This window comes from Cydia amplana, chromosome 1, assembly GCF_948474715.1.
Source record: "Cydia amplana chromosome 1, ilCydAmpl1.1, whole genome shotgun sequence".
Taxonomy (NCBI): Eukaryota; Metazoa; Arthropoda; class Insecta; order Lepidoptera; family Tortricidae; genus Cydia; species Cydia amplana.
Genome location: NC_086069.1, coordinates 20,047,908 through 20,192,086, shown reverse-complemented (window position 1 = coordinate 20,192,086; position 144,179 = coordinate 20,047,908). Strand labels below are relative to the sequence as shown.

The 144,179-nt window shown below is 37.7% G+C and overlaps 6 protein-coding genes across 9 annotated transcripts; 3 read left to right on the top strand and 3 right to left on the bottom strand.

Annotated features, from left to right (window-relative positions):
• Positions 1-55,630: 55,630 nt before the first annotated feature.
• Positions 55,631-59,520, bottom strand: LOC134653714 (large ribosomal subunit protein mL46). 2 transcript variants are annotated; one of them, XM_063509110.1, is made up of 6 exons: positions 59,371-59,520; positions 58,938-59,106; positions 58,534-58,667; positions 57,773-57,915; positions 56,780-56,905; positions 55,631-55,828 (listed from the first exon to the last, which is right to left on the bottom strand). In XM_063509110.1, the coding sequence occupies exons 1-6, from the start codon at positions 59,429-59,431 to the stop codon at positions 55,682-55,684; spliced, it is 780 nt and encodes a 259-aa protein (XP_063365180.1). In that variant the 5' UTR covers positions 59,432-59,520; the 3' UTR covers positions 55,631-55,681. The 2 variants fall into 2 exon arrangements, with proteins under 2 accessions (XP_063365180.1, XP_063365186.1); XM_063509116.1 differs by having other exon boundaries at positions 57,773-57,912.
• Positions 59,521-60,177: 657 nt separating this feature from the next.
• Positions 60,178-62,900, top strand: LOC134649669 (large ribosomal subunit protein uL6). The gene is made up of 3 exons (XM_063504511.1): positions 60,178-60,275; positions 60,485-60,734; positions 62,552-62,900. The coding sequence occupies exons 2-3, from the start codon at positions 60,494-60,496 to the stop codon at positions 62,881-62,883; spliced, it is 573 nt and encodes a 190-aa protein (XP_063360581.1). The 5' UTR covers positions 60,178-60,275; positions 60,485-60,493; the 3' UTR covers positions 62,884-62,900.
• Positions 62,901-66,518: 3,618 nt separating this feature from the next.
• LOC134650114 (disks large 1 tumor suppressor protein) lies at positions 66,519-115,757 on the bottom strand. Its single transcript, XM_063504952.1, has 22 exons — positions 115,513-115,757; positions 114,011-114,142; positions 94,114-94,229; positions 91,576-91,677; positions 91,086-91,139; positions 85,412-85,441; positions 84,539-84,766; positions 84,271-84,351; positions 83,911-84,156; positions 80,900-82,271; positions 79,547-79,812; positions 78,607-78,740; positions 77,987-78,106; positions 76,767-76,890; positions 75,945-76,053; positions 74,801-74,842; positions 73,330-73,398; positions 70,755-70,904; positions 70,052-70,224; positions 67,555-67,664; positions 67,288-67,379; positions 66,519-66,664 (listed from the first exon to the last, which is right to left on the bottom strand). The coding sequence occupies exons 1-22, from the start codon at positions 115,529-115,531 to the stop codon at positions 66,558-66,560; spliced, it is 3,876 nt and encodes a 1,291-aa protein (XP_063361022.1). The 5' UTR covers positions 115,532-115,757; the 3' UTR covers positions 66,519-66,557.
• Positions 96,204-103,817, top strand: LOC134650018 (odorant receptor 49b-like). Of its 2 annotated transcripts, XM_063504846.1 has the most exons (10): positions 96,204-96,563; positions 96,780-96,909; positions 98,047-98,221; positions 98,606-98,781; positions 99,338-99,394; positions 100,807-100,873; positions 101,556-101,655; positions 102,069-102,170; positions 103,516-103,671; positions 103,746-103,817. In XM_063504846.1, the coding sequence occupies exons 1-10, from the start codon at positions 96,384-96,386 to the stop codon at positions 103,800-103,802; spliced, it is 1,200 nt and encodes a 399-aa protein (XP_063360916.1). In that variant the 5' UTR covers positions 96,204-96,383; the 3' UTR covers positions 103,803-103,817. The 2 variants fall into 2 exon arrangements, with proteins under 2 accessions (XP_063360916.1, XP_063360908.1); XM_063504838.1 differs by lacking the exon at positions 99,338-99,394 and having other exon boundaries at positions 96,206-96,563.
• Positions 115,758-117,592: 1,835 nt separating the features above from the next.
• On the top strand, positions 117,593-120,278 carry LOC134649658 (calcium/calmodulin-dependent protein kinase type 1). The gene is made up of 2 exons (XM_063504500.1): positions 117,593-118,580; positions 119,709-120,278. Exons 1-2 carry the CDS (start codon positions 117,709-117,711, stop codon positions 119,920-119,922), a joined length of 1,086 nt encoding a protein of 361 aa, XP_063360570.1. The 5' UTR covers positions 117,593-117,708; the 3' UTR covers positions 119,923-120,278.
• Positions 120,279-127,077: 6,799 nt separating this feature from the next.
• LOC134649875 (protein sly1 homolog) lies at positions 127,078-139,022 on the bottom strand. Of its 2 annotated transcripts, XM_063504711.1 has the most exons (11): positions 138,842-139,022; positions 138,608-138,767; positions 138,091-138,392; positions 137,661-137,750; positions 134,440-134,689; positions 133,812-133,964; positions 133,274-133,449; positions 131,229-131,499; positions 129,764-129,893; positions 128,657-128,860; positions 127,078-127,333 (listed from the first exon to the last, which is right to left on the bottom strand). In XM_063504711.1, exons 1-11 carry the CDS (start codon positions 138,867-138,869, stop codon positions 127,223-127,225), a joined length of 1,875 nt encoding a protein of 624 aa, XP_063360781.1. In that variant the 5' UTR covers positions 138,870-139,022; the 3' UTR covers positions 127,078-127,222. The 2 variants fall into 2 exon arrangements, with proteins under 2 accessions (XP_063360781.1, XP_063360789.1); XM_063504719.1 differs by lacking the exon at positions 128,657-128,860.
• Between the last annotated feature and the right edge of the window lie 5,157 nt (positions 139,023-144,179).

Below are 144,179 nucleotides of genomic sequence, written 5' to 3'. Positions count from 1 at the left end.
GCGATTCCGTTTCAGCCACGACGGAATGCCCCCATCACTTGATAGCGGCCAACATTCGATACACCCCTGCCGACATTTCTGGCGTGCCTCGAAAGCAATCAACGTAACTGTCTAGGAATCTCTTACCGTTTTCCAGACAGTTAGGAGGTGGTTTGCACTGAAGAGTACCTGGATTAATCTGTATTAGATGTTGTGATGCATTTTTTAAATACATGTTCTATTAGGGATGTTTCTTCCCTAGTACGGATCAAAGTGGCACTTTTCTGCTCTAGGACATTTTTAGGGTTCCGTAGCCAAATGGCAAAAAACGGAACCCTTATAGATTCGTCATGTCTGTCTGTCTGTCTGTCCGTCTGTCTGTCCGTCCGTATGTCACAGCCACTTTTCTCCGAAACTATAAGAACTATACTGTTGAAACTTGGTAAGTAGATGTATTCTGTGAACCGCATTAAGATTTTCACACAAAAATAGAAAAAAAAACAATAAAATTTTGGGGTTCCCCATACTTCGAACTGAAACTCAAAAAATTTTTTTTCATCAAACCCATACGTGTGGGGTATCTATAGATAGGTCTTTAAAAATGATATTGAGGTTTCTAATATCATTTTTTTCTAAACTGAATAGTTTGCGCGAGAGACACTTCCAAAGTGGTAAAATGTGTGTCCCCCCCCCCCCCGTAACTTCTAAAATAAGAGAATGATAAAACTAAAAAAAATATATGATGTACATTACCATGTAAATTTCCACCGAAAATTGGTTTGAACGAGATCTAGTAAGTAGTTTTTTTTATACGTCATAAATCGCCTAAATACGGAACCCTTCATGGGCGAGTCCGACTCGCACTTGGCCGCTTTTTTAAATACTTTTTTAAACTGAAATAATATTTTGAAATATAATCATTTCCACACAGGTGGTCTGAAAAGCAGTATGTGTCACATCACATGGTAGCAAAATTATTTCCAACTTGGGCGTTAATACTTGAACCCCTCACTTTGCTCGGGATTCTAATTGGCTACAAAAGCAAATAATTTATGCAACCACATATTATTTCTAAATTCAGTACTTCCAACGACTTTTGATATTTGACAGGCAATCTTTTGCATTGTAGATCTGTGGTCAACACGTAACTGCCTGACATTTTGTGAAATAAAATAATTCTACTTAAGCAACCACGCGAATCATAATATCTCGTACTCGCCCTCTATTAATTATACAATAAATTGACTTTAAACTGATTATTTTAAATTTCGCGTTTGCCAATTTGCATGTTTATTGCCTATGAACAGAAAATGAATATTTAACATGAATCGGAGCGTTTTAGCGTAAGTAGTTTCGGTAACATGTCATCGATTAAGTATAAATCGGTTTACCTTGTCCGATCTACTAGATTTTGTTAGATTGCAACGGTACTACAGTCCAATTCTATAGAGATAGGTACTAGAATACTTACCTATCATAAAGGAAAACTATATAACCTACGAGTACGCAGACAGACAGATGAGATAAAAGAGTTACTTTTAGTTAGATTTATGATAATAATTAAGGATAGGGCATTGAAGGCTGTTAAAATTACAAAAGCAGGAAGATGATAGTTTTCTTCGTTTAAAATATACGCCGTCCTTTTGTTGTTAACAACAACTTGCTTAAGTTCCTATCTTTCTCTTTTATTGAAGAATTAAATAGCATTAAAAAAGTAACTTTCTACTATGGTACAGATTTTAAAGTATTTTTAATTTTTTACAAAAAAAATCGGGTCCCTCCTAGTACAGAAAAGTACTACTTTGATCCCTCCTAGCGGGGAAGAAAAAGCTATTTTCCGAATGTGAAAAAATATTTAGAACACTGCTTTGTAAATAAATAACAAATTTACCGTTTTCCGTCTTATGACAATGACTTCTTCATTATTTACGTTGAGTCGTTAAAATGCCAAGGATTTATACATTCGTCATACCTGCCTAATTATCAAAACGTGCGCAACTAACATAGCTAAGTGTCGTTTTAGCGTGGCACATACGTAGATTTCCCCAATCTAGGCGGCCAAAAACATTTTATCGTATAATCGAGTTTAATATGGGATATTTAATAAAAAAACCTTGTAGTCTTTTATAATTAAATATTATTTCAATAAATAAGTAAAAAAAAAAGTAATAAATTTTTTTATATAAAAAATTTATATCAAAAATTAATTTAAGCTATAAAAATACACTTTTGCATCTTAGTCATTTTCATATACAGTATAAAATAAATAAAAGTATACAAAAAACATAAAATTTTACTTTTATTATCTATTCGGCTCAGCAGCCATTAATAATTCCATTGCTTAGCTGGAAAACGTCTTGTGTGCCCTTTTGTTTTTGGTCCTCGTACTGCTCAAAAGTGGGTCCGAGGTTAGCAGTAGCCTGTGGCAAATGTCCAGGTTACACGCTTCCCTAGAAAACTTTCTCGCATAGTTTTGCCTGTAACTCCGAAAATGCTTATTCCGGGCTTCTGCCGCTTCCTCAGACAGTTGACCGATTGGCAATATCGCGTTTTCTATAATTTTCGCACCATGTATTAATACTTTGTGCATAGTTGGCGTCATGGGATTGGTTGGGTTAGTAGCCCTTATTATTTCGTATTGTCGCCGAGTAAGATCGGCTTCCACAAACATCTGGAGTGCTTCAAAAGGAGACAATGGTGCGATTGATTCTGATTCCTTATTACAGCATTTCTTGTACTTAGTGGCTCGTGTTGGAGAATTCGTTATTTCCTTGAGGACTTTTGAAGCATCTCTTTTTCCACCTGTTTGTAAACTTGTGCAGCATGGACTATGATATCATCATCTACAGTAGCTCGGATTTCTTCTGTTTTCCTCCTTTTGGTCCGTTCACTCGATTCCGCAAATAATTTGTTGGGACGACCCTGCCGATGAATCGTTTCACAAGGGATTTCGAAGGTTCCTTCCAACCAAGCCTGATTTTGAGTTAAAAACAGATCTTCTCTCCTCTTTGCAGTTATCCACCTTTGCTTTATTTGTGCCTTAAAGTTCGAAAACTTACGTTTGAGGTTCTTTTTACTTTCTTCGGTGTGGCCAAGAGATTATTTTCCAATTTCTCCAAATTTTCACTGAAACTTGGTAAATTCTGTTCTTTTATCTGTTCATACAAATATTTACGAGTCACTTCTTTAATACCAGAAGCACTGGATAACTCTGAAATAAAAAAAAACGAATTATGTTAAAGTAGAAAAATGTGAAGACGTTTTAGAGTTTTTGCCCTGTTAACTTAGATTGGTTTAGAAATTGCGAGTAGCACGTAGTAGCAGCCGTTTTCACCGGTTTTGTTATGTTTAATATGTAACCAAAATTTTAAAATATTAATGGTCGCTGAGACGGACTAAAATGCATTTCAAAACAACCTTTAAACTTTGATAACTAAGAAAAAGTACCATTAAAAAAGGTCTCAACTTTAACTTATCATTTAGTATGAAAATAAGGTGAAAATAATAAATTTTATGAAGCAAATACATAGATTCTTACCTGAATTATTAGAATCCATCACGTTAACGTCACTTTAGATCGTAAAAAAATAATTATGAACTTTGTAAGTAAGAGTAAATTTAACGCGCTTAAAACTGATATGCACACTGCTAGCGATGATCTAGTTTTGAATACCTGTTGATAAGCACATGCTTTATCAAATAAGTTAAATAGGGTGGGGGTGGGTCCCCAGGAATGTCAACTATATAAGGTAATTAGTAAATTATACCGATAATGAATTTCACTAATTGGACTTTTGGCCGCCTAGATTGGGGAAATCTACGTATGTGCGTGGTTTATGACAGATGTTAATCTTTGTTAAGTAAACAAACAGTAAGCACTGTCAGTCTATTGTTTATGAGACGATTACCCGTTAAACGTGACATTAAAATGTGTTTGAACTATCATGTATATATCGCCTAGTAAATCGTGGAATTGCTGGCCGCCATCTTTGTTGCGGAGTCTCGCTGTCTGGCTGTTCACCGATAGCCAACTTAACCCCGAGATCATTAAGCATTATCGCATTTAATGTTCACAAATACCGAGTAATGACAACAATAAATAATGATCCGGCATGACATCCAATAATAATTATGTTTATTAATTTCCACTCGGCTTATGCTCGTACATATCAATGCGCACACTATTGCAGTTAAATATGTTATCTTCAACAAGTTAACTGGTATTTTTACATGTTATTGCAGTGTACTTTTCCATATAAACAATAAATTATAAAAACAATGGAATTAACAATTAGTTTTATACGGAAAACCAAGATAGCATAATTATAATAGTTATTTACGATACAAGTGCAAAATTCGCGTACCTGTCTTGTCTCGCCTCAAATTTAATCCCTAGAAGGCATAATTTGGCTCTGAGATACTCATCAAGTGTATGTAACCAGAGATCTAATTTACGAGTATGCCGGTATTTACGAGTGACCGGCAAGCAATTAGAATAAGGGCCCAGCATAGTAGTCATAGTACTCAATGCGCGCGACACCAATCCACAGCTCGACAACTGCAAGTACAATTTATGTTTCCACTTCTATTAATACTGGGTGTATAATAGTGAGGTTTTCATGATATACGCTGCCCCACCTTTCGGCACCAGACTAGTCTAATTAAAACCTGGGTCTGCATTTGAATATTCTATTGCTATTTAATAGTGCTGCCATGTCCTTGTCATGCGTATGCTACTCAACAGTGTTTGACATAGCTGATCTAGATTCAGTATTTTAGGGGTTCTTTAATTAGTAAGGGTTCTCTAGCGCTTGTTTGCTATGTAAGTACTTACATTCGTCTATTTTCGGCTCGTTCTTGAAAACTAAAACTTGACATAGGTTGTAAGTACCTAAGGTACCTACAGATATCAACCACGTCAACATAATCGTGAAAATATAATCTTTGACTCAATTATTCCGGAACTGTGAGTCATTAAAATATTAAAATAGCGGGCCAATAAGAGATAAATAAATAATACATATTTCTTTAATTATACAATTACAATGTTCATTTAAAACCAAACCAATACTACCTAGTTAGTAGGTACCTATCAGTACAACCGTTACAAACCTAACTCTTTTTATTCTCTTTTTATTAATTTTAACCCAATGTTGGACTGGACCATGGGGTTAAAATTAAGAATATGATATAATACACAAAATAGTTAATTTAATTGTTACTTCTTTGAATTAAATTATGCATCACAATAACGTATAGGTAGTCTTCTATAGTTTTCATATTATTTCATAGAAGGTTCACGTAGGTACGTATTTTAATTCCATGTCGCAAAATAAAACAATGTTAGTAACAGAAAATAAGGTATTGTTGTTGCAAATTTGTGTTCTTGCATATGCAAGACTTGGCTCTAACTCTAACCTAGGTTAGGGTTTTTATTTAATAATAATAATACATATTGTGTAAGTATTGTTTTTTCATAATTTACTTAATTTGAGAACGAAATAAAATAAAGTGAATACACCTGTGTCCACCTGACTTCATATTAATAATATTTAGGTACTTTACGGTACGGTATGATTCGAGGACAAAATTAAATTCCTAACCTTCATCAGCCCGTACTTCCTTGTGTTAAGTATAGTCAGTATCAATAGTAGCGGATGAAACAACGCGCCAAAAGTATCTGGCACCCAGGAATAGTTTTTCAAACAGGGATAGATCTCCAAAGTTCGCGTGCAAAAGTATCTGTCACATTCTTATTGTTATAGGCTGCTATTTAACTGATCACCAGATTTAGTAAAATTTAATACCAAAAATATATATTTTACCACCCTAAAATAATAAATGATCACCAAAATTGTAACTCCATTTTAATGTGAAATGATTACCAGTTTTATTACATTTTACTATCCTTTTAAAGGAAATGACACCAAACTAATAATTATTAACCCAAAAATATTAAATGATTACCAAATTTCAAACCCCATTTTAATGTGAAATGATAACCAAATTTTTAAATCTTGCTATCCTATTAAAGAAAATGACACCAAAATAATCATTGTAAACCCAAAAATCGTAAATGACCACCAAAATTAGAACTCCATTTTAATGTAAAATTATAACCAAATTTTTAAATCTTGCTATCCTATTAAAGCAAATGACTCCAAAATAATCATTGTAAACCCAAAAATAGTAAATGACCACCAAAATTGTAATCACATTTTAATTAAAAAGAGGAAAATATTTAATATATCGTTATCCTATTAAATTAATTAATCCACTTCGTCACCTTTTTCTAGTGGCATTTTATTTCTGTAACAATCGCAGTTCTAACCTAACCTAACCTAACCCACTTTTCTAGTAGAATTTCGTTTCTGTAAGGGTCGCAGTTCAAACCTAACCTAACCCATTTTCTAGTAGCATTTCGTTTCTGTAAGGGTCGCAGTTCAAACCTAACCTAACCCACTTTTCTAGTAGCATTTCGTTTCTGTATGGGTCGCAGTTCAAACCTAACCTAACCCACTTTTCTAATAGCATTTCGTTTCTGTAAGGGTCGCAGTTCAAACCTAACCTAACCCACTTTTCTAGTAGCATTTCGTTTCTGTATGGGTCGCAGTACTCGCAGTTCAAACCTAACCTAACCCACTTTTCTAGTAGCATTTCTTTTCTGTAAGGGTCGCAGTTCAAACCTAACCTAACCCAATTTTATAGTAGCATTTCTTTTCTGTATGGGTCGCAGTTCAAACCTAACCTAATCCACTTTTCTAGTACCATTTCTTTTCTGTAAGGGTCGCAGTTCAAACCTAACCTAACCCACTTTTCTAGTAGCATTTCGTTTCTGTAAGGGTCGCAGTTCAAACCTAACCTAACCCACTTTTCTAGTAGCATTTCGTTTCTGTAAGGGTCGCAGTTCAAACCTAACCTAACCCACTTTTCTAGTAGCATTTCGATTTTGTAAGGGTCGCAGTTCAAACCTAACCCAACCCACTTTTCAAGTAGCATTTCTTTTCTGTATGGGTCGCAGTTCAAACCTAACCTAACCCACTTTTCTAGTAGCATTTCTTTTCTGTAAGGGTCGCAGTTCAAACCTAACCTAACCCACTCTTCTAGTAGCATTTATTTTCTGTAGGGGTCGCAGTTCAAACCTAGTAATTTTGGCATCAGTTTACTTTATTTGGTAATATGTATACATTTTTTGGTAATCATAATGGATTATTTAGGTGAAAATATCGCATTAATTTGGTCTTCAAGATTTGGTGATCATTAATGATTTTTGGTAATCATTCAATATATTTGGTATTTGAATACAATTTGAAGTACAGTCGTAATTAAAACGGTGGTACTTTTGTAATTTTAGGCCTTATTTTTTTGGTGTTCAGTAATTTTTTTTTGGTAAGCATGATTTTTTTATTTAGGGTACCAAAGTGTTTTTTGGTGGTCATTATATTTGTAGCCATTGGTATACAAAAATGGAGACATGAAGCTGAATTGCTGATCTTTGCACTATCGCTGTTCCATATGTATTGTGCACCAAAGCTACTCAAACAAACCTACCTACCTAACCAGCAGTTGAAGGACTTGGAAGCCGAGTCGTTTTGGCAGAACAGTGCACTAATATAGACCAGCACATGTTGTTAATATAAGTTGTATTTATATTGTTTAACTTATATAAACAACGATTTAACTCCACATGCAAACATGGTTCGATATCGTGTATAGTGCCGATCTATTTATAGGCTCGATTGTTATTGAGCACTCGCACAATCGCCGCGATAAGCGATGCGAATCAAGCTCTAAGTGCAATTGCATAAACACAAATGGAACAAATCGTCTACATTGTTGATAATGAAATATATTATACGTGTACTTTGTAGTGCTTTGTGTTAAACTTCTGTTAGTTGCTAACTATAGGTAGCTACGTACTTATATTATCTTTAGGGATTCTCCGGCTGGTGAAATACGGCATAGTAAAGCTTTTAACCCTTAAATGCATAGTGTTGGCAAATGTCTACAAAGCATTAGACAGCTCACAGATTAATGGTTAAACAAATTCTATTTGTTCCTGTATATTATTTCAATAGTAAAACTAATAAACTTTCCGAAATTTTTACATAAATTTACGCAGTATTTTAATTTATAAAAATTACATTTGTTTATAGACGAAATGTCGGAAAACTTAGAAAAACCTGGAAGTTGATGATTTTTAGTATGTGATTTTGGGCAGATTTTTCGGGGTTTGTAATTATTTTATATTTACAAACTTTATCATAGGTATTATTAAATTATACAACGGGACTTAATCGCGTATCTAAGTTTTAAGATTTACCTCCGACGTTTCGAGGATCGTCATTTCTACAGCAGGAAAGTACGGGAAGCCATTGAAATCAAAAAACATAGTAATTTCAATCGGGACGAGGGGTTCAAGATCTCATCCACATGGAATCCAGTCATTAGTAAATGTAAGCGTAAACGAATATCGACAGTCGATAAATCGAATATCGTTAGTGTTGTGTGTCGACAGAGTGACATCCCTAGTGCGCAAAACGTTCAAGCGGATAAACAAGACCAAGTGCGGGTAGTTCGAAAAACTCGCGCGGTTAGACGATGCTGATGTCAACTTAAGCCAGTCTTCTCCGAGACCACGGGGACAACGCCGTCCTCGAAACGTAGGAGGTAAATCTTAAAACTTAGATACGCGATTAAGTCCCGTTGTATAATTTAATAATGTGTAAAAATCGTGAAAGTTTAAATCAGTGTTTATCATAGGTACGAGGGTGAATCAAAAAGTCCTTAGAACTGGCTGTTTATAAAAAGTTTTTAAATGAAGTTTTTTTTTATTTTGAACTGTCATTATAACGTAATATTTGACAGTTGGTTTCATTCGAATTGTTCCCGCCGTTACATGGTAAATCAATATTTTGCGAAATAAGTCGACTAAAACGTCCCATTATGGAAAAAAATGAGTTACGTGCCGTGATAAAGTACTTGTGTATGAAAAAAATGACTACCAAGGAAATTTTTTTGGATATTCAGCAAACCGTAGGCACTAGTGCTGTACCCTATTCCACCGTCGCTTTCTGGGTTGCCGAGTTTAAAAGAGGCAGATCTAGCTGCGAAGACGACCCCCGTTCCGGCCGGCCATCTACCTCAGTTAACGCAAAAACCGTTGAAAAAATTGAGAAAATGGTTTTGGACGACCGGCGACTAACAATTAAATACATAGCAGAGACTCTAAAGATTTCATTTGGTAGCGTACATTCAATACTAACCGATTTTTGGGTTTAAAAAAAGTGTCAGCAAGATGGGTTCCGCGAATGTTAACGCAGGCTAACAAAGACTTGCGTTTAGAAGTTTCGAAGCGGAATTTAAAGAAAATCTTACATGATCCGGACACTTTTTATCGTCGTTTCGTAACAATGGACGAAACATGGGTTCACCATTTTGACCCTGAAACAAAAAAGCAAAGCATGTCCTGGAAACGGCCATCCTCCCCTCCAATAAAGAAATTTAGAGTATTTCCGACAGCAGGTAAAGTTATGGCCTCAGTTTTCTGGGATGCAGAAGGAATCCTTTTTATTGATTATCTGCCTAAAGGAAAAACCATTACAGCCAGCCTATTATGGATAGCTTTATCCATCTTTATCCACGTGATAAAATAACTGTCACTGTTTAACACCGTGGGAAAGAAAGTGACGGACACCGTTTTATCACGCTGTCACGTAGACAAGAACGACCATCATATCCGTACAGGTGCCTATTACACCCATTTGATACCAAAAGTGCGTCAAGCAATCAAAGAAAAACGTCGAGGAAAATTGAGTGCGGGAGTGCTTTTTCACCATGATAATGCTCCGGCTCATCGATCACAAATGGCTCTCACTGCAATCCGCCAAGCTGGTTTTGAGATCTTTGATCATCCGCCCTACTCGCCAGACTTAGCTCCTAGTGATTTCCACTTGTTTCCGAAACTAAAGGAGCACATTCGCGGAACTAAATTTGACGACAACAACGCGGTCATGGGTGCCGTAGAGGAGTTTTTTGAGGCTCAAGAAAAATCGTTTTTTTATGATGGATTAAAAAAACTTGAAAAACGGTATAATAAATGTATAGAACAAGAAGGAAATTATGTTGAAAAGTAAAAAAAATAAAAATGATATTCGTTTGTTTTTGACCCTATTTCTAAGGACTTTTTGATTCACCCTCGTATATCACAAATAGTGTACCTTTCTAATGGTAGTAAAAAAAATCATATATCTATTACTGAAAATTACATATTTACATAAATATGATTTAGCCAATTCAACTTCTAACACTGATTTCGCAGTGAAAATTTTATATTTTTTTTACTATTTTTCCTAGAATCGGCAGACAATTATGTCATACATATATTAATTTCGGGCAAAAAGAAAAAGTCATGCATTTAAGGGTTAATAGCGTTTATCAAGCTAATTCAATCAAATAAAGGTACATGTGTATAGGTACTGTCGAAGATTGACTGGCAGAGAATAACTTACCGCCATATGTCCGCTTCTTGTACAGTCGCATCTGATAGGTATTATACATATAGGAGCGGTCAAGGTTTTTAGAAATATCTTTAAGTAAGGTTTTATTTTCCATTTTTTTAGTTTTTAATATGTGTGACGCAGCATTCTGCAGGACTCGTTCCTGTCTGGCCAAACAGTAATATCACCAAAAGGTTTCACGCTCCGGGTTTAAAGGTCTGGATAATCTACCATGATTTGAGAAGTTCCCTCATTTCCTCAGGGACCCCATCATCAAAACTGAATTTTGTCAAGTCGGTTCAGAAATGACGGAGTTCTGAGGTAACAACAATATAAAAATTTATAACCTCCTCTTTTTTTTAAAGTCCGTAAAAAGTAGGGTTCGTTTTTTTTAGCATTATGAAAAAGGTAATCTGAAAGCAAAATAATGTAAATAAATTATCGTACTTATATGATTTATGATTGTGACATATAACAATACGTTAAGATAAGTTCCTTACATAATAAATTAGTGAATAAGTCTGTAAATAATATATATTACCTACTTAAGTTTATTGTACCTACATATCTTAAATAAAAAATGATAATTTATAATGTTTCATGATCGTATTTGCCGTGACTTATTTTTCTAAACTTCTTTTCAATAATAAGACAAGTTAACATCGCTTACCCTAGTTACCCTCTTTCTAATGCTAAAAAAGAAGTACATACCTATAGTAGATGTCCAAGTGATTTGAAAAATTACGTTATTTAAATCGATGTGATATAGGTAGGTACATGAATGGAAACCGCTTTAAACCGAATTATTACCGGCCACGAAACACGAAGAGCAGATCGCAGGCTCCCATAAACACACACACTCACTAGGTATTTAGGTGGCGATGGAAAACGAACCGATCCGACATAACGCTTTTAACGAACCGTTTGATCTTTTTTTCTTAATTCAGCCTTGAAAAGCTTTATTTGTTGATACTTAGCGAGTGTAACACTAGTCTAATATATTGTAAGCGAGAGATAGGTGTACTTTGTAAACACGGCATTGAAGACTTGCAGCCCCGCGTTTAAATTAGAGCAAATTGCCGACAATAGGTGTTTCACTATTTTTCACTAAAGAGTTTGAACGAGCCAAGTTACGAGTGTATCTGTATCTTATCTTATACCTTTAAACGAGCAATTCTTGTTTAGTTATTTATTTATTTATATATATATTTCGGGGATCTCGGAAACGGCTGTAACGATTTCGATGAAATTTGGTACCTATATGGGGGTTTTCGGGGGCGAAAAATCGATCTAGCTAGGTCTTATCTCTGTAAAAACGCTCATTTTTGAGTTTTTATTTTTATGTTTTTATATGTCTCTCCATTTTTTTCGAGTTATCAATTTTATGGTTTGCAGCCAGCCTATTATGGATAGCTTTATCCATCTTTATCCACGTGATAAAATAACTGTCACTGTTTAACACCGTGGGAAAGAAAGTGACGGACACCGTTTTATCACGCTGTCACGTAGACAAGAACGACCATCATATCCGTACTGGTATGTATTCTTTTTACTTCTAGAATAAGAACGTGCTTAGAACCTTTTTTTTATTATTATCATTGAATTAACAGTAGTTAAGTGGATTAAATCGAATATTTGAATATTACTTACTAGGTTCGTAACAATGGAATATAAGGTGTAACAATTTGACAAATCAGTCACCTTCAAACAGGTAGTGGACCCGGCCTTCTAAGTCGAGATAACTGGTGTTTTAAACGGCTAAAATAGAGGTCTACCAATCGATCATTAGGACTTATTTGTTTTTTGGAGGTGACAGGACACCGGGCGGGTTGGTAGACGCGTTTCGTTATTATCTATCGTTTGCATCGGGCCATTCGTCATGCTGTCAGGGGACAGGGCCCGACGAAACAATCAAAGTGACCGCTCGATAACGGTGATGAGCTTTTGACGTTTTTCAAACTGCTTAAGTCTAATTTAAATTAAACACTGCACGAGGGTGAGTTTGTAATGACTATAATACTTCTGCAGAATGCTGCGCAGTAACTATTCATACTGTCGATACCTACTATTCTGTTACTCTAGGTACTAATATCGTAGAGTAAGTATATCGTCAGGTGACAAGCAAAAGTCACTAAATAAATACTATAACATATTTAAACAAAAATCAACCTTCTTTTCGTACTAATATGGTTCACTATGGCTATGAATTTGTGGTGGTACCTACCTATGTACTTAGTGAGTTTTGCTTGTCATCTGACGATATGTAGTAAATTAAGAAGTTTGACTCATAAACTGTTTGTATTGTAGTTACCTAATCGTTATGAGTAAAAAAGCAATTTAAGCAATAAAACATTGATTTACTTCGTTTTAATGTTTTATTTCAATATTGTTTCGGTTAAAATTCAGCTTTTGAATATTCATTATTCATTTTACGTCTGGCCTAGCGATAAGAGCGTGCGACTCTTAATCCGGATATATTTCCTTTTATTTATCCGGAGTTCCGGAGATAATGCAATGACTTTATCACATTTAATCACAATGCTGGTTTCAGTTCAAAAACTTTTTATAAAGCGAGATCACGATTTAGCGAATTGCGCAACTTATGCATTGTCGCGATAAGGCTATTTTAATGGACGCGTTGCTGATAAGGCTATTTTAATGGAGGTCGTCATAAAAATACAATAATTTTAATTAATATCAATTGAATATATGTGATAACAACTACAAATAATAATGTTGAATTACCTACAGTTCTTACTGTAGCTACAGAAAACCTGTAGGTAATAGGTATTTGAGGACGTTTAGGGTAGACAGAGATTTGCCATGCCATAAAGTGCTAGAGTCAGACCAAGCTATATAACTCAGCAGCGATTTTGATAGGACAGATTGACAGATTGTGCAAGTGTTATTTTAAACGTGAACCTATTCTATGAAATTATGACATTTAAAAAACATTTTTATGTAAAATGTCGCTTATGGTTTCGATAAGGCTCGCACTGTCAAAAAGTTAGATCAGATCAGATCTCATGTACTTAGTGTAGAGCCAAACTTCTAACTTCACATACTCGTAACACTGTATAGTCTGTGCTATCAAACTCTACTCTACTTATATCTCTATAGCACAAGGGACCGCAGACGTGCTGCCTGTTAAAGAGCGCATATCGACCAAATAAATTTATATATAGCATCGCAAGATTCGCAAGCCTTATGACGATATAAAAAAAAAAAAATCGTATATGTAGGTACCTACTCGAAATTTAAATGATTTTGGTTCGTATTTTATAATTTGTATCAACACGCTGAAAACGAAACACAATAAGAATCTCTGCATAGGTATGACCTGAATGTCTAAACTCTAACTACGAAGTAAATGTGCGTAAGGAGTAATTGGTATATTTATAGCTTGTGGTTTTCCGCGAGGATAGCTGGCCTTGTTAAAGGTATATACATATAAAATGACTCGAGTCATGTTTTACGTTTTCACCTGGTATAAGTATAAAAAAGCGGCCAAGTGCGAGTCGGACTCGCTCATGAAGGGTTCCGTATTTAGGCGATTTATGACGTATAAAAAAAAAACTACTTACTAGATCTCGTTCAAACCAATTTTCGGTGGAAGTTTACATGGTAATGTACATCATATATTTTTTTTAGTTTTATCATTCTCTTATTTTAGAAGTTACAGGGGGGGGGGGGACACACATTTTACCACTTTGGAAGTGTCCCTCGCGCAAACTATTCAGTTTAGAAAAAAATGATATTAGAAACCTCAATATCATTTTTGAAGACCTATCCATAGCCCACACGTATGGGTTTGATGAAAAAAAAATTTTTGAGTTTCAGTTCGAAGTATGGGGAACCCCAATAATTTATTGTTTTTTTTCTATTTTTGTGTGAAAATCTTAATGCGGTTCACAGAATACATCTACTTACCAAGTTTCAACAGTATAGTTCTTATAGTTTCGGAGAAAAGTGGCTGTGACATACGGACGGACAGACAGACGGACAGACGGACAGACGGACAGACGGACAGACAGACAGACAGACAGACATGACGAATCTATAAGGGTTCCGTTTTTTGCCATTTGGCTACGGAACCCTAAAAACGATCTAGTTGAATAACAATAAAATGCTGCGTTAATTTTGGGATTTCTAGCGAAATCGTGTATGCATATTTAAATTAGCAAATTCATCAGAACATTCAACAAAGTAAGCAATTGAAATTTATGATCGCCCATGAATAAACCACGATGAGGTCCTGATATACGGGTTTAAATGATTTATTACAGCAGTTAAGTCTCATTGTAATGTAGTAGGTAAATTAATGGAATGTTTATCAATTACACAATTACAATAAATCGTAATTTATTACGCAAATGCGAATTGAAATACCTATGCAAAGGTGTTAATGGAGATGCTCAATGGCATATGCAGCGTGCAAAATCACATGTCTAATACTTTACCTATTAAATGTTATTACTTATTACCTATTATCATCAGATGCTTACCGTTACTTAACGTTTTAATTTGTATTTTTCGTAATTAATTTTATTTTTTGTGATAAATATGTATTTTAAACGGTACATTTCAATTAACAAAATATACGTATGGTAAGTGACATGGTAAGTTCTGCAGGGAATATGGCAAAATTGCTACAGTTATATTAACAAAACTCCATTTTATATTTATGGACAAAGAATTTTCTATATGCAAGCGGTAGTACGGGTAGTATCTAGGGCTTCCAAATACCGGACTTCTCACAATACCGGTATTAATACCGAAACTATCCAATACCGGGATCCCGGGATCCCGGTATTGGATATGAATCGCTTAAAAATATATAGTTTTATTAAAAAGGGGAATTAGAAAGGCTCACTGGAATACCAGATATGTCCTAAAAGCTATTACAACAATAAACAATCAATGCCGCCATCTGCAATAATTTTATTTCACACTCCAGGTTGGCAATAATTTTATCCAATTTGTTGACTTTACCCAAACTTCACCTCACCAATTTCCGTCAAAATTGGTTTGCCATTATTACAGTTATCCTTGCTCTTTTGTTTTATATTTTGATAAAATTATAAGAACTAATTATGTTAATGTTAATGTCACTATCATCATATTCATATTCATGTACATATTCATCACTCACATAACTTCAGGATTCATCCACCATCAACCACCAAGTATTTATCTGACGCATTAGGCAACGATCTTGTTTCAATAATAAAATGCGGGCTAGAGACCAGAGTTAGACCAAGTAAAGTCTGCAACGATTTTGATAGCATACGCAGTACGCAGTGCAAGTATTATTTGTACGTCATAATTTCATAGAAGTTTGACGTTTAATGTAACACTTGCACTGCGCGTGCTAACAAAATCGTTGCAGACTTTTCTTGGTCTAACTCTAGATGCGTCTGACCTTTAGTAAGCTTCTTGATACAGCCAAATATAATGGATTTAAAGGGTTTATACTGCGCATTTCCCTCATTTTTTAAATACCGGGATCCCGGTATTGCCTTTAAAAATACCGGTATTGAAAAATGTGTTTAAAACGACGGGATCCCGGGATCCCGAAATACCGGGATCCCGGTATTGGAAGCCCTAGTAGTATCAAGGCGGAAAAGCAATAAACCGTTAGAGCTATTGGAAAATTACTACCATAACACTATAAAATTCAAAACACGCATAAAGTAACGAACACTGTTTACTCTACTCTAAGTATTTCTACAATGTGTCATCTCAATGCAATATATTCATAGGCAAGTATATGAAATCGCGCCTCTGGCATCGAAATAATAAATACACATTGCTTAATCTAGTATGCGCGCTCATTCATCGTCGACCTTTCAAACGACACAGAATCCCAAGTTAAAACATCGTTATCACTGTTCCCACTCCAAACTCGAGGTAATAAAATTTCGATGGCCCAAGAAAAACGGGGCAGCGCGATAACCATAAATTGGGGCCGAAACGGATGGGACAAATTTTTATAATGGGCCTCCCCCATTTGGTCCCCGAGTCGCGTTAATGATAGCCTAACAGTTTGTTTTAACATCATTATAGAAGCGTATCAGGCATTCCATCGCAGGTAGGTACCTGCGCGTACACATGTCGGGTCGACACGGTCGCTGTGATACGCGCTCGATACCTCCGGTGAGCTGCTGATAGCAATCGCACAGATTCTTCACCTGTCGATAAATTATAACTCCCTTGATTCTCAGAGCACCGCACATCCCGATGATATAATTAGTAGGCATTAGGAAATATACCTACTTTCGGGTTTAAAACTCCATTCCATAAACTTAATAGCACGCATCAACATCGGATGAAACATATTTCAACTATTATTATAACGTAGTAATTAATACTACTATCCAACAAGTGAGTACAGTTGATGAAAGTCGAAATAACCTTATGACGTCTAACAAAAATGTTTCAAATATTGGTTAACATTCTCCTACTTGTCGAGGTGGAGTGGTCGCAGGGCGGTCGCGGCGCGGCGCGCAGCCACTTCCCGCGCCCATATATCCGAGGGACAGCTACACGCATTTACAATTACCTTATCTCGCTTAAGGTTGACTCCTGACATCACGCGACAAATATTCGTGACCATTGCTGATCGGCTCTGATTCAAAATTTGAGTACCTACTTTTGTCTTGCCTGTTGAAGAAAATTTAATTTACAGATTGCTTACACAGAAAAGTCTGATTTTAATTTACTATTGTCATCCCAAAATTTAATAGAACTATTTATACTTGGACATATAATTTTATACACATATATTTGAATCAGCATATATCTTTTAGAAATTACCTACTCACATCTCACATTAGAGTGGACATCCCATTTTTTAGGGTTCCGTACCCAAAGGGTAAAATACGGGACCCTATTACTAAGACTTCGCTGTCCGTCCGTCCGTCCGTCCGTCCGTCCGTCCCTCTGTCACCAGGCTGTATCTCACGAACCGTGATAGCTAGACAAAATTCTGTCTACGATGTCTATGTCTACGAGTAAGTGCCACCTCAATTATGTATTTATTTTTACTTATAAATAAAGCACTTTGTATGCCTACTTAAACAAATTAATCTAAGCGTCTTGAAGCTTATATTATTCTTATTGAGGCAAGACCAGTTTTTTTGCAAATAACTAATAACGCACCGAAAGCACAGAATAAGTTAGTATTATCAATTTATCATACCGAAAGTTTAGGTCCGAGTAATGAACCGCATCAGAAAGCAAGTTATTATTAGCTGTGTGATGTTAATTAGTTGCAATTTCGTTTCGTCTCAACCTGATTATCGTATTTTACCTATGGGAATCGTACTTAATTCATTAATATAAGGTTCTCTAAATAACATTTCCCAAACTTTTAGCATGCTGTCGAACCCCGCGGCTTGGTACGAGAACGCCGCAAAAGAAATTGACATTTCAATAGCAAAAAAGAAAAGCGGGAGATGCACGCGCAACACGAGTGATTTAGCAGCCTCCTGGGGGGACGCGGGGCTGTGGCGGGAGGGGGCGCGACGAGTTCCCATGGGAAAGCGTCTGCAAATATTGACACTACAGAAACATGTTTATATGCACTTAATGCATCGCTCACCTTTTTACATTTATTTGTTTTGAGCGCGCGAGGCAGACCGAACGTCGGCCTCTTGTTTAAGTTGTTTTTGTAGTAATTCTGTTTAACAGGTAGAGTCTAATGGCGGTTATGAAATGATGATGCCGAGATTATAACGGACGTACAAGTACGTGTGATGTAGAAATTAAAATGGATATGGCTGCCATGCCATTTCTAAATTGCTTTGACCTAAAATGTCTAAGTTATGAAAAAAATAGGTACGAGTACCTATACTTACAGGGGCCCGTTTCTCAAAAGCTTGTAACTTGTAATACAAGCGGATGTCACTTTTTGACAGCTTTTGTTAGAAAGGGACTTCCACTTGTATTACAAGTTACAAGCTTTTGAGAAAAGGGCCCCTGGTATTTTTCCACATACTTATAATAGTATAGGTATGAAAACCGGCCAGTTACGTACCTTCATACGAAATTAAAGCCATACCAGCAAAAGGGCGTATCTTTCCGTCCTTTAAATAAAAAGAGAATCTTTTTGGAAAAAAATGTCATCAATGAGTCAACCGATCATGTTTAAATTCATTTTCGTAAAAATGTTTCAAATTTCATCAAAATATACAGGTAGTTCGTTTTTCAAACAATCTTGACGTGTCTTTTTATTGAAAAACACGTTTTAAAAATAAATAATGGCAAATATGTAACAATTATGAATCTAATACGATCATTTATATTCTTCTACTTTCATAAGTAATAGTTACTGATTTTTAAAAAGCGTTTTTCAATTAAAAGACATGTCAAGATCGCTTACCTTCTTTATTATGCCAAAAAAAACTAACTATAGCTTGTAGTTTTTTTAGTAAAATGGCTGTGAGACACGGACGGACATGACGAAACTATTAGGGTTCGCGATGGGTTCGCTTTTTGCCATTATGGCTACGGAACCCTAATAAAACAGTCCTTGGAAAAATCCAGATGTGAACCATTAGAACACAACGGGGCCACATTACGGGGTCTAAATTTAAGACCAGATCAATTTGTTATAAGTTTGAGAAAGCGATTGACATTTAATAGACATTATCGATACGACAGCGTCTAATCATAGACGATTCATCATAATAATAAGTTGATAATAAATAAAAACAAAACAGCATCTTGCTCGGTAATTAGTCTAGTCGGCATCGCGGTGTGAGAAGCGCTATTGCGGTCAAAATAATGGGTCAAAATTACGTGTTCTGTCCTTGCCGTGACCATGTGGGAATGTGCAAGCTATTGCGTCACGCGCCCCCTAATTATGTGTCGATGTGGATGCACAAATTATAGCCTGTTGAGCAGAGCCGAGCCGCTCGAAACAAGGGCCCGCCGAATGACTTTGATACTTTTTGCTCCAATTATTTTGTGTAGGTACCTACTATGTTGAGCGGAAACCTAAGTCTATAAAACATAATTGAAGTTTAATTGAATATAATATAGTTATGTATCTATATTGTTTGCGGAACTGCACAAAATCTTCCTGTGTGGAGAAAGAGAACAAGAAGAGCCGATCCCAGATAATGGGAAAAGGCTTATAGGTAGAAGAAGATTGTTTGCAGATGACTGCAAACCTACCTAAAAATGTACCTATGAAGGTACATTTTTAGTATAAAGAACATATCATACATAATCAAAATAAGTCTAGCTTGTTTCTTGCTTAAAGTTTTGCACAGACTCGACAGATAACATGTTTTAAGTGTAGGTAGATGTAACTCGCTCGATACAAAAAAGCTTTTTAAAGCTCCATTTATGCATATCCATGTGCGTTCGATATTTACTTGGATGGAGTTCTCCCAGTAGCTTAGCAGTAGCCCGGTAGTAAAGCTAAACGGTTAACAAGCAAACCTACCTACATTTAAAATGAAATAGGTACGTACATAAAATTATAACTTTATTGATTTGTTCCTTGATATAAGGATTTGTTTCATGGTATCGCTTTTATTACCGACCTGGTTATTGTAACTTAGTTTACATTAGTGATATTAATGATAATGAAATGTACATACTAACATATTTGAAATTTGTTGGATTTAGAAATTCATGATTGATTCATGAAGTTAACGATAAGTTGTAGTTACCTGTTATATTCTGTCTTAATTACTGGCCATACTTGGCAGCACCGGCGGCTTGGCACTGATAAAAAACAACTAACATCAATAAAGAATGGATCTTCACGCGAAGATATGTGATGTTTAAGACATCAAAAACAATTATTATTGTCCAACTGGACTTATCCTTTGAGTTATTTATCATTATGATGCTGATCACAAAAGGAGAACCTCACGGAATAACTTATTTAAAGAGAACATGGAAAACTAGTCCTTGTACTGTAAGAGCGAGAGGTATTTTTTCTGTGATAGAGGGGTGCGTGTTGCTCGAAGCGATTTCGATTTGGGTTACATGAATGCATGCAAGTTTTAGACTGTTTATGGCTTCGTGGGTGGCTGTGGGCGTGGCAGCTGCCGTCCTTGTCTCTCCCGGGGCTCATCCCTATAGGCTCACTCACCCCGGCCGCTCCCACAGGATAATTCTTGTTAAGTTATTTTTTGTTCCTAACTTGCTTTAAGGAATGGTCAGAGTAGCAAATATTTACTCACGACTTCGAAATAGTTACTAGGAGCTCTTATCTTACTGACTAACAGACAATAATGACTGGTGAATAAAACTTTCGTTAGCTGTTATAAGTAGTTTCTCATTTCTGGTACTACAAATCTTACACGCCTATTAATTAAATGAGAGGCTTATTAAGTATGCATCAATACGCTTACAAACCTGCGTCGTCGCTTATTTACCCACATGCCTAACGTCTACCGAAATGCTGATATGTGAATAAGCTTTTTACAAAAGTTTGACCCAACATTCTTGGAAGTACGGCATGTGTTAAGTGCGCATACACCTTGGATCTTTGTTACATTATAATTATTGATTACACGGCTAGGAGGAGAGGAGGAAGTGTCTACTATTACTGCCTGATCAGTTTTTATTCCAACGCGACAATCGCGACATTCACATTTTCCGTAGACTGCTGAGCTCACGGGAGGTCCGTAAGAACAAGAAAATGATATATCTATGTTTTAATCGTTTTTGTATCGTATCGTAACAAAAATACGGAACCCTAGCCGTTTTTATCTTTGTTTGCTTTCTCTTCAAATTTTAGACTAGGTATTGATTTTTAACACGCTTTTATTAGGTCGACCTGTATGTAACTATGTAATGGAATCTTGCAAGTTAAATTTGATCCACTTCCCGGTTTCCGATTGAGCTTTGAATTTTGCATAGACGTGTAAGTCGGGTGACAATGCAATATTATGGTAACATCGAGCTGATCTGATGATGGAGACAGGAGGTGGCCATAGGAACTCTGTGATGAAACAACGCAACCTAATTGTGTTAGGGGTTTTTAGAATTGTCTCGATGAGTATTAGTTGTCTGTAGTAAGAAAAGTAAAGTCAGCGATGAAAGCTTGTACAGCGATGAAATTTTTGCCAAAAACTTATTTTATGACATAGAAGGCAAACGGGCAGACGTATCGCCTGATGGTAAGCGATTCCCGTCGCTTAAAAAATAGTAGTACCTACGGGAATTTCATCTTTAGGTATGTTCAAATTCCAATAAAAATAATTCAAAAAATGATTGTCCTCTTTTAGTGGACGGGAAAGTTATTATATTACATACTGTATTGTTTTTTTATTTTTTTATAAATATGTATCCACTAAGAAAAATGCAGGCCACGTCTATACATCACGACCCGGTCACTCTCAGCTATCATTTCAATCTATATGATAGAGTGAGATAATAAGATTAGGTACATGTCTCGTTCTCACAAGACGACCGTCGTGTATGATCGTGCGAATACTGATCGAAATCGAAACTTATCCACGAATTGCCCTTTCCCGGCCTCTGCAATAATGTAGGTACTACATATCTATTATTGTTCGGTTGAAATAATACAGAAACAAATCGTTGATACTTCGGGAGTTCGGGAAGCGGTAAAGGCAAAGGGAGTAGGGACCTCACGCGGCCGATAAAGAAATTATCCACTTTCGGCTAACGAGCGGCGATGCCCGTAATATTGGTAATTGGGGCCTGTCCCACACTGATTCATTCCCGGCCGAGGCATTCGATATGCAATCGATTTCGTGTCTCACGCTGGAGATGCACTTTCGTGTTTGTAAAAATGTACCAAGTTACCATCACACAAATCGGTCGAACGAAGACCAATTATTTTCATTTACATTGACCGTTGAAGAATAAGGACATTCAAATATTTGTAGTAGGTACTTCTTCATAACCCTGTGTATCATTTGATACTGATAAGCATCGCATACTACAGCAATGTAGCCTACCTACAGATCAATTAGATTAGGTAATTAATCTCTACTTTTTCTTGTACCTATCTTTTCTTTTGTTTATGCCTTGAGATAGAGCCCGCTGCCAGACAGACGGATAGACTGATGGAGGCGGGCAACGTAAGGTTAGTTTTACTAAGAAATCCGATTTTCGGGGGGCCCTCTAAATTAGTTACATTATACAGCATCGCAGGTCGCTGTATACCTACCTGAAGCTTAAACGCCAAAAATAGACGAATTTGTCAAATAAAGACTTAAACGCGTGCCGTTCACCTCGCACCACGCATTGTTTTTTTTAACATACTACTTCACTTAGTAAATTTAGGTAATAGTACCTACAAGTTACCTATTTAGTACCTACCTAATAATTACATATAACAATGTGACATTTATTATCTGTAATATTTATTTTGTTTTATCTCCTACATTTTTTATGACCTAGTTTTTAGGGTTCCGTACTCCGTACCCAAAAGGTAATAACGGGACCCTATTACTCAAGAGTCCTCTGTCCGTCTGTCTGTCAGTTGAAATTTTCACAGATGATGTATTTCTGTTGCCGCTATAACAACAAATACAAAAAAGTACGGAACCCTCGATGGGCGAGTCCGACTCCGAAATTAACCGTAATACATATTAACCGTATAGATATAATGATAATTCTTTTACACTTTTCTCAACAATCAGAGCTTCAAACTAAGTGTAGTAACTGGCCTGGATTAATTGTTTTTATTTTTACTAGGTACCGAGATCTGTTTATACGACATAGATTTTGCAAGAAAGCATTACTTGCTTGTTAAATTACGACATTTACGATGTGATTACCAAACAAAAGGTACAAAAATGATTTCATTTTATTCGGTTGATTCCTTCATATTTCAGAATGGTTTTTCGCCTCGAAAACCTTTTAAAGTATGAGTCACCTAATGAGGAACTGAATCATACATTAACCGCTACCTTCTAACGTTTCACTTAAACCCCGATAACAGCTATTGTGAGGGCCGTAGCGCCGGGATTCTATATAAAAAATGTTACAATTATCCTGCATAAAGAATGCCACAGAAATATGAACTGTAAATAAGTGATAATTAAGGGAGCTATTTTATTTTTCGAGTGGCAAATAAAAGTTGGCATTGTCAAGTACCTGAGGATAGCGCTTTTACAGAAAGTAAAATAAGTGCTTCGTGTTTGGGGCACTTACGGCCTATTGGAACGTATAGTGCCCCTGAAGCGTCCTTTTTGATGCCGATGGCGCTAGGAGACAATGGCAGTAATCTTCTCAGCGCAAACAAACAGAATGGACATTACACCGCGGCGAAAAATGGCTGCCAATGGAAAGTTAACAAAGGCGCTTTGAGATAATGCAAACACGTACCTTGAAAAGTATGCGATTTACGGTACCTGATTTTATTATGCACCTTATGTCATCCATAGGGCTGACAATCAACATTAGTGACGATGACGCAGTGTTTACGTTTATGTTTTTAATAAAAATACATATTACAACAATTACTGGTATTGTGCAAGCAAGGTAGGTATAATTTTGAAAAATGCAAAGGTATATATACGATACGAGAACTCCACCGAATTATACGCAATATTTTTACGCGCGTGCGGTAAAGATGTGAACAGGCAGGTTATATATGTATATTGGCTGAAAAACTCGTGAACTTAATGCGTTTAACCTATTAATTTGCGCCATAATAAACCATTTATGTCCTTATAGTCTCTCAGTGCATAACATGCCTCACCAATAAATCATATTTCGATATTAATACCAATAATAATAATATCCTACACAAAACTAAAGCTATTTGAATGGAAAAAAAAATCGGCCACGGAATGCCAATATGGTGACGCATGGAAGGTAACATTTTTGGGGGCACTTGTCCACCGCGATGTCAGCACTGCAGGCGCAGGCGCAGCCAGAGGCTCTACGTGCGCTTCGCCTTTGTCCAGTTTAGCGCCATCACAAAAAAAAAACATCGACGGAAGTAAACTCACAAAGCAAATGCCAACGAGCAAAAACTGAACAAAAAAACTGCATAATGCGGTCGAGTTTGAGAGGCTGTGTGGCCCGACCGCTCTTGTAAAATTTATAACAGCTCTATTTTGTTTACCTGCTTGACTTCGCTTTTATTTTGTCCCGTAATTAGGGGCACTTGACGATGAGTTATTAATTTATGGGCCGCAGTTTCGCCCAAGTTTTTATAGAGGTGCTAAAACGTTCGTCACGATAGCTTTGTTTATAGCCAAGTAGGTACGTGGAATTTGTCGGCCGGAGCGCGTTTAATTGTGGCACGAATAGCGTTAAATTCAACAAGTTCTGATGTTGCCTAGGTTGCAAGATACTATTTCTTTTGTTTGAGATGGTAATCGTCTCATTCCGTCTTAAAACTGTAGGTAACTATCTAGCACGGCCAGGACATAATATATAATGTACATATAAACTATGTTAGGTAGGCACTATCCGGAGCTCCCTTATTGTATGCGACTTGCGGCTCGCTTTCAAGCAGAAGCAGAAGGAACTAATTATGTATGTCATATGTCATATAACATAATACAAAATGAATACTATTTATGTACAATCGACGTCAAAGATATGTTTACACTTTTGCACCCGACTCCTTAGTAATAAGGCGAAAAATGTAAACATATATTTGACGTCGACGTAACTACAAGTATTATCCATCCGAAATATTGTATGTAGGTTAATTATAATTTAATGTGTTTATTTATTTCGATAAAAAAAAATAACGTTTAAAACGCTTGCACATAAAAACGCTTGCATAAAACTGGTACCTGCTTAATAACTTGATAAATTGGGTTATCTATTAAAATTTCCGTACACCACTACCCGTATGTACCTATAAAGAGGGGGCGTAAAACCAGGAATTTAGAAAGGAACAAAATATATGGTACGCCGCGCTGCGCAAAACGCGTCAGATTTGGCGATTGCGCGGGTTTTAACTTTTAACGTTACCTCAATAACACTTCTGTGTCCCATAAGTCCCATTCTAAATCTAAGGTACATAACTACATAATTTTTGTAAAGATTAAAAGATTGACGTATAATAATTTCAAATACTTGTGTACAAGCACCTTAAACATTAAAAAATCGAAACAGAATGTGGACTGTTTTTATTTAGCCCAATGGTTAAGTGGTAGTTAAGTCCGCCATGTGTACCTACTCTTTTTTGTTAAATTGTGTAATAAAGTTAAAATAAATAAAAAAGCTATATGCAAGCTTCCTTAGTTTTGAATTTTCTTGTAGAAGAGCCAAAGATTTCATATGTATATCCAATGAGAATTTATAAATAAGTACATATACATACCTACATTGAAAGCTACCAGTCAAAACCATTAAATTTATCAAACTCTACAAAAAAGGTACAAAGTAATTGACATCGGTATAAAAAAGAATCTTTGCTCGAGACAATTCAAGTTCTTCTAGAAATAGTACGCAAAAGAACTGAAAGACGAATAGTAATTTAAAACTAATTATAAAGTTATTAAAGAGTGTACATTCTTCAGAACGGCCATGGAGAGTTGGTTTATGTTGGAATTCGAGCCCCAGTAAATGATTACTGCCTTTTTTCTTTTTGATCGCCCGTCTAATAGAAACGTTAAAACATTTTGACTCAAAGCAATGTTCTGGAAATAAAAGGTCGACGAAGTCAACACCGCCCTTTAACGTTGGTATGATAGAACATTAAATATCAATAGTTTAGTTACAGTTAACTTACATAGTTTAACTGATAACGGCCGTATTTTTTCCGTTCATGCACTTTAGAGAACAGGTAGGTAATAGGTAGGTAAGTACCTACTGAAAGAATTATTTAAAAATATTTCACAGATTTTTAGGGTTCCGTAGCTGCATTGCATAGTACCATAAGAGTGACAAATGTATTACTACATTTAGGGACTACCTACTACGTGCTATTACTATGCCTACGCTGTCCGTCCGGTCGTTTGAACGCAGTTTTGAACGTCTGTCTGTCAGCTGCTCTTGCCACTAGGTATGTATAGTATAACAATAAATAATCAAGTGATATGTTGGTGTTTTTTTTTACAGCGGGCATGGTTATGTTATAACACTAATAACAGATAAGACTGTTAAAATTTACACTTGTGTATATCCATTATCGTTGTAATGTAACAACAAATAATAAAAATAGAATTAAGAGTCACGAAAACCTACCGCCAAAAAGCCGCTAAATCGAAGTTAAATGAGAATTGGTAATACAAATTAAACAGACCGACTAAAGCGAGTAAACGTTTTGTACCAGTAACTTCTACTCGGTCAATGTTCTTTGTTTTACAATTGCTTGAAACGAAAACACTTGACATAGATATATGTATACTAGCTGTTGCCCGCGACTTCGTACGCGTGGATTTGTATATTGGTGGTTATATATTCTATATTAGCTTAGAACATTATGCAGAAAACGATAGCAGTAGGGACTGCAGTTAATCATTTGTTAATTATTTACACAACCTGGCTACGAAGTTTCAAGCCCCTAACTGAATAAAATTGTTCTCGATATAATCCCCCTCAACCCCCAGCATATTTTCAAGTCCACTATTTAGTAAAACCTACTACCTAACTACCTATTTACGAAGTTTGAAGTTCCTAGCTTTAAATAAAATTTGAACTCTCTACCAACTTTCAACCCCTTCTTAAACCTTTTAGGGGATGAATTTTTAAAAAAGCTGAAATTACTTATTATGTATTATAATAATATGCCTTTATACAACGATTCAAGCCCCGCACTCAAAAAAATGTTTGACCTCCATACAAATTTTCAACCCCTTTTTTACCAACTTGAGGGAAGAATTTTCAAAAATGCCGAAATTACTTTTCTTGTATTCTAATAATATGTCTTTATACAAAGATTCAAGTTCCGCACACAAAAATGTTTGATCTCCATACAAACTTTCAACCCCTATTTAACCCTTTTAAGGGATGAATTTTTAAAAACGCTAAAATCAATTTTCTTGTATTCTTATAATATGCCCTTATACGAAGATTCAAATCCCGCACTCAATAAAATATTTGATGTGCATACAAACTTTCAACCTCTTTTTCACCACCTTGGGGGATGAATTTTCAAAAACGCTGAAATTACTTTTCTTGTATTCTAATAATATGCCTTTATACAAAGATTCAAGTCCCGCACTGAAAAAAAATGTTTGATCTCCATACAAACTTTCAACCCCTATTTAACCCTTTCAAGGGATGAATTTTAAAAAACGCTGAAATTACTTTTCTTGTATTCTTATAGTATGCCCTTGTACAAAGATTCAAGTCCCGCACTCAAAAAAATATTTGATGTGCATACAAACTTTCAACCCCTTTTTCACCACCTTGACGGATGAATTTTCCAAAACGCTGAAATTAGTTTTCTTCTCTTTTATTATAATACCTTTTTACGAAGTTTCAAGTTCCTAGCTTACAATAAAATTTGAACCCCAAGACAAACTTTCATCCCCTTTTTAACCCCCTTAGGGGTTGAATTTCCAAAAAACGTCCCATAGCTTTTTTTTGTAATCGGCTATTATGCCTTTCTTTTTATTTAATCGTATGGCAAGATTCGAGTCGCTTAAAGTATTAGAAAGTAATAAATAATTAAAGAACTATATCCAATGTCTAAGAAGTTTCAAAGCATTTGTAATGGATTCAAACTTTCAACCCCTTTTTATCCCTTTTAGGGGATGAATTTTCAAAAACGCTGAAATTACTTTTCTTGTATTCTAATAATACTATCTCGATATACAAAGTTTCAAGTCCCGCAATCAAAAGAAATTTTACTTCTCCATACAAACTTTCAACCCCTTTTTCACCACCTTAGGGGATGAATTTTCAAAGACGCTGAAATTAGTTTTCTTGTTTTTTAATATTATACCTTTTGATAAAGTTTCTAATTCCTAGTTCAAAATAAAACTTGAACCCCATACAATCTTTCATCCCCTTTTTAACCCCCTTAGGGGTAGAATTTCTCAAAATCGCTTCTTAGCTCTTATACATTTTATAAATGCAACCTCGTGTCCAAATTTTAACTTTCTAGCATTTGTAGTTTCGGCTCTGCGTTGATGAGTCAGTCAGTCAGTCAATCAGTCAGGACACGTGCATTTATATATATAGATAGATAGATAGATAGATAGCTGTTGCCCGCGACTTCGTACGCGTGGATTTGTATATTGGTGGTTATATATTCTACATTAGCTTAGAACATTATGCAGCAAAATATTGCAGTAGGACGGTTAATCATTTGTTAATTATTAATATTATACAACGCATGAGATTTGTCTTTCACAACCTACGAAGTTTCTAGCCCCTAACTAAATAAAATTGTTCTCGACATAATCCCTCTCAACCCCCTTAGAAGATTTTCATGTCCTCTATTTAATAAGACCTACTACCTAACTACCTATTTACGAAGTTTGAAGTAAATACAATTTGAACCGTATATAAACTTTCAACCCCTTTTTAACCATTTTAGGGGATGAATTTTTAAAAACGCTGAAATTACTTTTCTTGTATTCTAATAATATGCCTCTGTACAAAGATTCAAGCCCGTTCTCACAAAAATGTTTGAACTCCATACAAACTTTCAACCCCTTTTTCAACACCTTGAGATATAAAGTTTCAAAAACGCTGAATTTTTTTTTTCGTTTTAAAATAATACCTTTTTATGAAGTTTCAAGTTCCTAGCTTAAAATAAAATTTGTACCCTGTACAACCTTTCAACCCCTTTTTAAACCTGTTAGGGGACGAATTTTACAAAACGCTGAAATTACTTGTATTATCTTCTAATAATATCCCCAAATACAAAGATTCAAGTCCCGCGCTCTAAAAAAATTTTGATATCCATACAAACTTTCAACCCCTTTTTCGTCACCTTAGGGGATGAATTTTCATAAACACTGAAATTAGTTTCCTTGTGTTTAAATTTAATATCTTTTTGCAAATTTTCAAGTTCCTACCTTAAAATCAAATTTGCACCCCAAGACGAACTTTCATCCCCTTTTTAAATCCCTTAGGGGTTTGAACTTCCAAAAACGTTGCAATTACTTTATTTTGTAATCGGCTATTATGCCTTTCTAAGAAGTTTCAAAGCATTTGTTATGGATTCAAACTTTTAACCCCTTTTTAACCCTGTTAGGGGATGAATTTTACAAAACGCTGAAATTACTTTTCCTGTCTTTTAATAATATCCCCAAATACAAAGATTCAAGTCCCGCGTTCGAAAAAATGTTTGATATCCATACAAACTTTCAACCCCTTTTTTACCACTTTACGGGATGAATTTTCAAAAACGCAGAAATTTGTTTTCTTGTATTTTAATAATATATCTTTTTACGAACTTTCAAGTACCTAGCTTAAAATAAAATTTGAACCACATACAAACTTTCAACCTCTTTTTAACCCTGTTAGGGGATGAATTTTACAAAACGCTGAAATTACTTTTCTTGTCTTTTAATAATATCCCCAAATACAAAGATTCAAGTCCCGCGCTCGAAAAAATGTTTGATATCCATACAAACTTTCAACCCTTTTTTCACCACCTTAGGGGATGAACTTTCAAAAACGCTGAAATTAGTTTTCTTGCATTTTAATAATATATCTTTTTACGAACTTTCAAGTACCTAGCTTAAAATAAAATTTGAACCACATACAAACTTTCAACCTCTTTTTAACCCTGTTAGGGGATGAATTTTACAAAAGGCTGAAATTACTTTTCTTGTCTTTTAATAATATTCCCAAATACAAAGATTCAAGTCCCGCGCTCGAAAAAATGTTTGATATCCATACAAACTTTCAACCCTTTTTTCACCACCTTAGGGGATGAATTTTCAAAAACGCTGAAATTAGTTTTCTTGTATTTAAATTTAATATCTATTTGCAAAGTTTCAAGTTCCTAGCTTAAAATGAAATTTGCACCCCAAGACGAACTTTCATCCCCTTTTTAACCCCCTTAGGGGTTGAATTTCCAAAAACGTCGCAATTACTTTATTTTGTAATCGGCTATTATGCCTTTCTAAGAAGTTTCAAAGCATTTGTAATGGATTCAATCTTTCAACCCCTTTTTAACCCTGTTAGGGGATGAATTTTCAAAAACGCTGAAATTACTTTTCTTGTCTTATAATAATATCCCCATATACAAAGTTTCAAGTCCCACACTCACAAAAATATTTGATCTCCATACAAACTTTCAACCCCTTTTTCACCACCTTGGGGGATGAATTTTCAAAAACGCTGAAATTAGTTTTCTTGTTTTTTAATATAATACATTTTTACAAAGTTTTAAATTCCTAGCTTAAAATAAAACTTGTACCCCATACAACCTTTCATCCCCTTTTTAACCCCCTTAGGGGTTGAATTTTTCAAAATCGTTTCTTATCTCTTGTACACTTTATAAATTCAACCTAGTGTGCAAATTTCAACTTTCTAGCTTTTGTAGTTTCGGCTCTGCGTTGATGAATCAGTCAGTCAGTCAGTCAGTCAGTCAGTCAGTCAGTCAGGACACTTGCATTTATATATATAGATAGATGTGTAATTTGAATGTCAGTGCCTAATTTCATGTTATTTCAGAATGTTTTTTAGATTCAGAGGATAAAATCGATTGTATGGTGGCACTGGCGGCTATGTTCGTGAAAATATTAAGGTCTTAAGTGAGGCCCCAAAACAAGACGCGTACTCGTATTTTCTTTCTTTCTTATGTCAAGTAAAAAATACAAAAATAAACTTAAGTACTGATACTCCATAACAATAAATCATTAAAATTGGTCAAGCGTGAATCGCTTAAATTTTTTTATTACTTTATATAAATATTTACATAATTTTCGAACTCTTGGGGCGAGAGTTCGAAAATTATGCGACTCGCACTAGGCCAGGAGGCCGATTTTTGAAAGTCGGCCGCTCGATTTCGTGTATTTCGTTCAGCAATATCTCCACTACTAGGCATGTAAATTCTACTAATAGAATCAAAAACGAGTGGTCAATACCACTAAATTCACAATTTATATCGCTCGTATTTCAAAAATCAGCATCTCGCTGTTTTCCACCGATTTTCGAGTGACTAAATCGAGCGATCGAAATTCAAAAATCGGCCCCCAGTATTTTTCCTTCGATAAAATCTGCAGATAAATATGTAATTATGATCTGTTATATTGATATGGCGATCATGTAGAGGCACTTTCGAGGAAAGTGGTTTTATGCAATAGGTATCCCCCGAAAAGGCAAAAATTTGAGCATAGATCACGCTCTCACGGTACGATACTGGACTTGAAACGCACTACATACCATGTTTTTATTAAACGGTTTTGTATATACCTGGGCAATATACAATAGATATGAAAATGTTTCAGATAATGCTTTTTTGCCTAGTTATGGCGATATATTATATTAAACCAATGCAACAGTTATGCATGTAGTACATTATCAATTTCCACATCGCCGGAGCACGATGTCGCCCGCTTGTCTCGGCCAGCGTGCACCTGTGACCCAAGCCGCGAGCGGCCACATCGCGCAACTCCGTCACTAAACCAACACCCGGTGTACAACGGCGCAATATCAACAACACTATTATTGCTTCAATGCATCGACACAGCAATGTAACCACGACACACGTTATGCGTCATAAAAATAGAATCTACCATACATGTACACGAGATTCAGGTTCTCCACGGCACCTGTAGACGAATGTGCCATTTACATCGTAATGCACGCTTTACTGCCTCCAACCTGTTCGATTAGGAGGAGAATGCTGTTCATATTCTGGCTGGGCTCACAGATAACTATAGTCATTGAATCAAACAAACTATGTGGTTTGCACAATGCGCCGAATTTAAACATTCTACAAGCGTGCTGTAGATACTACTCACTTTTAAAGTATGCCGACCTATTTGGCGTGTGTTTGGACCCGCCATGCCAAGTTCAGTATGGTTTTTAAATGCCTGCATGTGAGTAAATGGTTGGAAAATATCTTCGTTAGCTGTGCCAGGTGAAGGCAGTTATCTTGTGTAGGTAGACTATACGTAGTTACAAATTTCAAAGAGATACATTATATAGTCATCGTTAGTTAGTACCTTTACCTAGCTACTCGTACCTATGTAAAATAACTAAAAGTCACGTAGTTTCGTAGTACATATATATTTTTACTACTTTTTAATGTTAGTAGTAAAAATCTTTACAGTATATGGTGCTACTTTCCCGCACTAGTGTGGGAATAAGCCCTTTCCGTGCCTATGTCGAAAATTTAAAGGGCCACCTGTTCTGTAAAACACTGTACGATACCTATACGTCGCGCGAATAAGTAATTCGCAACTGGTGTCGATTTAAAACACGCCCTTCGATCGAATTTTAATTTATCACCACTCGTTGCGAGTTTCCTACTTTCCGCACTTGTGCCGTAAATAAATATTAAATTACATAGATCACATATTTTTGTACGTATACCCCAAGCTCCGAAGAAGTAGCTGACGAATTGACCAAGCAACTAACTCTTTTCATCACTTATCACCATTTGGTCTGTTACCATTCCACGGCTATCAATCTGAACAGATTAATTTGTATTATTATTATTGAAAGTGCACCATCGGCCCCCCTGGAAGTACGGATATAGAGACCGAATCCTTTACAGTGGACAGCGTATGTGAAAATCTATCACAGCTTTTAGACAGTCCAAAAAAATTAAACCTCCATTATATCGCTAACCTAAAAACTGCGAATTTTCGATTGTCGTTTCACGTAGATAGGTTGAAATTTGAAATACGAGTAAACCACTACGCATGTATGCGTATGCGTATGTATGCGGTGAGGCATTGTTCCGCACTATCATTATTTATTGAACTTTTAAAATCGTGTAATACTATAGATAAGTAATGGGTATTATTTATTGAACTTTTAAAATCGTGTAATACTACAGATAAGTAATGGGTATATTAAACATTGAGTGTTTTTGGTAAATGTAACTACAATAAATGGGTATAATTACATCTACGATTAACGACTTTTATTCGGTTAGTACTATTCGGTAACTTTTTCGGGTAATCTAACTAGGCTCCGGTGCTCCCACTAGAACGTTCCCAACAAGTTGTCATTAGTACCTATATCAGTGCCTTTAGTTTAGTTGTTTACCACGCGTACTTGTGTAATGTTTGTTGTTTGTGCGTGCATGTACACTTGTACAGCATACGTGATTGATCCCGGCAGGAGGGGGAAGCGGCAGTGACCGAGCGGACATCGACACCATAAAATTAATAACCCGTCGAGCCTCCAACAAGTCCAACAAATGCACTCTTGAGGGTCCCATTCGCGGTGCATGTGCACAGGGCATGATTCGTGTAGATGCGATTTAACTTAATGCAATAAAGTTAAGGGGTTGCAAACTTTGAATAATGAAAAGTGCGAGTCCAGTCAAGTGGTAGACCGCAGGTCCTTACTTTGGTCAGATTAGACTAACTAAACTTTAACAGAGAATTTCCAAGATAAAACTTCGATATTTTATTGATTGATAATAAACTGTACCTATGCAGTTGGTCAAATTGTTATGAAATTCGTCATCACCTCATTAAATACTTGGTTCAAACACTTATTATTTTATTCTTACTCGAATATTAAAGGTAGGTAAATTTTATATGTGAGGGATATCCATGGGTTCTACCAACTTCTAACATCTAGAAGGATTTTACATGTTCTTGGTGCCATTCGTTCCTCAGCAGTGGCAGGAAGTGACATAATATAGGTAAACATATGTACTTATCATTTATGAATTATGTCGACTGTCCGCAATTCTCCGTTGCCCGTGGGATAACTACGGACAGTGCCCCTAGCCTAGCGGTTTATAAAGCTAATATCTATTTAAAAACACTCTCTGGGATGATACTCATATAGGAAGTATAACAATTTCAAAGCTCTTAAGTCCACACAAACGAAGTTTACATGCACAGGTAGTTCAAAATATAATGATGCTGTGAATTACATGAAACCTCGCGAAAATATCTGACGACAATTAGCTTGCACGTTCGCATGCCTCCTATTACGATGTTAATCTGAGCATCAAATGTGCCAAGGATATATATTTCCCTGAAGGCGGTCACGGGGGTAAATGGCGCCGTATCGCCCAAAACTTGAACGTCCGCAATTACCCGCTATCCGGGATTACTCCGCTCTCCCCTAAGTTTTCAATTTGCCTCATAGTTGTTTTACAAATAGGTACATATTTGTCATACATTTCAAGAAAAAAAATTAATATACTATACTGTAATAATATACTTACTGTTTCTAAATAAGTTACTTTTACATGTTTCAAACTTGAAACCTTGGCAAAACTCAAGCTTCCACTTTTCGATTTTGGAATCTATCTCTTTCTCGGGTATCAACATTAGCACGAGGGGTTAAACAACAACTTTGCTCGCTTGTAAAACAAATAACTATTTAAATGACAGAGTTAAGGTGTTCTATATTTAGATAACTTAAATAATCACAATAAATGAGAGAGCTTTAAAATATTAGGTAGGTATATTCGATTATGAATAATTATAATCATTCATCAGTCCTTTGATCGAGCCGTGAACCTGCGCGGTACTTACCCTCGCTCATTCAGCGCGACGTTAGATTCGTATTTAATAGCGGCGCGCGGGAGACGAGCCGTCGAGGCGGTGGCGGCGGCGGCGCGGGCGCGGCGGCCGACGGTGAGTCTGCCTGATAAAGGAGCTTTTTATCCGCTCGATTTAGCATGAAATTGGAACACAAAGTGAATAAAGCCACAAGATTGTAAACATTATGAGGTTCCCCTTTTTTATACGCATTTGGCTTATTTACGGTGCTCTTTTTATTGGGCAGTGTCCGGTTCGAATCCCTATTTATTACCTTGTTAAAGTCTAGTTAACGAACAGATCGCTCAGTACGCGGTGCTGGCGATGTAGTTAACTGGATATTTATCGCTTTAGGTACGCGAACCTGTGTTCGGAGCTAAATTGATTTGCGCTGCGAACAACTTCGGGCGGCGCGGCGGCGGCAGAGGCACGCAATCGATTGGATTCAAATAAGTGACAACTAAAAACCCACTTGCAGATAATTACACTTATCGTCGTTTAAAACTACTCCGACAGTTCTATAAAAATAACGAAGGTTTCAAAACTAGTAGGTAGGTAGAGTTAGACCAAGATGACTCTAACTCTATAGAAAGTGGATACTTATGTTCGGAGACCGACTGTACATATTATCATTAGATCATCTATAAAACATCACACAAATAGGTAAATGCCAAGGGGGCGATTTTTGAATTTTGATCGCTGGATTTCGTGTTCTCCACTAATAGGCATTTAAATTCTACTAATATATTTGACAACGAGTGGTCAATACCCGCAGATTCCAAATTTCTTACGCTCGTATTTCAAAAATAGCATATCGCCGTTTTCCACAGTTTTTCGAGTGACGAAATCTTGAAAAAAGCTTGAAATTCAAAAATCACCGCCCTGGTTGTCCTGGCCTAACGTCATAGAATTTGCGTTCCAATTAGAATGCATTTATGTTGGTTACCATAATAAGTAAAGGCACTAGTGGTATTAAACGACTACCTTCAGCCTTCAGCTCACCTTGTCTGCTTTTACTGAATTATATTTCTATAGGTAAAGTCCGTCAACCAAATCTTGTCAGTAGTAAAAGGCGGCAAATTTGAAAAATCGCGGGTTAGCAACACTGTTTCGAATAATTCCAAAATGCGTGTCATCTGTGTTTTATCTGTGGAATGTGGATCCTGAACGACAGCCGTCACCTTATTTGTTTTCATTTGGTTTTCATTCTGAATCGTTTCTATTTCAAGAGATATTTCTGCTGTCACCATTAAATACCAATACATTAAATAAGAATAAGCAAAGCTAAGGGGCCTACAATGTACAATCATGCTCGTTGATGGTAAACATTACTAAAAATTGAGGTTATGACAAGTACACACTGGAAGAACTCTTTCGAACTTTTAAGATTATGTTCAGTTTTTTTGTTTTAGGGTTAAAAGGCATAAATAAAATTAAAACGTATGCCTAAATCTATCCAACAAGACCATAAATTGTGTCCTGGAAACCGTCCATAGGCCCACATGTCTAATATTCTCAGCAATCAGTTGTGACTATTTACAAAGGTAAACCTTTTAAACAGTATTAAGAGCCTTGATTATATCGCCGTTCTTTCGCAATATCTACCTAATCCATACATGTTTGTTGCAGGATTAAATCTTGCCCAATATAAGGCGTTCGTAGTAGGTAGTATCTTTTCAGACAATACTTACCTATGGCGGTTTATGTACGTGTACAACGCAACGAAGTCGAAAAGTGACCCTTATCTTATTTACCTTTAAATTAAATAAACACCCAAATATCAGTTGTTTTATTTTTAATATGTATATTGTACAATATATACCAATCAAAAAAATTACACAGGTATGTCATATTCATCCAGAACAGTACACTAATTTACATTAACAAGTGGCATATTATATTGTAAATAACAAATATATGCACTATCTAAATATCTGCATTTTGATATGATTTTATTTTAGTACACTTAGAAGACATAGATAGGGAACAAAGAGAATATAAGCAGTTGTTTTTGATATCTTCAAATTTGTTCATCATTTTGATTAACATTGTTTTAACATCGCTTTTAAATTGTCCGTCCATGTTTCAATTTTTTTCAATAAACCGCGAGTGACAATTTGAATTGACGTACACAGGGCGCGCTCAGCGGAAAAAAAAAATCTGTTGGTTCGATGTACATTGCTGCTTTTCTTAGCGCAATACTGCTCTTTGAGTGTTGCCCTACTTTAGTTTGCTTTACATTGCTACTGACAAGATTTGGTTGACGGACTATATAGTTCTTTCCATGTACTTACAGCCAAATTTATTTATATGTAGTAGGAATCCAACAAGATACTTTTAAGACAATCTACGCGTTAATGTGGGGTTATAAGGCCCAATTACCTACATTGAAAACAAAATGCATTAAAACATTGGAGAAAAAACCCTCAGTCACGTATCGAGCTCGCGCTTAGCTCTAGCTCCAGCTCGTAAAGCAGGAACGGGTGTAAATCATCAATGTTATGGGTTCCCACGAGTAGTGCGTTCCTTCAGAATGAATGACTCACTAAACCCGAAGCTCCATTTCCACAAGTCATAGTGCAATTAATAATATGCGGCATCCTGTCGAATTATCTCTCGTCGTGGCAGGGGTCCGAGCGGCTTTAATTTACCACAATGGAAGTTGGTTCTGAGAAGCGTTCGCCGGCGAGGCGGGCCGATTCTTCGACGAAAACAAACAGAAAATAATTATCATAAAGATGAAGAGCGGCCGCTCGAGCCTGGCCGCTGCTAATGGGAGCCCACCTGGCAGCCCGGGGCGCGCCCGCGCTTCGCCCGCGCCGCGCACACTCGCGCACCTCTACACGCGCACCGGGGTTACCATCCTCGCTCGAGGACCGACCTGCCCGATTACTGGCTATATTCATTGGAACTAACTTAAATTTCAAACAACAAACAAATGGCGATAATATATATCCCTTCGAGTGGCAGGCAGCCGGAAGTCAATCAATATACCTACTCGTAGTGTGTGCGGAAAAAGAAGAGTCCCTCGACATAAGCCTAAGGCAACCAATACATTCTACGACTCTTCTTTTTCCGCACAGACTCTCCTGAAAAACTTCTTCGGCTCTTTTCTTAAATAAATATTGTTCAACCGACACCATCCAAACGAACTTAAAAGACGAGAATCCTAACGCAGAACTAACCAGCTACACGAAGCTAAAACCAAAATCCAATGTCATCTTCGCTAAAGTGGACTTTAAACGAGAGAGAAGCAAGAAGAGTCGAAGTTCCAAAGCTGTATGAATGGGTATACCTATGAAAGGACTGAGATAAAAACATATACATATCTTTAAAAAATACTATGAGCTAAAACAAGATAGAGACGCATTTCATCTCATTAAGTGGTTTAATTACAAACCAAACCAAATTAACACAAATAAAACTTAATTGCGTTTTTAACAAATAAATGGTGGTATCCCCACGCCTCACATTCCTCCGTGTGAATAAATATAACATCCGAACCAACTCATGCGCGCCGTGTAATAAAGACATGATTTGATTTTAATTATTCTCATTGTTAACCAGTTTCGACTCACTTTTTGTTTTTTGTAATGGTTTAAGAAGTAGAAAAGAAACTATTCATAAGGACTTATTAGAGACCGTGTGGTTCTTTGGATTTAACTTTTTTTTAAATATTAAAATAGTATTTATAGAATAATGTTGACGGCAATGTTGAATAACGTGAAAACGCAGCTGTGTTTTATGGCGAATGCTTATTAGGGTTCCGTACCTCAAAAGGAAAAAAACGGAACCCTAATAGGATCACTCGTCTGTCTGTCTGTCTGTCTGTCTGTCTGTCCGTCTGTCACGGCCTATTTTCTCCGAAACTACTGGACCAATTAAGTTAAAATTTGGTACACATATGTAAGTTTGTGACCCAAAGATGGACGTGTAACGTAAACAAATGAATTTTAAACATTTTTGGGGTGTAAATGGGAAACTTAATAAATAAAGTTTTTCAAACTACCAGGCCGTCCCATAATGACCTGGCCTGACCCACTTCTGCGTAACATGTCATGACATGTTATGCACCATTGTATAGCTCATCTAATCAGTAGTTTTTAAACGAACAAGCGTCAACTTGTTTGCTTTATTTGCAGTTTTAGAGTCAGTTAAGTCAAGGTTGTCGCAAGATTTTTAGCAATGTCGAAAATTTAGTACCGAAGCGTCATAAAATTCCTGTTCAAAGAAGGATTATCTCCCGCTCAAATCAAAGACCTTTTAGATGGCGTGTACGGCGAGTGTTCTCCTTCGTATAGCACCGTAAAAAACTGGGTAACGAGTTTCGATTTGGTCGGGAAACTGTCGAAGATCTGGGACATGATGGAAGACCAGTGGAGGTCCTCACTCCTGAAAATATTAACAGCGTCCAAGAGGAAGTTTTAAGTAATCGCCGCCTAAAGATCAGCGAAATAGCAGCAAGGCTAGGGCTTTCTAAGAGCACCGTCCACCGCATAATTCACGATCATCTTCACATGAGTAAGGTCAGTGCAAGGTGGGTACCTAAACTTCTATCAACGGTTCAAAAAGAAGAACGAGTGAAATGTGCTTCTCAATTTTTGGAGCTCTGTGGCGAAAACCCTAAAAACATAATTGAACGGCTGGTGACTGGAGACGAAACAATGGTGCTTTACTTTGATCCCGAGAGCAAACGCGAGTCGATGGAGTGGCGTTTTAAAAACGAAAAGCCCCCTATTAAAGCGAAGGTGCACCAGTCCAGCAAAAAGCTGGTGTGCACAATCTTTTGGGATTGCCATGGTATCCTGATGGTCGATTTCAAAGAACGTAATACCGTTATAAATGGCGAGTACTATGCTTCTTTGATCCACAAATTGCGGGATTCAATAAAGGAAAAGCGACGAGGAAAGCTAGCCAAAGGAGTACTGCTGCTACACGACAATGCTCCCGTGCATACCGCCTTCGTGGCCAGGGCTGCAGTTCGCGAGTGCGGGTTCACTGAGGTCGACCATCCCCCGTATAGTCCGGACATGGCTCCAAGTGACTACTTTTTATGACCACGTATATCTTGTTACAATTCAAATGAAAGAGCTCATTGTGAGTAACTCAATTTTTTTTTCGGTTATTTTAGGATAAATAGTTTAGCAGTTATTCAAGAAAATAGGCAAAAAATGACCATTCCCCCCCTTATCTCCGAAACTACTGGGTCTAAAATTTTGAAAAATATACACAAAATAGTTCTTTACCTATAGATGACAGGAAATCCTATTAGAAATGTGCAGTCAAGCGTGAGTCGAAGTTAATTACTTAGTCTTTGACCCTACCCCTACGGGTTTTTTTTTAATGTTTTCTACGAAACTACTGGACCAATTAAGGTGAAAATTGGTACACATATGAAAGTTTGTGACTCATAGCACGAGATCTTAGGTCCACCACCTTGCATTTTGGAGACAAAGCAAACCGCTTGGAACAGGTGTTCCTGGGGGTGATCTGAGCTGATTTCGCCCGGTTGCCGAGTGGTCCCCCCCAGCCTCCTGCGCGCCTCACTCTAAATTTTATATCTGCATACATCTAGCAACTATATCAAGTTTGGTGTCTTTTTCGTGTAATTCGAGGATAAGGAATTCATTTCTGTGACTAAATTTTCACTCACCCATACAAAAAATACGAGAAGTTCATAATTCATAAAAAATCTTTACAAAATTGGAAAAATACTGTCTTGGACGACACTTGAACTCCAGACGCCATGAGTTCAAGTCTCACCCAAGAGAGTAATTTTTCCACTTTTAAATTCATATAAATAAAGATGTTGGGAACACTTTCGCCAGTAGAGTTATTATAATTGTGATAAAATTAACATATTTAGTTAGGATATGTCTGACAAAAAATGCACATAGGTCCGTGCAAATGTGCAGTCAAGCGGGAGTCGGACTTAATGGACGGAACCCTTAGAACGCGAGTCCGACTCGCACTTGGCCGGTTTTTTTTTATATCAATTCTAGAGATGAAGGTATGAAGGCTAATTCAACAACATACTACAACACCTGCCTGATGTAAAAACTATAAACCAACATTCTGTTTGTCAATCTTGTTATGGCTTCACGGTTTTACATTAGCTGAAGTGTACCTAAGCGCACGAGCAATGAGCATATTTGATTCCAATCTAATACATAAGTAATACCCCTATGTACCTACCAGATGCAATTGCAAACCTGCTACCTCTAATTTCCATTTTTGTAACTCCACTCCAATAAACAGGAGCGATAGAGATGAACATAGGCGATCTTTGAATACGATATTAACGATTTAATCAGATCGTGTAAAAATAAAAATGCATTAGGTAGGTATAGGTAGAATTTACGCTGCTACGCGAAGAATAAAAGCTGCAAGTGTCAAAAACTGCAGATGCCTAATATAACATTACAACATCATCGTTTCAGTAAGTATACTCATACTCATACTCATTTATTTGTAAAGTCATTTTACACGTCAAGGAAGAAAAATATAATAGCAACATTAAGAATACTTAGTACATAATTAATACGGTTAAAGGTCAACATTACAGTGGGTAATAATATATAATTAATACTCATAATTTATTCAATAAGAATTCCTCGTGATTGTAGAACGGGCGCTCAGCTAGCCAGTTTTTTAGGCGGTATTTAAAGCTGTATAAACTAGGCGCTTCGACTATACTTTGGGGTAATTTATTATAGATTGCGGGGCCCATCACGTGAGTTAGTTTGTTGGATTTCACTAATTTACGATCAATACCTACTAGTTTTCCGGCATTTCGTGTGTTGTAATTGGAACTCATGTTGTTCGTCTTGTATGCTGCCAGGTTCTCTCTTACGTAAATGGCTACCTGCATTACGACTATCGCAGGCAGCGTGAGGATACCTAATTTTTTGAAAAGGTCTTTCGCCGGGGTATTTGCTGGTACCTGCGCTATGATCCTGACCGCTCGTTTCTGAAAGCGAAAGACCCTCTCCCATTCGGCACAGCGTCCCCAAAGCTCTGCACCGTACTGTACCAACGAGTGTACGGTCGCGAAATAACATGTCCGGGCCACCTCTGGAGCTACAGCCTTCGCAACTCGACCCAGGGCAAAGCACGCACTTCCCAGTCTACCACACAGTTTGTCAACTTGCTTGTCCCATTTTAAGCCCTGATCGATTTCAAAACCTAAAAATGTAGTAGTGGATGTTTGTTCGAGTATTTTACCCTCAATTTGGACTGTCAACGGAGTGACAATGCGGCCCGAAAGATTACAATGCAAAAAATGTGTCTTTTTGAGGTTTAAAGCTAAGCCGTTCCATGTGAACCATTGAGCAAGCTGAGCTGCCGTTTCATTCAGGGCCCGCTCTAGACCTTCAGCGGTAGGTGCAGTTACAATGGCAGCGACGTCATCGGCGTACATTAAAATGTTGGCAGCCTGTATCACATCTGGTAGGTCATTGAGGAGTAGTGAAAAAAGTATATTGGATACTGACGATCCTTGCGCTACTCCCATCGTTGCCTCTGAGGGATCTGATCTAATATTTCCACTATCGCCTACCACAATTTGGGACCTGTTCTGAAGTAGACTTCTAAGTATGGACAGAGCTGAGCCGTGAATGCCATAGTGTCCTAACTTTGCAACCAGTACGGTGTGGTCAGCCACATCGAATGCCTTGGAAAGGTCGCAGCACAAGATGGCTACTTGCTGTTGATACTCTCTTGCGGCCATGATGCGACGGACTAGTTCTCGGGCTAACGAAGTCGTTGATCGGCCAGCACGATATGCATACTGTCGGTCAGACAATGCGTTCGTGGCGACTAAGAAATTGGTAAGGCGAGTACTCAGACCATTTTCAAAAACCTTTGACAGCGCGGGGATGATCGAGACCGGCCGATAACCATCAATTTCCCCCCTCTTGCCCTTACCCTTGAAAATCGGTGTTACTTTGCTGATTTTTAGTGCTGCTGGGACAGTATTGACAGAATGGTCGTCGTCATCATTTCAGTGATTGGTGGCGAGCTTCATAACCCGCAGAATGAAAAGACGGCGAAGAATAAAATTTACTGTGTAATTGAGAAACGACCATTTCTTTTAAATTTTCATTTCTTTCATTTTGCCGGATTTCACCAAGCTTAAATATAAGTATATACCTATATTTAGTAGGTACCTACGAGTATATGAGTGATGCTCTTTGCGAGTTGATTACCATTATGTAATCAAAAAATTGCAAATTTGCGGAAAGCTTGAAATTCCCATGTAATTCTTAGAACGCAACCGGCGGTCTACTTTTCAATCGACTGATGAAAAAGACAGGCTAATGATCTCAATCTTATCAGTAGCTAATCCTATTCAACATCTTGAGCCCTACCGTATTGTCTTTACCCCAGTTAAAGGTGAATAGGACAGAGTTATCTAGTCTTACGGTACTATCTGCATAGAAAAGAAAGATTGCAAATGTGGGTAAGGTTGTTTCAGAAGACAAGTAATAAATAAATAAAGTATGTAAATTACATATTTGTAAATGAGGGAAAGTGATCATTTATTAATAACTAGCTGCTGCCCGCGACTTCGTACGCGTGGATTGTATATTGGTGGTTATATATTCTACATTAGCTTAGAACATTATGCAGCAAAAGATAGCAGTAGGGACTGTTAATCATTTGTTAATTATTATACACAACCTGGCTACGAAGTTTCAAGCCCCTAACTGAATAAAATTGTTCTCGATATAATCCCTCTCAACCCCCAGCATATTTTCAAGTCCACTATTTAATAAAACCTACTACCTAACTACCTATTTACGAAGTTTGAAGTTCCTAGCTTTAAATACAATTAGAATTCTCTACAAACTTTCAACCCCTTCTTAAACCTTTTAGGGGATGAATTTTTAAAGAAGCTGAAATTACTTTTCATGTATTCTAATAATATGCCTTTATACAACGATTCAAGTCCCGCACTCAAATAAATGTTTGACCTCCATAAAAATTTTCAACCCCTTTTTTACCAACTTGAGGGATAAATTTTCAAAAATGCCGAAATTACTTTTTTTGTATTCTTATACAAAGAATCAAGTCCCGCACTCAAAAAATATTTGATGTGCATACAAACTTTCAACCCCTTTTTCACCACCCTGGGGGAAGAATTATCAAAAACGCTGAAATTACTTTTTGTGTATTCTAATAATATGCCTTTATGTAAAGATTCAAGTCCCGCACTCAAAAGAATGTTTGATCTACATACAAAATTTCAACCCCTATTTCCCACCTTGGGGGATGAATTTTGAATAACGCTGAAATTACTTTTCTTGTATTCTTATAATATGCCCTTATACAAAGATTCAAGTCCCGCACTTTAAAAAATATTTGATGTGCATACAAACTTTCAACCCCTTTTTCACCACCTTAGGGAATGAATTTTCAAAAACGCTGAAATTACTTTTCTTGTATTCTAATAATATGCCTTTATACAACGATTCAAGTCCCGCACTCAAATAAATGTTTGACCTCCATAAAATTTTTCAACCGCTTTTTTACCAACTTGAGGGATGAATTTTCAAAACTGCCGAAATTACTTTTCTTGTATTCTTATACAAAGAATCAAGTCCCGCACTCAAAAAATATTTGATGTGCATACAAACTTTCAACCCCTTTTTCACCACCCTGGGGGATGAATTTTCAAAAACGCTGAAATTACTTTTTGTGTATTCTAATAATATGCTTTTATGTAAAGATTCAAGTCCCCCATTAAAAAGAATGTTTGATCTCCATACAAAATTTCAACCCCTATTTCCCACCTTGGGGGATGAATTTTGAATAACGCTGAAATTACTTTTCTTGTATTCTTATAATATGCCCTTATACAAAGATTCAAGTCCCGCACTTTAAAAAATATTTGATGTGCATACAAATTTTCAACCCCTTTTTCACCACCTTAGGGAATGAATTTTCAAAAACGCTGAAATTACTTTTCTTGTATTCTAATAATATGCCTTTATGCAAAGATTCAAGTCCCGCACTCAAAAAAATGTTTGATCTCCATACACATTTTCAACCCCTATTTCCCCCTGGGGGGTTGAATTTTCAAAAACGCTGAAATTACTTTTCTTGTATTCTTATAATGTGACCTTATACAAAGATTCAAGTCCCACACTCAAAAAAATATTTGATGTGCATACAAACTTTCAACCCCTTTTTCACCACCTTGGCGGATGGATTTTCAAAAACGCTGAAATTTCTTTTCTTGTACTCTTATAATATGCCCTTATACAAAGATTCAAGCCCCGCACTCAAAAAAATATTTGATGTGCATACAAACTTTCAACCCCTTTTTCACCACCTTGGGGGATGAATTTCTAAAAACGGTGAAATTACTTAATGTTCCCTTATACAAAGATTCAAGTCCCGCACTCAAAAAAATATTTGATGTGCATACAAATTTTCAACCCCTTTTTCACCACCTTGGGGGATGAATTTTCAAAAACGCTGAAATTACTTTTCTTGTATTCTTATAATGTGCCCTTATACAAAGATTCTAGTCCCGTACTCAAAAAAATATTTGATGTGCATACAAACTTTCAACCCCTTTTTCACCACCTTGGGGGATGAATTTTCAAAAACGCTGAAATTACTTTTCTTGTATTCTTATAATATGCCCTTATACAAAGATTCAAGCCCCGCACTCAAAAAAATATTTGATGTGCATACAAATTTTCAACCCCTTTTTCACCACCTTGGGGGATGATTTTTTAAAACGCTGAAATTACTTTTCTTGTATTCTTATAATGTGCTCTTATACAAAGATTCAAGTCCCGCACTCAAAAAAATATTTGATGTGCATACAAACTTTCAACCCCTTTTTCACCACCTTAGGCGATGAATTTTCATAAACGCTGAAATTACTTTTCTTGTATTCTTATAATATGCCCTTATACAAAGATTCAAGTCCCGCACTCGAAAAAATATTTGATGTGCATTCAAATTTTCAACCCCTTTTTCACCATTTTGGGAGATGAGTTTTCAAAAACGCTGAAATTCCTTTTCTTGTATTCTTATAATATGCCCTTATACAAAGATTCAAGCCCCGCACTCGAAAAAATATTTGATGTGCATACAAACTTTCAACCCCTTTTTCACCACCTTGGGGGATGAATTTTCAAAAACGCTGAAATTACTTTTCTTGTATTCTTGTAATATGCCCTTATACAAAGATTCAAGCCGGACTCAAAAAATATTTGATGTGCATACATATTTTCAACCCCCTTTTCACCACCTTGGGGGATGAATTTTCAAAAACGCTGAAATTTCTTTTCTTGTATTCTTATAATATGCCCTTATACAAAGATTCAAGTCCCGCACTCGAAAAAATATTTGATGTGCATACAAACTTTCAACCCCTTTTTCACCACCTTGGGGGATGAATTTTCAAAAACGCTGAAATTACTTTTCTTGTATTCTTATAATATGCCCTTATACAAAGACTCAAGTCCCGCACTCGAAAAAATATTTGATGTGCATACAAACTTTCAACCCCTTTTTCACCACCTTGGGGGATTAATTTTCAAAAACGCTGAAATTACTTTTCTTGTATTCTTATAATATGCCCTTATACAAAGATTCAAGCCGGACTCAAAAAAATATTTGATGTGCATACAAATTTTCAACCCCCTTTTCACCACCTTGGGGGATCAATTTTCAAAAACGCTGAAATTACTTTTCTTGTATTCTTATAATATGCCCTTATACAAAGATTCAAGTCCCGCACTCGAAAAAATATTTGATGTGCATACAAACTTTCAACCCCTTTTTCATCACCTTGGGGGATGAATTTTCAAAAACGCTGAAATTACTTTTCTTGTATTCTTATAATATGTCCTTATACAAAGATTCAAGCCCCGCACTCAAAAAAATCATTGATGTGCATACAAACTTTCAACCCCTTTTTCACCACCTTCGGGGATGAATTTTCAAAATCGCTGGAATTCGTTTTCTTCTCTTTTATTATAATACCTTTTTACGAAGTTCCAAGTTCCTAGCTTACAATAAAATTTGAACCCCAAGACAAACTTTCATCCCCTTTTTAACCCCCTTAGGGATTGAATTTCCTAAAACGTCGCAATTACTTTTTTTTGTAATCGGCTATTATGCCTTTCTAAGAAGTTTCAAAGCATTTGTAATCTATTCAAATTTTCAACCCCTTTTTAACCCTGTTAGGGGATGAATTTTCAAAAATGCTGAAATTACTTTTCCTGTCTTATAATAATATCCCCATTTACAAAGTTTCAAGTCCCGCGCTCGAATTTTTTTTAAATTTACATACAAACTTTCAACCCCTTTTTCACCACCTTAGGGGATGAATTTTCCAAAACGCTGAAATTAGTATTCTTGTATTTTAATAATATATCTTTTTACGAACTTTCAAATTCCTAGCTCAAAATAAAACTTGTACCCCATACAACCTTTCATCCCCTTTTTAACCCCCTTAGGGGTTGAATTTTTCAAAATCGCTTCTTATCTCTTGTACACTTTATAAATGCAACCTGGTGTGCAAATTTCAAGTTTCTAGCTTTTGTAGTTTCGGCTCTGCGTTGATGAATCAGTCAGTCAGTCAGTCAGTCAGTCAGGACACTTGCATTTATATATGTCGGCGGCAGATCGTAAAATCGGGCATATCGAGATATTCCTAGGCATATCCTGAAACGCCGCCATTTCATGATCTGACTAAGTTTAACCCAGGCGTATCACGATCTGCCTTATAAAAGAGGCGGCAGATCGGTCAGACCAATGTATTCGTTGATATTCCTAGCTTCATACCGGGCGCATCGTAAAATAATTGATGAGATATTCCTAGGCATATCATGAAACGCCGCCATTTCATGATCTGACTAAAATTAACTCAGGCATATCACGATCTGTCTTATAAAAGACTCGGCAGATCGATGGGAGCAATGTATTCGTCGAATTCCTATCTTCATTCATACCGATCGCATCGTAAAATAATTGCATTTTTTGCCACTGGTGGCGCTGCATTCTATATGGCGCTGCGTCCGAGTCCAGTGTTGCCAGATCGTACCTTTTATTACAAGTTTACGTTCCTTTTGAGCCTTGAGGTTTGCTCGATATGGCTGGTGGTCGCTAGGCAGATCATGAAATGCCGGCGTTTCATGATCTGCCTAGGAATATCACCCATTGAGGTTTGCACGATATGGCTGGTGGTCGCGCTAGGCAGATCATGAAATGCCGGCGTTTCATGATCTGCCTAGGAATATCACCCCTTGAGGTTTGCACGATATGGCTGGTCGTCGCTAGGCAGATCATGAAATGCCGGCGTTTCATGATCTGCCTAGGAATATCACCCCTTGAGGTTTGCACGATATGGCTGGTCGTCGCTAGGCAGATCATGAAATGCCGGCGTTTCATGATCTGCCTAGGAATATCACCCATTGAAGTTTGCACAATATGGCTGATGGTCGCGCTAGGCAGATCATGAAATGCCGGCGTTTCATGATCTGCCTAGGAATATCACCCCTTGAGGTTTGCACGATATGGCTGGTGGTCGCTAGGCAGATCATGAAATGCCGGCGTTTCATGATCTGCCTAGGAATATCACCCCTTGAGGTTTTCACGATATGGCTGGTCTTCGTTAGGCAGATCACGAAATGCCGGCGTTTCATGATCTGCCTAGGAATATCACCCCTTGAGGTTTGCACGATATGGCTAGTCGTCGCTAGGCAGATCATGAAATGCCGGCGTTTCATGATCTGCCTAGGAATATCACCCCTTGAGTTTCCACGATATGGCTGATGGTCGCGCTAGGCAGATCATGAAATGCCGGCGTTTCATGATATGCCTAGGAATATCACACCCTACTATTTGATATGCCTAAACGTCGCTAGGCAAATCGTCAAACGTTGATGTTTGAACGATATGGCTGGTAGTCGCTAGTTAGATCATGAAATGGCGGCGTTTCATGGTATGCCTAGGAATATCTCGATATGGCCGATTTTACGATCTGCCTCCGACATATATATAGATGAAACACATTAATGACTTATATCAACAAATAAATATAATAATACGTTATACAATTAATATACTTACGCACGATACGCATGTGTCTGTCTTTCTATCCATCATAGATGTTATAAGGAGCCCAGACATTGATTATAGGTTACAGCCTGGTTTACCTAAGGGTTTGTATTTCAATTTCTTTAATGGGCTCACTGACCCTAATTAGGTTAAATTATAATGCCTATGCAACAGAATTTAAAACACCTCAAGTAGATACGTATTGACAGTTTAGACACTTTAGCATGCTCATACATTTGCGAATTCTGACAAAATACCGCGAATAAGTAGTCCTTATCAACAGACAGCCTTCGTCACAAGACTTCATAATGTCATTGACGGTCAATAACATAATCGGCGTCGACAGCTAGCATTCCAAGGCTTCGATCGGCCGCGATAACTCAGTTAAGGGTCCGCAATAATTTAACACTGTGACCGCCAACGAACTGTGAAACTTCCAGATAAATACTCTGACGAATTCCTCGGCTGTCTACCACAATGGCGGAATACGTTAGATTACGAATTCTTTTCGTCATTTTGTTTTTCGTATCCTTTATTCGGTGCCGATATTTGGGAGCGGTCTGTGCCGCAGAGGCCACGATCAGTCGGTGGTCCATTAAACTGGTACAATGGCCCACTCAGTTTCTATTGCCAGTTTTATCTTACTTGACACAAACTATGTGAATCCTGCCGGCTTTTTTTAACTAAGCTAAATGACGTGTCGTCATTCGTAGAACGATCGAAAAAGTCGGCTTGAGGAGTGCATATCTGCTTTTATCTCTTAATGGCTTCTGCACTTATCAGTTCACAATCACTGTTCCTCTCGAGAAGAGAATTTGCGGCCTCCGTTAACTGAATGTTTTGTTTTCGAATAATTCTATTGTTGTGGCAATTACCTATTCAACTACAGACAATTCATTTTATAACTGTTACCGTACTTGTATTACTATGCTACTCAAATATTGCCTTTGTTTATTTCTTAACACGGATTACGTTTTTGTAATTGAGCTTTTTAAAGAGGGTATTAAGCAATATTAGAATCATTTCGGTTAGAAAGATATATCTATTTTAGAAGTAGGCAATTTCTTAAGAAATGCGGTAGGTGCCTACAACCAAAGGAACTAATATTTGCTATATTATGCCGCCTGGGGACCTGAGGAACCGACCCTTTCTCCCTCCTTTTTGGGGGGTAGCCACGGTACGATCTCGTGGATACCTGTCCAAATCATGGTGCATAATACTCACTGCACTTAGGTAATGGGCCTACGAATTTAAGTTCGACATAATTATAAATTTAGAAAGGCTTTATCTCGGAAACTATTACATTTACAGAGACCATTATAGTCTCGTATTGTAGCTAATTTAGTGTGCTTTAAAAACGTTCGAGAAGGTACTATCAAAAACCAGTTCTTTAGGGTTATGGCCGCCCAAATCTAAAACAAGCAACAACGGTTGCACCCCGGGAGTGCCGATAGAAGTGAAAACTCACCTCACTATGTTACCGACGCCCGGTAACACGATACATACGTCTAGCGGAGGTATTCTATTTATTTATTATATATTATTATCATTCTCAAATAAGATCACACTTTTTCATTGACATGTTTATTTACATACTGCCATGACAACGTCAAATTATTTGAACATAATAGGTAAAGAGTCTTGAAAAGGAGTCCGCAACATAAATGTCAAATAACATTGAGTTTTTCTTTATTGATTTAAATGCCATTTATATGATGAGTGGCTACCTTACGGGGCTTACGGTCTCGAGTTTATCATTTTTCCCCACCTCAAAAAGTGCCCAGCACCGCTAAAGAAGTTTTCACTTAAAAACTGAATTTTGGCGGCTTTTTCGATTTTTGACAAAGTTGCGTTCGGCGCTCGAGGTCACAAACGTTCAGGCGACAAAGTTACTGTATTGTAAAAAAAATGGTAATGGTTTTCATCATCATTATGTCGTAACCTATGTCAAATAAAAAATTATAGCTGCTATGCCGCACGCGATGCCCATTTGCCTCCCCTCTATTAATATACCTAATGTTTACACATCACATATACTTCTTCCCTAAATAACTCTTAAGATAATCTCTAAGAGAATGTAACTAAAATGATGATATGTATGAGACTTTATTATCTACGGGGCCTAGCCGCGGGTGGCGCCCCCCTGTGCTCTCCTAACGTTCAATATATGATAAGTCCTTAAACAATGTCATAGTCATTTTTAATAATATTGTTTTACACTCGAAGCAGATTCAGGAATTTAATTAAATCTGACAGTAATTTTCATTTGTTGAATTTCATTAAAACAAGTAGGTATATTAACACACTTAGTTTAGGTAAATACGTTAATAAACTTCACTTATAACTAAGAATGTAGAATAATAAAATGTTGCTGTTTTGTAGATTTCATTTTAACCTACCTACTACCTACTGCTAATAGCTGTATAGTATGGCTCTTCTGAGGTGAACTTTTCGCTTCGAACCATAATCTTTCAAACAAAGGCCATTGTCTCTATTATCGCAAACCCGCAAGCTCGAGCGTTAGCACGTGCCAGTACAACATTCATATTGAAAAACAACCGGTATCGTCATAGTATTAAGGTTCAAATTTAATGTCACTGATATTCTAGATATTACGTTTTGGTAGTGTAGGACGATAGACCGCCCCGAAGCGATACGGCACTCATATTATTTTGATACTTAGTGTGATGTTAAAAATGAAACGTGGTTATCTAATCTAATACCTTTAAACGAGCAATTCTTGTTTATTTATTTATTTATTTATTTATATATATCGAAACGGCTCTAACGATTTCGATGAAATTTGCTATATGGGGGTTTTCGGGGGCGAAAAATCGATCGAGCTCTTATCTCTGGGAAAACGCGCATTTTCGAGTTTTTATATGTTTTCCGAGCGAAGCTCGGTCACCCAGATATTTTACGATAAAGCGTTGTATATTTGTTATATAACAAAATCTAAGGTAACAATGTAAATTTAAGATTAATAAGTTTAACATAGGTATAATCAACATTTTTCCGTGCCCACGCCAATTACTGGGATTAGTTGCCAAGCGGACCCCAGGCTCCCATGAGCCGTGGCAAAATGCCGGGATAACTGAATGAATCAACATTTTTCCGTGTAGGTATATAAACAGTTACTAAGTACTAGATAAAATCGTGTCATAAAAAATCAGATATAATAAATTTCTTGCAATCAAAATCCAGGGTCACGTAAGCAGGTCGTCAAGTTTTTAACAATATCGGGCAGAGTACTTATATAAATAACACGAAGCACACGGTTAGGATATTAGAAACCGACTTAAGCCTGTGGTCGGTAAATGATAAAATAATGTGCCCCACTACTCATGCACACGGATCTTGCACACCGCTCTTCTCATAAACCTATTGTATTTACCTATGCAAAACAATAGTGGTCAGGTCGCAAATCCTTATCAGTGTTTTTATTGTCACTATGCGTCGGCATCACATCAGAGGTGCTAATTTCACAGTAGGTATCGTTATTTTAAAGATAAGAAAAAATAACAATGCTTGCAGCTGCACCTTTGTAAATTATTACATTTACCACCGCAAGCTAATAATTTAAATAAAACAATATAATAAATATGTAACCACGTTTCATTTTTAACACCACACTAAGTATCAAAATAATATGAGTGCCGTATCGCTTCGGGGCGGACTATCGTCCTACACTACCAAAACGTAATATCTAGAATATCAGTGACATTAAATTTGAACCTTAATACTATGACGATACCGGTTGTTTTTCAATATGAATGTTGTACTGGCACGTGCTAACGCTCGAGCTAGCGCGTTTGCGATAATAGAGACAATGGCCTTTGTTTGAAAGATTATGGTTCGAAGCGAAAAGTTCACCTCAGAAGAGCCATACTATACCTATCTATTGATTTAAAACTTTGCAAGTACCTATGTATTGAGCTTTGGAAGCTTTGGGCCAGAATATGGACAGTGAAACTCTTCCGTGACAACTATATTAACTTATCTTCTAATTTACTAATTATTTCTTTAAGGATGTTAGGAATTACCTACAGTCGGCAATATAAATGTAGGTAAGTACCTATTTTAAAAATATAATTTATGACATAAGATATAATTTATGATATGTACCTAGTTGAGAGTACCTTAATTAATATGTAAAAGTTACATTTTGATTAGTTACTTTTATTTATTTATTTAAACTAAAAGTGCATTGGTAAATAAAAAATGTGTCCTAAATGCGAAATTAATGCCGTATGCCTTAGGGTCCAACAGAAACTCGTATCGTATGTATTTGTATAATATTGCGTTGTGTGTAATATTGCATGTAATGGATAATGATTATAATGAATAAACGGTTTAAACATTAAACCGGTAAATAAACATTATAACGTTTTTCACCAAACCAACTGGTAGGTATATAAAGAAAGGCTGTCTTGATTGCTCAAAAACTGATCAAAAGGTAATTTTATCCACATGTGGGGTAAAGTAATCTAATGCTAATGTTGAGTTGTTTCCTTATGTTGGCTATTAGTAGACTATTATTTATTGTTTATGTGCAATAAAGTGACATACATACATACATACTATTTGGAGTAGAGATATAGAGTAGTATTTACTTTTAAATTATAAATATTGAATAACGTTCATTTGGATTTGATTTTGTTTGATATTTTACAGTTAATACTGTCGTCGCGTTGGTGTGGTGAAAAAAAAATGTGTTTCATTAGGTGGCAAAATTTGTTTAACCCTCGTGCCTTGAAACCCTCGCAATGCTCAAGATTCCAATTTTAAAATCTTTCACTTGCTCGGGTGTCAATATTAGCACGAGCGGACAACAACTTTGCCCCCTTGTACAACGAATATGTAACTGTTTCATGCATGCACCCAGTTGAAAGATATCTCTAAAGTTCTGGTCCCTAATCTTCAAATTAAATTCATGTTAGGAAGTAGGTAGGTATTAGTTTTAAATATTTTAGATATTAATCACATATGGAATATTTCTGGATTATTTACACCTACTTATTGGCTATGCGATAGTTGTCAACAAAATTACGGAAGTTAAATTAAATCAAACAAACGAATATTCGTAGTAAAGTAAAAGCGTGTAAAAAACGAATAAGTAAACCAAAACATACCGTGATTCACTTTTCGCAGGAAATTATTTAACGTTGTGTAAAATCAAAAACAAATCGAGATGTTTGTAAACGATCGCGAAAACCTTGAGTCCGCTAACATGTTCCATCTTTAACCAACAAACCCACTTACGAAGCCAAATAAACTTTGGCAAAACACCGCGCCCGAGGAGAAAATCTTCGGCTACCTATAGTATAAGTACCTACTTACCTACGAAACATTCACTTTACGCGCATCCAAAACGAATCTTATCATGTTTCACATAAGATTTAAATTAGATTGGCTAGATATGAGTTTTGGAAGTTTCGGGATCCGGACACAGCATTTGTTTACACGTAAATCACGATCATTGTTTGAAGGTGCTTCTATTTTGATGCATTTAGTTTGAAGCCGAGATTCGCGTGGTGTTCCCAGTAAACGTACTGCGCATTTGGTACCGAGAAAAGTTTTCCAATACTTGATGTAATAATGTTGCAAACGTAACAACAACATACAATATTTAATTCAAAAATAGCAGCATTAGTGGGGCATCATAGTTGCGTTTTTATCGTACCTAACGGCTAATACGAAATGTTATAATTAGGGGGCGTGGTCGAGCGAAATCTCTTTTGCACTGTTTAGTCATAGATACAAAAAATATTACAGCAATAAATTGAACGTAAATTCAAGTAGGTAACCGATTTAAGCAAACATTAACGTATTTTTACTAAATCTCACAATATCTCATCTCATCTAAATTTAAGATCATTTTGCTACACCCTTTTCAGGGTCCATGTATGTAACATACCTACTGGTATGCAAATAAAGATCTCTATCTCTATAAGGGGAAGCGGTCGAAGCAACTCAACATATCTCGCCAGGAGCCCTAAGGCTAATTATATTTTAAGAATAATTAAAGGCACCTGTAACGATATTCGAAATGTTGCATTATGTGACGAAACGTGATTGAAACTAAAATCAAAATAGGACCTAAATATGGTGCGGCTTCCAAAACTAATTTCAGAATTCCGGATCGTACAATGTGTTTTATATTAGGTAGGCACCAGTTGCTTTTCGTTGAAGGATTACATTATAGAACTCGAACTATTCCCATAGTAAAAATCGAAGCACGTTCGTATTTTCCAGTCGCTATGAATCTCAAAAATGTTTACGTTTTATTTTTTTATTTGCAGTCTGCCTCTTTCGCACTCGTGAAATGTTCTTGTACATTCGCTTCCCTTTTTCTCAGTTTTTCTTATACAATTTAATATCTGATATAGGTATATTCGAAATATCCAACAGAAACGTAGATTGAATTAAATCCCATCAAACCCAACTCGGCCATTCGATTTCAACTAAAAACCGTAATTAAATTAATCGAAACGATCAAAGAAACAACAGGCGCGTGATCAACTAACTTTATTACCTATATACTTAATTACACTATTATGCACACTAAAACCTCTCTTCAATCAGGAATTCCCGGAGCGAGCTGGTGTAGCGCGGGGGGAGGGCCTGCCTCAGCTCGGCCCTGGTCAGCCAATTAGCTTTGGCTTCGCTGGCCGCCGAGCCGCTTTTGTAATTGGAGTAGTAGAAGAACACCTGCAAATCGTTAAGTTTGGATATTATACCTACATAATGAAGAGGCTATAGGCATTTATTAAGAGAATAACGGAAAATACTTGTAGATCTACATTAATCTTTAGTTATGTTGAAGAGAGTAAAGCATATTGAATAACTTAGACATTTTGTTAGCTTTTGAACATGTGAGCGAGGAATGTAAAATTTGTTCAAGAAAGTTGGCCTCGCGTAATAAAACAACTCTATAAAGTAGGCAAGTTCGGTTTCGGGACGGACGGTAAATAATTAACGAAGAGGAAATTATTTTAATTTTTCTTATTCGTACCTACGGAATAATTCCTACCTACTATCTTCTAGCTAGTTAATTATTTTTATAGGTGAATTGTATCTTCCATTCATATTCCAAATTTAAATTATTAAAAAAGAAGAAAATAAAGAGTAAAGACTTACTACTTAGACATTCAGAAAATAATCCTTTATCATCAGAGGCTCATGACGAAGCTCCATAAAATACACAAACATAGAATAAACTACACACTTCCAAGCTACCTATATTTTTTTTATGGTCTTGTGTTTATTTATATTTTGTTCATTACACCTATTATTACATTATGGAATTATTAGTACTTATGTTATATTTTCTCATTTGAATGAATGAATTAACATATTACATCAAATGAAAAATAAACTTAGTAGGTACCTACCTTTGTGATGATGATAACATGATCACAGCCTCATTTCTTTTTTTATGCCACTTCATAAATATTTGATTTATTTTATTGTGCAAATAATTGATTTTCTAAATAGATACTTAGTTTATTAAAATTAGCCATCACTTAAAACCGAGAATCGGAAAATACAATAATATTACGACTATAATGGCAGATTTTTTACAAAACAATACCATAAATTTAAATTCATTTTAGGGCCTGCTAAAATTATGTCATTGTCGTTATAAATTCATAAACTTACCTTGGCGCCTACTTTCCCGTTGATTTCCGTGGGATATTTGTACTTGTAGAACCCGCACGGCGCATTGGAAAGAAACTGTACTTTGAAGTCTGGCCCGCAGTGCTCGGCAACTATTCTTTCAGCGGTCTGAAATATTAAACAATATAATTCTCATTACTGTCTCATATTGTTCTCATTACTGTACTTAATACACCAACTTCCACTGTCATTTGACAGTGGAAGTTGGTGTATTAAGTAGGTATACGGTTTTCGCATTGTTGTTTAAAGTAATAACAGAAAACTTAAATAAACTTTAGGTATAACTCATAGTTGGAATGTGATGAGTTGATGACAACTAGAGCTTAAAAATTATTATTGGCACCGAAAAAACGCAAATACATTAAAATACTGAAAAGTGGAAGAGGATTGACCATATTCGACATATTGGCTGATTCATTCTAGATTGTAATCTTATATTATACCAACAAATACATAATTAAACCGATCAAGTGTGAGTTGGTCTAAAAAAACCAATTAAAACTTATGCAAATTGTGTGATTGTACAGAACCCTCAGAGCACAAGTCTGACTCACACATAGCAGGTTTTATATACGTTTGATTTTGAACCCTATAACAAAACTAATTAAATTCATATTTAAGAAATCCTGCTTGATAAAATGATTCTTTTAATATACCTACTTAAAGATAAACAAGGCGTACCAAAAACTTTCCCAAAGCATAGATTGTATACATATATAAATGCCTTGTGTTACTATAAATATCTGGGAGACCGAGCTTTGCTCGGAAAAGTAATAAAAAACTCAAAAAATAGCGTTTTCCCAGAGATAAGACCTAGCTAGATCGATTTTTCGCCCCCGAAAACCCCCATATACCAAATTTCATCGAAATCGTTAGAGCCGTTTCCGAGATCCCCGAAATATATATGTAAATAAATAAATAAATAAACAAACAAGAATTGCTCATTTAAAGGTATAAGATTGAACATAGTGTAACCTGTCTAAGGGTCTCTCCTTCTTTCCAAAGTCCTTGAGGTAGAATGTGTTTCTCATCTTTGCCTAATTTGTGATTAGTAACTAGAACCAAGTGCCTTTGAAGGCACCTGTCTAACGTAGTCTTGTCACCCTTTTTGTCCGCTTCTAAAATAAAATAAAAATAAATAGTTGTCATAGCCTATGTTTGTAAGTAAAAACGTAAAATGATTACTTAATGAATTAATCTATTTCAGATTTTAAGATGATTAGGGATTAGCAAACCCAGGACATGCGGCTCTTTAGACCTGCAATTGTGTGACACTTCAAGATGCTCAAAAAATGTAAATGTAGAGGAATTAGACTGCTAAAATCAACTTCGGTGTCTCTCTAAGATACTTAAAACTGATGGTTTGTATATTTAATTTTACAAACGGGTCTACCGCAATATAATTTCATTGTTTTTACCATAAATTCCGACGTTTCAGCTAAGTTGCACCAGCTGTGGTCACAGACGGTAAAAACAATGAAATTATATCGGAGTAGGGTTGTGTGTGAAATTAAATATGTGTACAAAACGCGAGAATTTAAAGTGTTTCTACTGTGGTTATCTTTTTTATTCAAAAAGTTTGCTAAAACCTAAGCAAAATATAATAACTGAACACACTCAACTTGCTGTATCATGGGATCAATTAAGCCCGATATGCAAGTATGTGACTAATTGCTGCAGCACAGATGTTAACTTTTATGCCCTTATACTTTTAAAATTTTACAAAACATGTGTACCTGTAACAATGTCAGCAAATTTGAATTTGGCATATTCTTCATTAGATGCATCCTCAAAGTCTTGCGCAGTGATCTTGCTCACTGCATCGGGGTCCACATCTGCAGACTCATTCTTCAGGAGTTCTGCTTGGATTCTAAAATGTACAATACAAACATCTATTAGTATTTTAAATTACAAAGTAATACTTATTGAAATTATTTAATCAAAATTGTAGATCATAACTCTAAATTGACATCAATATGTACCTATATAAATATATGTTACATAGGAATAAATATATTTATCACAATAATTAAGCTGTGTTTGTATATCTCTAGAGATATTTTAAAACACTTAACTTTTAAATGATATTGTAATTAATAAAACCTTCAGCTTGTATAGACAGAGACAGAATGTAACTTACTTATCAGTTTCACGCCTCAATTCATGGTCCGATTTAAGGCTCTTCTCTATTTCTATAGTGTTAAGCAAAGTTTTGTACTTTTTCTGGATTTCGTTGAGAGGTGACGTGACTACTGGCAGCCTTTCAACACATACACTCGTAACTAAATCCCATGACGAGTTAGACAAGCCTGTCAAAAATAGTTATTGTTGGTTAGTGTAAACCAGCTAGATACATTTTTGCAATTTATTTACCTTTCACTTTAATGTCTATAAAAATAGGTGCAAAATTCTCGAATAAGCAGGTTATAATTTTATAATATTGAGTGTTAATCATCATAAGTACTTAATAGAAAAACTGAATAGTCTATTGAATATATTGGACACAACTTAGGCAACATTAAAATTATATTTACTTCAACTACTTCATTTTATAAGTTTAAAATAAAACTAACCTCTACCAAACAATCTTTGGCAAACTTTTAAATCAGGATGTAACAATTTTCTCATAAACATCCTGTGCTTTTCAGTTACACAAAAGTGTAAAATGAAATCTTATAATGAAACTGTATTTAATATATATTTAATTTATCGCAAAACCAAATGACAATTTATATGCAATTTATATTCAATTTATGTCACAGTGACAGCCAGAATGACAGTGATTGATAGTAAACATATTTTTCTAATTAATAAGATAATATAAATGAGGAACAATTTCATTTACAAAAATTAAATAAGATAAAATTTTTGTTTATATTATTCTGTATCATTTATGATTTTTAATTAATAGTTCTATAAAAAGTTGTAACAGACCACCGCACCACACCGCAACCTTGGTGCGCCGCACCCATAAGTGGGAGCGACAAAGGGACATCTTTTAACATTATCTTAATTATAGCCGGTCAAACCAGTTTGTCAGTAGAAAAAGACCCGAAATTCAAATGTTCTATGGAACGAATACAATTACCCTTCGCACCTACATTTTTTTAAATTTGCCGTTTTTTTCTACTAACAGAAATGGCTTGATAGACTAGATATATATATAGATGGTCAAGCAAATCTTGTCAGTAGAAAAAGGCGGCAAATTTGAAAAATGTAGGCGCGAAAGGATTTCGTCCCATAGAAAATTTGAATTTCGCGCCTTTTTCTACTGTCAAGATCTGGTTAACAAAGTATATTTTATACTACTCTTTGGTCTAAACTGGCTATCAGAAGATTTGGGCATGTTTGAGCCAATTCTAAAACTGTGCGATTTATAATATATTTTTAACGCATTCTGTGGATTTGACGTTTACACTATATTTATGACTGTTGGTAACACTCTTTAGCCCTTTTCCGGCTCTCTGTGTCAAAGAAAGTAAGCAATTTTATATTTTGCTGTGATAAATCCATTAAAATCTAGTAAAATATTAACAATTATCGATATACAGTGATACATTTTAGTGATATATTAAATTTCCAAGATGTTCCACATAATATTTATTTCACAAGTGACCAAAACGAGCAGACTCAGTTGTCAAACACGTACAGAGGTTAGGTTTATATTAAACAACATTTTATTTTTAGGCCTTCATCATGAAGCAAATCGTTGCAAACCAGAAAGTGAAAATCCCTGAGGGGTTGACTGTTCACGTGAAGTCGCGGTTGGTAACAGTTAAGGGACCGCGAGGAGTTCTCAAGAGAAATTTCAAACACTTGGCTGTTGACATTCGCATGGTGAACCCACGACTCCTGAAGGTTGAAAAATGGTTCGGCTCCAAGAAGGAGCTTGCTGCCGTGAGGACAGTCTGTTCCCACGTTGAAAACATGATCAAAGGTAAATAAAGTTTGGTTTGTTTTATACTTACGCTAGTAAACCTAGAAGTCGATTTTTTAGCACTGATCTAACTTTGATATAAAAAAATATATATAATTATATTAGTTTCTCGTCGATAATTGTTTATTTTTTTTTGTAAAAGACCAATATTAAATATATTATAATACTTCAACATTTGAGGTTATGTTCTCCTCTTGAATAAACTGTTTGCGGTGCCCTACAGGGTGTCATGTTGTACACAATTCTATGCAATAGGTTAAGATACAATGTGATATGCAATAAAGATTATGAGTATGAGTAAAGTTACATTACTAATGGAATCCCCTGTAATATTGAATGACTTAACCTCCTAAGACCCAGAAGCATTTGTTTTGTTTTTGAATTTGAAACCCTTAGTTACTCAATGAAAGTTCAAAATATTTTTTGGAATATGCACAAAAATAGGGAATACTATTAGCCGTATTGGACTTGCCTTGTCATGAAATAATCTTAACTCATATCCAACCAATACTATCAAGTTCAACTCTGAATAAATTTTACAAAAGCTTTTTTAGTTACAGCATTTTTTCTTAGATTAAAAAAGAAATAAGAAGAATTAGTTGTAGAGAATCTGATGGTTTAAAAAATCAGGCCAGTAGGAATCATATTTTGTTATCCTTTGTCACTTATTTCAGATGTATTCCATTTCAATGAAGAAGAGTAGTTACTTAAAAAACATTTATAGTCTAAAAGTACAGCACTGAGGTAATTTACACATAAATACATGCTAAAATCATAACCCTTCCTCTAATTGTGGAGTTGTAAGTGTTTAGGTCTACAACAGGGGTCACCAATTAGTTTCTACAGGGGTCCGGTTTTTAAAATAAAATGACCATCATGGTCTGTTTCTACTTGAGTTTATTAAATAAGTAATAAAATAATATAGTTCAGCAGTTTGGATCCAGACCGCGGTCCACCGTTTGGTGACCCCCGGTCTATAACTTTCAAACTGGAGGTTGTGAGTTTGATTCAAATTCTTACATGTAACATAATTTACATGACTAGTTGCCTAGTACATATTTATAAACCATACTACTACCTACCAGATAAGATCTACCTAAGTACCTAGTCAGTTCAGTGTGTTACTCTACACTACAGAGCTTTTCAGAAAAAGTATCAGTGCATATAATTTTTGTGAGGAATAGGGAATATTACGCGAAACTCTGCGTAGGGGGCGCCACTTCCACAATCGGTCACAATCTAATGGTCTACCGCAAACGAGAGAGGAGTCGACATTTTGTTATCTAACCTCTTTATCACTCTTGCATATTCGAGCGATAAAGAGGCAGATAGCTGAGTTTCGATTTCGCGTTTTCTGGTAGGCCCTTTGTAAACAACCCACCTTGATGTATCATTGTCATATTTTCAAAAAACAGCACATATGTATAAGTTACTCTAAGGTTTACGAAAGGCGCTAGTGCTGCACCCTGGCGGCAAAACATTGCAGTAATACTCCCTATTCACAAATCACAACTAGCCCACCTCTAATCTAAACATGTACGTGCAGTACCCAATCTGCACTGGACTAGCTGTAACCCAAACCATTTAATGCTTGGCCAAGTACCATCAGACAGGTCATTATACGCTTGTTTGCCACTGATGTGGTTTAAAAAGAAAAAAAAAAACAAAATGCAAGCTAATGTCTTATTCATGACATGACTAATCATCATAATTATTCCTGGACCCCCCTACCTACGTATGGAAAGTCGCACCACATACCCATACTGCTAGGCATGAGAGGCATGACTGATACTAATCCGAATGTATCTTTATTCCAGGTGTCACCAAGGGTTTCCAGTACAAGATGCGTGCTGTATACGCCCATTTCCCCATCAACTGTGTCACCACTGAAGGCAACAGCATCATTGAAATCCGTAATTTCCTTGGTGAGAAGTACATCCGGAGGGTAAAGATGGCACCAGGCGTCACTGTTGTCAACTCCCCCAAGCAGAAGGATGAGCTGATCATCGAAGGCAACTCTCTCGAGGATGTTTCCAGCTCGGCTGCCCTCATCCAACAGTCTACCACCGTCAAAAACAAGGATATCCGAAAATTCTTAGACGGTCTTTACGTATCTGAGAAGACTACGGTTGTACCCGATGAGATATAAGGACATTAAATACTAAATACAGAATACAGTCTTTTTACTAAAGGAAATCTGTAGTTGATTCATTAATATGATTATTTTACAGTACATTATGGTGCTACTTTACTGAACTAGTTAGTGGAGTAATTAGCAGTTTAAGTGCCTATGTCAAAAATGTAAGTATCATATATGTACTGTAATCGTTAATTTGCGATACAAGTGCGGAAAGTAGGAAATGCGCAACGACTGGTGATAAATTAAAACGCGACCGAAGGGAGTGTTTTAATCGACACGAGTTGCGAAATTTCCTATTCGCACGTGTTTCGTAAGTTTTATATGGCCCTTTCAATTTTCGACATGCAAAAAAGTAGCACCGTGTAAAACGTTATACGATACACGTGCGTATAGGTAATTCACAACTCGTGTCGGTATAACACTCCATTCGGTCGTATTTTAATCGACACTCGTTGCGAATTTCCTACTTTTCGCACTTGTATTGTAATGTACTACCGCAATAGGGAGCGTGTCTAAACTAGGGGGCAGCACAAGCCCCCTGTTTTTGGCGCGAAGTGTTACGAGTATCTCGCAGCGTCTCGTCACCGCTCCGATCCAATCGGAGAAGGGAGCAGCATGTACACACTCGGTCTCGGGGTCTCTCGACGAGTGTGTACCAGTGTGTGTACAACTGTACAGCATGCATTAATGTCAAGTTTATGCTTTCAATGTAGCACACAAGATGGCGCAGAATCTACAATGCACAAAAAACGTACGTGAACTGTAGAGGGCAACACTTGCTTTGGCGTGAAGTGTCAATGTTTAGTTTATGTTTGCGATTCAGGCCACAAGATAGCAGACCCTCCAACGTGAACGGACCCTACTTTTAGACTAGATTACTTTTTCACGTGGGTATAAAATTTAAGTACCTACATTATTTGGTAAATTGCGGCGAGGTAATGTCGAGCACGACGTCGCTGACGACACGTGTCGTGGGAGTGGGACAGTTGTACATAGTCAAACCGTGATGGCTAAATGCTCAAAATGACTATACATACTTATCGAACATGAAACTTCAAGTGAAAGCTGAGGGCCTACCGCGAACCACGTTCGACGTGTTGCCTCTCTGTCGCACTTGTAAATTCGTACGCAAGTGTAACAGGGAGGCAACACATCGAACGGGGTTCGCGGTAGGCCCTCTGTGGTATTGAGTTGTCAAGGCAAACTCGAGATTTTGCCTTGCCGCAAACCTTTATTTTGCTTTCTCATAGTTATTGTCTGTCTTCCTCTTGTTTTTAATCTATCTAATATCTTTAAACGAGCAATTCTTGTAATACCTTTGAACGAGCAATTCTTGTATATTTATTTATTAGCGGTAAGAGAGTGCGACTTGTAATCTGGAGGTCGCGGGTTCAAACCCCGGCTCTTACCAATGAGTTTTTCGGAACTGACGTACGAAATATCATTTGATAATTACCAGTCTCTTTTCGGTGAAGGAAAACATCGTGAGGAAACCGGATAATCCCAATGTCTAGTTTACGCTCTGGGTTGGAAGGTCAGATGGCAGTCGCTTTCGTAAAAACTAGTGCCTACGCCAAATCTCGGGATTAGTTGCCAAGCGGACCCCAGGCTCCCATGATCCATGGCAAAATGCCGGGACAACGCCACGAAGATGACATTAATAAATTGAGATTGTTCTCGACTAGTCGCGCAAGTTCATAACCTAGTTTTTTAACCGACGGACATAAATCGGTTTTTATTTAAGAAAAACTTTCGTGTTATAGTTATATTCCATATGAATTATAAAAGAATGTAAACATAAAAACACGTGACTCAAGATCCATATGGAATATGTATACATAATAGAAAAATAATTTTACATACTTTAGCTTGACAGCAGCAGCTACTGGTGATCATACTAGAATATTAGGGTAGGTAGGTACATTAAATTAAGGGAGATCAGGTAAACTCAAATAGAATTTTCAACGTAAATAATTTTTATTCAAACTAGTCTATTGAACATCACTAACTCATAAACATTGTACATCTGCAAATATGGGTTCCTAATAAAATGTTAAGACTTCATTAATAATGACTCTAAATTAATAATTTACACAGGATAGCATGCTTGATTAATTCAATACCTACTTAACGCGATAAAATAAAATAAATACCTATTAAAATAAAACATTTCCATTATAATAATTGTTAATACAGTAGTCACATGTTAAAAATAAATTAAAATAGTTCTATTACATAGTATTGAACTGTTATATACATTATATCAAGATTTGATAATTATCAAGGAATCACGACTAGCTATCGCAAACTACCTAAATCTAAGTATAATAAAACTTGATTTTTATTGATAGACCAATTACAATTTGAAAGACGATGTATTGCTAATTTATTGATATCTTTGGCAGGTAGCTATACAGGACCGACGAGGCGAATGCAGCGCATAATTACAATACAAGCTAGTCGCAATTCCTTCGTCCGTAAGTGTAACTGTCTATAATATCAGCAGATAATATTTTGTCATGAAAAATAATAGCTAAAATTTAACACATCAAACTTAAAACTAGTTTAAGTACGATGGGAATATTTATGGGTTCCCCAGTATTCCATTAGGTACATTATGCAATAAAATGAAGCGACGTAAGTTGGTATAACAGTAAAGTATTGCATCCTCAGAGTGCGCTTCGTGCCATATTTGCAGATGGTCATTCTATTATTCAGTAAGAAAATAAAATTCTCAATAAATAAATGTCAAATACTATTTAAATTGGTGAGACACTTCACACCAGATAACACAATTGCTTACTATAAAAATGATCAACAAACAACTTGCACCGCGCCTAATGTGTCGAGGAGGACATCAGAGTGCAGAATATGTCATGAGATTCAGTGGCTACAATAGTTTGCCGCTTGAGCAAATAATCCTGATAATGCAACGACTTAGCCTAGCCATGGGCGCGTGAGGTGGGCGTGGAGCTACTCCTAGATTACACTAGAACACGACGGCCGGCGTACCACCGGCCGTCCATAACACTAGCTTGTAATTATTACACTATGTCAACATCACCGGTGCACCGTGACTCGTCAAGTAGATAATAGTAGTAATAACTTCACTAATATTATTAAACTTTAATAACATGACGAAGATTCAAAATGTATCTAGCAACCTGAGTAAATTAACATGATAATACAATTTTAAATTTGTTTAATATACAATCAATTTACATAGGTAGTCAATCGAAGCGCATAATTAGTGGGAATCTCCGAGTAACTAAAATTAGTATAGAGATTAGAGATAAATAAGGGTACAACTCGATACAAACACCGCGATCGGTCAACACTATCGCTAGTCAATAGATCCGCACGATAAACTTAAGCGTAGTGCACATACTACAACGATTAGCGAGTCATTGGTCAACTTTACGCACGAGTGATAATTTACATTAAGTAGATATTTAAAACGGTAACTTATGCTAAACGAACTCCGGGATGGGGTATCGACGAAGCGGCGGCTACTCGTTAAACTATAAAGGCGACTTTACCGAATCACGCTCGAGGGCGGGGGCGGTCCTAATTATTGCTCATGTGCCCGGCGCCGGCTCTCGGGCGGACTCGAACATACCTACTGCTGCGGGGACACTGGCGGGCGGCGGGTGGGGGAGGGGGGAGTCGAGGCACAAGGACGGCTACAGCGGCTCGCGGCGCGGCACCCACACGCTGGGGCCGCTCTCGGCCGTGATCACGGCCTTCACCTTCGAGTAGATCTCCTCCGGCGTGTCGCCCGTCACCACCGCTGCGAACACGACACTAAGTTAGGAACGGCGGTAAACGGCCAGCGACCGGTCGGATCGGTCTCGACATTCGAGGCGGGCGTGACAGAAAATGTTTGGGGTACTTAAATGTTAATTTAAGAGCCAACAGGAGCTGAGATTTAAATATTTTAGGTAAATATACCCGTCTCGCTAACGGAAGCGGCTCCTGAAACTAGTGCGATAAGGACAAGGCGAAAAATCCTGCGTAAAAATCTCAAAAACCGAGGTTTCGTACTCGACTGTTTCCTCCTCCAAAACTTAACCAATCGTAACCAAATTTGGAAATCTAAATGATTATGAAATTATCTGTGTCGGACCGTTTTGCTTTTTTGGCTAATTGATTTCAGTTTTGAATACCACGCCTCTCATTGCGGCATAGTCAATTAGGCCATTTTGGCCATTTTTGAAGGGCTCTAGCGCCTTAAAAAACAAAAATATCAAAAAAAGCAAAACGGTCCGACACAGATATTGACAATATTAATCTGTGTTGAAAAAATCATTGCTCTAGCTTCAAAACCCACGGAGGAAACAGTCGAGTACGTTTGTATGGAGAAATGACCACTCCTGTTGGCTCTTAATAAATCCTAACAACTCATTTACTTACCAGTAAAGTATTCAGCGAACTCCTGTTCCATTTTCAGAGCTCGCTCAAACGTTTTCTTTGCCTGTTCCTCAGTCATCCTCTTATTCATTTCCCTAAAAAAAGTACATTTAACCTCTCAATTTTTTTAGGACCTATTCCTAGATTTTTTTACAAAATGATCATTAGATAGGTAGTGCATTTTAGTAAATGATGCTAAGTGACAAAAAGATAGAAACGCGTGGGAAGAATTTATTAATTACAAAGTAATTCGTAAGTTCGTATACTCACATTATAGATTCTACACTCTTTGGTTTAATAAATATGGCTATTGGATAAAGTTGTGCCACTTGCAATCTCTTAATGGCATTTCCGCTCACGTCTAAAATGCAGTGTTTACCCTGGAACAAATAAAATAAATATGTAATTAGTATACAACTTCTACAAGACTCTTAGAGCAAAACAAATGTTTTTCAAACGCATGAACTTAGACAAAGCTGCTATACCTACAGTTGCCATCTAAATCTGAACTTTACGATTATGGATTTGACCTAGCGATGTGACGAGTCCACTTTTTTTCAATTCGAATCATTCGAATTGATTCGGCCGCTGATTCGAATTCAAAATCGAGTTGACTCGACTCGACGATTCGCGTGGTTCGCGACAAGGTCACAGGCACAGGCGCGGAGCGAGTTGAGACGGCGAGTTACGCGGCAGTTGTTGTAAAAAGAACCTTCAGGGCACGGAATTAAGGTTTATTTTTGAATGGTCATACTAGCAGTGAACTCGAGTTGGGATACTTGGGGTGGCGAATCAAGCGGCAGTTGTTGTAAAAAGAACCTTCGGGTCACGGAATTAAGGTTTATTTTTGAATGGTCATAGTACCAACTCGAGTTGAGACGGCGAATCGAGCGGCAGTTGTTGTAAAAAGAGCCTTCGGGCTACGGTATTAAGGTTTATTTTTGAATGGCAGTGTGATAACGTTGACTCGGCTCGGCGAGTTGGCGAATTGGCGATTCATTCGCCGAGTTAGCTAGTGGTCGAGTTGATTAGAATTGCCAATAGTCTTGATTCGAATTAACTCATCTGTAGGCTGATTCGAATTATTCGAATCAGATAACTCGACTCGCCCATCGCTAATTTGACCCACTACTCGGCCATCCGAGTATCTTCCCGGCGACTTCCCTGATGGAAGCGACGGAGGTGCCGTACAGGTTGTCGTTGTACTGGCCCGCCTCGATGAACACGTGGTTTTGTATGTCCCTCTCCATCTGCTCCCGGCTGCCTACGAAGTGGTTAGCGTCCGTCCACCTCGTAGTCGCGCCGTTGTCTGTAAACATACCTTCTCGGCGACCTCCCTGACGGAAGCGACGGAGGTGCCGTACAGGTTGTCGTTGTACTGGCCCGCCTCGATGAACAGGTGGTTCTGTATGTCCCTCTCCATCTGCTCCCTGCTGCCTACGAAGTGGTTAGCGTCCGTCCACCTCGTAGTCGCGCCGTTGTCTGTAAACATACCTTCTCGGCGACCTCCCTGACGGAAGCGACGGAGGTGCCGTACAGGTTGTCGTTGTACTGGCCCGCCTCGATGAACAGGTGGTTCTGTATGTCCCTCTCCATCTGCTCCCGGCTGCCTACGAAGTGGTTAGCGTCCGTCCACCTCGTAGTCGCGCCGTTGTCTGTAAACATACCTTCTCGGCGACCTCCCTGACGGAAGCGACGGAGGTGCCGTACAGGTTGTCGTTGTACTGGCCCGCCTCGATGAACAGGTGGTTCTGTATGTCCCTCTCCATCTGCTCCCTGCTGCCTACGAAGTGGTAGTCGCGTCCGTCCACCTCGTAGTCGCGCCGTTGTCGAGTTGTGTCTGTAAACATACCTTCTCGGCGACCTCCCTGATGGAAGCGACGGAGGTGCCGTACAGGTTGTCGTTGTACTGGCCCGCCTGGATGAACACGTGGTTCTGTATGTCCCTCTCCATCTGCTCCCGGCTGCCTCCGAAGTGGTAGTCGCGTCCGTCCACCTCGTAGTCGCGCCGTTGTCTGTAAACATACCTTCTCGGCGACTTCCCTGATGGAAGCGACGGAGGTGCCGTACAGGTTGTCGTTGTACTGGCCCGCCTGGATGAACAGGTGGTTCTGTATGTCCCTCTCCATCTGCTCCCTGCTGCCTATGAAGTGGTAGTCGCGTCCGTCCACCCCCTAGTCGCGCCGCTGTCGCGTTGTGTCTGTAAACATACCTTCTCGGCGACCTCCCTGACGGAAGCGACGGAGGTGCCGTACAGGTTGTCGTTGTACTGGCCCGCCTGGATGAACACGTGGTTCTGTATGTCCCTCTCCATATGCTCCCTGCTGCCTATGAAGTGGCAGTCGCGTCCGTCCACCCCCTAGTCGCGCCGTTGTCGCGTTGTGTCTGTAAACATACCTTCTCGGCGACTTCCCTCATGGAAGCGACGGAGGTGCCGTACAGGTTGTCGTTGTACTGGCCCGCCTGGATGAACACGTGGTTCTGTATGTCCCTCTCCATATGCTCCCTGCTGCCTATGAAGTGGCAGTCGCGTCCGTCCACCCCCTAGTCGCGCCGTTGTCGCGTTGTGTCTGTAAACATACCTTCTCGGCGACTTCCCTCATGGAAGCGACGGAGGTGCCGTACAGGTTGTCGTTGTACTGGCCCGCCTGGATGAACACGTGGTTCTGTATGTCCCTCTCCATATGCTCCCTGCTGCCTATGAAGTGGTAGTCGCGTCCGTCCACCCCCTAGTCGCGCCGTTGTCGCGTTATGTCTGTAAACATACCTTCTCGGCGACCTCCCTGACGGAAGCGACGGAGGTGCCGTACAGGTTGTCGTTGTACTGGCCCGCCTCGATGAACAGGTGGTTCTGTATGTCCCTCTCCATCTGCTCCCTGCTGCCTACGAAGTGGTAGTCGCGTCCGTCCACCTCGTAGTCGCGCCGTTGTCGCGTTGTGTCTGTAAAGTAATGTGCTTATTGTATCAGTGTATCACAATGTACCGAACATTCGCAGACAGACATGGATATACTTTAGGATTTAGTAGATTCTGTGTATTTAATAAACTTTTATACGAAAATGCCACACATCGCTGACATAAAACTGATTATAAACCTTGCTCATAGGCGTTCGAAGGGTTAAAAGTTCGTTTTCTTGTAGGTATGTAAGCATGTTCCATCATAGACTGCATCGGCGCTTAACATCAGGTGAGATTGTGGCCAAATACTTACCTTTTTTTTAATAAAAAAAAATAGCTATTATAATAATAACCGAATATGTACTAAGATTTTACTATACCTACTATCAGTGAGGTATGTGCAGTATAGTCGGGGAACGTTGAATATATCGTGTGTCGAGTCTGCCTACACGTTTAATTAGGTTTTATTCAAAAGTTGTCAACTCAACCTGTAGCCAACGAAATAGGGTAGGTATATATGGAAAATATGTTAAGTAAAGGCAAACTAATATGTTAAGTAAAGGCAAACTTACGGGGCACGCAGCTGCCGAACTTGTCCGGGAACTCCGATATGAGGTCGTCGTTGATGCGGTCCTTGAGCGGGCCCAGGATGATAACCGGCCGCGTGTACGAGATCGTCAGCTGCTGCACCGTCTCGTACGACAACACCGTCTCGTCTTGACCTGACACGCCAACCAACATAAATATAACTCGCACACATTCAACCTCCATTACTGAAAACCATTCTATTCAATTAGTTTATGAATCGAATGAATTTAATTATGCACACTTGTAATTTAAGTGAAATTATTAATGTGAGGTTGTTCATTTATGAGAATTGTGACACTAATTGTCGAGGTTTTCGAGGGCCACATTTCGTGTTACATCAATGAGCGGATCTGTTATCGAACCCATGATCACATAATCTTTGATTTTGCATGTACCCGACTGCTTTCGACTAACAGGAAGCGATGAGCTAGTTTTCTACAGGTAAGATTTTTGGGGGGAAATGTGGCTTCCCATCACAGAAGGGGCCTTACGCTTCAAGTGCAATTAGGTCCTTCTTATCTGAAATTCCAACAGAAACGTGATAGAAAGGGCCCTTCTCTACGGAAAGCCACAAATAGTAGATCGTTTACGTTTCCGGTCGGATGGGGGCCTAATGAAGACGACTTAAATAAAATACATGTTTTGGATTTTTTAAGCACACCTAAAACAAACTATCGCTATCCTCTCCGTGTGTGTACAAAATACAAATTATAGACCACCTGAATATAAAAAACTCTAGTAGTTAAAATAGAATGGACCTCTAGCAACAGTGTCTTACATTGGAGCCTATTCTCTCATTATAGGTATTACTGCATGTCTTGACTGACAGGCTCATCAACGCAGAGCCTAAACTACAAAATCTATAGTTGAAATTTGCACATCAGGTTACATTTATAAGCGTACAAGAAATCTCACCAAAAACATTTTCATGTAGGTAGTGTTGCAAAGACCATATTTTATGGCTCAGACTGTCAAAAAGTTACAGATCTCACGTAGAGCCAAGCTTCTAACTCTTCTATACGCCTTAACTTCACAAACTACGAGTGGCGACTGAAAAGTTCGCGGCCTTAGAAAAAAATGAAAGAGAGTATTAAATTAAATGTTAATTATTAATAGTTAATAATCGTTAGTAATGGTGGCAATATTTAATCTGCCAAAGAGGCAGGGAAAAAAGTAGCATACCTAGTTTTTTTTTAATTTTTTCTTTTTTTTCTAGCTTAGGCGGCGAACATTTCAGCCACCCCTCGTACACCTAAGTAAACATATGTGACTTGGCCGTTTATTATAGTATACAATAGTATTAATAGTTATTTTTAGTCTGCTGAAGATTATTGCTGTTTAATTTTAGACGCCTTAAAACAGACAAAATACATAAATATGGCCCTCACTAACCTTAACTCTATAGATCCGAAGCGTGCTGGATAACTATGTACGCAGTAACTCACATACTATTTTTAGGCGTGCAATACCTAATTCTACAAAAACATTGTCTATTTGGGAATTTGCGATAGCGATATTACGATTCTCAAATGTAGACTTATTTCTAACAAATGTCATGTAGATCGGTGGTAAACAATAATGTAAGTTGAGGAAATAGTTATCGGATTATATAAATATTTTCAGTGTAAGTATATTAGTATTATGTGTTTAGATATAAATATATAACAGATATATTTTTAAAGTTTTTAATGCTTTGGTTTGGTTGATATGCGTCTTAATTTTATGAGTGAACATATTTTACATAGTTTATAATTACTTGTTTTCCTCATCGAACTGAAATAGTGTGAATGCGTATATTGCGTATAAGTGTTGTAAAATGTAAATGAGTTTGGTTTATTTAATAAGCAACAAAGCATACTTTTAACCCACACTGTTCCAGTCGGATGACGAATTGTCGCTACCTACACTATTTCTATATCATGCTTGCACATTTTTTCCAGGATACGTGACCATAAAATTCAGCCAGAACTAAGTAAAGCACACGGGAGGCGCTTTAGTTAATCCTCGCTAGTAAAACACTACGTGACCGAGGTGTTCGAAGCGACTGTGCAATCGTAATAGACACTGCGTTTGCTAAGCGAGTAAATAATTACAGCGGCCCTACTTCATAGAAGCGTATAACAAACTAAATCTAAAAAAATCAGCACAGCATAAATTCTGAAAAACTGAAAAATCAAGCTCGAATGGTATGTCGTGAAGTCGTATGTCGATGTTTGGTCGGCATGCTGAGTGCGGTGCACGGTGCACGGTGCACGGTGGGCGTGACGCGTGGGTGGCATGCGTGCGCGCCTGCGTGCCGCGGTCCAGGCGTGCTTCCAGTGGCCCCCCCCTCCGCCCGCGACGGCCGCGCCGGCACCCGACCCCGTCGGGCGCGGCGGGCCGATCGTTTATCGCGTTGTATGATTGTAAAAAACGACCCAACATAAAGAATGACAACATAATAAACTGGAGTGTTATTGAAATGAAAACTACGTCTCTAATTGATGATCATAACCAGAATGCGGGAGGTAAGGTATCGGCTACGGCACTCGCAAGCTACGCCTCACTCCCAAAACTTACTCTCGTCCTCGAGATAAATGAGCGTTATCTCCTCCATCATGGGAAGTTCCACTCGGTACAAGATTTCCCCTACACGTAGAAAAATTAACGTTACATACATTTAAAAACTTTAAGATGCGTCCGGGCCGCGCCGGATGTGTAAACTCTGGGGGACCTTCCGAAGCGAGGTATCCTAGCCCGTGAGAGACCGACCGACTTGACGAGTCGGATGAGACAGAAAATTTGAAATCGTGTCATGAGTAGCTTTAGAAAAAAAAATGCAAAATAATAATACGCGCGAGTAATTGGATGAACGGGTACGGCGGTATGCCGGCACGTAGGCAACTAGAAGCACGGGACGGGTCCCGGCGCGCGCCGCCGACCCACATACACTACACGTGAACACATCGCATCGGCCACACTCTCACCACCCAACCCTGTTTATCTGTACCACTCCACAGGCCTGCTCGATGTCATAATTAGAACCCAAGTAAAGATAATAAAAGGATGCTCATTAACACAAAGTTACGGTAATAATTGCGTTCACGAATTGTAATTTCGTTCGCAAAATAGATAAACGTACGAAACGAAATATTAATTGTTACAACCTCCATGATTGTGTTCCGAAAAATAGCCTGTAATAAAAAATGCGTCGATTCATGAACCATATCTACATACGAACTACACCTATGTATAAAATATAGCATACGAAAGCGCTAAACAAAGTTGTGTGGTAAAGAGGTGTTTGACAAAAAATACTTAAATACTTTCTAACACGCAACGGTAATAAAGTACATAGCTTGTCGTCGAGTCGCTCACAACATCACAGTATATTGGACAAGCGACTATGATGCCGGCACTGGAGTAACAACTAATACCTATAATAATAAAGCACCGTCATGCTTTACCATAGACACTACAAGCGATAGTTTACTCACACAGATCCAGGACAAATTTGAAATTCAATTTAATAGTAATAAGACCAAATGGACTACTTTAATGAAGTCTATGGAATCGTGTTTCAAATTACGCAACGAGCCCGAGCCGAGGCCTGACGAGTCATCAATACCAGTGAAATACTTCGAGAAATAATAATATACTTAGTAATATTTGGGATAAAATATAAATGAACATACATAAGTTTATTTCTAATATACATACACATTATAGGTACATAGTTATAATCTTGTTAGAAGTTACTGCAGAATGCTTAGCAAGTGTGGAGGAGTCAGATGATTCATAGCAACACAAGTCACATAATTAGTACGGTCTTGTAACATAGAGCCTAAACTGTTATTCACGTTTAACTCCACGTGTGCGAAATATCTGTGGTTAGAATAAGCAAATAGCTTTTAATAGAAAAACGGTCCTATCTTTAATACAGTGGTTATTAGCCAGCCGCATGAAAAAAACTGCGTAAATGTCCTACGATACGATAAACAGCGAAATAGCGAATGTAATAATGTAGGGCGGTAAACATATGTGCACTTACCATCGGCGTTAGTGTCCTCTTGTGTATAACAAAGCATGAAAGCTGTAACAAAATGTTTCGGTTGAGGTTTAGAAAACAGGGGCGTAGGTAATAATATTAACCCGCTTCTGGATTTTATAGCACTACAAAAACTGTCCGCAAGACGTTTGCGGTCTCTTATCAGGCACATACCTACACAACGACTAAGTAGTGAAAATAATTCAGTCGCATCAAAAGTGGTGACCTTACCAGTTTGGGTAGGCATTTTTCATTAATTGCGTGGATAAGCCAACACATACATTGCACAGCCTAATAGCTATTCCGCTCTAGCGATGTAAAACTAAAGTGTCATTCAATAGAACTTGCTAACTGGGCTTTTTCTAAAATAAATATCGAAAACCTGATTCTTTCAGATCTGGACATTCTTGGGCTCATTCTACTCAGAATCGACAGCATTCTCCATCCCGCCATTAAAAAAAGATGTCCCAAAATGTCCATTTCATTACGTCACGTTATAGTATGAGAAAAATTTTCACTTGTATGGGCGTGACGTAGTGGAATGTACAATTTTCATACAAATTTTTGGGACATTTTTTTATCATCAGGATTGAATATGCTAGTGATTCTGAATTAAAAGAACCCAAAAACACCAGGATCTGTGAGAATCAGGTTTTCAATATTTATTTTAGAAAACGCCCAACTATGTAAACTAACCGCCATACTAAAATTGACACTGAATATCAAATTACTAGTAACATTTGTTTACATAGTTAGCAAGTTCTATTGAATGACACTTTAAGTTATAAAAATAAACAACCCAAACTGATTTATGGAGATACGTTGCATTTGTAGTGTAGTGGAAGCCAAAATGTAACCTACCCCGTACGATTTCCGGATTCACGTTTACAGAATTTGTACTGCTTTAAAATCGGGGTATTTTAACTTTCCCGGACTCCTTCCAGAAGTTGCTTGGCAAACCCATTAGACAAGCCGTTAAGATTTTGAGAAATGTGCTACCAGACAGGATTTGTGGAAATAGTTATCAAATCATATTGGGGAAAGGGCAACTATGCATTTTTACATTAGGGGCAAAAGCATACATTGTGTAATTATTAGTAACGTATATAAGCTTGGTTTGAAGTTTGTAACCTAGAATAGTACTTACGTTCCTGGTCGGATCCGTCTTCAGACTTGCCATCTTCTCTGCTCTTCATGAAGGGGAATCTCCTGCTAAAGGACAAGGTCCGTTTTTTTCTTTCTAAAGTCGACTGGCTCTGGAAATACGTGTAAAAAATATTCTTAACTGCTGAACATGTATACAAGGTGTTTTCAGCCCTTAGCCAAATTGTATGAGGAGTACAGGTCGACTCACAAGAACTGGCACGTTGCGATGTATTATAGAGAAAAACATACATAGAGTGCTCACTCCATATATCAGTTTTGGTACCAAAAAGACTATTATTTTCAGTGTCGACATCTAGCATCGAGTAGCGGAATTATCAGTACTGCTACTTGACAGTAGATATAGCACCGACCGGAAAGTCTTATGCTCAACAACAAAAGACATGTATGGAGTGAGCACTCTTTGTCTTACTATATTTCTCTATGGATGTATGTATGAGGGAATTAAAATATCTATCTATGTATCATATTAACCAATAAAATGGTGGGCTCTGACGGTATACCGATACCACAGAATAAGTAATAGTATTATCATACAGAACGGACACGCACCGCCCCGCCCCGATTCGGATTACCTCGCCCGCGACATGAATGTGTGCGTAAGTCGCTCTACTGAGATTCCGTCAGAAACTCAATGACGCGTGTACAGACGTGCCGCGCACACATAAACGCAAATCATTTTTGATGTATGGCGTGTCCGCCCTGTGCCGATACAGGGTGTCGCTCATACACTAAAAGTGTTCATTCCAATCATTCCATAGTTGGGTTGTGAGTCGGCCGGTGTATAGTAGGTACAGGTACGGACCGTGCTGACGGGCGTGCCCTGGCCCTGGAACTTGACCTGGCGGTCTCGGGCGCGCTGCTTGCGCTCCCAGCGCTTCTTCGACGGTATGATGCCGATGGCGTCGGGGTCCGTCGTGTCCAGCCGTCTGCGGGTATGGGAACCACGGCATTACATCAGCCGGGCAGACAACGACGGCATTACAACAGAAAACACAGGAAGAGATTTGCGTTTGATTTGATTTTGTCGGTTCCTGTCGGCTTAGCTAGCACATGATTGGCGCGACAGTATCTCGCGGCGAGATAGACTACCCATCCCTCTTTTATTAACATAGTTAGAAAAAAAAGACGGGTGTTCTATATCGCCGCGAGATACTATCGCGCCAATCATGTGCTAGCTAAGCCGACAGGAACCGACAAAATCAAATCAAACCTCTTCCTGTGTTTTCTGTTATTGTGTAAGCGAAGATTGTCTAAATTCTATGTAATATTTGTAAAGATGGGCTTTAGGACCATAAGCACATTTTAGATGTGGTAGTTTTTACAACTTTACTGTTGTGAATGTGTAACAATTCTAACGATAATTATAATGAACAGTTGAACAACCTTAAATTGTTAAATAAAAATACACATTTTAATAACATAATTTAATATAGTATGAATTATCTCAGATGATTTTTTCGGGCTCGAGCACTAATCTGTTAAACAAAAGCCTTTGTTTCTTTTAAGAGCGGTCTTCAGCACGTGCCAAAGTAACCATGTCGTTTAAAAAGCAACTATCGTGATAGTATTAAGGTTCAAATTGATGTGACAGCTCATTCTGAGAACAATCAGGGTGGTCTTTTCTTTGGAGATAACAAAACGGGTAGATTTGGAGATAAAAATCTCCAAATGGGTTGTTTCATGAATTTGAACCATATAAATAGAATCATAAATTTGCTTTTTAAACGGGTTTGTTCCCGTTACTTAAGTAGGGTCTATTAGCAGTAAACAGGTGTAAGCACTGCATAAAGGAAACAATACCTTTGTTTAATAGACTAGGGCCCGAGCCCGAAAAAAATCATCTCAGATAATTCATACTATAATTGATACCCTAAATACCATTAATAAATTAATAACTCGTGACTTCAAGTTTCGTGAAAGTGTTCGCCATTTGACCAAAATACGATTAGTCTGGTTTTCCTGCGATATTATTTTATTTTTATTAAAAAATGTGATACATTAAATAAATCAAGATATAAATACCTGGCTTGCCACCATTCGTCGTCGGACGCGTTGGTTACGTGCAGAATGTCGCCGTATCGGAATGGAAGCCCCCGCGAGGGTAGGCCGTCGTCCTTTATCGGGTCGTAGTCGAAAAGTGCTCTGTACATAATTAATGCCTAGTTACTGTTAAATACACTCGAGATTTAATTAATTTCATTTTTTTTCGCATCAACAGACTAAATTCAAATTTTTTTTTTTAATCTTTATTTCACAATTGAATCCAATTTGTAAAGAAATCTGCCACTATGTTGTCAACGGAAATGTTTCTTAACACATTCAGTGCCGAAAACCCGACTATCGGGTATTTTATGATTTCGTTCCCAGGCCGGACGACCCGATAGTCGGGATCGTGGTACAGCTTTATATGACGAAATTGTTGTGGCCTGGTGCGGATGTCTTGTTTGCCTGGGTGGCAATGAGTGTGCACCTCATTTCTATTTGATGAAAAGTTTTTGTCTGCGGTTACAGTGACAACTATAGTCACCAAAAGATAGCATAGTATGCAGAGGAGCTAAGAACAGATCGAGGCCTCGATGGCCTTCAAATGGCTCTTGTGGCGTATAAAATGATAGAGATAAGTAGTTGTTCTGATTCCTCACCTGACATACAAGGATCGTTTCTGTGACGTCCGCAAAAGAGTGTGATGCTGTTTCAGTTCATTGATCCGAGCTTCAAACTTGTTGTACTCTTGTGGTCTATATACAACCGTTAACTTTACATTCTGTCCCGTTCCCTAAAATCACATACACATCGTTAATGTAAACATCACATTTAAAAACAAGCCCCAAATATAATAATCGTTTGTTGTTCTGTATACTTTCGGTATGTAAGTTCGTTATAAGATATTAATATGTGGCCCATTGTAGCCTCAACATTCATTTTCATTTATTAATTCATCGCAAGACATAATGAAGTATAGTTTGTAGCTTTCTAATAGAGCCCGAAGGCTAATCCTATTGTCTATTGTTAAGTAAAACCGCTCGTGCCACGTGCCACAACCACCTGCATAAAAAATCGGTACTTCGGTTACTGAGTGCCGGCGAGTCGAACGCTACAGAACCAGTCTAAAATGTGTCATTAAAATGCGTAACAAAGGCGCGTTATCGGAGAGCGCACCTACACTGGTTTTTTGAGCGTTGGACTAGCCCGCGCTCAGGTGCCAAATAGAATAATTAGGACCCTTTTTTGCAGGTAAGTAGCACGTGCGGTTTTACTGAACAATAGACAATAGGATAAGCCTTAGGGCTCTACTAGAAAGCTACATATAGCTAAGTGTTCAAGCAATATTTTCTTTATATTACATTTTGTACACAAGCTTTTAATGAATGTATCGCAGACAGGTAATGTCAGTGCACAGACAATCCAACATCTAGACATAGCATAGTCGCGCTACCCCCTCTGCCACACATACGGTAGCGTTACTCCATCTTCGAGTCAATCCCGTGCCCCCGCACCCCCGTATTTTTGGCAGCATCGGTTTCATGAAAGAATTGGCCTAAGCTCAGTCTAGAGGTTGGATTGTCAGTGTGTCAGTGTCACCTTTAAAGCTTTGGCCGCCTGCTCGTGCGTGGCGCTGGTGATGTCGGTGTCGTTGACGGCCAGCAGGCGGTCGCCGCGGCGCAGCTGGCCCGAGCGCTCGGCGGGCCCGCCGGCCAGCAGGAAGGACACGTAGATGCCGTGCCCGTCCTCGCCGCCCACGATGTTGAACCCCAGCCCCTGCCCGCCCTTCTCCAGCTCCACCACGCGCGGCTCCTCCAAGCTGTCCGTTACGTCTTCCCGGCGGAGGGAGTTGGCGACGCTTGACGCTAGAAATAGATATACTTGGTCAACCAGCTCTAGTAGCACGGTCGCATTATTGGCGACGCTTGACGCTAGAAATAGGTATACTTGGTCAACCAGCTCTAGTAGCACGGTCGCATTTTTATCATTTATCACCATGCCTGTCACGTTCTAACAAGTATGTAAGTGCGAAAGTGACGGGCTTAGTGATAGTAGATAAAAAATGGAACCGTGCTGAGCCCGCTGGCAGCGTATCATGGCCGCATTTTTATCACTTGTCATGCTATACGTCACTTTCGCACTTACATATTTGTTAGAACGTGACAGCCATGGTGACAAATGATAAAGAGCCGGCCATCTTAGCCCTACTGATCTTGACAGTAGAAAAAGGCGGCAAATTTGAAAAATGTAGGCGCGAAGGGATCGCGTCCCATAGAAAATTTGAATTTCGCGCCTTTTTTTACTGACAAGATTTGGTTGACCAGCTATACGATCGTTTATTGCGCGTGCGTCGTGCGTCGGCAAATGACAGGATTGACAGGTGTGATAAGCGATGCGAGGTTATCGAGAGAAGCGGCTGACGCTATTGTGACGATTAGTTAATCGATCTCAATCGGGTTTCCGGGTTAATCTTACTCGGGTCCTATTTAATCAATAAAAATGTTATCATATCACATAAAACTTAAATTTGTATGACTGGTAGATTATCACTGTAGTCTAATAAAAAACCGTGTTGACCCCAGCATTTGGGCATTTGTTAGAAAAACTTTATTTTTCACTTTGATGGATCTTCCATTCTACTAATTAATTAGTACTTAGAAACGTTTGACTACTTGACACGGTAACGGTACAGATATAATAGGACAGGTTACATTTTTATTATAAAGACCGACATACCTAGCTGCCATTTTAAACAAGTTTTATCTTGTTAACGCTAGTTTATGAGTCGATAGATTTGTACCCGGACTTGTAGGTATTGTTTGCGACTCAAGCTGTATTACGATACAGAGGACAGCTGCACACGCTCGCCGGTCGCCTTCAGCGCGGCCACTGCGTCCTCGTGCGTCACGTCGGCAGGTGTACGTCCCCGCGCTGCATACAGAGGACACTTACGCGTGTTGGCGCGCGAGCTGCGCGGCGAGGGCTGGCCGGGTGGGTGCGAGTGGCGCGGGCCCGGCACCAGCACCAGCTGCACGCGCTCGCCGGTCGCCTTCAGCGCGGCCACTGCGTCCTCGTGCGTCACGTCGGCAGGTGTACGTCCCCGCGCTGCATACAGAGGACACTTACGCGTGTTGGCGCGCGAGCTGCGCGGCGAGGGCTGGCCGGGTGGGTGCGAGTGGCGCGGGCCCGGCACCAGCACCAGCTGCACGCGCTCGCCGGTCGCCTTCAGCGCGGCCACTGCGTCCTCGTGCGTCACGTCGGCAGGTGTACGTCCCCGCGCTGCATACAGAGGACACTTACGCGTGTTGGCGCGCGAGCTGCGCGGCGAGGGCTGGCCGGGTGGGTGCGAGTGGCGCGGGCCCGGCACCAGCACCAGCTGCACGCGCTCGCCGGTCGCCTTCAGCGCGGCCACTGCGTCCTCGTGCGTCACGTCGGCAGGTGTACGTCCCCGCGCTGCATACAGAGGACACTTACGCGTGTTGGCGCGCGAGCTGCGCGGCGAGGGCTGGCCGGGTGGGTGCGAGTGGCGCGGGCCCGGCACCAGCACCAGCTGCACGCGCTCGCCGGTCGCCTTCAGCGCGGCCACTGCGTCCTCGTGCGTCACGTCGGCAGGTGTACGTCCCCGCGCTGCATACAGAGGACACTTACGCGTGTTGGCGCGCGAGCTGCGCGGCGAGGGCTGGCCGGGTGGGTGCGAGTGGCGCGGGCCCGGCACCAGCACCAGCTGCACGCGCTCGCCGGTCGCCTTCAGCGCGGCCACTGCGTCCTCGTGCGTCACGTCGGCAGGTGTACGTCCCCGCGCTGCATACAGAGGACACTTACGCGTGTTGGCGCGCGAGCTGCGCGGCGAGGGCTGGCCGGGTGGGTGCGAGTGGCGCGGGCCCGGCACCAGCACCAGCTGCACGCGCTCGCCGGTCGCCTTCAGCGCGGCCACTGCGTCCTCGTGCGTCACGTCGGCAGGTGTACGTCCCCGCGCTGCATACAGAGGACACTTACGCGTGTTGGCGCGCGAGCTGCGCGGCGAGGGCTGGCCGGGTGGGTGCGAGTGGCGCGGGCCCGGCACCAGCACCAGCTGCACGCGCTCGCCGGTCGCCTTCAGCGCGGCCACTGCGTCCTCGTGCGTCACGTCGGCAGGTGTACGTCCCCGCGCTGCATACAGAGGACACTTACGCGTGTTGGCGCGCGAGCTGCGCGGCGAGGGCTGGCCGGGTGGGTGCGAGTGGCGCGGCCCCGGCACCAGCACCAGCTGCACGCGCTCGCCGGTCGCCTTCAGCGCGGCCACTGCGTCCTCGTGCGTCACGTTGTCCAGGTCCACGTCACCACGCTGAAAACGACAATTGTGTTCATGTTCAACTGTTGGTGAGCCATACATAGGTAGTAAAAGCACAAAAGGCCTGAAATACATAGCTCAGATCGAACTTACGATGTAGTAATAATAGATGCAAGCATTGCAACATAGTTCTTCGATTTTTTTTGGTGACGCCACTGTGTGCACAAGTTAAGGAAGCAGAAGCGTAATGGTTGCATTATTCTATAGGAACCTATGTTAGTGTTTCAGCTATAGGCCTCGCCAACTCGCCCTTGGGCTCCGCAACTTAAAAAAACTGAATCAAAAAAATACCATATAGTCCAAGTATAGATCGTGCTTACAAAATTTCACGCGAAACAGTTAAGAGCCCTCTAGAGGAGAACAGCCGAACATACGAAAGAATTTTTGCCCTAGCAGAAACGGCGACCCTGCGCTCTCGCTCAGTCAATAGTAAAACAACGCTCCAACGTAGTCTTGATCAGTGCCAACATTGTGCATAAAAAAATATTTCAACCAAATTCCCACAGGGCATGCTGTGAGGCCTGTGAGATTCTCTAATTGAACCCTATCTATAAATAGTTTAAAGTCATGTTTATAAAACTCGATAAAAATTGTGTTTGCACCTACATAACATGGTAGATAATTTGATGGAAGGCTCCAAAATCTCAACACAAAATATTCAATATGTTTCGTAGGTGTATCTTTAACCACGTAATACTTGTAAGAGCAACCATAATAATAAATGCAAATGAAATACTACTAAATGTACTTACCTCTTCCTAATACAGTAGTCGCGACGTAGTTACATGTTGCCTTATTTTATTATCATAGCATGTGTAACCTTGCCTACACGCAAAAGTTTCACTGACGATATCTAGATTCCCACTTTGTAACAATAGCCCTTTCATTAACTTTCAAGGCACGCGACGTACGCAGAGTAGAATATGTTACATACAAATAACAAATTAAACACAATCGTGCATGCATGCGTATTAGCGTATGAAATGCTATTATGCTCTTTTACGAGTCGAAGATGACGATAAACAATACAACATTTAAAAGATTAAACGAGGTGGCTCTATTTTTGTGCCCGTGAGCAAGAGTGACCCAGATTAAAGTGAATGTTTACGCCATTCTAAATAGTAAGCAGTTCTGACAACAAAAAGAAGTTACTTAATGATTAACTACCTAAATAAAAAATATAAAATCCCAATAGTGTATAGTTTAGCGTATTTTATATTCTCTAGCACGCTCACTGCGGCATAGGGCCGAAAGACCTGATACATAGTATGGTTAATTACGAGTTACACTAATTGCCGCAGCGAACATTTCAAATGTGAAATCCTCAGGCAGACAACAAGCAAGCATTCGTCAGTTGTCTGGTCTGTCCATAAGGACAATTTCTAATTTTGATCGTACGGCAGTGGCACTATTGTTGTTGTGGGGGCGAAAGCACAAATACACTAACACTTCCAGATCTGTGGTATTGACCACAAACAGCTTGTAGTTGAGCTGCCCTTCCAATACCCCACGCGCCATGATATTTTGACACTCAAATCTCGTAGCTATCAAATTGCATGATTCACGCCATTCATGTCCCTAGCCTTAAATGATACAAGCTTAAGCAGCAAGTAGCTAGTAGATATGTACTCACAGAGGTGTTCTTGACCATGAGCAGTTTGTCGCCGACGCGCAACCGACCGTCGCGGTGCGCCGCGCCGCCGGCCATGATCTTTGTGACATAGATACCGTTGTCCCCGGGTATGTGTTGGTTGCCCACGCCACCCGCTATGCTGAATCCCAAGCCCGAACCTCCTTTTACTAATTCTATTTCGACCGCATCCTCTTTATTACTTTGAGATGTGTTTGTAGTGTCTTCGGTGCCGGGCCGTTTTATTTTCTGTAAACAGTTATTAATATTAAAATTGTGGGATTGTGTGATTCTGTAATACCACACGGCACATTATAAAGTGGCATGCAAACATCATAACCAACAAAACCTTGTCTAACGTACCAGTCTCACAGTGTTCCCTGCCTTTTTCAGTGCGTCAACCGCTTCGGCATGTGTCACATTTTCAACATTTGTTTCATTAACCTGTAAAAAAAATAAAGGCTATAGTTCCGTAATATAGTTGCCTTTGCCCGGCAGTGGCGACACTATAATGGTCTAAGAAAAAGAAAGTTCCGTAATTATTATTTAGCTAAAAACAAACTTGGTCCTTTCTTATTCAATTAAATTCTTATTAATGTACTTAGATTGGATAAGGTGCTTAACCACTTACTTGTAATATGGCGTCATTAATCTGCAACTGACTAGCGGCGGCTGCGCCCCCCGGAATCAACTTGGTGACGTAGATGTGCGGGTCATCCCCAATGTGGGGATTGTCGGAGCCCCCGGCAATACTGAACCCCAGCCCAGCGCCGCCGGCCCGGGACAACACTACAGTCAAGTATACATTCCCATCTTCACCTGTGGTACGCTCTGGACCACCACCTTCGATTCCATTTACCTGTAACTTTCAAGTTATTGATTGGTAGTGCAACATTTCAACAATAAATCTATCAGTCACATCTCATCACATGCAATAGAAGATAGTTGTGGATTGCTTTAAACCTAGTTTACTATTCTATAAGAACAATTAACTAAACAAATTAAAGTTTGTTGGCATTGTATATTAGTTTCCAATAAATGCAATCTTACAAAGGGACTGAATTACAAGATTTCTATTTATACAATTAACTATTACTAAACTCTGGTATATTTTAGTGCTGGTAGCAGTGAATCACTTGTTGTGTAATTTTTGTAAAAGTAGACATGAGATACTAATTAAATATATGTTTCAATTACAAAAATCATCTAATTACATTATATTGTGTCAGGATCCTCTTAACACCAATAGTTACCACATTTACTATGTTTGTGAGTCATGTAAGGTAAATAAGGGTAAGTTTGGCTATTTGCTACTTGTGTTTAATGGTAAATGTATGACCTCACAATAAACACATCAATGTGTGAACAGGCCCCAATGTGAAGGCCAGTTCAACTTACCCATATGACCTTATGAATTTACCATATGAATTTTATTTAGTTCAGTGATAGATCTAGGTCAATTTGTAAAAATAAAGGAAATATACATTATTATCCTACTATTTACCTGCTTCATTTCAGGTGTTGTAACATGAGCCTGTAAGCAAGAAAGAAGAAATGTATTTCAAACTTCAAACAAATGGTTTACTAACACTAAAATAATTGTAAGTGATTTTAAACCACTTAAGATAAGAATGAATGCCTATGATTCATCTTGATTATTTTGAAATACCATAGTACCAGGACCAGATAGTACCTGTCATAAAAACTGTTAAGATAATTTTCTACTGGAACATAATAACATTAACGAAACAGCTGCAAAAAACCTCTACATATATAGTATGTCCTTTTACGCTTTAGCGCGATAACAGCATGATTTTCACTGTCTTGAAATAGTTTGTTTAAATACTAATTAAGTAACTTAAAAATAGATAAAAAACCTATACATAGCTAAAGATCATATCATAACCAAAAAGCGGCCAAGTGCGAGTCGGACTCGCCCATGAAGGGTTCCGTATTTAGGCGATTTATGACGTATAAAAAAAAACTACTTACTAGATCTCGTTCAAACCAATTTTCGGTGGAAGTTTACATGGTAATGTACATCATATATTTTTTTTAGTTTTATCATTCTCTTATTTTAGAAGTTACAGGGAGGGGGGACACACATTTTACCACTTTGGAAGTGTCTCTCGCGCAAACTATTCAGTTTAGAAAAAAATGATATTAGGAACCTCAATATCATTTTTGAAGACCTATCCATAGATACCCCACACGTAGGGTAATTGTGTCTGTTTGCCGTCCAGTGCCTGTTTCCGTCCACTTGGCGGAGTTGCTACAAAGAATTGCGGAAAATTTGAATATAAACAAGCCTTCTCACACATGTTTGGATTTGTTGCAATCCATAATGTCTAAGCAATATTTTTACCAAAATAAAAGTGTTATTTGACAAATAGCGGCTTTAAAAAAAATTATGTAAGTGGCGGCATTGCATCCAGAGCTTGAAAACGTCATTTTGCAAGAAAAAAAAAGTGTTGGCGGCAAATGTTCACGGTAAGTTTATTAATTAATTTAACTAGTTTAAGTTACGTTATTGGCACATACTGCAACTTAAAAGTATAGTAAACGCAATTTTAAGTGTTTTTTATAGTTTTTTCATAATAATCTTTGATAAATTTAGTGGACGAGTACTGACATACTAATTTTGAAAAATATTTAGTTTCCGACCACACGGACGGTAACTGGAACAGCTAGGTGAGTATTTGTTATGATCGTTTTACTTCAAAAGACTTATAAACTACTATATATTTTCTCTTAAAATGATGTTTCTTGCTTATAAGATTATACATTTTAGTTTTCGTCCACGATTTTGTCAGTGTTGCTTGATTAAAATCATGTTTAAAATACGTGGTCGAAAACTAAAAATAGCTTTAAATATTGTTTCAGTTTCCGTCCATGTACTATGAGTGGTGTAGACGAGATTTATTATTACATGATTACTGAGGGCGAAAATAGCAATTCGTGGATGAGTTTCGATTTTGTTCGACGAAATGAAAGAATTGAACTGAGTCCGACAATGAGACGATTCCACGAATTGCTATTCCCACCGGAGCATAGTGGTTTGCCCCAAATATGCGAGGAAATAAGTTAAAATAGGCAATTAATTATTTAAGCATCAAGCATTACTCGAATCTTAATATAAAAAATGTCAAATCTTACGATTTTCCCTCCTTAATATCTCGCGCACGAGTGTGGAGCAGGCTTTAAAATAATTGAAATGTCTATGATTATTAAGCAGTATTTACACGATGTTACAAAATAGTCCTGCAAGAATGAGACATATAATTGTCTCCCTATCTCGCTCTATATCCTACAGCATGAACTGATAGCAGGGCTATAACCGCGAAAATCGAAGTTCGCAAATTGCGGGCATTTTTCTCTTTCACTCTAATTACGCCTTCATTGGAGTAAAGGAGAAAGATCCCCGTAATTTGCGAATTTCGGTTTTCGCGGTAGCCCCTCTGTACCAGGCCGTGTGGATGCTGGTTTAATAAGTATCTGTTTTTCGCTCTCACTTAAGCCCCGCATTCACACTCCTACCTTGTAGGCCGCCTCGTTGGGTAGGATTGTGTATGGGGGTTGTAGACTACGAGCCGTCCTACCGTTTAGCCGTTTGTAGGACGGCTCGTAGTCCACAACCCCCATACACAATCCTACCCAACGAGGCGGACTACGAGGCGGCCTACACGGTAGGAGTGTGAATGTGGGGCTTTATAAAACTGCGTCCTTAAAAGCCATCTCTTTCTCGCTCTCACTCATGGGTGCGGTTGTCTGTTACACGGCTTTAATGGACGTACATACGGCGGATCACCTTACACACGATCGAACGTGCGCCGGACCGCAAAGTCACGGTCCGGGCGTCTGTAAGGCCAAGCGCGCACCACGATTTTAATTTTTGCGAGACGATTTTAGAATCGCGCTGTAATTTATCGCAGAAAATTCACTGCGCGCACTGCGATGAAAAGTCGACGATTTGTTCATTCTCGACATGGATTTCGTACCAGTCGCCAGGCGTGAAACAATATGCAATCGCTGTATGACTGAGTATTTATACCACAAAGGTGATCTCCTTCTATTTCTATAATTAAACGGTCAACATCTAGCGTCTCATCTTGTGACTCCATTGGAGAAGCAGGTTCCGATATGTTGACTCTTGGAGAGCGAAATGCCGACTGAGGTCCGGGGTGCGATTTTATTATCGCAGTGCGCGCGGGGCCATACAACTCCGTATGCTGCAATTCACTTTGTGACAATGGCGTCGCGAGCAGTCGCGGAAAAATGTGACAAATCACAATTTTAAAATCGCTGCGATTTTTTTGTCGCATACATAAATTAACACAAGAAAACAAATAACTATCATATATTTAAGTGGGTATTTCATGATAAATTTTACTGTCCAGCTACTCTGGCAGCTCCGATAAGTTGATGAAAACTAACGCAACGACCCTATATACAACAAAACTAAGTCGGTACTAGTAACGTACATAGCTTAAAAATAAATGATTCCTTATTATATTGATATTATATATTATAAATGCGAATGTAACACTGTTTGTCGGTCTGAGTCCTGAGGAAGGAAATATATATAAATATTTATCACGAAAATAACCATTCTACGCGGTCGAAGTCACGGGCAGAAGCTAGTAACTAACTAAGAATTATCTATATAACATAAAAACAAAAAATAAAGATAGGTATAATTGATTTTCAATGCAATAATGCACCCTACAGTACTTTTTCATACAGTGGACGAAAACTGACTCATACGTGGACGAAAAGTAGCTCACAGGCGGACGGAAACTGAAATAACCCTACTTTTTCATAATATATTTTTTATGAAATAAACCGTAAATATTATTTAAGGTCACGTAATATTAACCTAAAATAGACAATATGAGCAATACAAACAAATATAGCACATTTAAGTAAGACTACTTAAATATTTTTTTTTAGCATTTCAAAGTAGACATCTCCTATAATTGGACGGTATCTGACACAATTACCCTATGGGTTTGATGAAAAAAAATTTTTGAATTTCAGTTCGAAGTATGGGGAACCCCAAAAATGTATTGTTTTTTTTCTATTTTTGTGTCAAAATCTTAATGCAGTTCACAGAATACATCTACTTACCAAGTTTCAACAGTATAGTTCTTATAGTTTCAGAGAAAAGTGGCTGTGACATACGGACGGACAGACAGACGGACAGACAGACAGACAGACAGACATGACGAATCTATAAGGGTTCCGTTTTTTGCCATTTGGCTACGGAACCCTAAAAATGGGAATTTGATGTTTAACTATAATTATGTGAATCAATATCTTTATGAACAAGTCTGTGCAGGAAAAATGATATTAAAGGAATGCTATGAAATGATAGAAATGTCACACCAATAACAATAAATATATGGCTGTATGAAGCCACTATTATTGATCTGTAAAGCTTGCCCGCATTGGCCTAAATGTAGCCTATATTCCCATTACAAATGAAAAGATTGATGACTTAAAACCTTTTGAAAATAATCATATCTATCATCAAATCAATTTACATGAGTACATGGATAGAATAATCTATATATCACACATCATTTAAATACTCATTTAATAATAAATTGAACACATAAATATGTGCATTTGGCAAAGGTGAAGGTCTTTTTATATAATATAACTCAATAAAACTTAAGGTTTACTCACCGTGTCAAGATTGAAAAGGGAGGAAACCTTCCTTAGGAATCCATTATGGGATTTTTTCTTCCGTCTCTCAGTCATTTTGGAGGAAGTTATGCATAGCCTTTTGGTGTTCTCAGTTATACTATGTACACTGCATGCATTGTTAGTTACACACTCGAGTCCTCTTTCAGCACCTTATTTGAAGATGGTCGGCATGCACCATTCTCTACCTAAAACCCACATCTAGCTTGCACCAAAAAAGTTTACATTTTGAACTTCCTTATAAAGTATGGTACCCATTTTGCATATAGTTGGCTTCAATGGCATCCTTAACAAGTAGATTGTAATTAGATTATTGAATATTGCAACCCTTATCTCATAATCGTCCAGGTCTTCGAGCCGAGCCCTTTCTGATAGTGATTTTTAGTAGATAATGTATAAGTGTGATTAAAAGCGTGTTACTATATTGCGTCCAATGACAGGATGGTATGAATGTCAAAGCGATGAACTTTAATTAGAATGTCCGTGTTACGTTATTAGTATGCGATTTATGTTTATTTGATAATATTATGAGCAGGTACAACAATCAGTGAGTAACACAGCGATTCGGAGCAAGCAAAACTAACTCGTAAGTCGCATTAGTCTCACCAAGAATCAGAAACGTTCCCAAGGTGTAAAGAAATTACTAAACGTTTAAAAATAGATCAGTGTTTATTAAATGGCCTTACTTGCGACGAATACGAAATATCAGCAGAATGAATGTCAAAATTTTATTTGTAATATCATGTCACTATTCATTTACGACGAACAGAATCCCTTCAGCTGATGCAAAGTTTATTAGGCATTGGCACAACGAAGAAATACAACGGCACTAATCCACACAACGACGAAACTTTAGCGTACATATCGCCGAAAACTTGTACTATATTTTAGGTTATAAATAGTACGTCGGGACGCGAAACAACCGTCCGCCATTACCGACCACTTGTATGTAGCGTTTGCAGACGTCACGTCATCACATCAAAAAGAAAAAATAAATAAAACGGAACGGAACCAGAAACACCAATCGATTAAGTTCAACGTGTTACAAAGATTCCACACTAGATGTCGCTTTTTTCAAACCAACGATATGTAGTTAAGTAGGTACTGTAAATACAAATTAGAAATGTTATTAAAAGCTCTATACTTGATTGGTCATCGTAAAAAAGACTTTCACCTTTACCTTTATAAACAGGTTTTCATATACATACCTATATTCAAATGCAACCCGTTAACGCCTTAAAATATAAATACCTATCTAACGGCTATTATGAGTGTGTACCTATCTTACTATTTTATCCAGGCGTTCATAACATTAGGCGCCTACTTACTACATGGTCGGCAACGAGGCTTCCGACCACCGCGATCTTGGTAATTTCCGAGCCAACCAAGGTCAGGGTGACCTTGCCACTGTTGCCGGCCGTGTAGGTCTCAGATAGATATGTGTAGGTACTACGGGCTTTTTATTTATGTACCTTTTTTTCTTGAACCTCTCCACTGTCCGGGGCCATCGACTGCATGATTTCCATCTATAAAATTAATTCATGACAGTAAATTAAGTAGGTACTAGCCTGTTTTAAGTTTTTGGATGGGTAGGATAGGTAATTTATATGATAGGTACATGACACGTAGAATATAAATTATGAATACCTAGGCGTAGGCTGATCCAGCTCTGGCTCTAGGCTGGGTCTACTCTACAATAAATAAATCGTAACTATGCGCGAAAAAAACACTAGAATTTGACCATGTTTGGCCATAAAGCTGAATCCGCCCTTGTACCTAGGTATGTTTATTCAATTTTATAGCGTAGGTTTACGGGCAAAAACACAATCATCAATCAATCATTATACTTGTCTACAAGTATAATGAAGTGGTTTAACAACACGGTTACCTCCATGGATCTGGATTCAATTGAAATTGTCTCTAATCTAACGTATTATTTATGCAACGTGAAGACACATTTACCTTTGCTGAATCCGGTGTATAGCTACTGCGATCTGATTTCCGGTTGCTGTCTTGAAGGAAGGCATTGGAGACCGATCTGTAATCGCTTTCTTCCGACTGAATCTGAAAAAATTAAAAGATACATTCCAATGAATAGGTATAATTATGACTAAACTGTTTAGACGACAACGGTTTCACTCACTTGAATTTTTAGTCGTTATTGACTATTCTCTAGTCGCTAGTGAGTTAAAATATGTCTCACGAAAGTTTAATATCGAGGTATATGACTTACATAAACATACATATATTATGCTAATTTATACTATATTTCCTCAGAACTCCTCATTTATTTAGTTCATCGGTTCGTTATTTTTTTTAATTTTTAGCATTAGCAACACGATAAAAAGGCTAGAGTTAGACCAAGAAAAGTCTACCTACAACGATTTTGATAGCACACGCAGTGCAAGTGTTATTTATACGTTAAAATATAAAAGTTTGACTTTTAAAATAACAATTGCAATGCGTGTGATATCAATATCGTTGCAGACTTATCTTGGTCTAACTTCTAAATACTTATACAGTGAAACCTGGTTAAGTGGGACCTGGATAAGTGAGAAACCTCTATAGCTGGGACTCATGGTGCGGTCCCGACACTTTAGCACTGAATTACCTCTGTTAGTGAGAAAAAACGAACCTCTATAACTGGGATTAGCTGTTGTGATTTTATAGTCACATTTACCTCTATAAGTGAGTCAAAGAGTGTATTTTACCTCTATTACTGAGACTATATTTATAAGACTACATTTTTCTAATTGTTTTTTTAGAATTGTATAGGAATTGACCTCTATATCTGAGATAACGTCAATCTATGACCTCTCTAACTTGAACTTTATTGATCAATTTCCGTATTCTTACTAACTCTTAGTCTATGCACAAATTCCGCATTTGCTTAATTGTGTCTAAACGACTTCAAGTTTCATTTAGTTACTTTATGTAGTTAAAACTATCGAAACGAAAGCTGAAATTTTGATAAGTAACACGAATAAACAGATTTTCATTTAATACATTTCTAAGACGCAATGAAGTCCGTATCAAATCTATCCTTTGGAGAATCATTCAAAATAAATTCAAAGAAATATTTAAACAGACTTAAAAAATATTTAGGGACAAGGATTATTTTACCTTATTTATTTTTAAAGATAATTACAAAATACCTTATTAACCACCTCTATAACTGAAATATATCCTCTATTCTCACCTCTATTAATGGGACCCTCTGTAAATGAGACAGACATTTATTTGTACCTGGCTAACTGAGAGCCTGGGTAAGTGAAATACCTCTTTAAGTGAGACAAATCTGCTCGTCCCTTGAAGTCTCACTTATCCAGGTTTCACTGTATTACGATATAAGGACGATCACGGTTTTCAAAACTTTGATCGCAAGCAGATTTTGGCCTCAAAACGTTATCCATACTCGTAAAACAGAACGATAGCTGATATAAAAGCAAAATAAACATTGCTAACGATTTGCTTCTGACGTAGAGTAGGTAACCAATTAGTGGGCACGGGTCGGTAAAATAAATAACAGTCAAGCAAAAATGAAATAAAACATTGTTAACTGAGGCTTGGAAGCGACCCGGCCATTTTCCTGATATATTTCATAATAAGTAGGTACCTACATTTTGAACACTACAAAATTAAAGTCATTTTAGAAAATAAAATATAAGTAGGTTCTTAACGGATCAATTCGCAAGCTTTGCCATAGAGAAAAAAATACATAGAGTGCTCACTGCATACATCAGTTCAGACTATTAATTTCAGTGTCTACATCTAGCATCGAGTAGCGGAACTATCAGTACTGCTACTTAACAATAGATGTAGCACCGACCGGAAAGTCTTATCTCAACAGCATAAGACTTTCCGGTCGGTGGCAACATCTATTGTCAAGTACACGTCAAGTAGCAGTACTGATAGTTCCGCTATTCGACGCTAGATGCTAATAGTCTTTTTGTTACTAAAACTGATGTATGGAGTGAGCACTCTTATGTATTTATTTTTCTATGGCTTTGCTCAAATTTTGGCCGTTTAGAGTTCCGCACCGAAAGGTGACAAGATGCTTTGTTTAGGTATGCTAGTATCATTAAATAAGTAGTACATTGTTGAAGACGCTAGAAAGTGATCAAATAGATCGAATAGAGTTAGTTTGAGGGCCGATCCGTGCGGAGATTCCATCTATAGATAGAGATAGCAGTTTGGTCGAGTAATTACAAAGTGCTTTTCACTACTACTGTTAGGTATTTGTAGTACATACAATAGTACATTACTACCATCTCTATGATTACTATACAAGCCGTAGGTGTAGTAGCCGGTCCGTCTTTGCGAAGTCTACAATAAGTCAGTTATAAGTCAATGCCTAGAACAATATTAAAACATCTAAACCCAACACGGTCTGAACCAATTTTTTTTTTTATATTAACTATATATAGGTATCTATTTCAAAAATCATGATTGCGTTAACAGGTTGTTTTGCTGGGTATGGGTACAAAATTAAAGACTCACTTCCCGACGCGTGCCATCTGCTTCCCACTTGTTGGCGATGCGGATGGTCTCCGCCGTCTTCTGCTGGATAGATTTGGTGTCATCGAGTAGTGTTAGCTCGTAGAATTCTTGAATATCTGAAAATTTATTTATAATAAGTTACCTATATGACCTATTCTTATATTGACTGTTCAGAGCAGTGGACGGCAAACCGCGGATTTTTGAAGGTACAATTATTACGGCTCTACAAGCCACCCAGAACAACATTTGATCCGCTCAAGAGTCTAGAGCTAGACAAATTAAATTAAATTAAATAGATTCTTAGTTTCAGTCGTTTTTAACAACTTTCTCCAATAGGTAAATTTAAATAAACTTTTTCACCTCAGCAGCTCGAACAAGGGTACTTTGCTACTTAAAAACAGTGAGCAAAATCGCATTTTGCTCACTGAGTGAGACAAAATGAGCAAAATGCAATTTTGCTCACTGTTTTTAAGTAGCAAAGTACCCTTGTTCGAGCTGCTGAGGTGAAAACTTAATTGTTGGTATATCTTAAGAAAACATGAGTGAATAGAGGTAAGTGATGAAGAAGGAATACATTTTTCGAGTTCTCTAATATGTTCTCACTGCTGAGGTGAAAAGTTTTGTGAACTACACGAGATCAAAGTTATTTACATCTCGTGCGCTTTTGAGTCCCTTACTACGCTCAAGATTCTAAATTAGATTCACTCGCTACGCTCGTGAATCTACTATAGAATCTTTCGCTTGCACGGGACTCAAGATAAGCACTCGAAGAAATATCAAACTTTGATCACTTGTTGTACAAATAACTATTGTGTACGTAGTGATTACCTGATTGAGACTTTTAGAGTACGTCTTAAGCTATCTTTGCATCGATTTGAATATAACAAAGAGAGGGAGAGTGTCATATTTATATCAGGAAACGTCATATTTTCATAGAAATTTGATATTAATGATGTCATCATTGCCGCCGCTTTTTATCATTGCAAAATTTTCCTAATCACCACATTTAACGACTAGCCAAGATTCCATGCAAAGGTGCTTAATTTAGTTCAATTAAATATGTATTTTAGCTGGCGGCAATCGCGTGAGCAGCGGGATCGATAGGTGGGCGGCCCCCCGGCGCCTGGATGTAAGGTGACCACTGTGTAGGGGTCGATGTGATGATTCTTATAAGAACTACCTATACCTTCGACGCACTCGCTCGCTCGCGCTTTTTTTAGAACTTAAACATGCGATTTAGGGCCAGTTGCACCATCCGCACTAAGTGTCAAGTGTTGACAGACTGATCAACGTTAGCCGGCGCGCCCTGGTGCTTTACTATAAAACTTTCGATACAATAAAATTTAGCGAACTCTTTAACGATGACTAAAGTTTGGTGCAACCGACCCTAAGTGCCGGTGTATAATTTAATAACGAACACTACATTACATCGGTGTCGGTATTCCCTTAATTTATTTGTGTATGGAATATGGATATAATGGAAAAACCATGGAACATTGATTTATTATTCGGAAGTCTGAAAAACGAACTAACTATAAAAATTTACAATACCTAGGTACACGTGGGTGAAATAAATAACAAACAATAATAATGTAAGTGTGAATAATTTTAATAATAACTAGCATGTCCATAACTAATGTATTATTTAAATTCCTGCCTTTATTATACTTATTAATTACTAGATAATTACTGTTATATTTGTAAAATCGAAAGTACCAATTTCTTTAAAAATGAGGACTGACGACATTAACAGTTCAGCTTTTAAGACGAGCGCAAATGTGCTTGTAGAAGCTAGCGTACTAAATATATTTTGTGATATTAATTACCGAACTTTTAAAAATGTGGAAATCATTTCCTTGAGAGAGTACTTTTTTTTAATTACTTAAGTACCTACTGTGTTAAATATCTAAATTGCAAACAACGGCTGCTTTCCCTTCTTAGCCGCTGCATACATTAAAGAATAATCAGCTACTTTGCCCTTTGTACCGTTCATTATTTATCCAAAATTGTCAATCAAATTGACGAACAACACAAAGTGAATTTTATATTATATTTGTCGTGAAAACCTTAAAACGTAAAATACGCCATTGCCAATAGGATGAGTTAATTACATACTGTGGGCGATTAACGTGCCTACTTGTGTGTGAGCACAGAGCCAAAGGGGATATAAGGGATCACTGAACAGACTCGGCTGAACAGATCCCCTCACTATCGTAAACGTAAAACACCAACTTGGACCAAAATAAATAAATTAGTTGTGTTCAAAACTGATGATGCAGCTAACTCAATGTTTCAAAGTATCTTATTTTTGGCTGATATTAGGTGGAGTTTGGTATCCTCGATCTCTGGATAACACTCGTGTGTTATATGCAGTTAATATTTACAGAGTATTTGCAACGATTTTTATTAATGTCGGGATGTTAGCTATTCAGTTCCTATATTTTTTTACGGTAAGTCAGTACTTAGGTACCTACTTTTATCAATTTTACTGGCCCCGCTAAGAATATTGTTACAGTAAGATGTTACATGATGACTCACAACGATCCGGATGCTCATCGGTCCGGGCCCAGGCCGGGGCGTCCGACCCGGTCCCGGACCGTTCTAGCGTGAGTCATCCTTAACTTAATGTGTTTTCATATATTGACACTTGAATTTTTCTTTTCTAGGTCGTTGGCAAGGACTTGGACAAAACCGTTGACGCCACCGCCTTATTTACGTTTATAGGATATCTGTACAAAGCAATAACTGTAATCAAAAACAGACAAAGGATCAACAAGCTACTAGATATAATAGACAGTAAATAAAATTTAATTATTAATTAATAAGTGATGGTAGATGGTAGAATCTTAGAAATATAAATATTAGTAAATTGTTAACCAAGGGATGAAATTCCATTTCTAACGAGAGCATTTTTGGCGCTCGGAGGGAAAGCGCCAGTAGTTCAAGACAGAAATGGCCGGGTCAATTAATATTAATTGTTACAGGACTTCTCATAAAGCAACTACTTAAGTATGTTCTTGAAAATTTCTAAAAACAAAAGATACTGTCAACCACTATTCCTTAACTTTTTCCAAAATTTTAGAAACTGTAGGCGATATTTATATTAACACATACAGTGCCAGCGCGTGCTACGCGCTACGAGCGTAGCCGATAACATAGGAGAACCCGTATGTAGCGAAAAACGACTACGGACCGAGCGCCCGCCTGGCGGGTTGCTGGCAGTGAATGCGTTAAGTACTAAATTGACCATGATGCCCGGTTCACATTATTCCAGTAGCATTCCAGTCCAGCAATCCAATCCAGTGCTGGAATGTTACTGGAATAATGTGAACTGACACTGGAATGTACCCATTCCAGTGAGCATTCCAGTCCAGTGACTGGAGATACCGTCTACTTTTTCATTCCAGCTCACCCAATCCAGCGCCACTGGAATAGTGTAGACAGCCATTCCAGTTGCAATCCAGTGCTGGATGGAACGTTGAACAGTGAAAAGACTGGAATATGCCCGGTTACATTACTCCAGTCCAGTAATCCAGCGGGCTAATCCAGTCCAGTGTTGGAATAATGTAAACGATATGATCCAGTCCAGCACTGGACTGGGTTAGCCTGCTGGATTACTGGACTGGAGTAATGTGAACCGGGCATTAAACTGGATTGGGCATGAGTGGTGGGGATAACTGACAGAACGGGATAGTCTTATGTATCTTTCAGTAGGAGTAGCAGCGAAAGCGCTATTATTGTTTGTCCTTTTCACAGTCTCACATTTTTTTTAATTTCCTAACATAAATTAGTATGGATTATGGTGGGCAACAAATAAATTCGACCAATCATAGCGTCGCATTGCGTATGTTTTGTCCCTCACGGAGGCACGCGTAGACCACTTCTATAGGATGCTACCTTCTATGTATTCTATCCAATGATTCATAATTTCAGATGAAACCGATAAAGAAGACTTGTTACGGAATATGGCGGCCAACATAAATTTTATATCTTATTTCTACAACGGGTGGGCTTGTCTGACGGCGATAATGTGGAACTTAATTCCGTTTACAAAAGCTACGCTCACTTTACCATTTTACTACCCTGATTTACCACCTCCGTCGCCATGGTGAGTATTTCGTTCTTTATTCCAGCTGGGATAGAATACTTCTAAATAAAATAAAATTAATAAGTAATTAAAACTGTTCAAGCGCAAGCCGAACTATGTGTACTTTTTAGGTTTAAGGATGACACGCTACAACGGCCCGGGCTCAGGCTGGCGCATCCGACACTTCGGTTTTCTGCAGACAGCATGAGGTGATCACCGTCACCTGTCATAGAAAAAGAAGTGTCGGGCACCCCGGCCCGGGCCCGGACAACCGTTCTAGCGTGAGACATTTATGTGCCATATTTGTGCTTTTTTTTCTCTTTTCGATCTTAGGTAATGGGCGGTAACTCCCCTTAGGAGCAGTGTTCATTTTAAGTTCGTAAAATACCTATATTTTACTTCCAGGTTTGTTAGATGGTATATCTATCAAGCTACAATACTAATAATCAACGGGGTAGCGCAAACGAGCGCAGATCATCTGTTCGGGGGTCTAATGGCGTTCGCGGCGACTCAACTAAAACTACTTCAACACAAGCTTGAGGCTATTGGAGCTAAAACTGACAGCACAGTGGAAATAGACGGTAAATTAAACACATACGCCTGAATTTCGTTTGTTTAGCAGGGATTACAATGGCAAATTTCAGCTAAGCCGAACGGAACTTTCTTATTCTTGAGACAACTTAGATCCTTTTTTGCAACTAAACAGATATTTTAACCAATATTGCCAAGAATAGGTACTTATTAATACATAGTGATACCTACTTCGAGTTATCCTATTAAGGCAAAAATTCGTAATTTTGTCTGTGACGCACTCATCATCAAAATGCCTTGCCAACTTTTAATGCACAGAGGTTTGACGTTCGAATATTCCGGATTTAGTTTTTTAATCACTACCGTACACTGTTTCGTGGTCTGTAGCATTTTCAGAGGCAATTAATAGCACAGTCCAAAAACACGTGCCGTTTGCTAAAACGAAAAATAACCCTCGGTTTGTGTATAAACAAAAACGGGATCAAATTGAAAAAAATAAGGCAACAATTGGCAACAAAATCTATCATGAAAAGGAAGTCGTTGAACTAAAATCCCTTAGCAACCGATGCGATCTATCTAATATTTATTCCTACAATGTTTTCGTAGCAAGGGCTGAAGAAGAGCTTACTGCAAATCCGAAGATATGTACTCTGGCAAACAAAGGTGGGTCTATGCATTGGCAAATCAATTCATTTTTAAATATATATATATATATTTATATATATATATATATATATATATATATATATATATATATATATCTTTTTTAATATACTTTATTCATGTAGGCCTAGCAACAAGCACTTATGAATCGTAACATAATATATATTATCTTAAGATAATTATCAGAGCAATTTATTGATGTTATTATTCCATATTAATATTGGATTATTATACAAATCAAATTTAACACAAAATTAACACAAAAATTGTATTTTTTTAGGGTTGCCCACATTTGCACCTGACTGCGACTTGTTTGCCGACCAAAGTCGTAAACTTTTTAAAGATATTTTACGTTTTTGCGAATTAAACATGCAATAGGTAGCTTATTAATCGCTTTATTATTACTTACTTAATTTTAATACTTAATTTTACAGTGCATTGGTGTTAGCTGTAATGCTGTAAAATTTGTTTTCAATAAATATCAAATAAATATCAAATTATTAAGCCTCTACTGCCCGTCCCTTTGTCTTATCTTGGTGCGGGCTCTACCTCAGGGGCCGTAATAGATGTGTACCTACCTAATAAAAAATAAATTTTAACGTAGTCTGCATACAAGAAACGTACATTTTTCTTGAGTTTCAATATACATATGTAGGTATAGCAAAAAATGGTCAAATAAACTACACATATAAAACATACTTATAATGAAATTAAAAACTAATCTAAATGAATATACATACCTACATACATCTAAATAAGGCTCCCGCGGCATTGCGCCAAAGACTGGCTTTGCCTATGCGCTGCGAGAGAAAGCTGCCAGCCCTCTTGGTCACCGGAAGTATCGATGAGCTTTTTGCATAGTTCCTTAAACAGAACATGCACGCTTGGACCCCACGGCCCCAGTGTCTTGACACAAAGTGCTATATTGGGGGTTGGGGGCCGAGAGCACGATATTTGACAAACTTTACACGCCACATTTTATATATATAAAAAAACATTAAGTATTGTACTTACCTACTAATTTTATGGAATTGTATGAATAGTCTGCGCATGTTTTCAAAAGTTTTTCTTGCCAGATCCTAATTGTTTTCTTAACATTCCGGTTTTATTTCGTTAGTCTTTTCTGCATCGTAATTAGAAATTATGACGATTAATTTGATGTCCATTTGATCTATGTTTAATTTTTTTCTGGGCCCAAGTGCTTAACGTAATCGACGGTGTCCTTAATTCAAAGTAGATTTCATATATGTAGGTATTATTTCTTTTAGGGAATTCAGAATTTGGTTCGTTATTGAATAATATCGTATGTTCATTAATAACCCAGGGTCATTGTAGCTTGTGGAATATGTTACTGATCCAATTGAACTCGGAGATTCTAGGAGAAAAATATTAATTTGTTTTTTTTTTTACAGCTCAAATAGAACAGGAAGTCTATGAGGAAACGGTTTCATGCGTTGAATATCACTTAAAAATAATATGGTAAATAATTATATATACATTTTGCAAAATTCAGACAGTTTTTAGTCGATAATACTTTATACTAGTCTACATTAGTGAAGAGTCCATAAATCTTGATTTCCACCTCCTTGACACCGTTGAGCACCTTACCTTATCCTGAACGAAAAATGGGTCGGTTTGATGCGCCGCCACTGCTTATAGATAAAATGGACACAACAGATTGATTAACTATAATAGGATAGAAGAATTTAATTTTCACTACACCAGCTGGTAAAAGCTCTCTTATTTGTTCAAAAACTGATGAGAACGTTGCATTTTATCCACATGTGGGGCAAAGTAATCAGATGCAAATTTTGAGTTGTTTCCTTATGTTACCTGGTAAAATTAACTTTAAAATGATGTTTTTGAATGATAAATATTTAATGAAAAGATATATAAAAATCCAAATGAAAGCATTTGGATTTTATTGGGTTGGTGTGGTGAAAAATTTTGTGTTTCAATCGGGGGCAAATTGTGTTTAACCCTCGTGCTTTGGAACCCTCGCAACGCTCAAGATTCCATTTTCGAACCACTTGCTTTGCTACGCTCGTGGTTCAATTTTGGAATATTTCCCTTGCTCGGGTATTAATATAGCACGAGCGGTTAAACAATTTTGCCCCGTAAAATAACCATACCATGGTTTTCACTTATTCGTTTTTCGTAGGTTTGTCGATGAACTCACAGATATCTTCGGAGGAGCCGCGTTTGGACAATTTCTATTAGCTGCACCGCTGATTTGCTTATCAATGTTTATAATTATGAACGTAAGATTATTTTTACTTAAGATTCAAGTAGGTAAACTAAGTATTTACGAATGTCAGAATATCGCGTTAGTATGAAAATGCAAATTTTTATATTAAAGGGAAAAATGGAAAAAAATTGTATATACCACAAATCGTATATATGTACTTTGAAATTAATGTTTATTTACATAAGTTAGACTATGAATTTAAAAGTTGGAATACTAGGAAAATTAAAATGTAGAAAAGTACTTAACTGGGATCAAGATTGTTTAGCTCAAGTACTTACCTAAGCGAAAGCGCCTGCTAATTGTTTTATTACCCTATTGTAAAAGATCAAAGATAACATTATAATCGGTGCAAATAATATTTCTTAGATTATACGTCTAAGCGGCCAGCAACAATAAAAGTAACTATATATATCCTTTTATTTACAGAGCAGTGATGTGACAGAGATAGTGACCAGGATTTTATATTTTGGATGCCTGTCAGGACAACTTTTTATTTATTGTTTCTGTGGGAATCTGATAAAGACGCAGGTAAACCAGATTGATATTTTTTGATTTATTGAATAAACAAAACATACATAAGTAGGTCAAGTAGGATGCCCCATCCTACACAAAATCTTTAGGAGGCTTGTGTGCCCATGGAGAGTTTATAAATATATATCTTAAACATTATTTCTTAAATTATAGACATATCTGAATAAACTAGAGTTTAGGTTATATTTTTACCTGTTACATATTAATACAAATAATTAAACATACAAGTCTATATATTTCAAATCATATTTATTTTGGTTTCGCAGCTTAGGTACTTTGTCTTATATTTTTTATTTATAATAAGTTCTTGAAATCATCGTGAGGAAACCGCACTAATCCCATTACGAGCCTAGTTTACTCTCTGGGTTGGAAGGTCAGATGGCAGTCGCTTTTCTAAAAACTAGTGCCCACGCCAATTACTGAGATTAGTTGCCAAGCGGACCCCAGGCTCCCATGAGCCGTGGCAAAATGCCGGGACAACGCGAGGAAGATAATGATGAAGTTCTTACTCTATATTTCCTAAATAGTACCGAATTAAAATTGTTTATATTGTTTATAGTTGTAATTATAGAAATTTGTACAAAAACACATTGTACATTGAGAGAATGAGGCACACTATCAAATGTGGCAGTAGGGCCAGTAGGTATATTGTAAACTATGGAATTCGTAGCACGTCCTTGCACTTTGTCAGGAGTATGATGCCTCGTAGCACTTAGCGCTAGGCTACGAAAAATAATAAATTCACTAACGTCTCATAAAATGTCATCTAAAAATATTGCATAAATATGAGTAGCTAGGATAAAATAAAAACCGTCACGTACCCGACGCTACTTATATATGTGGCCAAAATAGTTAATCAATAGTTAGTAGGTAATCATTCTTAGGGTTCCGTACCCAAAGGGTAAAAACGGGACCCTATTACTAAGACTCCGCTGTCCGTCCGTCCGTCTGTCCGTCCGTCTGTCACCAGGCTGTATCTCACGAACCGTGATAGCTAGACAGTTGAATAACAACAAATACTAAAAACAGAATAAAATCAAGATTTAAGTGGGGCTCCCATACAACAAACGTGATTTTTGACCGAAGTTAAGCAACGTCGGGCGGGGTCAGTACTTGGATGGGTGACCGTTTTTTTGCTTGTTTTGCTCTATTTTTTGTTGATGGTGCGGACACCTCCGTGCGCGAGTCCGATTCGCACTTGGCCGGTTTTTTTTTCTTAAGTAGGTAATGCTAGTTCACTAGTTGAAATACTTGAAATTCATACCTAGTGCCTGCCAGAAAACCTTTATTTATCAGCATAATAACATTTTAACAAACCGAATCACTTGTATTTTCTATTAAGAGTGACCTCGTGGCAACAGCAGCATACAACAGTCATTGGACGTCAACATCTGTGCGCACCCAGAAGGCTCTCCACCTACTCGTTATCAGAGGACAGAAAACTATCTCTGTGGTGGCAGGCAATCTATTCGAACTTTCTCTGGTCACATTTGGCGCGGTAAGTTCACAAGTACACTGTTCTTGGCCTGTTTTGCTATATAAGCATTCTTACTTTTGTATTTCTTGTTTCAGTTATTGAAATCTTCGTATTCGTTTTTCGCGGTTTTGAGTAAACAACACGATGAATAAAATAAGAAGGCATCCGTAGATTTTAATTTTAGCAATACTATAAGTATATAGATATTTAAGATACCGGGAAATATAACGTAAAATACCGGGGGAAAGTAGTGCAAAGTAGTTGTAGTAGTAGAGGGAAACATGTAACCTACTTTTAATATTAGCTTTTATCACTTTTTTACCTATCGAGGTGGATTCATAATAATAATATATTGTATTGTATTGTAACGTCACAGCTCACATCTCGCAGCTAACTTCATACCTAGTAACACATCGTTTTGAAGTTCAAAGAGCAGCTGACTTGACTCGCTGAAGGAAAATAGCTTATTGTTGACTAAAATTAAGAGTACCAAAATAAAGATAAAGATTTTTGCGTCATAATATCTGCATGTTATTGCTTGTTTTATCACGATTTATTTTATCTTAGAAGAGGTCGAGCAGGAGTTCATCGACAATCTTTGCTTTTCCGCGAATGCTGTTATTATTAATTGTAGACATATAGATATATTGTATCATATCATCACTCTCATATAATACATAATTGTATGTAGCAGGTATCACGTTTTGTATTAAATATGATTGCGTATTACATATGTTAATTAAAATTAACCCCCAAAGTTAAGTTAGTGTTCTACTAGCTTACTCGCGCGTACCTACTATAAATAAAAGGTATAAAATGGGTATAAGGCAGGTAAATGACGTGTGTTGGGGTAAATTTGTGATTTCTATAACTGTACGTTTTTTAATGTTATAGAGCTGCATGTTACAATTTCAAAATTTCTTTATTTAAGACAACAAGGGTCCATACATTTGTTAGTTATAGCTTATGATTTAAGTATGTTAGTAACAATGGGTAACCTAATAAAATAAAATATTTAATAATTTATAACAAAAAGTGACTGTGTCCGCTGACCCATTGCCCACAACAGAGGACAATCTAGCTTATTAGCTATCATGTTTAAAATGCTGTTGGTACTCCCGCGTACTCTGTCAAGTAGTGAGGCCGTTTTCTTGCGCCACACGGCATCAAAATCAAAACCGTCCGTGCGCGCCTCGGCGAACATGGACGATGCGCTGCAGAAACGCGGCAGTCTCAACAGCATCCTAAAAGCATTATTTTATTGAATGCGCAGGGCATTGTAAGCTCGCTGAGTATATCTAACCCACAGACTTGACGTATACAATGATGTACAATGATACGTTGCAAGTTGGAACACATTGAATAGTAAAATATCTACATTCCACATGTATGCAGCAGCAGTGTTCAAAATTAAAACTCTCTGTTCTGAATACTTCAACAAATACAACTTTACCCATTATCTCGCGTAGGTACATAGTTAGAAACATTTCATAGAAATGAATGCAGGCTGCGCGCATAGTTTAAAAAACTTCCACTTTGTAAATGCAATAGCCGAGTTCGATCAATATTCAATATCTACATATGCGCTGAACTGTTGGAAATTTCAATTTTTAATTAGAGTGGGCCTAAGAGTGAATTGTGTCAACGGGTGTACTCGATGACCCGCGGTCCGATCTAGGTCATACGGTCCATCGCACAGATTGCAATACGTTTTCGTCGAACGCACGGGGTTATTTGTGCTTGACATTCAGTGGGATGTAGTTGTAAGTCCCCTATAAAACCCTCATGTTACCTTACCATACCAAAACAAAACAATCGATAATATTGTAAAATATAACGCCTATGTACGCACGCAATCATAAAATACTCGTACATACGTCGGTAGAGATGCAATCGTTACGTAGCACGCAGAGAAGCCGCATTATACCTACCGACATGCCTAAGAGCTATGAGCAGCTGCAATCAAGTACACCAGCTGGGCAAGGTTAATCCAATGTTGCCGTTATAAACAGAACAGATCCTTATTCTTTTTAATCATTCATACCTAACCATAGTATTTTTATTGAAAATACAATATTCTTACAGAACACTTTATGAAAATCAAATAATAATATCAATAATTAAAAATAATTTACATTAAATATACATGTACATTAAATTTTAACTTAGAGTCTGTTTGGAAAGACAAGAGTCGTGGAATGTATTGGGCTTCATAATACATTCTTTAGATAAGGCACGCTTTACTTTAGATAAGGTATCCGACCATACAAGTTTGTCTGTTAAAAAATAATAATCGTCTACTCTATAATAGGTATCTTTTATTAATTTTATTATACTTAGTTCACTAAATAAATATATTTATACTAGAACGATATTAGGTATAAGTTAGGTTTAAAATAATCACGCGATCACTTGATCCATAATTTACCTAGGTACTGTACCTACGTATTTGTCTCTATACAATTAATGTCGCGAGCACCTAGATATTTGTTAGTTCTTCAACTAAGTTAGTTCTTCTCAGTCGCAGTTTATAGGTTTTAGGACATTTACGTGCGATGTGATGTGAATGTGTAGGTAGAGGTACATGTATTATGTACAGTATATTGTATTACAGTGAAACCTGGTTAATTGACACCTGGATAAATGCAAAACCTCAATAATTGCAACCAAAGGTCCGGTCCCAGTCCCTTGAGACCAAAAGACCTCTATAATTGAAATTTTGGAACCTCTATAATTGCAATTTAGATTTAATTGCTTTTCGGAATTTTGCCTCTGTAATTGACCATAATATTGCAACTAAGACCTCTATAATTGACACTGTGCTAAAAAAATCCGTTATTTTAGGTCTTCTCATTACCTCTATTATTGAAACAAGTCTTACTTATTACCTCTGTAATTGAAAGAATGTAGACTTGTAGAGAGCCGAAACAATATTTTAATAGCAATGATAATTTTATTTTAAATCTTCATCCGGAAGTCAATTTATTTATTGGCTATCTATCACAGAGTATAGTAGGTGAAATAGTTTTGATTAAATCAAAAACATAGTATGCTTTTTACATTATTCCAATTAAAGTTTCTTCTACAATTCAAGGGATTTTTTTTAAAACCCAAATGACTATAAGAAAATAAAGTAGTAATTAATGTAGTGTAAAAGTGCAAGTTACATAATATATAGACCAGAAACTCAGAATGTAAACTTGTAAATCTTCTTTCAATTGTTATTTGCACCTCCATAAAAGCAATTTGTCAGAACGCAACCTCTATTAATGAGAACCTCTATAAATGACACAACGATTTTTTGAACCTCGTTAATTGGCACGACCTGCTTAATTGAAAAACCTGGTTAATTGACAAAAAATTGCCGGTCCCTTGAGATTGCAATTATCCAGGTTTCACTGTATATATAAAAGTTGGCAGAAGCCTCTAAATCTTGTACCTACATTCCAGAAAGTCCCATTTTAATAAGTGGATAGTGTTAGTGAACCGCCCGTCGCATTATGCGGGCTATTACCAACTAGCTGACTGATAATTCGCAAGTCTCCATTGTACCGCACCTACATACTTAGTTAAAAAACTTAGGCTCTAGATCTGGCAGAGAGAGATTAATACGAAAAATTTTGGACGTGATGTCAGCGGTGCCGGCGTTTAGTTAGTGATATCGTTGTCGTTGTATCCATTCATTGCAGTCTAAATATAATTAGGATCAGATTCACAATGGCAGTGTCTCGGTCGGATCCAAGAGCATTCATGACGTGCAGTCACGCGGGTTTAAGCTTATTTATAGATGCGCGATCGTTGGTGGTTTCACTGGTTTCGATCGATTCGCCACATATATATAAGGAATAAAGATCAAGTCACTTGTTATTTCCTATAGGTAGACCTATACTTTTCTTTTTCTACGGTATGTATATATTGTGTCTATCACCCCCTAAAGTTGAGTGGCAGAAAATTACTTTTGGCAATAAATTTGCCGCTAACAGGACAGTCCGAACGTACACTAAATACTGACAACAGAATGATATTTGAATCATGTTATTTAGTTATCGTGCGTTTCGCTCGTACTTGTCCGTACATAATATAAATATATCAATAGTCGAGCTTTAAAGTTTGAGCGCTCCTACAATAGGTACTTAGTTAAACCTAAAATGTGTTTCCCTATGTGCGTCCATATCATGTTTCATTCGTAGGCTACACGGCATCGAAGACGAAGAAAATATGTAGAGTCGAGTCGAAACCTCTTCTTTAATTCACGTCGACTGGCAAAAGGTTAGGTAAATAGGGCAGTGACTACTTTATTTATGATAGTTTCCCGATAACTTGATATCATTCAGTGCGTCGCGTCGCAATATCGTTGGTCGTACTTTTTATGAAGATATTAACGTTTTTTTATCAGATGTGGCAGTGAACAGATAGACAACCTATACAATTTTTAATTTGCTCCATGTAATCATGCTCATCCACCAAACTAACTACCTACTACCTATGTATAACTCAAACACGTGAATCTAATTTAACTATCTTGAGCGTTTTCCATGAACCCCAGCTGAACTCTTTTTAGAGTTCCGTACCCAAAGGGTAAAAACGGGACCCTATTACTAAGACTTCGCTGTCCGTCCGTCCGTCCATCCGTCTGTCACCAGGCTGTATCTCACGAACCGTGATAGCTAGACAGTTGAAATTTTCACAGATGATGTATTTCTGTTGCCGCTAACTACAAATACTAAAAACAGAATAAAATAAAGATTTAAGTGGGGCTCCCATACAACAAACGTGATTTTTGACCGAAGTTAAGCAACGTCGGGCGGGGTCAGTACTTGGATGGGTGACCGTTTTTTTTGCTTGTTTTGCTCTATTTTTTGTTGATGGTGCGGAACCCTCCGTGCGCGAGTCCGACTCGCACTTGGCCGGTTTTTTGTGTTCCCTCTACTTCGAAACGCTATCACTTCCGATCTTGATAAGTACGAAGGGAAGAAAATGTTCTAAACCTCCCTAGATGGAATAAATTAACCATAAATATAATAGTGGCAAACGTTAATACAGCAGTTGTAGGTTATAAAGTTTAACAATCGTGTATCACAATATATGTTGTAATGTCCTTATGAATATATATTGTCCTTATATTATATTGACACTCAAGTAAAGTGTCATATTAAGTATGCTGTGTTTGTCAGATATGTTGTCTAGATGTTCGACTAATTATGGTAACTAAGTAACAATAGCAAAAGTAGCAAAACACACTTGTGTTTAAAAACACAATGATTTGAAATGTGATTAAAAACACTATGATAGTAAAACTCGTATCTATATTACCTACTCAAAAGACAAGTAAAACAAAAACAAAAGTTTGTGTATAAAGTATACATACAGTCGAACATAGAATATCCTCCTTTCGAAGTCTGTTAAACTTAAAAAGGTACCGAGCCCAGGGTGTTTGACTTGCACTTGTTTTTGTTTAAGTAATAAAAATCAGACTTCTCGCTGTGTGCCGTGGACTTTATCTAAATAAAGCATAGCAAGACGTATCTAGGCATTAGATACAGGTAGGTAGGTATATGTACGTCGGCATAACATTTAGCTCTAGCCACCTTGAATTAATGCCGCCTCTGATCGATAGGCGTCGGTGCATACAACGGCCTGCCTTTATCCTATGAAGCCGTTGTGTTGTGTGCACCTTTTGCACTGCTTTATTTTGTATATAATATTCGAATAGCTACCTACATTTTATCTAGCCTGGCATGGGCCAGTGTTAAGGAAAAGAGGGTAGAGTCATGTAAAGTAGACTTTTAAGAAAATAATTTCAAATCCTTTTTTGACATTCCATTGCAGCTTGTGTGACATTGGCTATAAATAATCCATAAATAATCCATTACCTAACTAACACAACTTTGACGTTGTGTGACTTAATAAAGTTAATTAAAATATTAAATGTACTTTGACACTTTGCCAGTATAACATTCGCCATTTTGACATTTATAAAAACCGGCCGAGAGCATGTTTGAACCCTGATGGTCAGTGTAGGGTTCATCCTATTTCCGCTACGATCACAAAGAATTTGCCACAGGGTGGGGTTCTCTCACGACTCTCTGGAGTCTGGTAGTGAACTCACTGTTGTAAGAACTAAACAAAGGCCCCCCAATACGAGTATACACGATGATTTACTGCATGATAAGTGTAAACGGGAAATTCCCGGGAACAGAGCCCGTACCATGAGTCACTGACAGTGTCAAAACTGACATTTACGCTATCGATAACGTAATTAGGGCGAGCGAAGCGAGCCCTATCACTATTCGACAAACTATGCATTCTTGTGGTACACTTTACGGAAAAACTATCGCACTTATAGGTTTGAAATTTAACATAGTAATTTAAATTCATGTCTAGATGTGTTATCAAACATAAAAATATCATTTTTTCAACTTAATAAAATAAAATAAAGGAATAACACTTTGTATGACTACTAGCGCCATCTGTTAGAAAAATTATGAATTAAAATTCGTGTCAATGTACTTACTATGTGTTAACACGATGAATACAAAAAAACCGGCCAAGTGCGAGTCGGACGGGTTCCGCACCATCAACAAAAAATAGAGCAAAAAATCGTGTTTGTAGTATGGGAGCCCCCCTTAAATATTTATTTTATTTTATTTTTAGTATAGCGTAGTTGTTGTTATAGCGGCAACAGAGATACAATCATAATTTGTGAAAATTTCAACTGTCTAGCTATCGCGGTTCATGAGATACAGCATGGTGACAGGCGGACGGACGGACGGACGGACGGATGGACGGACGGACAGCGAAGTCTTAGTAATAGGGTCCCGTTTTTTACCCTTTTTGGGTACGGAACCCTAAAAAGGGTTAAAATTTTGGATTCAGACCCATTTCGCTTCGCTCGGTTTGATTCCCAATTTAGCAATTAAGTTTCTCTGAATACTGGAACAATAATCTTGCTGTACGTATATTTGTCGCAGTCGGATCGTATAATCCGCCGTATTACATTACGGCTAGCCGTTTTCAAAAACAGGGGCGTTTTGAAATGCGGCGGTTTAACTATTAGCCGTATTGAATGCGGCTGAATGAGAATCCGCCGGAATGTATTCGGCGCCATACGTTCTTCAACACGGCTAGCCGTAATGTAATACAGCGAGTCATTAGCCGCCGCTTTGACAGTTTTTAGTTCCCATTTTTAACACTCGTGGCGCTGCCTGACATAACGACAACAAACTATGAAAAACGCTGGGGTGTCCATCATATCTGGAGTTCGTGGTACTGTTTCTTTTCAAAAACCTTTCCTTCGCAACTTAACTAGATGGAGCCCGGCCTCGCGGGGCTCCCATTAAGATAAGATAAGATAAAAGATAGTTTATTCAAGTAGGCATAATTACAATGCGCTTATGAACGTCAAATAAAGCTAGGTAGACCGGCTCCAACCCTACACCTCTGCCCCGAGAAGATTTAAATCCCCCCTCAATTGGAGCTCCCGCTTCATTTCTGAGCGGTTTGCCCTTCTGGCATCTGAAGCTATCTAACGAACCTAACCTACCTACCTATTGATTTAGTGACACGTCCGTGAAAACATTACACTTTAGGGAAAAAAGCGTAGGTAGGTAAGCCTACTTAGGCTAGGTTCGTTAGGTAGCTTCAGATGCCCGAAGGGCAAACCGCCCAGAAATAGGAGCCCCGCATTTGCGGGGCTCCGTCTATTTAAGTTGTGAAGGAAATGTTTTGGAAAAGAAACATGTAGTGCGGTGGGACCATAGCAAAAATAAATTAAATTGCAAACATTGCCAAACTCCGCGGTTACGTAGGCGACCGAAAGAACTGGTCACTCTACAATCTAAATAGTAGATACGATGCGGCTACACGTAGGCCGCCTTATTGAAGAACGTATCGCAATGACAATCTGCATTTAAAAACGCTCCTGTTTTTGAAAACGGCTAGCCGTAATGTAATACGGCGGATTATACGATCGGACTACGACATATTCACTGCGAAGGTCAATTTACTCGTATGTTCTGTTCTGTGACGCCGATGAACTGATCAGTCATGTTATAATTCGACACGTCTTGATGAGCACTTGGGAGAGCAGTACGATAGAGCTGATGCTGATCCCTGGCTGTACCTAGCGGAACTCAGGTTTGGTGCAACATAGGTACACACTGGGTTGGACATCCGACTCGTCATGATGGTAACTTGGTAGAGCAGTACCCAAGATAGCTGATGCTGAACCCTGGCAGTACCTAGTGGAGCTCGGGTTTAATACAACATATGCACACGCTGTTTTGGTCATCGGACTCGTCTTGATGAGCACTTAGGAGAGTAGTACCCAAGATAGAGCTGATGCTGAACCCTGGCTGTACCTAGTGGAACTCAGGTTTGGTGCAACATAGGCAAACGCTGTTTTAGTCATCCGACACGTCTTAATGGGTATTTGGGAGAGCAGTACCTAAGATAGAGCTGATGAGCTGATGCTAAACCCTGGCTGTACCTACTGGAACTCAGGTTTGGTGCAACATAGGCAAACGCTGTTTTAGTCATCCGACACGTCTTAATGGGTATTTGGGAGAGCAGTACCTAAGATAGAGCTGATGAGCTGATGCTAAACCCTGGCTGTACCTACTGGAACTCAGGTTTGGTGCAACATAGATACACGCTGTTTTGGACATCCGACTCGTCAGAATGAGCACTTGGGAGAGCAATACCCAAGATAGAGCTGATGCTGAACCCTGGCAGTACCTATTAGAAGTCAGGTTTGGTGCAACATAGGCAAACGCTGTTTTGGTCATCCGACTCGTTTTTTTGAGCACTTGGGAGATACCCAAAATAGAGCTGTAGCTGAACCCTGGCAGTATTTAGTGGAACTCAGGTTTGCAATATAGGCACACGATGTTTTGGACATCCGAATCGTCTTGATGAGCACTTAGGAGAGTAGTATCCAAGATAGAGCTGATGCTGAACCCTGACAGTACCTAGTGGAACTCGGGTTTGGTGCAACATAGACGCACGCTGTTTTGGACATCAGACTCGTCATGATGATCACTTGGTAGAGTAGTACCCAAGGTAGCTGATGCTGAACTCTGGCAGTAGGTACCTAGTAGAGCTCGGGTTTTATACAATATAGGCTCACTCTGTTTTGGTCATCCGACTCGTCTTTTTGAGCACTTAGGAGATACTCACGATATAGCTGTAGCTGAACCCTGGCAGTATTTAATGGAACTCACGTTTGTTGCAACATAGGCACACGCTGTTTTGGTCATCTCACTCGTCTTGATGAGCACTTAAGAGAGCAAATTATACATAAGTTTATGTGCGGAGCAGCATGATTACCGCCAGTAGGTGTCCAGACGGGATAGTTTTACGCTCAATTGTGTGGTGTGGACGCATAAATAAATTCAAGGACATTGGCTCGCTGACACAACATTGCCAGAAAAGAAAAGCCAGTTGGCTTCCTTACAAGAAGTACTGGGCGACCGTGTAGGATGTAATAAGGGCTTATGAAATTGTATATTACGTGTGGATGATATTGGTAATTTGATTTTGTCGTCTGGACACGTTTTTAATGGACAAAGTAAAAGTTGTATCAGACAGGCGTACCGGACAGCGACCGAGGGCCAATTAGTAGGTATATTTCTTTCTTGCTCTCACTTATAGCTGCGTCCTTAACGGACTTATTACTTACCCACTCGATTGAACATGGAACAAGCCTCGGACTGGATCAAAGTCGCGGTCCGGTACGTTTAGGTAGAAAAACTCCGCGAGCCCTTACAAAGCTCTGCTTTTTGCTAGTTTACTTTCTATACATCTCGTTCGCACTAATATGCGAGTACGAGCGAGATGTATATAAAGTAAATTACGTTCTCGACGGCGTTTATGTCAGTGCCAAACGGATGGTAGCCGTACAGTATCAGAAATCATGAATACAGCACTGAAGCAAGTGGACACATGGTGCAGCCGCCATCAACTTTCATCAACCCAGGCAAAACAGTGGTAGAAAGGCCCCTTAATGGCATGGAGCAATTATAGCTCTACGGGAGGGTACCTACCTACTGAAAATATATCCAACATTTCTGACGGTTGTATTACCTATTTGTGGATGGTTTAGTGACTTCGGGTCGGAATACGAGTCAACTCTGAGGGCCTACCGCGAACCACGTTCGACGTGTTGGCTCTCTGTCGCACTTGTAAATTCGTACGTAAGTGTGACAGGGAGACAACACGTCGAACGTGGTTCGCGGTAGGCCCTCAGCTTTTGTGAGAAGCGCACTTACTATTTCACCGCCTTCGTCTCGCCTTGGTATGCAATTGAAATGGTACCCCTAAAACTGAAAGCGTCATCAATAACGACAACTACATCACTCACCAAGAAGAGCTTGAAAGAGGCGTGACTTGAAAATTCTGATGACTCTTTCGATCGCAAGTCGCAGTTGACGGTCATTGGGTTTCACTAATTTGCTGTGGTAGTCTTCCAGCAGTTCCAATGCTCGGTGGGCTTCTGTATAGACAAAATAAAGTTGATAAAACTCATATAACATAATATTAACTCAATAGAAGGAGATGGGTTGTTATTTCATTCTGTTTTAAATAGTAACAGCTTATAAAAAGCAACCATATTTAAAGAAAGTTAAAGATGTAGGTACCTACTCAGATCATTTTAAATAGAGACCTCTTATTGTTCAGTAGTATTGTTAATATGCGTTACACAACAACACAGAATGTCAAAGTTTGAACACAAGAATATATTATGAATTATGAAATACGTATTTAGTAGTAGTAGTAAGTAGTGGGCGGTGAAAGTAACGGTCAGGTATTTCATGAAGTTACTAGTATATAGGAACATTTTAGTCTTAAAATGACGTGTTAGTGTATTGCTTGCTTGATCGTTGAATTTTTATTCATGTTTAGGCGGCGACACAGAAATTCCGGTGGTGAGTTACTGAAAATGCTGAGTGATTGAAAATGTGGTGTGCTTTAGAAACAAAGGTGCAAGTGACAGGTACCTAATTGTTTTAACCTTTTGGATGCCAATGACCGATATATCCGCCCCGTAGGTTCAACGCCAAAGATCGGTTAATCGGTCACATATCACAGAGCAACATAGACCTACGTGCATATGCATAAAGTTCAATTTCAGTTTTGACACTTCGGTGACGTGGCGTCAGCGTGACAGCTTTTGTGTTTGACACGGCGTCGAAAAGGTTAAGCCACAATCGCAAAGATGATGACAAGGGTGATACCTACTACACTAATTTGCTGGCTTTATAACTCCAAAAGACTATGATTAGGTACTTACCTACGTTATTATGATTACTAAACAGATTTTTAAGAGAACTCTAAAATAGATGTGCGAATCCAACGCGAACGCAGTAGTGTAAAATCGAAAAAAAATAAGGTACCTACTTTATATATAAATTAAACATACTTTTAACTATGTACTACAAATTAGGTGCTTAGGAATTTTTGTGATATAGGGTAGAAGGAAGGTTGCTGTGCGGGTCTGCGACACGTAACCCACTTGCATCTAAAGTGTTAAGAACCAATCAAAGTTCTACTACAGTGGCTCACTTAGGGCACTTAAGGGTAGATATGCAGAAAGACGGGAGAAGGGTGGGTATCTTTAGATCTTTATTATCATAACTAGAGTTTTATTTGACAAAACAAGGTTGGTATAATGCCAACGGGTGGCAATGGCAACTATCGATACGAACGGATCAACAGAACAGAAGGGTGCTATTGTTTGCGCAACCAACCCCTGCCACTATTCCTATAGGAATAATAATATAAGCACACATGCAGAAATATATCCGAAACATTATAACTCTTGCTAACTATAAAGTTATGCATGGGTTAAAACACTAAATTCACCTTGCTTACGAACGGGCATCACGGCACCACCCCTTAATGTAATTTTCCGAACCTATAAAATACACCTCCGAGAAAAATAAAACAACTAAAAATTACTCAAACCATAAAACAGAAGATATATAAGTACATTTTAAACAGTTTTAATCACAGCCGGATACATTATTAACGGCACATATGGTTCGCACTGTGAAAACATTTAGAAGATATAGCGCGAGGTGGTGCGCGGTAGTGATCCCGCGAAGGGCCAGCGACTACTACGCCCAATGGGATTGGTCGATTTCCACCGTGACGTCAGGGGGTGAAAGCATAGACAAAGAAAATGTAGACTGCGGGGTGGTCGAATAAAAAAGTTTCGTACTAACTAATGTTCTCTCTGCCAACGCCCGGTGCTCACTTGCTTTAATTGCCTTCATTTATTTGATTGATTGATTGATGTTGTTGTATATTAATATTATTCATACGCCCTTATTAATTAAATTACTCCAGTACTAGCGACCCGCCTCGGCTTCGCACGGGTTAACAAATTAAACTTAAAAAACCTTCGGATCCTCTTGAATCACTCTTTTTAAAAAACGCATCAAAATCCGTTGCGTAGTTTTAAAGATCTAAGCATACATTACATAGGGACAGACAGACAGCGGGAAGCGACTTTGTTTTATACTATGTAGTGAAGTGATAGTGATTAATATAAATATCGCATCAAACCGTTAAAAAAAATTACTCACTGGCGAATGCGCCCTGAAATCGTAGGGTAGATACTCCCAGGACTGTTTTGCTTCGCCAGTTGCGTGAAAATAAGCATTTAAACATGCAGAGTATGTACACCTTCCTATCTTAAAATATTATATATAATATTACCACAGAATAAATAATAGTACTAAGTACAGAAGACTCACTCTCTAACAAAACGCGTCTGTTACGATCAGCACAGATATGGGCGCTAGGTGGCGACAGCGCCTCGCGCGGCTTATGGCTTTCCCCAAAATTGGGGCCGAACGGATGTACTTTTAGCTACCTCAGCTACCTGTAGCAAAGCGACGAAATCGCGGAGTGAGACACGCCTGCTATTACCGGAGTACTTAATTATTTTTCCTTCTGTAACATCATTGCTTGCCACCAGCGATGGCGCTAGTAGTGCTGTCCTACGTGAGCAACAGCCTCAGGGCTATAACCGCGAAAATCGAAGTTCGTAAATTGCGGGCATTTTTCTCTGTCACTCTAATTACGTCTTCATTGGAGTAAAAGAGAAAGATCCCCGCAATCTGCGAAAAACGGTTTTCGCGGTAGCCCCTCAGGGCGCCTAGCCAAGATTACAAATATTACAATCGTAGGCACATCGACAAACGCCAAACGAAAAGAATAAATGCGCGCGCGCAGTTTTCATATTATTATCTACTCTGGCAAACCCACTTTGTCAGTAGGAAAGGTCAAAAAGGCACGAAGCGAAGTATCGATCTTCCATACAAATTTTGAATTTCGCGCTATTTTTTACTGACAAAGTTGGCTTGCCAGGGTGTACGTCTCCGTCAGTTTGTTGTCGTTTACACTCTCGCATTCATTTTTTTTATTTATTTTTTTATTGGTATTCAGGACAACATTCGTTATTTTAATTCGCTTCATCACTCGCACGAACGAATGTGTAACGGCTCGGCCACGACATTGAGCGACTCGCGACGGCGGCAGAAATAACCATAGGTTGGAGCGAGACAGCGATCGGACCTATGGTTGTCGCTGCCGCCTATGGTTTCGTCCCCACCTATGGTTGTCGCTGCCGCCGTCGCCAGTCGCGTAATGTCGCGGCCGCGCCGTACTGCTACAGTGGGTACCTATACAATTTTTGCGTTTTGTTATCATATAAAATTATTCTGAATCTACTCTTAATATACCTATAATATGTTGATCCAAAAATAAAAAGTAAAATGAAACCGTGTAGAAGACGGATTTTTTATTGATAATATGATTATCTGATTCGATATAGAGTCTTTTGACAAAACAATAACTTGTTTATTTTGCGTTGCGTGGCATGTCACAAAACGCGACGAGACTTTGACAAATTGCTTGACCTTGAGCAACCTGCGCATTCGTGAAGCAAGAGAGAATATCAGTCTCGATATATGTGTGGTCTGAATATATCTAAGTAGGTACGTAGGTTTTTAATATAGTAGTAAATCCTATCCGGGATAGAGAGGCACAAAGATGCCTTTATTTGGGAAAAAAGATTTCGGCAGGAAATCGAAAAAGGATGGCCGAGACTCCGAAAAGCAACCGTCCATCGAAGACAAGTATGTGGTTAAAGATTTGTTGGGAACCGGAGCGTTTTCCGAGGTGCGATTGATAGAAAGCAAAGATAACGGGCAGTTGTTCGCGTGTAAAATTATCGACAAAAAAGCTCTTAAAGGGAAAGAAGATTCATTAGAAAACGAGATTAGGGTACTGAAGAGATTTAGTGAACAAGCAAAAGGCGAAGGGGAAGAGAAAAAGATGTTTTCGCACCCTAACATCGTCCAGCTGTTAGAAACGTACGAGGACAAAAACAAAGTGTATCTCGTGATGGAGCTAGTGACAGGCGGGGAGTTGTTCGACCGCATCGTGGAGAAGGGGTCGTACACCGAGAAGGACGCGTCCAACCTCATGAGGCAGGTGCTGGAGGCCGTGGACTACATGCACTCGCAGGGCGTCGTTCATCGCGACCTCAAGCCCGAGAATTTGCTCTATTACAGTGCTGATGAAGACAGTAAAATTATGATCAGTGATTTTGGTCTGTCCAAAATTGAGGATTCTGGTATTATGGCCACAGCTTGCGGAACTCCAGGATATGTTGCTCCTGAAGTGCTTGCCCAGAAGCCGTATGGCAAAGCAGTGGATGTATGGAGTATAGGAGTCATATCTTACATCTTACTTTGCGGATACCCACCATTTTATGATGAGAAGGATGAGAATTTGTTTGCCCAGATATTGAAAGGCGATTTTGAGTTTGATTCTCCGTACTGGGATGACATTAGTGAATCAGCTAAGGATTTCATAAGGCATTTGATGTGTGTTGATGTGGACAAGAGATATACTTGCAGGTGAGTACCTTTTTCCCCTCTAACATTAACCATTACATTGATCAATGATCATGAATAACACATCATGACATCTAAATGGTCATGGGATTATTCATACACGTTTGTCAAATCTAACACTCGGTTTAGACTCTCGCGCGAGCCACGAGACGAGCCGCGAGCCGCGCCACGAGACGCGAGTCCACCGTTTACACTCGTGTTCGGCTTGTCATTCGGTTATAAACCTTATGCCATGCCGTTAGTGTTTAAATTATATTAGCTCGACGAGCTTGCTAGCCACGAGACGAGCCGCGAGCCCACCGCTTACACTCTCGTCTCGTGGCTCGGCTCGCGGCTCGTCTCGTGGCTCGCGCGAGGGTCTAAATCGACTATAACAAACCCCTTCATAATTATTTGTCCCTATCCATCATTTCCACCATTTTGATACAAAATTTAACAGAGATTTGCTAAGTAACTCTACTGACAATATGTCACTATTAAATGGTTAAATAACACTTAAAACATTGTGATGAGGAGCACAGCTGTATGAATGCTTGGCAGTAGGCTGTAGAGGTTGTGGGCTCCGTTGCTAAGACACCTATACAGAATTAGGCAGACTTCATCTTGGATGTGGATTTACACACCGCTTTGGTGTGTGAGCAGGACACAGCTTTTTGCGCGCATAGCGCTATCATGCTCATACTCTGTAGCAATGTGTGAATTTGCATTAGTGTGATAGCCACATTAAAAGATTATACTTTATTGCACTAGACTCTGGAGCATAAATATGATTTTTATCCAGCCTATTCACCTCCATGTAGACAAAATATACAAACAACAAGTAAGTTTTTGATTCTTTGGATAATAAAGCTTTTCATGTAGTTTAGGGACTAAAACAAGAAACTGCTTAGTAAAGTTATATCCATAGGTTGAGATTAAAAACCATCAGTATTGCCTGTGTATATTGACACTTATGGTGTTTAATACTAGCAATTAATGTGTATCTACACTATCCTCTAAAACTTATGAAGAAATATATATTATGTTAAAGGAAAAATTTTAGTCAATCATCATTAAAAAAAAATCAAAATCCTGAAGCAGTTGCTTAATTAATTGTACTGTTATTTCAGTTGTTATGTATTTGCTTTACAGGCAGGCATTGGCTCATCCATGGATTTCTGGTAATGAAGCTAGCAGCAAGAACATCCATGGCACTGTATCTGAACAGCTTAAGAAGAACTTTGCCAAGTCCCGCTGGAAACAAGCGTACCATGCAACAACTGTGATTCGGCAAATGCAGAAAATGGCGCTCAGTAGCAGCGGCTCCAGTCGCAGCACCAACTCGAGTGCTCAGCTCAAGCAATAGCTGCCCTCCCCATGACACGGCAAATCACTTTCCCTACTGACAAAGGTACTTAAGATTTATTTCATTTTTATGTAATTGGGTTGGTGATAACCAACGCCAAGTAACTCCATCATGCTTATTACAATTGATAAGCCTGTTACATTAATTGAAATTCATTGTCAAACCAGTTGGCGGCAGACACGCCGAAAGATCTGTGTCATCGCTATGTTCATAATGTTACTTGCGGATCTACAAGTACATTCAACTGGTTGTCTTAATACTGGAATGGATAGCTTGTTTAGCATATTAATGATTATCAACGAACTGTTATTAAGACATATTTCGGCTAGTCATTGTATCTCATCTGCTTGAAAATATTAAAAGACATAGCAAATAAATATTACATTGATACTTAATTTTGAAACTGATCTGAAACATAATGTAACACTTGTAAATTGGAATTATTATTTTCGCTTTTTATAGTAATAACAGGAATTGTTTCTAAATATTATTATCGAACGATAAATTTGATGGGAAGTTCTGAATGTTAAATTAAAATTTAATTGAATATTAACTGCCAAAATTAAAAATGGTTTGACAACTTCCTCGAATCTAATACTAGTTAACAAAAAGTAGTTAAGAATAAAATGATGTTCTCTTTAAAGATACTGATTAATAACTATTGCTTAGGTATGGTGATAATCACTTGTAATAATAAGGTCTGTTGCAAAATTGATTAGAAATAATTGATATGAAATGACAAAATATTTACAATTATAAATATGGATTACATGTTGAGATATTCATTTGTAATTTCGGATCTTCTCTATAGTTGTTTTATATTTAAATATAGGTATGAATGTCGGGCAGGGTACTTGTTTTGAAATAAGATGTTTGCTAACTCGGTATTTCACTGGTTGAACCAAAGTATCTTAGGCCAGGATTCGGTTGGAATAGTAATTTTGTTTATAGATAGCAGTCTGTGGCTCCCATCACAGCTGGTAAACATCTCTTATTGATTAGTATCAACCTTAACACATGTGGTTCAACAGTCACCTACCCGACTCCATTATGCTATCTATAGAGTAAGTTTTATGATTCTAAACTTGAATCCTTCCTATATTTTATCGTTTTCGTATTCCTAAATACCTATATCAAGTACATTTATTAGCGTTTGTTATACAATACTGCATTGTTGAATTTAATGTTCTTATAATACTCTGTAACCGTGACTAAATAGTTGGTAGTAGTTCCCTATATTATATAAAGGGCATTTCATACGTTACATAAGAATGGGCCTAATGTAAATTTATTTCGAGTACTTAGTAAGATTTAATGGAATCTTGCTTATGGACTGGCGACTAGAACCGCAATTATATTTTGTTGTTGGATATGTCTAAAAGCTTTGGAGTGGCATGTGAACTAAAAGTTTGATCTAATTTGATGTATGACATTACTCTTTATTGGTGTGAGCGAGTGTGCAATGCTAATACATAGTAGTTAATGCCAAATAACGTTCAGATTTTTATGTTGAAATGTCGCTCATCAAGTCATCACATGCTTAATTAATGCGCGTTCTTTTTGCGAGACTGAAATAATTTGACATTTTTGAAGCATATTCAGTGTTCGAATGATGTACTTACGTTTTCTGCTCTCTCCTCTGCCCTATAAGAATCTCATAATCAAAGTGATGGAGCTTATGACATATTGTTCAAGCTATCATCTTACATAAAACGACAAATGTATAATTCTGTAGAAATTCCGCTTTACTTATATTATCAAGTGACATATTTCTTATATCTGTATTTTACGAGGGTATGAATATCATATCAAATGTTTTGACATTCCGATTAGGATAAAAATGTAATAGTGACTATGATTTTATTCTAAATTGAAAAAAAAAATACGGTAACATTCCAGTTTTCAGTATTGTATCTATACAAATTATTTTATACATTTTAAAATGAAATACTGTACATATGTATTCATTTTACAAATTCGACTCGAATGTATTTATTATAATAATGACATTAAGTATATAATTTGCTAGAAAGATTAGATGCATTGGGGTTATTCAGTGAAAAGGGTTAGCTCCGAAATTTTTGAAAGAAAATACATACCCAGTTGTATTTGTATACAAGTGTTTTTCTTTCTCAATGCATTGATATCTACTGGTAAACTAAACGTCGACCAATATATCCAATAAAGCAATATTGGTAATATTGGTATTTATGAAAAAATAGTTAGAGTCCAGTCACGAATAACCCTAATACAACTTAGGTACCTACCTATATTTCGTTTCCGTGTAGCGTCCATAAAATAAAATCTTCCGTCCGTGCTTTAAATTCCCGCGCAATTTAATTTCAAGTATAATAAATATATACAGTTGTGTGCAATACAATAGCAGTGATGAAGATTGTCATGGACTTTTTGAATATACTTAAACAAGAAGACAATAGTAAAATGAAAATTAGGGGAAAACTATAACTTTAGATCAGTGGTTCCTAACCTTTTCCGGTCACCCCTATGACTAACTAGGGAACCTGATTTTACCCCTCCTCCCAATGGTAATAAAAAATAAAACGTGTACGTTTGTTGTATTGTTATATTAGGTTAGCTTATTACCCCCGTAAAATACCAGTTTACCCCCACGGGGGTAATTACCCCCAGGTTAGGAACACTGCTTTAGATCAATTATATGGGATCTTTTTTATAATTCTTATGTATTACTTGACATTGTTTCAAAATTAACTGTAACCTTTATTTAAATACCTAATATTGGAAGTAAAAAACGATCGTTTTATAGAAAAGTTTATTTTTTTCTGGATGACATAGGTTTAGATGTAAAGCTTTGTTTGAAAATAATAAGCAAAATACTAAGTTACAATAATCTTACACAATTGTATTTTTTTCGTAGGTTGTTACGTTTTTATAAGAATTTCCGCGAGGTAGTAAAAAAGCCGATTTTCATGATATTTTTTTTTTACTTCCAATATTATTTAAGTAAAGGCTACTTACAGCTAATTTTGAAACAATGTCGAGTAATGCAGAAGAATTTTAAGAAAATATCCAATATTATTGATCTAAAGTTATAGTTTTCCCCTAATTTTCATTTTCCTATTGACTGCTATTATATTGCACACAATTGTATCTATATCAAGGTGTGTGCAAGTTGCATAAGGGTGAATCAACTTTTTCTTGTTACTCGTTGCCATGGTTACGGTCACCTGGGTCACTCTTTAAATTCAAGTTTTATGGCATTTAAATGAACCAAACATGCATTGTTGTGGTTAACAATATAACGTGGTAAAATGGTTCTTTCAACAAACTTTGCTATTGTTGTCGCCTGGCTGACGTGACGTAATAACAAGAAACATTTGATTTACTCATATATATTATGTTTGTATTACGTATATGTAACATTATATATTATATTTGCATATTTATAGAAAAGAAAATGACAGTTTCAGCAACATAATATTGCACCGTACATAAGTACATGATAGTAAGTTTAAAAGACAGGATCGTAGGTAAATTCAAAATGTAATTAATGGCTCACACGGAAATAGATGTAACAATAAAAATAATTCGATTCGGTCCTCTTATGAGTACCTAAACCAAACGAGTTTTGACGAGGATACCAACAGCAACACACTTAAAAAACCTGTCAATGTGTCCGACGGTCAGCGTAGGTATTTACTTTAAATATCTTGTTATATAACAAAAGTGTGTCATGTGTTTTCGTTAATTTGTGGCACCGGAATATTTACAAATCAACATGCATGGCTCTACTATACTATATTTCAATCAAGATTATTCTACGACGCAGCACGTCAAATGATTGTAGGCTTGACGTTAGCAACGAAGTAAGAAAAGTAACTACGGCGTGGCATAATTGTATTAACTGTGTACAGTGTACACTGTGTACTAGTGTACTACACAGTATGTCGAACGAAAGTGTTATCTTTAGGCACACTACTTAACCAAATGAACCCAGACCACCAGATACGTTTTAAAATCAACATAGAAACTGGTTTCTTAAAGTTTTTTTAAAGTTGGTTTTACTTTATGCTGGTCTAGGGCTCCAATTGGTTGGTCGTATGCTTATTATTGCGCTGTTGAAACTTAGCCTTACTATCTATCTAACCCTAAAATGAGACCTAAAGTGTAGGTAGGTACTGTAGGTTCCCATGGGAACCTAGTGATTAGAATGCTATATTGGCGTAAAGAACTATCGGTGTGATGAAGGTAAATGTTGCATTAGTGACGAGAAAGACTCGTCCCAGGCTGGCGTGGCTCAGGCATTGGCAACTACTTTTCTCGGTCTGGACCGCGAAAGTGGAGAGACATCATTCTGGGAGATGTCTAAAAATAACATTTCATAAAGACTGTCGTTGTTAGAGTATATTTATCTGTGTCTCCAACAATGGGATCAGGTCTCTTGGTACTTGCATGTACACATGGAACACGGTATCTGCCTGGCTAACTGATTAATCTATTATTACCTTTTTATCTGACATCTTTTTATACATTTAATGGGGCATTTCAATTATTATTGTACCTATGACATTTATAAGTAATTGTTCTGAATTTATCATAATTAGGTACAGCTTATTATTGTAAAGCATTGCACTGCTTTAAAGGTCCTTAGAATATAAGTGTAGAGATGTTTAATAAATAATCATAAACGTATGTATCTGTAAATGCGCCTTAATAATCTGTGTAATATTAATAGTTCTATCTCTCTTTGGTAACGTTAATACTATGTAACCAGGGGTGTCGCTCAGGTCTCAATATGAAGATGAGGCTCATATTGAAGTGCATTTACCTTAAAATCGTTCAGTATAATTTACGTGCCATTCTTTATTTATTTTTACTGCCATTATTTCGTGCTGAATCCTAGAAACGAATTCAATAAGTAGGATACATTTTACCAGGAGAATTATAATTATATTAATGCGACCATCACTATTTTTTTACTAAATGAAATTGATGTTGAATTTTACCCAAAAACTGACGCGCATTCCATGTACTTAGCGGATTTGTAGACTGGCATACCGTCTCGAGAAACCGTTAGAGTTAACTCAAATGTAGGTATGGGTGGTATTCCACCTGTCCAATTTCTTTGTCCAATGTGTGTTTTGTCTCACATTTTGCTTGAGAGAGAGAGTGAGACGAGATGATTGGACAAATATATTGGACAGATGGAATACCACCCTAAGCCATGTTGGTCTACTTGATATGCTTTTAAATTATTTGTGGCCATAATGTATTTTTAAAAACTAATTTTACAAGATGTATGTATATGTTGACTTCAATGTTCATGACCCCAGGGAACTTTTCTATAAAAGGTTTTAGTTAGTTGTGATCACAATATTTTCCTATGGAATGAACTGTTGGGATTTATAAATAAATATATGTTGATTCACTTTCTATATTAAAAACAGAAATTCCCGGCCGTGCCATAAGAATTGAAGTAATTCGAAAATGTTTTATTTTTGTTCATAAGAAATCCGAATTATTTTTATAATATTAATACGCACAATGCTTAAAACATAAGTATATTATGTATATAATTTTATAAATGTTCTTTTATGTACAATTAATGTTAATTTAATGTAAGAAAACATATTTAAAATGTAGTTATCATCTCTCATCCGATGCACAAACAGATAATTTCTCTTTACTGTATTGATACTACTTGTGTATGTGTACGTGATATTTTTCTAATACTTTTGGGTGCAAAAGTAAACTAAAGGCTTACTGACATTAGAAAAATGTACCTACAGGTTGATTCACGAAAGCTTGCACGAAGGGAATGAACGAAACTTTCATTGTATGAGTAACACCTGTATCGGTATACAAGGAGTCAGAACCAGCATTTTATTGGTTAATGTGATACACACATAGATACTTTCATTCACTCATTCATTCCATTCGTGCCAGCGCTTGTAAATCGACCTGTATGTTTACAGTTCTCTTTAATATGAAAGTTTATTCTTAAATTACTTTTTATTCTACAATCTTTCACTGTTTAATTATTATTTTTCTACTTAAGTAGTTACTGTCTTGGCCCTCTTTTGCTCTTCACTGTATGTAGTATATTATGAGTGGTCTACATTACTATTAGTGTTATCATGTTATCACGTATTTTAGCATAATTACACATGTGCACTAGACGGCCCCGACCCGACATCCACAGCGATACGCAGTTTACTCATTCGCTATTATGTATTATCTACAGTAGAGGTGCCGAGAGTAGTCACCCTTGGAAACACGATTTAATAATGATCTTCGTGTTAGTTTAGTTTTTGGAATCATTTTTTGGTAATTGCGAACTATAACGTTGCATTCTTATTTTAAAATTTGATACATTGTCTACTTAACTGTTTATTCTGTTTAATTGTGCCAAATCCATATCATGATCAGTGATAGAACTTGTATTCTTAATGTTTGTACTTGTTACGCTATTACATGATCTTCAGCAACAGTTAATATTGTGGATGTTCAAGTTCCTCGTCACTTAAACTTAATCATTTGTTCGTTAAATATAGTGCTTAGTGTAATCGTAATCATATTTGCTATTTTTCGAGGGTTATTACAATTACCTATTATGTTGTTAGTTGACACAGTTTAGTTTGTAATGAAGCACAATAGCGTAAGGACCGGGAAGATAACGACACGGTCATTGACGTATATCTCAGGACGGGCCTTACGGGCACTAAAGATGGTACTAGTTCAGAGGTGTCACTCACGTATTCGAGCCAATCGTGCAGTCTTACGCAACTACATAGTTGCGACCAATCGCGCGCGTGATGCGAACTCATCAACCAATCGCGTTGTAGCGCTCACACCGCTGTACTGGCCCCATTCTTATTGCCCGTAAGGCCTGCCCTGAGATATACGTCAATGGACACGGTTTACAGAACTGTCCCTCACCAAGGAAGGCGATTGGTTGTGAAAGTTCTGCATCAATACCTATTTTTATTTAATTTCAACATTCTTAAACGGAAATAGCGAAAGATTAATATTTTGTGGGTCAAGATCTGATAACTATTAAATTACTACTATCTTGTGATTTAGATTTTATACTTCTTGTTCAAAACAATCAAAAATTTATTAGTAGATATTAGATGTTAGGTATATTTTCTGTGTCATTGTAAATAAAATGCCAACTTGTTGAAGTATTGTTTCATTGAACGCATCACCAAGATTCCATCACAGATAAGAAAGAACAACAAGAATGAACGCTTATAAATAAAGTCATTGATTAATATTTATTATTTATACAATAATAGTAAACTGGCAGTGTTGGGATTTTTCAGTGGATCTCTTCGCCCAGAAGTGACAGTTGCTTGAGGAACTGCGAGGCGTTGGGGAGTGTCGTGGCGCCGTAAATGATCTTCCGGGCAGTTCCACTCGTAGCTTGTTGCTGCAAACATCATTATACTAGTTAGGGTTTCCTTTCAAAAGAGTTATCATCATCATGATAAGTTCGTGATGATATGCAAAGATATTCCTGTGTTATTATCCATCGGGCGGCAAATGCCAAATTGAACAGAAATAGCAGGTATGCTGCGCTGGGGGTATGAAAGAAGCAATCCGCCAGAATATGGTTCAAAATCCACCTGTGCAATTTTCATAATATATGAATGATTTTCGCTTTATACACAATGCCCACGGCAAGTATAAATTAATACAAGTTACCTATTGCGTGACAGATGCCTTATGCACTCAATGAAAGGAACGAGGCAGCGAAACACAAACTTTACATACGACGGATTAACCTTTCGTATGCTGCGTCAAAAATTTGTCATTTATATATCAATCATAATAAATAGGTACATGTTTAAGTTGAATAGATATGGGAGCAGATCTGCTCCTAAAGCATACCAAAGGTTAATTCTTAAAACATTTGACATTCCTTTCTAACAATTATTCGATTTCGAACCGTAACTCTTATTGTAGAGATGCGTTTTTGTTCTAAATATATTGGCATGTATGTTGCCGCTATGGACTTGGGGTTAAATGAAATGTTCGACTTTGGCTCTCAAATGCGCATCGTCGCTAGTTGAATCCAGAGCGCCTCCCGCGAACCTCGGCGTTCGATCGTTCTTCTGTTTGCCTCTATCGCTCGAATATGCAAGAGTGATAGAGAGGTAGATAACGAAATGTCGATTTTCGCGGCAGACCCTCGGCTTGCCAGCCTCAACGCACACAGCCGGTAGCCGAGGCTCTGGGCCCCCTTACCCACAAAACAGATACCTACAGTACAGAAGTCAATCACATGTATGTACTTCACTTTTCATACCTACGCTCGGCGGTCGCTCTAGGGTTGTCAACTGACTTATGCACAAAAAACTATCGTGGTAGTGGCACTCGTATCTTGTAGTGGCCGGGCGGGGTGCTTACCTACCTACCTAACTGTCTGTTTAACGTTAAAACGAACCATCGAAATACAAGCAGATACCAACTTACCTCTCGTAACCCACTGGTAGCTTAAAAAACGACAATTCACCGTTTAATGTTGAATTTAAACAACCGTCCACTGAACAGTTGTAATAACTTTATTTTTGTTTCTCCATTATTGCACAAAAAAGTTCACAGACGCGTGCCTCAAGCGGATGGCACTCGCGCTCGCACTGGTCCCAACCGGTCCGAGATATCGTGTCCGTGAGCAGTGTCTATGTGTGCGTTGCTCGAGCGCACTTTGTATGTAGATTGATTTCTGTACTGTATCTGTTTTGTGCCTTACCTTAGCGAAGTCTTGGAGGTTGTGGTACTCGATGTAGTTGCCGCCGCCGACGAGGAACACGACGGCGTCGGTGGGCGGCACGCCGCGCGCGCTGCGGGCCCGCGCGGCCGCGTCGGTGCGCGCGGCGCGGGGGTCCAGCCACGTCAGCTCCGCGCTGTCCGCGCCGCTCAGCGCGCTCTCCACGCACCGGCTCACCGGCAGCTTCTGTTCTCACAAACAAACGATAATTATCCAGAGCACAGACTAGTTGGATTGCAAACGTAAGTGTAAGGCCTGAGTGGACGCTCGAGTTGAGCGTGCAGCGGGGCGGGGCGTGCGGCGTGCATGTTAAACAAATGCAAACGTATAGGAGCGGCCTTAGTGCACGCTGCTCAAATCACTTGTGAGCCCGACGCCACGCTGCACGCCCCGCCGAACGCTTCGAGCGTCCACTCAGGCCTTACACTAATGGTTTCTACTTATGAGCTATCTTGCGTTATGCTCATTTAAACGGTGCGAGAACTCGCATGCGAGTTTAATTTCATTCCGTCATTTGATCGGTCGGCTGTATTGATGTAACCTCAATGGTCTGCAATGTAACTAAAATCGTATACGAGTTCGCGCGCCCTCTAAATGAGCCCTACGTCACCATGATTGGGACACGTTAAGCGGGCCAACGCGAAATTGTCGTTTTTGTCCGTTTGCACGAAGGCAAATGTCATGAAATAATTCACACGTAAACTAGATTACACGCACAACCAAAACATTAACAATCTACTTAATTGGATTTTACATTACTTGTAGAATAAACATTGTAGATGCTACAGTTATTATTAACACTACTATACAGGGTGCCCGGTGAAGAAAATGCACTTATAGGTCTAGTAAAAGTTTCGTGGTTTTCGAGATAATCGAACTTTTCTGTCTTTTTTAATTGGAGCTAGCCATTAAAAAAGACAGAAAAGTTCGATTATCTCGAAAACCACGAAACTTTTACTAGACCTATAAGTGCATTTTCTGGACCAGCCTAAGGTGCTCTGTCGGTGGTTAGAAGGTTATCCACTAATTACCGGGCACCCTGTATAATATTCAAGTTAATATATAAAAAATAGGTATAACATTGCTTACGTGTTTTTTAACAACCAAATTCTTGACACCTTCCATTACAAAGGATGATCCTTGGGAGACCAATTTTGAAAACATAGATACTGTTTTTGTACCTCCACCCTCGTAATGGCCAGACATTTTCGTGAAGCCTCTGAAAGTACATGTTAGAATTTTTAGTAAGTTTATCTTTGTTATTTAAGGCTGAATAAAATGGCTTTCAATGCTCTTCAGCGAAATTATTCTAACATCACATTTGACAGGTTTGACAGTTACAAATTGACCCTTATATATATGACTTTAAGGGTATCAGTTAAACGGTAGATCTTAGCATCATATCTATAAGGGTGAATTCATAACTGTCAAATATGTGATGTTAGAATAATTTCACTGTAAGTCTGATGCATAAAGTAATTCTATTAGGACTTGGAACCTTACCTAACTGACTTAGCAGTGTCCAAAAACCTACCATAAAACCACTGAGGAGGGTGGTGCGAGACGCGCGTCGCAGGGCCCACATACTTACTAATTTATTTTTCTCAAAAATGGACGGCAAAGTCGACGTTGCCGGTTAAAAAATAGGTCGCGAAGTGCGTAGTTTATGGCCATTCAAAAAATTAAAAAGTTAAAAACATTGCAGTCTTGATTTCGGGACTGCAATGTTGCATACAAATTCCATTATTTAACGAGTTCCAAACGTTTTAAAACTTTAAATGGCCATATCAAATGAAGGCATAGGTCCCTTAAACAGCCAAACAGATGATTGTCAGCATTTATTATTATAAAGCCTGTAACAGACTATCGCACCGCACCGCGACCTTGGAGCGTCGCACTCATAAGTGAGAGTGAGAAACAGATATCTCTTTCTCGCTCTTACTTATGGGTGCGACGCTCCAAGGTCGCGGTGCGGTGCGATAGTCTGTTACAGGCTTAATGTTGGTACCGCGACTAATTTAGGTGTCTCAAATAGGTTGGCGTATTTTCAGCAGAATAATACACTTCTTTTTTTTTAAAGGCGGCAAGCAAATCTTTTTAATGGTACTACTTTTTTATGTTAAAATTAGAACGTTGCTTCCGTAAAATATTTCTATTTCTTGCACCGTTTTTGAGAAAAGCACTATATATGACTCGGTTGGAAGGCTACTTGCTGGCTTCGGATTCAATTAAACGGACTCCCAAGGTCGTCCGTTTAAAACGAATCCTCAGCCAGCAAGTAGCTACTTCCGAACCTCGACAATAATGTACTATAATAGCACAATATACGCTTAAATATATGTGGGCGTGTTTTTTTATTCTCGTAATGCAAGTGAATAGCAGTCAGTAACTTTACCTAGCATAAATACCCATTTTATCCTCTGCCTACTAGTACATCGGCAGAACGAATTTATCAGTCGGCCAATTTGCCTCGGATGAAATGGGTTGTTTTATGATCTTGTACAATCTACCTATTATTTGATATAGAACGCCACAAAAAGGATATAATACTCACTTCCATCGTCGCATGTACGAAATAGGGTTGACATCACAATTGGCAGCCACTAACGCGGATTCCAGTTTCTTATAATCGTCGTCGGGTATTTGCGAAGTGCACAGATAATAAATAATGAAGAGCCTCATCTTGTCCTCCGGCGTGCCCGCGCTGGGGTCCGCGATCAGGTCGACGACCGCCTTGCTTTCCACGCCGCTGCTTTTGCTCATTATTTTTTCCTCAAGTTCGAAGAACGAGTCCAATCGTCTTGACTTTATTGCGTTTAGAATAGCTGGAAAAACACGTTTTATATAAATAAAAATGTTTAAAACTTTAAAGCTAATTTCCTGTGGTCAGTATACTTTTTACTTACCTAATTTATTTTAAATGAATATAGCACAAAATACATTATAAAAGGACAAATAGCGGACTTAATGCCATATGGCATTCTCTACCTACCTATCAGTCTACTATAGGATAGGGCTAAACAGAGACGTAAAAATGGTGGAAGGAAACAGGTAAGAAAATATTTATTTGGAACTATTACTTTTTTGTCAAAATTATACTTAAGCGCTGAAAAAACTCGGCTCAAAATGCACAGAATTGATACTATATTGAAATCAAACTCGGGTACGAAATTTATTGTATATTATTAAATGCCATAAAGTCGGGGTTTTAACCCTTAAATGCATGATTTTTTCTTTTTGCCCGAAATTAATATATGTATCACATAATTGTTTGCCGTGTCTAGGAAAAATAGTAAAAAAAATTATATCATCGGTTTTCACTGCGAAATCAGTGTTAAAAGTTGCATAGGCTAAATCATATTTTAGGAAATATATTATAGCTATTAGTAAAGGGTATAGGAAAAATCTTAACTGCCATCAGAAAGGTACACTATTTATGATGTTCCTATGGTAAAGTTTGTAAATATAAAATAATTACAAACCCCGAAAAATCTACCCAAAATCACACACTAAAAATCATCAACTTCCAGGTTTTTCCAAGTTTTCCGACATTTCGTCTATAAACAAATGTAATTTTTAAATTAAAATACTGCGTAAATGTATGTAATAATTCAGAAAATTTATTAGTTTTACTATTGAAATAATACGAGTATACAGAAACAAATAGAATTTGTTTAACCCTTAATCTGTGAGCTGTCTAATGCTTTGTAGACATTTGGCAACACTATGCATTTAAGGGTTAAAGGGTGACCCAGGAAAAAGTACGTAGTAAAAAGTTAATACACCCATTGAATTGAGTGTGGTGCCGGCATCAGAAAAAAATAGCACCACCCCATCTCGTCCCGTGGGTGTCGTATAAGGCGACTAAGGGAAAACTGGCGACAGATATGCATATGAGCAAGGCTCGCCCGTATCCTTGGCGGGGTCCTTGCTCACAAGAGCTGTGCGCGCGCCACATCGAAAAAAGCGGCCAAGTGCGAGTCGGACTCGCCCATGAAGGGTTCCGTATTTAGGCGATTTATGACGTATAAAAAAAAACTACTTACTAGATCTCGTTCAAACCAATTTTCGGTGGAAGTTTACATTGTAATGTACATCATATATTTTTTTTAGTTTTATCATTCTCTTATTTTAGAAGTTACAGGGGGCGGGACACACATTTTACCACTTTGGAAGTGTCTCTCGCGCAAACTATTCAGTTTAGAAAAAAATGATATTAGAAACCTCAATATCATTTTTGAAGACCTATCCATAGATACACCACACGTATGGGTTTGATGAAAAAAAAATTTTTGAGTTTCAGTTCGAAGTATGGGGAACCCCAAAAATTTATTGTTTTTTTTCTATTTTTGTGTGAAAATCTTAATGCGGTTCACAGAATACATCTACTTACCAAGTTTCAACAGTATAGTTCTTATAGTTTCGGAGAAAAGTGGCTGTGACATACGGACGGACAGACAGACGGACAGACAGACAGACAGACAGACAGAGATGACGAATCTATAAGGGTTCCGTTTTTTGCCATTTGGCTACGGAACCCTAAAAAAACCCCATTGAATTGAAGGGTGTATTAACTCCAATAATTTAGTTTAGAGATACCTGTGGCGATGGTGGTGTGCATGTCGATCAGCCTCTTCTTCTCCATGAGCTGCGGCAGGGAGTTGACGGCGCTGGTGAGCCGCTGGGTGTTGTCGCTCACCATGCTCAGGGCCAGGTCGCTGTCCGCGTCCAGGCCCATTGAGCTTTTCAGCTTCTTCACTTCCGCTTCCGAATTTCTGTAAAATCATACAACGTACTTTAGTGTATGATAAGTACTTATTGATTGTATAATATAATCGTGCCCCCGTGTTTGACACCTGTATTAGATGGCGGATTTATGGTAACTGATTCTACAAACAACAGCTTTTAACAACAAAAGTTTCCGCTGGAGCCGTGCAGCGCCATTTTACATTAGCAGCATTCAAAGCACGCATTTGTCTACTCTATTCTCATCTTATACAAACAAAACAATGAAGATTTACTTTAATTACCTATACATATAATGTCTACACGACCTTAATCTGCACAGTAGTATTTAACTGAACAACTTAAATTCTAAACAGGCAATATAATACAAGTTTTAAATAAGCTTACTAACCTATATTTGTCTAAATCCTCCTGTATAGCCTCTGCTACTGTTGGAAAAGGACTGCCTTTATGCTCCGTCCAAAGAGGGTCCTTCGAGTCCAAATCACAAACGCGAATCTTGGTCTTTTGGCCTGGCGCTGCCGAAGATTCCGGTACAGCAGCTCTAAAATGATACATATGTTCTACATTTTGAACCCTATTATTAAAATAAGAGATACTAGATTTCATAAACTTTTATAGGTACCTACTACAAATATTTTTTTCATCAAATAGTATGAATAAAAAAAATACTAGAGTTACACCAAGATAACTCTGCAATAATTTTGACAGCACATACTATGCATGTGTTATTTATACGTCATAATTTCATAGGAGTTTGACGTCTAAAATAACAATTGCACAGTATGGGCTATTAAAATAGCTGCATACTTATCTTGGTCTAACTCTACTATACTTAGTTTTTTTAGCATTAGAAAAAAAGTAAATAATCTTGACGTGTCTCATAATTGATACATATTTGCTGAGACTGATTTTTCAATAAGAGACTATAATTTCTTTACAATTTTAATGTACCTCCCTAGATCATAAGGCTGATAATCATTTATTACTTGTTATTGATACTTATGAATATAGCCTACCTGTTCAATGACAAGTCCAGTACATCATGTGCCAAAGCCTGGTAGGTCCACGTGTGATGCAAGGGTGTGGCCATATCAATATTTCTATCCAACAAAATAAGCATAGGCCTAGTGAAACTGAATTGACCTGTGTTGCCATGGAACAAATTGTTTCTGGCATCCCATAGATTCTCTCTCAACTTTTTGTCTAGTTTTGTTGCTACCATTTCAGCTGCATTGCCTTTGCTACTTCTTATTATGGGCACATTACCTAAAATATAAATATTAGAAAAATATATACCTTATCGAAAAAATATAGGTATATTTTATTAGAATAACTCTTGACATCAATACTAATCTATATATATAAATGCAAGTGTCCTGACTGACTGACTGACTGACTGACTGACTGACTGATTCATCAACGCAGAGCCGAAACTACAAAAGCTAGAAAGTTGAAATTTGCACACTAGGTTGAATTTATAAAGTGTACAAGAGATAAGAAGCGATTTTGAAAAATTCAACCCCTAAGGGGGTTAAAAAGGGGATGAAAGGTTGTATGGGGTGCAAGTTTTATTTTAAGCTAGGAATTTAAAACTTTGTAAAAATGTACTATATTAAAAAACAAGAAAACTAATTTCTACGTTTTCGAAAATTCATCCCCCAAGGTGGTGAAAAAGGGGTTGAAAGTTTGTATGGATATCAAATATTTTTGGGAGTGTTGGACTTGAAACTTTGTATATGGAGATATTATTATAAGACGGGAAAAGTAATTTCAGCGTTTTTGAAAATTCATCCCCTAACAGGGTTAAAAAGGGGTTGAAAGTTTGAACCCATTACAAATGCTTTGAAACTTCTTAGAAAGACATAATAGCCGATGACAAAAAAAAGGAATTGCGACGTTTTAGGTAATTCAACCCCTAAGGGGGTAAAAAAGGGGATGAAACTTTGTCCTGGGGTGCAAATTTTATTTTAAGCTAGGACCTTGAAACTTCGTAAAAAGGTACTAAATTAAAAAACAAGAAAACTAATTTCTGCGTTTTCGAAAATTCATCCCCCAAGGTGGTGAAAAAGGGGTTGAAAGTTTGTATGGAGATCAAATATTTTTGAGAGTGTTGGACTTGAAACTTTGTATATGGGGATATTATTATAAGACGGGAAAAGTAATTTCAGCGTTTTTGAAAATTCATCCCCCAAGGTGGTGAAAAAGGGGTTGAAAGTTTGTATGGAGATCAAATATTTTTGTGAGTGTTGGACTTGAAACTTTGTATATGGGGATATTATTATAAGATGGGAAAAGTAATTTCAGCGTTTTTGAAAATTCATCCCCTAACAGGGTTAAAAAGGGGTTGAAAGTTTGAATCCATTAAAAATGCTTTGAAACTTCTTAGAAAGACATAATAGCCGATGACAAAAAACAGGAATTGCGACGTTTTAGGTAATTCAACCCCTAAGGGGGTAAAAAAGGAGATGAAACTTTGTCCTGGGGTGCAAATTTTATTTTAAGCTAGGACCTTAAAACTTCGTATAAAGGTAATTAATTAAAAAAACAAGAAAACTAATTTCAGCGTTTTTAAAACTTCTTCCCCCGAGGTGGTAAAAACGGGGTTGAAAGTTTGTACGGAGATCAAATATTTTTGAGAGTGCGGGACTTGAATCTTTGTATTTGGGGATATTATTAGAAGACAGGAAAAGTTATTTCAGGGTTTTGTAAAATTCATCCCCTAAAAGGGTTAAAAGGGGGATGAAAGTTTGTATGGAGTTCAAATTTTATTTTAAGTTAGGAACTTGAAACTTCGTAAAAATATATGTTATTAAAATACAAGAAAACTCATTTCAGCGTTTTTGAATTATCATCCCCTAAGGTGGTAAAAAGGGGGTTGAAAGTTTGTATGGATATCAAACATTTTTTCGAACGCGGGACTTGAATCTTTGTATTTCGGGATATTATTAAAATACAGGAAAAATAATTTCAGCGTTTTGTAAAATTCATCCCCCAACAGGATTAAAAAGGGGTTGAAAGTTTTAATCCATTACAAATGCTTTGAAACTTCTTAGAAAGCCATAATAGCCGATTACAAGAAAGTAATTGCTATTTTTTGGAAATTCAACCCCTAAGGGGGATAAAAAGAGGATGAAAGTTCGTCTTAGGGTGCAAATTTTATTTTAAGCTAGGAACTTGAAACTTTGCAAAAAGGTATTAAATTAAGATACAAGAAAACTAATTTCAGCGTTTTTGAAAATTCATCCCCTAAGGTGGTGAAAAAGGGGTTGGAAGTTTGTATGAATATCAAACATTTTTTCGAACGCGTGACTTGAATCTTTCTATTTGAGGATATTATTAGAAGACAGGAAAAGTTATTTTAGCGTTTTGTAAAATTCATCCTCTAACAGGGTTAAAACAGGGGGTTGAAAGTTTGTATAGGGTTTAAATTTTATTTAAAGCTACAAACTTGAAACTTCGTAAAAATGTATTTTATCAAAAGAGAAGAAAACTAATTTCAGAGATTTTGATAATTCATCCCCCGAGGTGGTGAAAAAGGGGTTGAAAATTTGTTTGGAGGCCAAACATTTTTTTGAGTGCGGGACTTGAATCGTTGTATAAAGGAATATTATTAGAATACAAGAAAAATAATTTCAGCTTTTAAAAAATCATCCCCTAAAATGATTAAAAAGGGGTTGAAAGTTTGTATAGGGTTCAAATTTTATTTAAAGCTAGGAACTTCAAACTTCGTAAATAGGTAGTTAGGTAGTAGGTTTTATTAAATAGAGGACATGAAAATCTTCTAAGGGGGTTTAGAGGGATTATATCGAGGACAATTTTATTCAGTTAGGGGCTTGAAACTTCGTAGGTTGTGAAAGACAAAGTCTCATGCGTTGTATAATATTAATAATTAACAAATGATTAACCGTCCTACCGCAATCACTTGCTGCACAATGTTCTAAGCTAATGTAGAATATATAACCACCAATATACAAATCCACGCGTACGAAGTCGCGGGCAACAGCTAGTATTATATATGCGAAAGTGTGTATGTCTGTTGCCTCTTCCCACTTAAACCGCGGAACCGATTTCGACAAAATTTGGTACGGTAATGGTTGGGATGATGGTTTGGGCAGAAAGGACATCAGGTAGTTTTTATTATCAATAATTATCATCATCATTTTACACAGACAAAGTCGCGGGCAGAAGCTAGTATTTTTATAAACACAAAGAAATACACAAAATGGTTCATACATACCTAAAGTAACAAACACAGAGAATAAACTTTCCACAATGTTATCCATGATAGCCTCCATTTCAGTATCTTTAGTGTCACCTTTGTTAATTGCTGAAATAAATAAATTATTCTTTATATACACAATACACATTAATTTTATTTTTTGTGTGTTTTTACAAAAAGTATTATTGAAATTGTCTACAACCTAATTTTAAAATACTGTATTTTTATTTTATAGTTTGTCAAAAGACTGTCTCATTTTAAACATAGACCGAGAGAATCATACTACGTCTTACACTAGTATTAGCACCCAAAAGGAAAGGATGAGTATAGTTTTCCTGGTTCTTACTGACTGACGAATTGGTTTGGCCAACTATAGAATCGTAATTTGAGTCTTAATACTTGCACCACAACAAACACAGACTTATTTAATAATATAAGAAATATTTACCATAGTAAGATAATGAATCTGACTGCTGGTGCTTCATAATAAACAAATCTTCCTCTAAGCAAATGAAATTCAAATACTGATCAAAAACTTTGTGTATATGCATGACAGAGTTAGATTGGATGGCTGACGCTGCAAGGTCCTCTAGTTTCTGCCTCGTTATGGGTGATATGAAGTTCAAGTGGTACTGGTCGTAGATCCCATTGTCCAGGTCCTGGCAGATGCGGCCGAGGTTCTCTTCTGAAGGAGCACAGAAGTAGACGGCAGGCACTTCTGGAATGTTGTCTCTGTCGGAATGTAGCTGACTGGAATTTTACAAATGAATTCTTTATAAAAACAATGAAAAATAAGTTTGTTATTGATGAGGTGGACATTATTTATATGAATTATGATTTAAACTGGGATTTAGGGCTTTTTGCTTTATTTACTTAGATATTTGAGTACTTTCAAATACTAAATTTTCTTATTCATTTGTAAAATATAATAGGCAGGAAAAATCGAATGAAACATAAGTACTTACACGTGTAGAGTGACACCTAATTCCCTTAACTCTTTGATAGATATTAGTGGAGAAATAATGTCTTGTCCAATTCTGTCAAACACCAGCACTTTCCATGTCGGTTCAGTCGCCACGCCCTTAGTTAGCGGCTGGTTGAGGTTCAGCATCTGCTTTAAGGCATCTGGAAAGGTATATGTGAGTAATTCCCAACTCATTGTATGTTAACATGAAGTTAAATAGTAAATTAAGACTTACTGAGTTGGCGTTCTCGTAAGGTTGTCATTGTCCTGAATTAAATATCTTTCCATCAATTTAAGATAAAGTGTAGAAGATTTTTCACATGTGGAAAATACAAAATATCTGTAATATCAAAATAATTATAATGTTTAAGAAAAAGATTGTGTTAGTACTCGAACTACACGGTCTACTACACGAAATCTCAATACGTCAAATTAAACGTCAAGTTGACGTTTTACACGTAGTCCTCAGTTTCGTTCAGAAATCGCTAGTTTTCATGCATAGATGGTAGTATTTCTATAGATGTGGCCTACCGCGTGCCCCCGTAAGGGATAGGCATAGATGACGTCACAAACCCGGGGATACCATATAGGTAAAAATTACCCAAATATTATCAAATATTTGGGTAATTTTAATCACGTTCGCGAGTTGTTCGCCTACGTAAGACGCAGCGATAAATAAAATATCAATGGGACAATTTTTTTTTATTTAGAAAACAAACAGCCTTTTACAAATAAGTCTTACAAAAATGACTAAAAATAGGCCTAAAGTTTCATACGTTACTAAGTTGACTATTACAGTTGTGAGTACAACACGCAAATAAAGTAAGAAAACAATGCAAAATATTTACTTGAAACAATTTTTCAATAACTAGTAAACAAAATATGCCGAACTTTGTTCTTGAAAACGGACAAACTATGAACAAAAATGTCTATATCATTAAGCGATTCATTATACATATTACAAGTACGCCTAAATAAAGAATTTTTAGCATACTGTGTGCCACAGGAAGAAATAGAAAAGGTAGGTTTTCGTAATATGCTTTGAGCATATCCGGCAGTTTTGCGTCGGTGCCCAGTTTCTCCTTCCGGTTGCTAAAATCCATTTAGCACGCGTGCCTGCATCTTGTGGAAATCTGGAGGTAATAAACGAAATATTCATTTTGTAATCTGTCACTCTTATTGCAAAATTAAGGATTAGTGCCTGCAGCATATCATAGAATTAGATTCTCTGAGTCGTGGCAAAACCCCCATAACGTTAGAAAGAATCCGTAATGCTTAAATAAATATAATTTACATTCTAATTTAAACACAGTTCAATTTTATTGTTCGTATATGTCCAGTTCTACAGCAAAATTATTTATAAAAATGTTATTAAAATACAAATTACCCGAATTTTGGGCTAATTGTATGCATCACGGGCTGGTATCCCTCGAATAATAGCAATGCGACTAAATTGAATACACGTTATTAAAAGGGTGACGGCTTACTGTCAATATGCGTACGTAATTTGGTCGTTCAATTTATCAGGAAATATTTATAGGTTAATTTTTTTACCCGAGTTATTATTTACTGTAAATGCTTTTTCTACTCAGATTTTAATTGATATAGATTGTAGGATGCTGTTACTAAGCATGATAATGTGACCGAAGTATAAAATACTGTTTTACCTGTGAAATGTTACGTTGTCCTGTTTTTGCCGGCAGTCACTTGTACAGCGCAAAACTGAGCAATTCACCATATTTGTTGAATTGTTAAGTACTACTACATGCACACGAAACACTGATTTCAATATTTTTCCTGATAATCTTTGCACTGTTCATATGTTTCACACCAATTTGACGTTTACGCATTGTTTGTATTGTATCCCACCATAAACTACGGTGGGGAATAAAAAAATATGAGACTGTGACAAATACAAACAATAATAGCGCTTTCTCAGCTACTCCTAGTGAAAGATACATAAAACTATCCCGTTCTGTCAGTTATCCCCACCACTGATGCCATGCCCTCGTTTTCATGACATTTCTCATCATTTTCTCATTGCAATCGAATCGAACTGTAATAAATTTCATTTCTAGTAAATTTCATTTATAGAGTCTGTGCGGAAAGAGAAGAGTCGTGAAATGTATGGGATCCAATACATTCTACGACTCTTCTCTTTCCGCACAGACTCTGATATTTAGTTATACTTGGTCAACCAGATCTTGTCAGTAGAAAAAGGCGGTAAATTTGAAAAATGTAGGCGCGAAGAGATATCGTCCCATAGAAAATTTGAATTTCGCGCCCTTTTCTACTGACAAGATTTGGTTGACCATCTATATTTATTACACAGCCGTTACAACTTTTTTGTTAACAACAAAGCTCCACAAAACTACATTTCTTCCATGAACCTAGTATTTTAACTGGACCAGGCATGAGGGGTGGGGGGAAATAACCGAACAGGATAGTCTTATTTGTATCTTTAGGAGTAGCAGCGAAAGCGCTATTATTGTTTGTCCTTGTCACAGTCTCACATTTTTTTTATTCCCCACCATAAATTGGTATGGATTATGGTGGGCAACAAATAAATTCGACCAATCATAGTGTCGCATTGCGTATGTGTTGTCCCTCACGGAGGCACGCGTATACCACTTCTATAGGATCCTACCTTCTTTGATTTCTTCGCTATAATAGCTGGTCAACCAAATTTTGTCAGTAAAAAAAGGCGCGAAATTCAAATTTTCTATGGGACGATATCCCTTCGCGCCTACATTTTTCAAATTTGCCGCCTTTTTCTACTGTCAAGATCTGGTTGACCAAGTATATCTATAGTTTGTCAATGGACATTTCAAATATAGACAGAGAGAATCATACTATAGGTGACAGTCCATTTCCAACCGCAGCGGCACTACTGTTCATTTTACCATGGACCTAGAATATTATAGGTCCATGCATTTTACTATGGAAATTGACAGTAACACCGACTCGTTCAGTACCAGTAGTGCAGCTGCGGTCAGAAATGGAATGTTACCCTATCTTTGTCTGGCCGGCGATGGCCCATTGTGTACTGGGGCCTTAAGATTAGGTACCCTCCTGCCAAAAACTATATGCTGAGCCATTATAGCTGGTCAACCAAATCTTGTCAGTAAAAAAAGGCGCGATATTCAAATTTTCTATGGGACGATATCCCTTCGCGCCTACATTTTTCAAATTTGCCGCCTTTTTCTACTGTCAAGATCTGGTTGACCAAGTATACATACCACCATACATTCCACGACTCTTCTCTTTCCGCACCTTGGAGGATACAACTAAACGGAGTAGCCATTAACAGGCTTTCCCCTCTGTCGAAAATAGGCGGCCAACGGTCATACACAATGTATGGACTGACGTTTATCTGACATGGCTATTTTTACGTTACGCATACATTTGACGTTCCCCTCCCCCGCAAAAATCGGCAGACTGTTTTGTACAGAAAATTACAGACATGGCGTCTCCGTTTGATTATATCCTCCAAGTTCCGCACAGACTCTATATGGAATGAAAACAAAATATATATATATACCTACTTAAATATTTTTCTGAACTTATAAGTGCCAAGCGATGTCCTGACGATATATTGAAAGTTTTTATTCTCATTTTCTTTGTCCTTTCCCAAGAGTTCCCAAGGATGACAAACGGAACACTGATTCGAAACAAGTCCATGAAACATTCAAGAGAAAATTTGGAGTATTTTTGAATGATTTTTGATAGTTTTTGTTTTATTCTTATTAAAAGTTCATTATTTTTTTTTCACGATAATGCATGTTTAAAAAAAAAAAAATTTATCTATCTATCTATATGTCGGGACATATAGGGTAAAGGCACCAGTAGTCAGCCTTATAACGACTTTTTTAAGTTTGAACGTTCGGCATTTCTACAGGATTAGTCGGATAATTAAACAAATGACATGGTTAGATCAATTGTTTATCGTAGTTTTACAACAAAATATTTAAAAAAATAACAATCCTCTTTATAATATCTCTAATTAAGTTTAAACACAAAATGGCACTTTTCTCCAGTAGTCAGCCTCCAAAATCCAGTAAGCAGCCTCTGTGTACCCAGTACTCAGCCTATATAAACTATTCATAATAATTAGATCAAAATCACGAATATTTATATCAAAATCAACGATAGGCTCTCCGAAACATGTCGCGCGAGTGACTTAAAACAAGTGAGTCTAAACCGTAAAATTATTCAAAATCAACGATATTATAATATTTATTTTTTCTTTATTATTTTTGTTACTGTTATTGTACTTAGTTAGTTGTAGTTTTTAATTTTAGTTTATAATTTTTTGCATATATCAAAATCAATGATGTTATAATATCTATTTTTTATTCATAATTTTAGATAGATAGATAGATAGATAGATAGTTAGTTATTGTTATTGTAGTTAGTTGTAGTTTTTAATTTTAGTTTATTATTTTTTTGCTTATATGTATTACTTACTTGTTTACTTATTTAATAAAATAAAAAAATCTTATAGGTACATACAATTCTTATGACACGAAATTTGTTGCCCATAGGTACTTAACTAACACTATTCTTGCAAACTAAGAATCGCAATATTTATTTTCTAATAATTAATCCGTCAAAAATTAACGAGGTAAATCCTAATATATAATTATGTTCCTAGTAGGTATTCGGTAAAAAATAATTAAACGAGTCTATTCAGATCTAATTATCATTTTATCATTAATAAACAACGTCATATTATACGGATTATACCGACCAGGAAAATGATAGTTATGTATAGTTAACGTCAAAAATATGTATACACTTATGAACCTTATTTCAATGAGATAGGGTTTAAAAATCTGGACATATTTTTGGCGGCGAAGTACCAAGCAAGGTCAATGGCTGAGTACTGGATCAGCGAAACCCAGTGGTCAGCCGCATTAAAACGTTATTTCAAATGCGGCTGACTACTGGGTTTTACTTTAAATTGACTAGGGCATGCCTAACTAAATTTGAAAATCTAAATTTAACGGTCCTAACGGTCGCATTGGCTCGAAAATAATAAAATAAACGAATAACCCAAAGGTCAGCCGTGGGGGGCTGGGCACTGGATTCTTTGGAAAAAAGTGTTATCCAGTGGCCAGCCCCCTCAATTTATAAGTGAAATATTGATATTTTCATTCAAATATAATGCAATTTAATAGATAAACTGATAAATAAACCAATCATTAACAAAAACAATAACTTTTAACATTAAAACATAGTTTTTCTTGCCTGTTAAGAGAACACCACGTGCAGTAAAAAATATGGCGGACATGACACTATTGCACTCGTCGACAAACAGCACCTTTATGAACGAGTATATTTCTTCCCCCCGTTCCCTCACCGCACCTGTCGTGTGACGTATTAACCAATAAGGAATCAAAGCTCCTATTTGAGTACTCGTGATTTGTTTAAACGAATATACCAGATATTTATGACCAATAAACGACTCAAAAGGCTGACTACTGGTACCTGGCTGGCCACTGGTGCTTTTACCCTATTTCACTCATATTAATAACCTGCAAAATTTCTATAGCTTTGGGCATTTAAAAGTT

Coding starts and splice junctions, on each gene's coding strand:
- LOC134653714 (XM_063509110.1), bottom strand. CDS start 59,431: ATGTTTATGAGAAAATTGTTACATCCTGATTTAAAAGTTTGCCAAAGA. Junction 58,668..58,937: donor TTGAGGCGTGAAACTGATAA/GTAAGTTACATT, acceptor TGTACATTTTAG/AATCCAAGCAGAACTCCTGA. Junction 55,829..56,779: donor ACGGGAAAGTAGGCGCCAAG/GTAAGTTTATGA, acceptor AACGATTTGCAG/GTGTTCTTCTACTACTCCAA.
- LOC134649669 (XM_063504511.1), top strand. CDS start 60,494: ATGAAGCAAATCGTTGCAAACCAGAAAGTGAAAATCCCTGAGGGGTTG. Junction 60,735..62,551: donor CGTTGAAAACATGATCAAAG/GTAAATAAAGTT, acceptor TCTTTATTCCAG/GTGTCACCAAGGGTTTCCAG.
- LOC134650018 (XM_063504846.1), top strand. CDS start 96,384: ATGATGCAGCTAACTCAATGTTTCAAAGTATCTTATTTTTGGCTGATA. Junction 98,782..99,337: donor CAGCACAGTGGAAATAGACG/GTAAATTAAACA, acceptor ATGTTTTCGTAG/CAAGGGCTGAAGAAGAGCTT. Junction 101,656..102,068: donor CAATGTTTATAATTATGAAC/GTAAGATTATTT, acceptor TTTTATTTACAG/AGCAGTGATGTGACAGAGAT.
- LOC134650114 (XM_063504952.1), bottom strand. Junction 73,399..74,800: donor AGAGGACACTAACGCCGATG/GTAAGTGCACAT, acceptor TTCTACGTGTAG/GGGAAATCTTGTACCGAGTG. Junction 66,665..67,287: donor GTTCGCTGAATACTTTACTG/GTAAGTAAATGA, acceptor TCGTGTTCGCAG/CGGTGGTGACGGGCGACACG.
- LOC134649658 (XM_063504500.1), top strand. CDS start 117,709: ATGCCTTTATTTGGGAAAAAAGATTTCGGCAGGAAATCGAAAAAGGAT. Junction 118,581..119,708: donor GACAAGAGATATACTTGCAG/GTGAGTACCTTT, acceptor TTTGCTTTACAG/GCAGGCATTGGCTCATCCAT.
- LOC134649875 (XM_063504711.1), bottom strand. CDS start 138,869: ATGACAACCTTACGAGAACGCCAACTCA. Junction 137,751..138,090: donor AGATTCATTATCTTACTATG/GTAAATATTTCT, acceptor TATTTATTTCAG/CAATTAACAAAGGTGACACT. Junction 127,334..128,656: donor ACCTCCAAGACTTCGCTAAG/GTAAGGCACAAA, acceptor TGATGTTTGCAG/CAACAAGCTACGAGTGGAAC.